This window comes from Zingiber officinale, chromosome 2B, assembly GCF_018446385.1.
Source record: "Zingiber officinale cultivar Zhangliang chromosome 2B, Zo_v1.1, whole genome shotgun sequence".
Taxonomy (NCBI): Eukaryota; Viridiplantae; Streptophyta; class Magnoliopsida; order Zingiberales; family Zingiberaceae; genus Zingiber; species Zingiber officinale.
Genome location: NC_055989.1, coordinates 112,970,364 through 113,097,842, shown reverse-complemented (window position 1 = coordinate 113,097,842; position 127,479 = coordinate 112,970,364). Strand labels below are relative to the sequence as shown.

At 38.6% G+C, this 127,479-nt stretch overlaps 5 protein-coding genes across 8 annotated transcripts; 2 read left to right on the top strand and 3 right to left on the bottom strand.

Moving 5' to 3' along the window:
* The first annotated feature begins 11,572 nt into the window (after positions 1-11,572).
* Positions 11,573-35,008, top strand: LOC122048585 (aspartic acid-rich protein-like). The gene is made up of 2 exons (XM_042610136.1): positions 11,573-11,767; positions 34,832-35,008. The coding sequence occupies exons 1-2, from the start codon at positions 11,573-11,575 to the stop codon at positions 35,006-35,008; spliced, it is 372 nt and encodes a 123-aa protein (XP_042466070.1).
* A 4,780-nt stretch (positions 35,009-39,788) lies between these two features.
* Positions 39,789-46,821, bottom strand: LOC122046839 (selenium-binding protein 1-like). Its single transcript, XM_042607743.1, has 7 exons — positions 46,575-46,821; positions 44,302-44,497; positions 43,208-43,435; positions 40,946-41,177; positions 40,762-40,869; positions 40,401-40,673; positions 39,789-40,218 (listed from the first exon to the last, which is right to left on the bottom strand). The coding sequence occupies exons 1-7, from the start codon at positions 46,717-46,719 to the stop codon at positions 39,934-39,936; spliced, it is 1,467 nt and encodes a 488-aa protein (XP_042463677.1). The 5' UTR covers positions 46,720-46,821; the 3' UTR covers positions 39,789-39,933.
* Positions 46,822-61,255: 14,434 nt separating this feature from the next.
* Positions 61,256-65,085, bottom strand: LOC122049441 (DNA replication complex GINS protein PSF3-like). 4 transcript variants are annotated; one of them, XM_042610823.1, is made up of 8 exons: positions 64,867-65,085; positions 64,504-64,788; positions 64,288-64,372; positions 64,132-64,203; positions 63,948-64,048; positions 62,847-62,939; positions 61,759-61,898; positions 61,256-61,669 (listed from the first exon to the last, which is right to left on the bottom strand). In XM_042610823.1, exons 3-8 carry the CDS (start codon positions 64,330-64,332, stop codon positions 61,539-61,541), a joined length of 582 nt encoding a protein of 193 aa, XP_042466757.1. In that variant the 5' UTR covers positions 64,333-64,372; positions 64,504-64,788; positions 64,867-65,085; the 3' UTR covers positions 61,256-61,538. The 4 variants fall into 4 exon arrangements, with proteins under 4 accessions (XP_042466757.1, XP_042466760.1, XP_042466759.1 ...); XM_042610826.1 differs by having other exon boundaries at positions 61,759-61,850; XM_042610825.1 differs by having other exon boundaries at positions 64,567-64,788.
* Positions 65,086-66,339: 1,254 nt separating this feature from the next.
* LOC122046838 (probable UDP-N-acetylglucosamine--peptide N-acetylglucosaminyltransferase SEC) lies at positions 66,340-107,559 on the top strand. Its single transcript, XM_042607742.1, has 28 exons — positions 66,340-66,780; positions 66,966-67,111; positions 67,269-67,367; positions 67,512-67,562; positions 71,519-71,635; positions 71,709-71,765; positions 84,704-84,823; positions 88,667-88,729; positions 88,813-88,891; positions 90,093-90,202; positions 90,299-90,352; positions 90,438-90,505; positions 90,581-90,683; positions 90,833-91,035; positions 91,113-91,209; positions 93,185-93,256; positions 93,334-93,410; positions 93,498-93,614; positions 94,029-94,113; positions 94,196-94,363; positions 96,513-96,623; positions 96,724-96,810; positions 96,896-97,023; positions 97,177-97,259; positions 106,052-106,157; positions 106,244-106,390; positions 106,473-106,593; positions 107,134-107,559. Exons 1-28 carry the CDS (start codon positions 66,573-66,575, stop codon positions 107,245-107,247), a joined length of 2,991 nt encoding a protein of 996 aa, XP_042463676.1. The 5' UTR covers positions 66,340-66,572; the 3' UTR covers positions 107,248-107,559.
* Positions 107,560-108,881: 1,322 nt separating this feature from the next.
* Positions 108,882-109,447, bottom strand: LOC122049440 (putative lipid-transfer protein DIR1). Its single transcript, XM_042610821.1, has one exon. It carries the CDS (start codon positions 109,371-109,373, stop codon positions 109,059-109,061), a length of 315 nt encoding a protein of 104 aa, XP_042466755.1. The 5' UTR covers positions 109,374-109,447; the 3' UTR covers positions 108,882-109,058.
* Positions 109,448-127,479: the final 18,032 nt, after the last annotated feature.

The window sequence follows — 127,479 nt, the reverse complement described above, 5'->3', positions numbered from 1 at the left end:
TTTGTAATTAAAAAAAATCTATAAATACATGATGAATTTTTTATTTTTTTTCATTCTATCTTCTCCTTTTTATATTTCGTTCATTATTTCATTCTATTTGTATTCGAAATGAATAAAAATTTCAATACTTTTTTTACAAATCGTTTGAATTCTTCAAATACGGAAAAAAATATATCTTCTCAAAATATCCACATTCCTCCAAACCCATGATGCATAATATCCTCAATTTTTCTTTCACACGTAATACCATCCAAATTTTTAAAATATTTCATATGTTTCACAAGGTCTTCTAAATTTTTAAAATTCTCAAAATTCTTCACTCCCTCTTAAGAGTAATGCCGCCTCAACTCCATTTGGTATGTATTCACACTCAGATTGATCTATCATGAGCAACCAATTTGGGATGCCTCCTATGCCTTTCGTATTTTCATCTCCTGAACCACCAGCCATGTTTTCAAATGAAGCAAGAAGGACTACTATCGACCCGTCTATCAGCGACAAAAAAATCTCTAACGCCATCGTCTGCTCCAACATCTCAATGGCCACCACACTCATCACAACAAGAGCGTGAAGTTGAACCAAAGAAAGATGATTCGAAACGAAGATTTTGGTCTCTTGAAAAAGACATGGTCCTTGCAAAGTCATGGACAACTATCAACACCGACGTAGTCATTGGTAATGACCAGAAGAATCAAGTTTTTTGGAAAACATATATCTGATTACTACAACAAGAATTGGCTCATTGGAAATATAAAGAGAAGATATCAGGTGCTAAAATCACATTACTATAAGTTTGCGTCGATGGTAAATAAATTTTCTACTACCTATAATAATTTATATACTCATCGTCAAAGCGGATGGAGTGACAAAAATATGTTGGATAACGCATTAAATATGTGGAAAGACAACAATAAAAATAAGAATTTCAAGTATATGTAAGTGTGGAGAGTTCTCAAAGAGTATGAGAAATATGCTCCACAATTAGTTGCTCATTCCTCTAACAAGAAGGCAAGGACATCTGAATCAGGGGGACACTTCAACATCAAATCCAAATCCAGATACGAGTATTGATGTGGATGACTCTAAAGCCTACATTCGTCTAATAGGGCAAAAGGCAACGAAGAGGAAGGACAAATCTAAAGTCAGAGAGCACGACATAATGAGATAAATTCTCGACAAATAATAGCAAAATATTAAAGAATATCAAATGGAAAAAATGGCTTTGCGAAAAATTGAGATCTTTCATAAGGATTATGAAATTCTTACAAAGGATACTAGTGAGATGACACCAGGACAACTTCGGATGCATGAAAAAATGGTTGAAAAAATTAAACAGAGACATGACCCAACGAGTAGATATGTTTAAGTTTATTTTTTATATATCTTACTAGTTTATTAAAAATCTCCCCCCTTTACTAACTAACTTTGGTAAAGCCTAAAATGAATTTATGTTACTGTCCTTTTTTTTATTCACACTAAAAATAATTCCAAGGTTTATTAGTAATTCCACAAGTGAAACAATCAGTGATCTAGAGTTCGAGACTCAGCTCTGACGTATTATTATGAATTTTTCTCATCATTAATTTTCTCTGATTGTTTTATATAAAAAAATAAAGTTCTCTTTAGTTCCACATCTTAGAATTGATAACACTATAATCAAAGAAGCTTCTATAAATATTTTAAGCCGACAATGTTAAAAAATATACTTTTCTTAGTTTATTTTACTAAGATAAGTATAATATTAAATTAAAATATTTTTTTTCATAGGGAAGCTCATTATAGTAGTTTATTGCTGGGGCCCAAATAATTTATATATTATTATATTACACACGCAACGCGTGTGCATGATCACACTAGTTATTATAATTTATGTCTTTTTATTTATTGTATGGTAATATTTATATAATTTTTTAATTATTTAGCAATTTGTAGATTTAAATTTTATAAAAATTTAATTATATATAGGGTAAAATATGTAGGAGAGATAAGAAATATATATTGATCCTATTCGAGCGCTGAGTCGACGGACGCTGAGGACGTGGCACGCTCCGTTGTCTCCGACGGTTGATGTAGATCTCCGGCGAACCTGCAAAGAAGCCGAGCCGGGAGGGGTTTCTCGGCGACGGCCCTCCGACGCTCAAGTCAGGCAACGAGAGAGGCAGCGTAACTGTGGCTACAGTAAAGATTTGCGCATACCTTTGTCCACGTCTGGAGTCCTTATATAAGACCCCGGGGAGGCGTGGGCACGCTTCTCTATGCGTGCACGCTTCCCCAAACATACCTTAACGAGTCCCTGTCAGAAAAGTACCTCTGGCGCCATTCCGCAATCGTCCGAGCATATCTCGGATGTGACAGTGGAAGTTTCCACCGTATGATCCTGTGTACGGCTCGGCCGCTAACTCTGTTGTTTGTCGGTGGCAGACGTCTCGATGATGATGTTATCCCCTGTCTCCTTTGTCCTCTGGCGCTTCTTGTCTGTTCCGGGCCGAGTGGTTCGGCCGCTCGGCGGGCATATCACTCTGCCTCGGTCGTATGCTCGGATGAGACTGCTCCTGATTGTCTTTGTTGCCTTATGCCCCGGCCGAACGGACATCCCGCTTGGCCCAGAAACCTTTCTACCTTGAGCATCGGAAACCCGATCCCTAGTCGGGTTGTCTTTCATTTGGCTCGGGGGATTCCCGCCGATCGATCATCTCATTACGGTCGGTCGATGCCGGTCGGCCCTCTCAGTCCGGTCGGTCGGGTCTCAGGGTTGCATCTCTTGACCTTTGACCTCCACGTGTCGTTGACTTTCCGCCAACGAGGGTCCCCCGTCCTTATCACCGGATCACATGTCTCCCCCTCAAGTCTAGTCGAAGGAGGCGCTAAGTCCGACTGACTGGACATCCGGTCGGCTAGAGCAACACCGCTCTGCCACTCCTGGAAGTATATCTTCGCTTGGCCGACCGGCGAAGCGATGACTATGCCTTGTAATTTTAGTTTCCATTCGCTGTTTGTTGCGCTACTATTTTGGGGGCGGTCGGAGTCGTCGGGTCTCCTCGGAATTCATGTTAATCCTTATTAAGCTGCCCACGCGCGAGTAATGGCGCTCATTAAATGCCGCCCAATCGTTGATCGCCATTTGGCAAGTCTGCCGTCATCGTACGGCGAGGGCATCAGCTTCGATTGGACAGGCGTCGGTTCAAATCTGATGGCCCGATGTTAACATTTGTTTCGATGACCTGGATCGGACGGCTGTGGTGGACCGAACCCGGGGTTTATGAAGCGCCGACACAGATTTCCCTTCCATCGTTCCTACCTTCGTGCCTTTGGTGCTTCCTCTCGTGCCCAGCTTCCCGATGCTTGCTTGTCTCGGTGCTCCGATGAACTTTCGACCTCCTCCTCCACGCTTTGTTCCCAGTAAGCCTTCTCCCCTCTCTACTTTCTTCCATTTTCTCCCTTTGGTGGTCTTTGCATCCGGTCAATATAGTTTCGATCTCCTCCGCCAACCCTTTCATTCTTCCTTCCTCGGTCCTTTATTCCTTGGTACTATTCCGGCGATGGCTAGCACCTCGCAGCCTTCTGATCCCTCTCCTGGCCTATGGTATATGACCATGATAAGTCGGTTTGACGAGACTGACACGGGACGCTTCCTTAACGAATTCGAACTTCCTCCTGACCATAGACTAGCTTTGGCTACCTCTTCCAATCGACCCCACAATCCGCCGACCGGCACTGTTTGCTTCTTTCGTGACCAATTTTTGGTCGGTCTGCGCTTCCCTCTACATCCTTTTATCCGTGAGGTTTGTAATTATTTCCGCATCCCGCTCGGCCAACTTGTCCCCAACTCTTTTAGGTTGTTGTGCGGCGTAGTAATCCTTTTCAAGCTGCACGGCATTCCCTTAGTCCCCCGAATTTTCCGTTACTTCTACTATCCCAAACAGTCCGAGTGGAGTACTTTCCTCTTCCAATCGCGGATCGGCCTCATCTTCTTCGATAAGATGTCGACCTCGAACAATCACTGGAAGGAAAGTTATTTTTACCTTCGCTTTCCCGAACTGCCATCCTTTCGCACCCAATGGCAGACTACTGTGCCGAGCCCGCCGGACCTCAGTAGATACAAGAGCCAGCCGGATTATCTTCATGCGGCCAATCTATTAGCCGGCCAGAGGTTCAACATCAACAAGCTACTTCACGAGGGGGTGTTGTACATATTCGGCTTGAGCCCGATCAGAACGAAGCTTCCGAGCAGTATGGGTAAGCACTTTCCTTGTCCCTTTTCCTTTTGGTCTAACTGATTTATTCTTCTGTTATGCAGCTGACATCATGTGGCGCGCCAAGGTTGCTGATCGGCTGAAGTTGAAAGCTGCCGAAATGGAAGCGGTGGTGGCCAAGGAGATGGCCAATCGAGGCATCGAGCCGGTTGGCTCGCATGAGGGCGAAAGCGGAGGCACTCCAACTGAGGCCCGAGAGTCTGTCGCTCAGGTCCCTGCAACTGGAGCGGCCGGGGATGCTATCTCTTCGGTCGGTCAGCAGCCTACGTCAGAGGACGCGGAGCGGTCGGCAGGCGATTCCCCATTGATAATACACAAGCGACGCCGGACGGCCATTACGCATGCGGAGCCGGTGGTTGGGCCAGTCGACGCCCCCTTGGAGGCAATCAACCCGCTACCCGCCGCACATGAGGCCATCTCGTCTGATCGGACTCCCTCCCAGCTCGACCAGCCAGCAGCTTCAATTGGAGCGTAACCCGTTAGTTCTTTGCCCCGGGTTCGCCTTCGGCTCAGACGCTCGGACATTATTTCTGCGTCGCTCGGCGAGTCGTCCAGCCGAGCCATCTCTTCCCAATCCGATCCAAGCAGTCGTCGAGTGATCAAGTTCGTCCTCCATCTTCCTACCGAGGAGTTCCTTTTGGCGGCGGATCGGCCCACTGCTCTCGAGCATCAAGTTACCATCCGAGGGCCGCTTGCCAAGACGTGGGAAGATGCGAGGGCTCGAGTTGCCCTGATGACTCCCGGTCAGCTAACAGACAACCATATGCAGCAAGCCACCGGGGTATGTTTCTTAACACGCTATTATGACGACTTCACCGGGTTCCTGACATTATCCCATCCGAACGCAGCAATGGGTGGAGAACATTGCGGTCAGCAATCGTCTAGCCGCACTAGAGGAGGAGTTGAAGAAACTCCAAATTTCTGGAGGGGCGCCGGCTGAGGGACCCTCGTATGCTACACTTAGGTCCGAGCTAACCAAGACAGAAAAACTGCTAGCGACCGCGCGGCACAAGTCTTCCGGCCTGGAAACCAGGGTAGCTGGACTCGAAATCCAAGTCAAGTCCCATGACCACCAGATCACTGTGGCCACCAACAGAAAAAATAGGGACGTTGCTGATCTGGACGCGATGAAGGTGCAGGTCCGAGCACTGGAGCAGCGCGTTACAGAATTGACCGACCTGCTATCTGCTGAGCAAGAGAGTCGATCTGCCACCGAAGCTAAACTTCAGGTAGATAAGAAAGATCTCCAAGGAGCTCTCGACGCCTCCCGAGCGGCGCTAAAGGAATACCAGGACGGAGAACCTGACCGCTTCAAGGTGATGAAACAAAACTACCTTCGATCGGACGCATTTGGTGACAAGTTTAGCGATCGGCTAGTTCTGTCCTTCGAAGAGGCCATCCGGGCGACAACTGTCTACCTGAAGGCCAAGGGCTATCTCCCTGAGGATACCTCTATTCCTCCTCGAGACATGGCCGGCCTGCTGGAAGCTGTTCCGGAGTCCATCTTCTAGGCCCTGGAGTGAGGAGCGCCTTTGTTCTTTGTCTGTTTCAAGGTCTCCTTCGTCTGCCTACCATTCGGCGTGTTACTATTATCTGCTTTGTTTTTTGCACTTCTAGACAATTAATCAATATCAAAAACTTATTTTTGTTGCTACTGTTTGAGCCCACACTTTCCGGGCAACATTCGTTAGTGTGCTCCCTGTCAGGGAACTGTTGAATGTAACTTGGAATGCCAGCTTTTGCTCTGTTAGCCTTTCTTTTGGTGCTCCTTGTGACTGCGTCATCCAGTTAACCTTTTTCCCGTATGGAATTTCTTACCTCGGTTGATCGGTCGAACGACTTCTTACTATGCCTGGTCTCTCTTAACTTCTCAACTTCGTCGCCCGGTCTAACGACTTTCCATTTTACATGGAATTTCCGCTAGCAACTCATTGAAGTGTTCTTGCGAGGCGCTGTCTCGACTGGGGGGTTTATAGTCGCCGGTTCGACTCTAGGGTTTAACGTCGGTGCTCGATGGTCTTCCGACCGGGGGGTTTATAGTCACCGGTTCGACTCTAGGGTTTAACGTCGGAGCTCGACGGTCTTCCGACCGGGGAGTTTATTGTCGCTGGTTCGACTCTAGGGTTTAATGTCGGAGCTCGACGGTCTTTCGACCGGGGAGTTTATAGTCGCATGTTCGACTCTAAGATTTAACGTCGCTGCTCGACGGTCTTTCGGCCGGGGGGTTTATAGTCGCCGGTTCGACTCTAGGGTTTAACATCGGAGCTCGACGGTCTTCCGACCGGGGGGTTTATAGTCGCCGGTTCGACTCTAAGATTTAACGTTACTGCTCGACGGTCTTCCGACCGGGGCGTTTATAGTCGCCGGTTCGACTCTAAGATTTAATGTCGCTGCTCGACGGTCTTCCGACCGGGGGGTTTATAGTCGCCGGTTTAACTCTAAGATTTAACGTCGTTGCTCGACGGTCTTCTGACCGGGGGGTTTATAGTCGCCGGTTCGACTCTAAGATTTAACATCGCTGCTCGACGGTCTTCCGACCGGGGGGTTTATAGTCGCCGGTTCGACTCTAGGGTTTAACGTCGGAGCTCGACGGTCTTTCGACCGGGGAGTTTATAGTCGCCGGTTCGACTCTAAGATTTAACGTCGCTGCTCGACGGTCTTCCGACCTGGGGGTTTATAGTCGCCAGTTCGACTCTAAGATTTAACGTCGCTGCTCGACGGTCTTCCGACCGGGGGGTTTATAGTCGCCGGTTCGACTCTAAAATTTAACGTCGTTGCTCGACGGTCTTCCGACCGGAGGGTTTATAGTCGCCGGTTCGACTCTAAGATTTAACGTCGCTGCTCGACAGTCTTCCGACCGGGGAGTTTATCGTCGCCGGTTAGACTCTAGGGTTTAACGTCGGAGCTCGACGGTCTTTCGACCGGGGAGTTTATAGTCGCATGTTCGACTCTAAGATTTAACGTCGCTGCTCGACGGTCTTCCGGCCGGGGGGTTTATAGTCGCCGGTTCGACTCTAAGATTTAACGTCGCTGCTCGACGGTCTTCCGGCCGGGGGGTTTATAGTCGCCGGTTCGACTCTAAGATTTAACGTCGCTGCTCGACGGACTTCAACATCAAGTCCGTGGCTCGGATAATATACGCCCGGCCGAACGGCACGGGGTCTTCGACATCGATCCCCCGGCTCGGATAATATATGCTCGGTCGAACGGCACGGGGTCTTCGACATCGAGCCCGCGACTCGGATAATATACGCCCGGCCAAACGGTATGGGGTCTTCGACATAGAGCTCATGGCTCGGATAATATACGCCCGTCCGAACGGCACGGGGTCTTCCCTCGCGCTCATGCAGCTACCCGCTTGCCGTACAATGCTCATGCCTTTGCCTTGTTCTTATAATTTTCATTCTTGCAGCCAAAGTATACAGCCGAACAAAATATTCATGAAATATATTACATCGGCGCACCTTTCATCCGGCCCGATAGGGCTGGAGGTGGTTAGCACTCCATGGCCTATCCAGCCGCAGTCCATCTTCATCCTCAAAGTAGTAGGCTCCCGATCGGAGCTTCTCGACGACTTTGAAGGGTCCTGCCCAGGGAGCCTCCAGCTTGCCGACGTCTCCGACCGGCTTCACTTTCTTCCAGACCAAGTCACCCACCTGGAATGCTCAGGGGATCACACGGCGGTTGTAGTTCTACTTCATTCTTTGCCGGTAGGCCATCAGCCGGACGGACGCTTTAGCTTGCTCCTCGTCGATCAAGTCCAACTCTAGTTGCCTCCGTTCGGAATTATTCTTGTCATAGTTCTGGATTCGGGCAGACTCTATGCCGACTTCGACTGGGACGACCGCCTCGCCTCCATATACCAGGTGGAACGGTGTTACTCCCGTCCTCTCCTTGGGGGTCGTGCGGATGGCCCATAGGACTCCCGGCAGCTCGTCCACCCAGCTTCCTCCCATGTGGTAGAGTCGAGCCCAAAGAATTCGGAGGATCTCCCGATTGGCTACTTCGGCTTGACCGTTACTTTGGGGATACGCCACAGACGTGAAGTGCTGCTCAATGCCATATCCCTCGCACCATTCCTCGAGCTGTTTTCCGACTAACTGTCGCCCGTTGTCCGACACGAGCCGACGCAGAATGCCGAACCGGCAGATGATGTGTTGCCATATGAATTTCTTGACCATCTGCTCGGTTATCTTGGCCAATGGCTCAGCCTCCACCCACTTGGAGAAGTAGTCGACTGCCACCAATAGGAACTTCCGTTGTCCAGTCGCCATAGGGAAAGGTCTTACGATGTCCATGCCCCACTGGTCGAACGGGCAGGAGACTATGGACGCTTTCATTTCCTCCGTCAGCTTATGAGAGAAATTGTGGTACTTCTGACAAGAGAGGTATGTTGCGACTGTCCGAGCGGCGTCCTCGTGTAGAGTTGGCCAGAAGTATCCGGCCAGCAGGATCTTCCTAGCCAAAGACCGGCCGCCCGGATGACCTCCGCAAGATCCTTGGTGTACCTCTTGGAGAATGTACTCGGCGTCTTCCGAACTGACACACTTCAATAGAGGCCGGGAGAACGCCTTTTTGTAAAGTTGAACCCCAATGAGCGTGAACCGGCCGGCTCTCCTCCTCAGTAGCTGGGCCTCATCCCGATCGGACGGCGTGGCCCCTGAGCGCAGAAACTCCATGATGGCTATTCTCTAATCGCTCGGGAAGGTGAGGCCCTCCATCCGATCCACGTGCACCACTAAGGATACTTGCTCGATTGGTTGCTGGATGACGACCGGCGATATCGAACTTGCGAGCTTGGCCAATTCATCTGCCGCCTGGTTTTCCGTTCGGGGTACCTTCTGGACCACCACCTCGGTGAAGCTAGTCTTGAGTTTTTCAAAGGTCTCCGCGTATAGCCTGAGTCTTGCATTGTTTATCTCGAAGGCCCCCATGAGTTGTTGAGCGGCTAGTTGGGAATCTGAGTGGATCACCACCCGGCTGGCTCCAACATGCCGTGCGGCCTCTAGTCCGGCTATGAGGGCTTCATACTCTGCCTCATTATTTGTTGCTCGATAGTCCAGCCGGACGGACAAATGCATCCACTCTCCTTGAGGCAAAAGTAGCAGGATCCCAATTCCGCTTCCGAGCTGAGTGGACGATTCGTCCACATATATTTTCCATGTAGCTTCGGGTTCGGGCTTTTGTACCTCAATCACGAAATCTACCAAGGACTGAGCTTTGATCGCCGAGCGGGGTTGGTATTGGATGTCAAATTCGCTCAGCTCCGTCGTCCACTTGATAAGTCGTCCGGATGCTTAAGGGTTCAGGAGTACCCTTCCCAGCGAGCTATTCGTCATCACAATAATGGTGTGCGCCAAAAATTAAGGGCGCAACCTTCGAGCGGCAAGGACCAAGGCGAAGACCAACTTTTCGAGACCGGTGTAACGAGACTCAGCATCCTTTAAGATATGACTTAAAAAGTACACCAGCTGTTCTTCACCGCTCGGCCTTACAAATGCTGAGCCCACAGAGTGGCTCACCTACGGCCGACTTCGCCAACACGGGTAAGGAATTCAGGTAAGTCTTCAGTTCCTCGAATGCCCGATCGCACTCCTCGTCCCATTGGAACTTTTTAGCTTTACGCAGAATCTTGAAGAACGGCAGGCTCCGGTCGGCGGTCTTAGAGATGAACCTTGACAGCACCGTTATCCGACTTGTGAGACGCTGTACCTCTCGAAGATTTCTGGGAGGCGGCATGTCTTGCAATGCCTTTATCTTACTGGAGTTCGCCTCTATGCCCCGCTCGGTCACGATGTAACTCAGGAAGCGCCCGTCCTTTGCTCCGAACAGGCACTTCTGAGGATTAAGCTTGACTCCGTATCTTCTTAATGTTTGGAAGGTCTCCTCCATATCTGCATAGAGATCGGCCGCCCGGAAGGACTTGATAAGTATGTCATCCACATACACTTCCAAATTGCGTCCGATCTGCTCCCTGAAGACCTTGTTCATCAGACGCTGGTAAGTGGCTCCTGCATTCTTCAGCCCGAACGACATCACATTGTAGCAGTAGGTGTCGTCCGCCGTGACGAAGCTGACCTTCTCCTGGTTTTCTCGGGCGAGCGGCACTTGATGGTAGCCTTGGTATGCATCCAGCATGCATATCAGCTCGCACCCGGCCGTAGAGTCCACCAGTTGATCGGGCAGGGGGTAGAAGTCCTTCGGGTATGTCTTGTTCAAGTCCCGGAAGTCGATGCAGACCCTCCACTTGTTGCCCGGCTTGGAGACCAGAACCACATTTGCGAGCCAACTTAGGAATTGCACTTCCCTTATGTGGTCGGCCTCCAGAAGCTTTTCTACCTCCGCCCTGATGATTACATTCTGCTCAGCGCTGAAGTCCCTCTTCCTTTGCTTCACTGGCCGAGCGTCCGGCCGGACGTGAAGCTCGTGCTTCGCTATGCTTGGCGAGACCCCTGGCAGCTCATGGGTCGACCAAGCGAAGACGTCGCAGTTTCGCTGTAAGCATTTGATCAACCTTTCCTTCTGCTTCTCCTCCAGGTCGGATGCTACGAAGGTGGTGGCTTCCGGTCAGGCAGAGTCAATCTGCACCTCTTGTTTTTCTTCGTAAACCAAAGAAGGTGGTTTTTCAGTAATAACATTTACCTCGACTCGCGGCACTTTCCGAGCAGACTTGGCTTCGGCTCAGACCATCTCCACATAGCATCTTCGAGCCGCCAGTTGGTCTCCTTGCACCTCCCCTACTTGATCTTCCACCTGGAACTTGATCTTCTGGAAAAAGGTAGAGACGACCGCCCGGAACTCGTTGAGCGCCGGTCGTCCCAAGATAACGTTGTATGCAGAAGGAGCATCAACCACGATGAAGGTGGTGGTCCTTGTCCTTCTGAGCGGCTCCTCGCCCAACGAGATAGCTAGCCGGACCTGGCCGACCGACAAGACTTCGTTCCTGGTGAACCCGTAGAGGGGGGTTGTCATCGGCAGTAGTTCAGCTCAATCGATTTGTAGTTGGTCGAAGGCCTTCCTGAATATTATGTTGACCGAACTGTCTGTGTCAATAAAAATACGGTGAATAGTATAGTTGACTATTACCGCTCAAATGGTCAGGGCGTCATTGTGCGGGACTTCGACTCCCTCGAGGTCCCTAGGCCCGAAGCTGATCTCAGGCTCGCTTGCCCTCTCCTGGCTGCAGCCGACCGCGTGGATCCTCAGCTGTCTTGCATGTGCCTTTCTGGCTCTATTGGAGTCTCCGCCGGTCGGGCCTCCGACGATGATGTTGATCTCGCCTCGAGATGCATTGTCCCTGTTCTCCTCCTCCCGAGCAGATGGTTGAGGTCGTTCATGCGACGCCCGATGGTGGGCCCCGGCCTGCTAGCGATGATGCCGCTCGGGGGATCTCCTTTCTATCCTTTGAATGGGGCTTCGTTGTCGATGACGCCGGTCTGGTGAAGGTGATCGGCAGTGGTAGCTCCTTGGCGCAGGATGAGCGATGGGGGGAGGCTCTGACAGTCGCAGGTGTTGTGAGTAGTTGACTGATGGAGTGAACAAAACATTGGGGTCCATACCTTCCCCTTGGGCTTGGGCCGATCAGCCGTGACCTGTTGGACTGCGTGCGGCCGAGTGTGCTGATGAGGACGGGCGGCTTCAGCTTGCGGTCCTCTGGGGGGCTGATGACTGACAGGCTACTTCCGCTCGGCGGAAGCTGGTTGGTTACTTAGGGCTTCCTTTCTTCTCACCGTCTGGGCTTCTTCCACATTGATGTACTCGTTGGCCTTATGCAACATGTGGTCGTAATCCCGAGGCGGCTTCCGGATCAGCGAGCGGAAGAAATCACCGTCCACGAGCCCTTGCGTGAACGCGTTCATCATTGTTTCCGAGGTGACCGTCGGAATGTCCATGGCCACCTAGTTGAAGCGCTGGATGTACGCTCGGAGCGACTCCCTCGTGCCTTGCTTGATGGCGAACAGATTGACGCTGATTTTTTGGTGGCGCCTGCTGCTCATAAAATGATGGAGGAACGTCGTTCGGAATTCCTTGAAACTCGTGATAGACCCGTCCGGCAACCTCCGGAACCACCGATGCGCCGATCCCGAGAGGGTGGTGAGGAACACCCGGTACTTCACACCATCTGTGTACTGATGTAGAGTAGCAGTGCTGTCGAACTTACCCAGATGGTCATCTAGGTCGGTTGTCCCGTTGTATTCCCCGATCGCAGGGGGCACATAATGTTTCGGCAGTGGATCCCACAAGATGGCATCTGAGAACTGCCGGTTGATCCGCTCAGGTGACGCATCCGTTCGGGGCGCTTTTCCTTTTCTGACGTCCCGGACGGGTGCTTCATCTGATGAAGAACCTTTGTCCTGATTAGCTTGCGCGACCTCCGAGGGCGTCTGGAACAGAGCCCGATGAAAAGGTATCGGTGCGGGCGGCGCCCCCATCTAAGTGTCGGTCGGTCCCTTATTTTGCCCCCATATTGAGAGCTGCTCTGGTCGCTCTTCGGGCGGCGCTCGACCTCTTGACGTTGATGTCGCCTGCTGCGCTGCCCGCTCGGCTTGAGCTTTCTGCTGCTGCTCCACTATTTTTGCTGCTCGCGCTTGGATGAGTGCTTCGAGCTCCTCAGGAGAGAGCGTGGCCAGAAGTTGACGTCCAGCTTCTTCCATCTTCTAGACTCGGATTCAAGTGCGTTCCCACAGACGACGCCAATTTAATCCTGTCCGAGCGCTGAGTCGACGGACGCTGGGGATGTGGCACGCTCCGCTGTCTCCGACGGTTGGTGTAGATCTCCGGCGAACCTGCAAAGAAGCCGAGCCAGGAGGGGTTTCCCGGCGACGGCCCTCCGACGCTCAAGTCAGACAACGAGAGAGGCAGCGTAACTGTGGCTACAGTAAAGATTTGTGCATACCTTTGTCGACGTCTGGGGTCCTTATATAAGACCCCGGGGAGGCGTGGGCACGCTTCTCTATGCGTGCACGCTTCCCCAAACATACCTTAACGAGCCCCTGTCAGAAAAGTACCTCTGGCGCCATTTCACAATCGTCCGAGCATATCCCGGATGTGACGGTGGAAGCTTCCACCGTATGATCCTGTGTACGGCTCGGCAGCTAACTCTGCTGTTTGTCGGCGGCAGACATCTCGAGGATGATGTTATCCCCTGTCTCCTTTGTCCTCTGGCGCTTCTTGTCTGTTCCGGGCCGAGTGGTTCGGCCGCTCGGCGGGCATATCACTCTGCCTCGGTTGTATGCTCGGATGAGATTGCTCCTGACTGTCTTTATTGCCTTATGCCCCGGCCGAACGGACATCCCGCTTGGCCCTGAAACCTTTATACCTTGAGCATCGGAAACTCGATCCCTAGTCGGGTTGTCTTTCATTTGGCTCGGGGGATTCCCGCCGGTCGACCATCTCATTACGGTCGGTCGATGCCGGTCGGCTCTCTCAGTCCGGTCGGTCGTGTCTCAGGGTTGCATCTCTTGACCTTTGACCTCCATATGTCGTTGACTTTCCGCCAATGAGGGTCCCCCGTCCTTATCACCGGATCATATATAATGAAAAAATGTGGGACCCCCATGAAGAAGTTGTTGAAAGTTTTTTTTTATAGTGGAGAGAAATGGAGGGATTTTTACTTTTGACATGGTGTTGATGTGGCATTGGAGGAGCTCTTTGAGAATATCTATGACTGTAGATGCTCTTAAGGTTGATAGGCTATTTTACAAATTAGTTTCGTAATTAATTTAATATAAATTTTAAAATAAATTTGATTAATTAAGTGTTAATTAAAATAATCAATTTTTAATTTAATTCGATTAATTTAATTTTAATAAAATTTTGATTCAATTCAGTTAGTCAATATTAATTTTTAATTAATTTATGGATCAAATTAATCGAATGTTCATCCCTAATTTTAGAGTTCAGATCCTTTGTCCTAAGATTTTCATGTCTCCGTGTCCCTTCGTCGATCGGACGGGATAGATCATATCTTAAGGATGTAGTGCACATTACAAGGATATCATGATCACCCAATCGGTAAGGAGACATGAGGACACGGGAATCTTAGGGCAAACGATCTGGTGTACTAATTTTGATGTACTGGCTAAAAGAAATAGAAATATTTTTTTATATAATTCAAATGTTTGAATTTTATGTAATTAATTTTAAAAATAAATAATTTTTTCTTTTGATTTATTTACTAGATAAATTTAAAATATAACTTATATTTTCTTATAGAGCAATGATATATATATATATATATATATATATATATATATATATATATATAGAAATAAAATTTCAAGGAATGGTCAGATATAGATATATATTTATGATCCATAATTTTATTTTTTATGGCCTATCATTTTTTTATATATCTATTCCGTGTTTTCTTTCTGTTATTAATAATTTATTTTATAAAATTTATTAAGGCTAACAATGACGCCACTAACTTGCTAGACACCCATATTAAAAAAAATAAAAGAAAATTTAATTTAAGATATTTATAGGAATAGATAGTTGGAATTAATTTGATTCGATGGTATAAATTATTAGCTGAAAGGGTGATAACAAAATTATAAAGAGTTATGGAGTTATCTAGAATTTATTAGGATAAAATCTTTTTGAAGAGTGGATTAAAAATCTTTGGGGTTGAAATTGGGTGAATTGTGATATTGAGCGGAAGTTGATCTAAGTCAAATTTGATTTTAGGTTATTTAAGATTATTTAATAAAATAATTAAGTTAAACTAAGGTGAACTTAAAATTAATCAAGTTAGTTGTTAAAATGATTGCTCATGTTTTGTGAGATTGGTTTGAGTTTAACTTGAGTTGATTTGTTTATATGTTATGGATCTTTTAATTTGTGCTCGTTTGATTACTTGGTTAGTTTAGTTTATGAGTTTGATATTATAAAATTATTTATTTATTTTAAACATTCTTTATTATTTTAAAATTTATTTATAAGTTTGACAAGAGTAGGATTGGTGAGTATGATTTATAAACTTTGTTTATGCATATTATATATAAATAATAACAAGTGAAATGGAATATATCAAACTTATTTATAAATTTTGATTCATTTATAATTTTGTTAAGAACTCACGACAATCATGCAAACTACAAAAACAACTTAAAATTTATCTTTTAATATTTCATTCTAATTTCATAGTAATCTATTTTCATTTTACTCACTTAGTTTAAAATAATAATAGTATATCCAATTTTAGTCAATTAATTTCACCATTTAAATTTGATTTATATGTGATAGAAAATGATTGTTTACACAAGAGTATAATTCTTTAAAAAAAAAAGCATAGGTAATAGGTATTTTATTTTTAAGTTTATAAATTATTAAAAAAAATGAGTTCTTATTAAAATAAATTTATTACTTTTATTATTTATTTAATTTAATAATATTGGATTAACTTTTACAAGATCAAAATTTATCTTTTTACTATAGTAAAATATCACTTTCCTTATTTTCCTATTAAATACTCTTTATTTATTTATTTATATATATATAGAGAGACCTAATAGAGTTACGATTTTAAATTCTTCTATAAAATCAATTTCAAGCAATATGACACTATTGAAAAAGACGAGATTAATTTTTTTCTTCCAAAATAAATTTACAAGTCAAAGTTAAATTGACCGATAGAAGTTAAATTTAATTGATAATATTAAAAATTTTTATATTTAGCCAATAATATTTAATTATTAATTGTCAAAGTTAAATCTGGCTAATAATTTTAAATTTTTATATCTTAAATTTAGGTTTAGTTGATAAATTTATTTTTTTGCAGGTTAAAGTTAATTTTAATTTTTTATTGGGCAAAATTGAATTTACTTATATTTTATATTTTTTTTAAAGGTAAAATTAGGTTTAATCGGTATTTTTTTATTGATGATTTACCAGTTGAAATTTGGGTTGACTAGTAAATTAAAAATATTTATTAATAATACTCATTAGAAGTAAACTTGGTCATAAGTCAATCAACTAAAGATAATTTAAGCTCGATTAATAATATTTTAGTCTACGCCAATATAGTGGTGATGATGAGTTGGTGGAATACAAGGCGGATGACATTATAAAAAATATATATTAAGTAGCAACATTAGTCATCAAATATGTCATCTATTTGTTTAATAATGATAAACAACACTTAGGGGATGTTGGTTTCTAGAAGGGAAGGAGAATGAAAATGATAAAAATGGAGAAGTTTTTATTCTCCTCATTTTGTTAAGTAATAGTTATTTGGGGGATTGAATTTGTAGGATTCACCATCAATTCCCCAAACTAAATATTAATTTTTCATCCTTTCTCATTCTCCACTATCATATCATCCAACCAAGCACCCCTTAATCTTCATATTAAATGTTTGATATTTATGTGCATCTAATTAATCACTTAGATATTTTTTAAAAGAAATTGATGACTAGATAGGCATGGTAATTTCCTTGAAATATGATAGATGATCTAATATCTAATTTGAATGAATGAATGAATTTTTAAACCTGATTAAATAATTGGATAATCAGGTATGAATATTCGGAGTAATCATGTGTGGAGACGAGTCTAATAGAATCCTACTCATACCTAACCTGAATACCCGGTTAAATAATGTTGGTGCAATCGTCCTCAAATCAAGGTTGATTGGTTTGACTAAGCTCAGGTTGATCCGAAATTGAGTTTCAATGTTTGACAATGTGTGAAAGAAAAGTCAAGTAGGTTAAGGGAGGACAAAATACTTGACTAGGAAAGTTCTAACTGAAGTTAGACAAAGGAAAACCCTAACTAGAGGTAAGGCAACAAAAAGTCATAACTCAGGTTAGACAAGGGAAAACCTTAACTAGAGGTTAGACAATAAAAAGTCCTAACGAGGGGTTAAGTAACGGGAAGTCCTAACTAGAGGTTAGGCAGGTGAGAAATTTACAGAGTGACTAGTCCTAATTAAAGATTAGGTAAGGAAAAGTCCAACAAGAAGGTTGGTAAAAAAAATCCAAGTGAGTTAAAGGGTGATCACACTTGGTGATCGGAAGTCCAATATCTAAGTGGATCAAGGAGGACTGGACAGTTGGTGAAGAAGTTCTGACATGTCAAGATTGACCGGATACTAGGTAATGGAAAGTCCCAATAGGTCACGGATAATTGAATGTCGAGCAATAAAATTTCTGTTAGGTTGAAGTCGATCGAATATTATGTAAGATGTAATTTTAGCCTTTGAAATGTTGAAATTAGGATTAATAATTGATTGTTAGGATTTAGAATCAATTTACAGACCCTAAACCTGAACTTTCAGGTTTTACTATTTGAATTGATTGACTTAATCGATTGAGCAGCTCCAATTAATTAGTGTGGATCACCAATCTATTGGGATCCTATTTCATGACAACAGAACCAACCATAATCAATTATAGCAATCAATCAACAATCAATTAAGGTAATTGATTAGGCACTATTTTCGTCGCAAATAGAAGGTTTTTGAATCGATTCAGGCTTCACCAATTGATTGGGCTAATCTATTCGAGACATTTTCATGAGAGAACAGAAAGCCTCGAAATCGATTGGAACAATCAATTAAAGGCTAACCAATCGATTGCTCGGGCAAAAAAGAGTTGTTCTATAGGTTTGAATGGTCGGATCCTACATGACAATCGATTGAGGGTAAACCCAATTGATTGTGAGGCGTTTTTCAACCCAAGAGAAACCCTAGAAAAGGGGGTTTCGTAATGTTTTTGAGTAGCCATTTCTTGGGAGTTTTAGAGCAAAGTGTTGTTGCATTTCCATCCACCAAGAGGCAATCCAAAGTAAGAAAAGAACAAGTAGAGCAAGGTTCCTCATTGTAAATCCTAAAATCGCTCTTGATAGTATTTTGTGTTTGCATTATTGTACAAGGCTTCTCTGCCTCTAGAAAGTTTCCAAGAATGAGGCATTATCATAAAGCTATGAATGTGAGGAGTGGACACTTGGATTAGTTATTTCAAGGAGGTAGATACCAAGTAAAATTGAAAGTGCTACTAATTGAGAGTTTTGCTTCAAGTTTTCCACTATCATATAAGTTCAAATAAGCAAAGTGAGCTATTCACCTTCCTCTAGCTCATACATGTCTTAACAAGTGGTATCAGAGCCTAGTAGCAAAGTTGGCCATGACAACCTCAACCGTTGCCACAACCTAGTGGCGAGGATGGCCACGAGCTCGAGTGGCACCGCAGGTTGGCTATGAGGCTAGCCGCAACCTCGAGCACCTTCCCAGGCTAGTGGCAAGGTAGCTGCATTCTCGAGCATCGCCGCAGCCTGACCACGATGCTGGCCACGACCTTCCTCCCTAGCCTTGAGCTCAACCCTAATCGTGAGCTTGTCCGACCGTGAGCTCATCCCCAACTACGAGTTTGATTGATCATGAGCTCAACCCAACTACAAGTTTGACTAGTTGTGAGCTTAACTGGTTGTGAGCTCGCCTGTTTGCGAGCTCATCCTTGGCCACGAGCTCAACCGACCTCAAGCTAAGCACTATTCGGGTGGTCCCGTACAACCCTATTTTTTGTGAAATTCATTTAGTTCACTAAAAATAATTATTTATGCACCCTGATATTTGATTTTTAACTTCATAATGTTGTTTGTGCAGATCTCTATTTGGTGTGGACTTAAAGTAGTTGGAGGCACTCGTCTTTGTTCACAAGTTTTAGGTACATCTACAACAATAGTTATTTATTGATAATGGATGTTATTGTTGTTGATAAGGTTTTGTTGGTGCAATATCCCCTGGGTCAAGGTTGACCAGGTTGACTAGACTTAAGTTGGTTCATGCCTGAGTCTAGATGTTTGAGTTTCAATGTTTGACAATATATGGAGATTGCAAATGCAATCGTCCATCTAGGGAGATTGTTGATACAATTCCCCTCTGGTCAAGGTTGACCAATTAGATATGAAGAAGAGTCAAGTAGGTCAAAGGGTTGACTAGATACTTGACTGGGAAAGTCCTAACTGGAGGTTAGGCAGTTGGAAGTCCTGGTGAGTGAAGCCAAGTGAAAGACCTAGTGAGTGAACCTAGGCAGTTGGAAAGTCCTAGTGAGTGAAGCTAGACAGGTGAAAGTCCCGGTGAGTGAAGCCGGACAGTGGGAAAATCCTAGTGAGTGAAGTCAGGTGAAAACCCTAGTGAGTGAAGCTAGGTGAAAGTCCTGGTGAGTGAAGTCAGGCAGATGGGAAGTCCTAGTGAGTGAAGCTAGGTAGATGGAAAGACCTGGTGAGTGAAGCCAGACACGTGGAAGTCCAGGTGGATCAAGGTTGACCGGACATCTGGTGTTGGAAAGTCCAGGTGGGTCAAGGTTGACCGGACATCTAGTGTTGGAAAGTCCAAGTAGGTCAAAGGGTTGACCGGATACTTGGCACGAGGAAATCCAGATGGGTCAAGGGTGACCGAACATTTGGTTAAAGTCCAAGTGGGTCATGGAGGACCAGACACTTGGCACGAGACGGTAAGTCCAAGTAGGTCAAGGAATCGACCGGACACTTGGAACAAAGAAAAAGTTCAAGTGGATCAAAGGGATTGATCGAACACTTGGTGAAGGAGTCTTAGCAGGTCAAGGTTGACCGGATGCTAGGTATAATGTTCCAACAGATCATGATTGATCAGATGTTGAAATTGGGGACCCTAGACTTGGTTTAAGCAAGTCAAAGGGAGACCAATCGATCAACTGATCGATTGAACAGGGGTTCAATCGATCAACCGATCGATTGGGGTTGTGCTGCAACAAGCAGTGGCCCAATCGATCGACCAATCGATTGGGAGCTTATATCGCGCACACAGAAGCATTCCCAATTGATCAGCCGATCGATTGGGCACCTCCAATCGATCGGTCGATCGATTGGGGAACTGGAAATCACGCACAGAAGATGAATTGATCGGGCAATCGATTCAGGCTATTTCCAGAGAGCATAGAGTCGCTCTGAATCGATCGGCCAATCGATTCAAAGCCTCCCCAATTGATTGAGAGTCATTCAATCGATTGGGATCCGACCGTTGCGCAGGTTATAACCGTTGGCGAGCGTTTTCCTCTGTAGTTCTTCGACTCCACTCTCAACGATTCTTCTCCACCGAGCTCAGTGACACACACCAGTTCTTGAAGGGTCTTGGAGTGAAGTGTAGTTGCATTCCCAAGCATAAAGAGGCATTCCCAAACAAGAAGAGAGCATAAGTGTTGTAAACCTTGTAAGGTTTGTGTTTGTATTTCTTCTTGTTTTGAGTTGTATGCGTGTGTGTGAGTCTTGTACAAGGTTTCTCCACCTCTAATAGTTACCGAGAAGGAGTATTTTATTAGTGGAGTGAGCGTCGTGTGTGGATCCTTGAATTAGTCACCTCTTTTTGAGGTGGATACCAAGTAAATCCTCGTGTTAGCATTGTAGAGTGCTTCATAGTCTTATTCTGCTGCCTATCAACAACAATGAAGCAAGCAATCAAGCGCGACGAGCTATTCACCCCCCAGCACATTTCGACCCTAACAAATAGTATTAGAGTGAGGTCACTCTTCACCGGAATCATCGTCGGAAGGGGCAACAAAGATAGAGGGTGAAGAAGTTGGAGCAAAATCCATAAAGTCAAAGACTTCAACAAAAGTTCAACTTCAAATGGAATTCCGAGATGGACTCGGATTCGACACGAAGGTGCCTCCACCATTCACAATGACGAGCTTCGATTCTTGGAAATCAAGAATCAAAAATTTCTTGATGATGGAGATAGAGCAATGGTTTGCTCTAATGAAAGACTTTGAAGCTCCAACAAATTCAAAGGACAAAACTCTTAAGAGGAGCAAGTGGAGCCAAGAGAAAATTCAAAGGAGTGAGGCAAATGATAAAGTGACCAAGCTATTGGTCAATTTATTGCCAAGCAATATTTTGTCACAAGTTGGAGAATTCAAGGATGCCAAAGAGCTTTGGAGCAAATTGGCAAAGATTCATGAAGTCTCATCTACTGTACCAAATCATGAAGAATCCAAAGAGGGCGGCTCATTGGATCAAGACTAAGAGGTCCAAGAAGCTTCATCTTCAACAAAATGCAACGAAAAGGGCAAAGAAGGAGCATACTCTTTGATCCATGTACAAGATGAAGATGAAGAAGTCTCCACCTCTAGGAGTGAGGGGGAGCGACCGTCATTGACACCGGATCAAGAAGAAGGAGAAGCTTCTACTTCCAGGTCAAGCGAAGAAGAAGAAGAAAGTGCCAGCCCTACACATGAAGGTATAATTATTTCAATTAAAAATAAAAATCATATTATATATTTTAAGTATAGGGAACATGGGCATAACAGGAGTAAGTGTCATAAATTGGCCAAGAAGAAGGTCCAAGTGGCACTTAAGGGCAAGGAGAAGCCCAAGGAGACCACCCCCACAACAAAGAAGAGCAAGAAGCATATTGTGTGCTTCTTGTTTCATCAAAAAGGACATTATCGGAGTCAATGTCCTAAGTAGAGGAAAGATGTCAAAGTCAAGGGAGGAAGCTCAAGTCAAGGGGGAGCTTCCAAGGTAAAACCCAAGGTATCATTTATTGAGCCTATCCCTTTGAGTAATGGTAAAAAACATGCTAGTTATAGCCTATATAATTTTAACGCTATTTACCATGAAAATAGGAAGCATGATAAACTTAAGGAAAACTATGTAGCCTATCATGCTAAAACCACCCCTAAGGCTAGCAAGTTAAATAAACTTGGAAATAACACTAAGGACCTTATGTATAAGCTAAAAAATAAAAATGCTCAAGGATAAAAAGAAAAATCCAAAACTAGGGATTTATGAAAAGAAAATCAAGTCTTGAGGTCAAGACTTGATAAAATGAAAAAGACCCTAAAAAGGATGAAAAATATTCTAAATTGGCAAAATGAGCATAATCTAGGTTTAGGAGCACAAAGGTCATCCAATGGCCATAGAGGTTTGGGATACAATTACCCAAGGCTAAGAAGGATGTAATATCTTATCATAAGGTTCCATATAGCTATGGAACCAACCCTAGGTCTAGGTGTCAAGTCAAGAATATAAGGGAAGTTATCCCTAGGAGTATCTTTTCAACTACAAAAGTGACTAAGACTTCTAAGAAGTCTAACAAAGTCACTAAGAAGGTCACAAGGGAAGCTATCCCTAGAGTTGACCTAGAGAAGGTGACCAAGGCTTCTAAGAAAACCTAACAAGGTCATTAGGAAGGTATCTAAGGAAGTCATCCCTAATGAATACTTAGAGCATTCAAGGAGCACCAATAGGTGTTGGGTTCCTAGGAGCATCTTCTCTACCCCTTAGATGGGTTAGAGAATGTCAACTCAAATTGGAAGGGTAGTTAACCCAACCTTAATGAAGTTGACACTCGGAGAGCATTTTCAAGGTTATTGTTAACCTTTGAAAATGAAATGGATTATCATTTACTATTTGAAAGAGTAAAATGTGCCAAGCTTTGAGGAATTGAATTTAATTTTAATTGGCACAAATAAGAAAAGCACAAGAAATGCCAAGTTGAGATTTTGACATTTTCTTAAATGATTAAGGGCAAATTTAACCCTTAATTTAATTTGTTTACTCTTTGTAAGAGTAAAATGTGTCATTATTTGAGAAACTTGATGTAATTTATACTGGCACAAATTGATCAAGTGCAAAAGAAATGCCAAGTTGGGTTTTGACATTTTCTTAAGAAAATGTGGGCAATCTAGAATTACTTTTAGGTTTAGGTAAGGATTTAAGGACACTTAGATAGATAATCTAGGTATATTTTATTTATGCTAATTGGCATGCTTTGTTTGCCTATCACATGCCATGACATCATATTTTGTATTCATGCTTATTATGAAAAATAACAAAAATACCATGGTATGTCATACATACATCATATAACTATAGTATATTTTCTTTTGAAAATTATTTTCATTTTGATGTATGCCATAGAAATCATCATGCATTATTTTAATTTCCTTGCAATTAAGGACAATGACATTTACTATCAAGTAACATCCTAGGTGGATGTCCATAACTTTCAAAATGCCTAGATAGATATGCATGATCCCTAGTTTAGGGTAAAACCAAACTTTACATCTCATAAAGAACTATAAGATGACTTGTATGTATTTTTAGTACACATTAGATACAAGTGAGATGTTAGGATGATGAACAAAATTCAAGATGTTGATTTAGTGCATTCTTTTTGAGTTTTAGGTTCATCAAAACACATACTTATGTATTTTTCAATCATTGGGAAAGTTAATGTACAAGTCATGTGCATTGAGCCCAAAAGAATATGGTTGGATATTGGTTTTCAAAATGATTTTAAATATACTTTGGAAAACCTTGGTGAAGACTATCTTTTGATAGTAATCATCATTGAAAAGTTAGACACAAACTAGAAGAAAACACTAAAGTTTTTACAAGTTTTCAAGTTTGTGTCGATCTTTGAAAATAGGAAGTATTTTTATAGAAAACTATTTTTCCATGATAGTATATACCCTAAATAATGTCTATAACAATTTTCATGATTTTTAAAACTTTATAAAATTTTTGAGGAGTTTCTGAATTTCGCTGAAATTTTATTTCAAGAAATCAGAGCTCCAATCGATCAGCTGATCGATTGGGAAGTATTTCTCGTGAGCAGTAGCTCACAGAATTAATCAGCTGATCGATCCACTCTCTCCTGGATTGATTGGGCAATCAATTCAGAGGTAGGTTCTGCGAACAGTGTTGGAACTTTGACGTTGGCTAGAGGGGGGTGAATAGCGTCTCACCCAAATCGTCGCTTCCTACAATGGTTAGTGTGCAGCAGAAATACAAACAAACAAGTAAAAAGCTAATCTAAATACAAGACAAGAAATGCAAACCAAGCTACACGATCATTTAACGTTGTTCGTGTTAGAGTGTATACTAAAAGTTTAGTTTTTTGTAAACATTTATTTTAAAATAAGAATCACATTGGTCAAATGTCTACATTTATACTAAGTATAGTTGTCTATTTAATTTATATTGTAGATAACATGGTGTGAGGAGACACATAGAAGTTCATGTTATCAGTTCCTTATAAATTATAAACAGTTGCTCACGACCAAGATGGAATGAGGCAAACCATTGGAGTGGTTGTAGTGTAATTATGTATTAATTTATCTTGACTAATAAATTACACTAGTACACTATGAGTATATTGAGCAGGATTATTTGAGGTAGTTTCTTTTTATATTGACTATATAAAAGAGCAATACCTCTGTTATTATGAAAGTGTGTACTCTTAATCATGATATAATAACAAGCACATATACTTAATATTTATTTCTTTAATTTATCAAAGGGTGTGATTTATCTCATTAAATCAATAGGCCTGATAAGTTGGGAAATGATATTATGTATATGGTGTGTTGTTAATTATAAAATGAAACTGTGTCCTAGTAATCTAGGTTGATGATGTCCCCTTGAGGAGCTCATAAGGATTATCTTGTAAACCCTGCAGGTGGACTTAATCCGACATGACGATAAGGTTGAGTGGTACTACTCTTGGAGCTAGATATTAATTAAGTGAGTTGTCAGTAACTCATTTACTTAGTGGACATTCAATATCTTAAACACATGGAGACTAACACACTCATGATAAGAAGGAGCCCATATAGTAATATGAGATTGGTGCAGTAGTGCAATAATAACTCCTTAGTGGAATGAGATATTATTGATGAACTTGAGTTGGGTGTTCGGGGTGAACACGGGAAACTCAAGCTCATCGGGAGACCAAAACCAATTCCTCCTCTCGGTCCCTATTGTAGCATCTTATTTATAAAGTCTTATATCCACTAAAACCCACTTTCTTACCCACCTCTTGGTGGCCGGCCCTAGCTTGGAGCCCAAGCAAGGGTGGCCGACCATATTGAAATCAAAAGGGAGTTTTAAATTTTGAAATCTTTCCTTTTGTGGAAGCCATGGTTTTAAAAGAGAGTTTCAAAATTTTAAAATCTTTCTACAAAGGATTAAGAGAAAGATTTGATATCTTTCCTTATTTGCAGTTAAGAGAAAGATTTTAATTTTTGATAAAATTTTTCTTTTTGTAACCATCCACATGTTTTAAAAGAGAGATTTTAATTTATAAAATTTTCCTTTTATAACCAACCTTGAAGGGATTTAAAGAAAAAAATTTTTAATTAAAACTTCTTACTGGAAACAAATAAGGAAGTTTTAATTTCATGTTTAAAACTTTCCTTGTTTGGATTTAAAGGGGTGACCGGCCATGACAAGAAGAAAAGGAAGTTTTAATTTTTTTTGTTTTAAAACTTTACTTTTTAGTCATTGGCAAGGAATATAAGGAAGTTTTAATTATGTTTAAAACTTTCCTTATTTTCCAAGACCAAGGAATATAAAAGAGAAGGAAGGGGTGCCTCACCCAAGAACACATCTATTATTTTTCCTCTCTTATTCCTTGTGGCCAACCCTTCTTCTCTTTCTCTTTGGTGGCCGGTGGCATCATCTCTTGGAGCTTGGCGGTTGGCCGGGTTTTGCTTGAAGGAGGAGTAGAGAAAGGATGCATTGTTTCCTAACATCCCTTGGATATTGGTTGGTGGCCGAAACTCATCATCCTATGGAGGTTGTTGGTGGCCGAAACTTGGAAGATAGAAGAGAAGGCTCGGGTGGATTTCCTCTTGGAAGATTGTCGCTCACACGACGCCCAAGAGAAGTAGAGGAATATAATAGAAGATCAAGAGATCTATATGCTGCGAAAGGTATAACTAGTTATAAGTTTCCGCATTATAACTAGTGCATCCTTTTTGTATAGATCTTGTAAAACCAAACACAAGAGGTTATCATTTTTTTTAAGTTATCGTTTTTATTATCGATTTTATTTTTTGATTTCATGTTTCGATAATGTGTTTCTATTGAGATCTCTATAGTTAAACCTAGTTTACTGTAAGAAGGTAAATATCCAATTTCTTCGTGAGGCTTTGTTTAGGAAGTGGTGGATGATCTTATACCCAAGAAGGTCTAGTGCCTCGCCATGTTTAACCTGGAAGCCGATCTTAGAAATAGATATTTGATAACTTCTGTAATATGGTTTAACTTAGGAAGATCACATCGGTTGAACTTGAAGTAAGAATGTTAAGTTTCGTTCCCAATTCAAGTTTAACTTCTAAAGGAAAAATTTGGATTAATAATGTTAAGCATCGTTTGCAATCCAAATTTAACATTAGTAGAACACATAGGTAGCTAGGATAGTTCTATGCTTGTACAAATATTTGTACAAGGGAACTAGGATGGTATTCTGAGTAGCAACTAACAGTTCTATGCTTGTACAAATATTTGTACAAGTTATGAACAATGGTGAGTAACTCTTCAGGGGGAGAGTTCTTTTTGATGTGTGCTAATAGGGAGAGAATGTAGGGTTTAAGTTAGGCATTCATTACCTAAAGAGGGAGTTTGCCCTCTAGGAAAGGGGGAGAATGAAGGAAACCCTCATTCATACTTTGGCATGAAAGGAAGTTGAGGCTATGAGATTAGCCTAACTTAAAGGTATTGACAAACATCAAAAGGGGAAGATTGTTGGTGCAATATCCCCTGGATCAAGGTTGACAAGGTTGACTAGGCTTGAGTTGGCTCATGCCTGAGTCTAGATGTTTGGGTTTCAATGTTTGACAATACATGGAGATTGTAGATGCAATCATCCATTTGGGGAGATTGTTGGTACTGTTAGAGTGTATACTAAAAGTCTAGCTTTTTGTAAACATTTATTTTAAAATAAAGAATCACATTGGTCATATGTCTACATTTACATGCTAAGTGTATTTGTTCAATTAATTTATATTATAGATAACATGGTGTGTGGTGTCACACATAGAAGATCATGTTATCAGTTCCTTATAAATTACAAAAAGTAGCTCACGACTAAGATGGAAAGGAACAAACCATTGGAATAGTCGTAGTGTAATTTGGTATTAATTTATCTTAACTATAAAATTACACTAGTACACTCTGAGTGTATTGACCAGAACCATTTAAGGAAAGTTCTTTTTATACTGACTGCATAAAAGAACAAGACCTTTGTTATTATGGAAGTGTGTGCTCTTAATCATGATATAATAAAAAACACATATACTCAATATTTATTTCTTTAATTTATCAAAGGGTGTGATTTAATTCAATAAATCAATAGGCCCGATAAGTTAGGAAATGATATTATTTATATGGTGTGTTGTTGATTATAGAATAAAACTGTGTCCTAGTAATCTAGGTTGATAATATCTCCAAGAGGAGCTCATAAGGATTGTCATGTAAACCTTGCAGGTGGACTTAGTCCAACATGACTATAAGGTTGAGTGGTACTACTCTTGGAGCTAGATATTAATTAAGTGAGTTATCAGTAACTCATTTAATTAGTGAGCATTCTATATCTTAAACACAGGGAGACTAACACACTCATGATAAGAAGGAGCCCATATATTAATATGGGATTGGTGCGGTAGTTCAATAATAACTCTTTAGTGGAATGAGATATTATTGATGAACTCGAGTTGGGTGTTCGGGGCGAACACAGGAAGCTCAAGTTCATCGGGAGACCAAAACCAATTTCTCATCTCGATCCCTGTCGTAGTCTCTTATTTATAAAGTCATATACCCACCTTTTTACCCATCCTTAGGTGGTCGGCCAAGCTAAGCTTGGAGCCCAAGCAAGGGCTGACCAAGATAAGCCTTGGATGGACCAAGTGGTGGCCGGCCCTAGCTTGGAGCCCAAGCTTAGGTGGTCGGCCACATAAAAATAAAAGGAGTTTATTTTAAAATCTTTCCTTATGTGGAAGCCATGGTTTTAAAAGAGAGTTTAAAATTTAAATCTTTCCTTTTATAGTTTTCTACAAACGATTAAGAGAAAAGTTTAATATCTTTCCTTATTTGTAGTTAAAAGAAAGATTTAAATTTTTGATAAAACTTTCCTTTTTTGAAACCGTCCTGATGGTTTTAAAAGAGAATTTAAAATTTAAATCTTTCCTATTATAGCTTTCTACAAATGATTAAGAGAAAGGTTTGATATCTTTCCTTATTTGTAGATAAAAGGAAGATTTTAATTTTTGATAAAACTTTCCTTTTTTGTAACCATCCTCATGATTTTAAAAGAGAGTTTTAAAATTAAATCTTTCCTTTTATAGCTTTCTACAAAAGATTAAGAGAAAGATTTGATATCTTTGCTTATTTGTAGATTGAAAGGAAGATTTTAATTTTAGAGAAAACTTTTCTTATTGTAATCATCCACATGTTTTAATAGAGAGATTTTAATTTATAAAAGTTTCATTTTATAACCAACCATGAAGGGAATTTTTAAAAGAGAAAATTTTATTTTTAAAAAAAATCCGGAAACAAATTAGGAAGTTTTAATTAAAACTTTCCTTTTTTGGAGGACAACGAGGTGGCATGCCATTAAGGGTTGAAAAGGAAATTTTTAATTAAATTTTCCTTCTTAAACATTGGCAAGGAATATAAGGAAATTTTATTTATTAAACTTTTCTTATTTGCCAAGACCAAGTAATATAAAAGATAGGGTAGAGGTGTCTCACCTCATAACAATACATCTATTATTTCCTCTCTTCTCTTCCTTGTGGTGGTCGGTCCTCATCCTCTCGTCCTTTTCTTTTTCTTTCGTCGGCGGCATCAACTCTCTAGAAGACTCTTGGTGGCCGGATTTTATTTGGAGAAGAAGTAGAGAAAGGAGGATTTGTTTCTTTGCATCTCTTGGAGCTTGGTTGGTGGCCGAAGCTCTTCATCTCAAGGAGTTTGTTGATTGACCGAAACTTACCTGAATAAGAAGGAAGCTTGGGTGGATTCTCATCTCGATATATCGTCGCCCACACGACGTTTGAGATAAGAAGAGGAATATGGCAGAAGATCGTGAGGTCTATAAGCTATAAAAGGTATAACTAGTTATTAGTTTCCGCATCATAACTAGTTCATCCTTTTATTTAGATCTTGAAATACCAAATACAAGAGGCTAATGAAGCTAAGTAATCGAATTTATGTTTTTGATTTTGTATTTATTTTATTTTTTCAAATTTGTGATTCGATTGTTCTTTTTGGTTAAACCTAGGGTTACTATAAGAAAATTAAATATTAAATTTCGTTGAAAGACTTTATTTAGGAAGTGGTGGATGCTCCCATACCCAAGAAGACCTAGTGCCTCGCCATGTTTAACCTGAAAGCCAATCTTTGAAATTAATATTTAATCGAACTTGTAACATGGGTGGATTTGGATCAATAATATTAAACATCGTTTGCGATCCAAGTCTAAACAACTAAGAACAGATAAGTTGAATTTGAAATCAATAATGTTAAGTTCCGTTTGCGATTCCAAATTTAATTTCTAAAGAACACAATAGGTTGTTAGGAATGGTTCAGGACTTGTATAAAATTTTTGTACAGGGGAACCGGTACGATATTCCCAATAGCAACCAACAAATACAATTCCCCTCTGTTCAAGGTTGACCAATTAGATGTGAAGAAGAGTCAAGTAGGTCAAAGGGTTGACTAGATACTTGACTAGGAAAGTCTTAACTGGAGGTTAGGCAGTTGGAAATCCTGGTGAGTGAAGCCAGGTGAAAGACCTAGTGAGTGAAGCTAGGCAGTTGGAAAGTCATGGTGAGTGAAATCAGACAGTTGGAAAGTCATGGTGAGTGAAGCCAGACAGGTGAAAGCTTCGGTGAGTGAAGCCGGACAGTGGGAAAATCTTGGTGAGTGAAGCCCGGTGAAAATCCTAGTGAGTGAAGTTAGGTGAAAGTCTTGGTGAGTGAAGCCAGGCAGATAAGAAGTCCTAGTGAGTGAAGCTAGGCAGATGGAAAAGACCTGGTGAGTGAAGCCAGACACGTGGAAATCCAGGTGGGTCAAGGTTGATTGGACATCTGGTGTTGGAAAGTCCAAGTAGGTCAAAGGGTTGACCGGATACTTGCCACGAGGAAATCCAGATGGTTCAAGGGTGACTGGATATCTGGTTGAAGTCCAAGTGGATCATGGAGAACTGGACACTTGGCACGAGACGGTAAGTCCAAGTAGGTCAAGGGATCGACTGGACACTTGGTACATGGAAAAAGCCCAAGTGGATCAAAAGGATTGACCGGACACTTGGTGAAGGAGTCCTAGCAGGTCAAGGTTGACCGGATGCTAGGTATGATGTTCCAACAAGTCACGGTTGATCAGATGTTGGAATTGGGGACTCTAGATTTGGTTTAAGAAAGTCAAAAGAAGACCAATTGATCAACTGATCGATTGAACAGGGGTTCAATCGATCAGTCGATCGATTGAACAGGGGTTCAATCGATCAGTCGATCGATTGGGGCTGTGCTGCAATAAGCAGTGGCCTAATCGATCGATTGATCGATTGAGAGCTTATATCACGCGCACAGAAGCGATCCCAATCAATCAGCAGATCGATTGGGCACCTCCAATCGATCGACCGATCGATTGGGGAACTGGAAATCGCGCACAGAAGCTGAATCGATTGGGTGATCAATTCAGGCTATTTCCAGAGAGCACAGAGGCACTTTGAATCGATCAGCCGATCGATTCAAAGCCTCCCCAATCGATTGAGAACCATTTAATCGATTGGGATCCGACCATTGCGTAGGTTATAACCGTTGGCGAGCGTTTTCCTCCGTAGTTCTTCGACTCCACTCTCAGCGATTCTTCTCCACCGAGCTCAGTGTCACACGCCAGTTCTTGAAGGGTCTTGGAGTGAAGTGCAGTTGCATTCCCAAGCATCAAGAGGCATTACCAAACAAGCAGAGAGTATAAGTGTTGTAAACCTTGTAAGGTTTGTGTTTGTATTTCTTCTTGTTTTGAGTTGTATGCGTGTGTGAGTCTTGTACGAGGTTTCTCCACCTCCGGTAGTGACCAAGAAGGAGTATTTTATTAGTGGAGTGAGCGTCGTATGTGGATCCTTAGATTAGTCACCTCTTTTTCAGGTGGATACCAAGTAAATCCTCGTGTTAGCATTGTAGAATGCTTCGTAGTCTTATTTCGCTGCCTATCAATAACAACGAAGCAAGCAATCAAGTGCGACGAGCTATTCACCCCCCCCTAGCACATTTCGACCCTAACAGGTTTATGTTAGCTTTTATTTTTAGTAGATCAGAGTTAATATTTTAATAATTTTAATTTGGAAATAGGAAAAATATAGAAAGAAAGGAGTTAGATGTATAAAAAAAAACTTATCTGTACATTGAGATTTAACTGATGAATTTATTATTACGTTGGAACAAATTTGGATTTATTGTAGTAATATTGAGTTTATGGATGAGAACAAGTTAAGGTGTCTATATAAAAAGTGTTATAATGGAAAAAAAATTTAGTGTGATAAAGTTTTATAACATCTTTGTAAATTTGGTTTTACTCCGAATTATTATAATTTGACATGTCATAGTGAACCGTTCATATCTAATAAGGAGTATGGATGAAACATATAAGTCTCAGTTAGTGGGGATCAGAGTTATTATAATCAATTAAATCCACATCAGAGAATGGTAATTGATGCAGGGGGTCAGAATTTTATTCCCAAACCGAGCGCTACAAGGTTTTGGTTTTCCTCCAGCATCTAAACAAATGTTTAATAGTTATGCATCACCTTTGGAGGAGGTAAAAGTATTAGGTGTTGATGAAAATGTAAATAAGGAATCATATCTTCAATTTTAGGAAGTGTTGCAAATGAACTTGTGTGGGCTGGTTGTAATAGACACTAAATTATCTTTAATAACAACACTGTTGAATGTCAATGTAGAGTATAATGTGTTTGAAGATTGTTTTAATGATTTTTTTCAAGTTATTGGAGAGCTATTGCCGTGTGATCACATAATGCCCAATGATTTATACAGTAGGAAAAAACTTATGAAAGAATTAGATCTTCTAATGAAAAAAATTGATATGTATAGAGATGGTTGTATGATATATTGGGGAGATGATAAAAATATAGATTTTCATAAATTATATAATCAATGTAGGTACAAGAGTATCAGGAGGTCGGGCTATAATCAGCGGCATAAATCATACAGACAAATATTTTATTTATCTTTAACTCCTAGGTTACAAAGGCTTTATGCATCAAAGGTCACTACTGAACACATGACTTGACATGTAAATCATGAAATAAAAGAGAAGCTAATATGTCATCCATCAAATGTAGAGGCGTGAAAATATTTTGATAGAACATATCTTGAGTTTCCGAAAGAGACTCGAAACATTAGGTTAGGTTTTTTGTGTTAATAGATTTGCTCCATTTAGCAAATAAGAATGATCTTATTCTTATTGGTTAGTTATCTTAACTCCGTATAATTTTTCACCTGATGTGTGCATGAAAATACCATATATATTTTTAACATTGATCGTACTTGTCCCGTAAAATTCAAAGAAGTTAATAGATATTTACATGCAACCACTGATTGCAGAGCTGAAACAACTATAGGATGAAGGTTTTCCTATATATGATGTTCATACTAATCAGATGTTTATAATGAAGGTTGTACTTCTTTGGGTCATAAATGACTTTTTAGCATACAATGTGTTATCGGGATGGAATACCACTGGGATCTTAGGATGTCTAATATGTATAGAGAGATCAAAGTCAATCAGATTGAAATATGAGAAACAACCGAGTTATTTTAATTGTCATAGATAATTTTTATCACATAAATTTAGAAGAAATAAAGAAGAAGTCACTAAGAATAGAATTGAAAGAACACCTCCGCAATTAAAATTGATAGGTGAATAAGTTTGGTATAGAGTACTTAACTTGACATTTATTATTGAAGAGTCACATGGTACAATATATGAATATGAAAGTATGTAAATGAATTAAACGGATTATGTTTTAGAATTTACCATATTGGAAGAGTCATTTGATTTATCATAATCTTAATGTAAATGTATATTGAGAAAAATATTTTTGATAATTTGATAAATATAGTTATGGATATCACTAGAAAAAAGAAAGACAATCTGAATGCAAGAAAAGATATGTGACTCCTTTATAAAAGACTTACTCTTGATTTCGATAAAAGTAGTAGGGGACCAAGTCAAAGGCAGTTTATAATTGAATAAGGATTAAAGATGGATTGTTTGTGAATGATTGAAATCATTAAGATTTCATGATAATTATGTCTCTAATCTTGGGAGATATGTTGATATGAATGAATACAAATTAATTGGTTTGAAAAGTCATGACTATCATATATTCATAAAAAAAGTTAATCCCTATTGCTTTCAGGAACTCCTATCAAATTTTGTATGAGGTGGCATTACGAAAGTAAGCATTGTCCTTCATGATATTTGATCGATAATGTTGAGACATTCACACATAGAGAAGAGAGACATTTCAATCATTTTGTTTAATTTAGAAAGGATATTTCCACTATCAATTTCCGATTCTATGAAATATCTTTTAATTCATTTGCCATATGAGACCAAAGTTGGAGGTCCTGTGGTAAATTTTCATCTTCTATACTTCGTTATCAATGTATATAAAATGACTAATTTAATTATATATTATTTTCTAATGCATTTTATTTTATTACAATTAGATTTCTATATCATTTGGAAAAAAAAGTAAAAAATAAGGCATGTGTTGAAGCATCTATTGTTAATGCATAAACTATTAAGAACGTAATAACTTTTGTATCATATTATTTTGAACCTCATGTTTAGTGCAAAAGGCGGAAAGTGGGAAGAAATGATGAAGGTCCTATTGAATCCAATTTGAAGTCATTTTTAATTTGTAATTATTTTGGTCGACCAAGTGGACCATATACGCGTAGATACTTAACTGGTCAAGAAATAACGAACAACCCACACATATATTTTACTAAACTGTCTAGAAGTAATGCTATATTTTGAGTTAGTATAAATTTGTTATTTTATGTATTTCTTATATCATAAATTATTTGTGTTATAATTTTTTTTATATGATAGAATTTTTTAAAACTTATATTCTAATCTTTTGACACATGAGTTTGATCACTTCTATGATGAAGAATTTGTACCATGGTTCAAAAAATATGTAAGTAGACTATAGATTTTTTTATGCATATCTTGACTTTTAAACATATTTATTTGACTTTAGATTCATGATAATCAAGTTCACATTGAGCAAGAACTGCTAATCCAGTCATGGGATCCAAAATCAATGGTACAAACTTAACTAGCATATTTTATAAATGGATATAATTTTCATACTCAAGAATATGGAATGAGAAAAACTACAAGGAATAGTGAGGTTTTTGTGTTTAATCATCCAATGTAGAGGTGTAAGAAATAATTTTTATGATTTGCTAAATGAAATTATAGAGGTAAATTACTCTAGGCCAAAATTGCAAGTTGCTTTATTTATGTGTCACCTATTAAAAAGATGGAGGTGCATCCATAATTTAATTTAGTTGAAATAAATTATAAAAAATTGTATAAGAAATATGAACCATTTGTGTTGGCACAACAAGCGATTTAAGTTTTTTTATGCTTCATATTTTAATTTGAAATGTGACAAAATTGATTGGTGGGTTATTTATAAAACGAAAGCATCGAAAAAAATTAAGGAACGTTGGGAAAATATAGCATATCAACAAGAGGAAGTTGTGAACACCTTCTAGACTGAGGAATATAATACTCCAATGTTACGAGATCCCAGCAATATAGTAATAGACAAGGATGCAATTGAAATTCATGAGGATGACGATAAAGAATCTAATTTTGAGACTGATGATGATGACGACGACGATGATGACGACGACAACGATGAGGATGATAATGAGGACTTTGATTTTTGATGATGGGTAAGTTTTCTTATCTTAATATAACAAAAATATGATATTTTATCTTTATATATGGTAATATTTTTTATGTGAGTAAATTTAGTTTTAATTTGTAAATTTGCAAATCTTGTAACTCAATTAGTTGTCTATTTATTGTCTCAATCTTAAATTTATATATTTTATTTGTTAATGCACTATCTTTTTTTATAGTTCATTATAGATTAGAGGTGACATATTGGTGTCTTGTTTTGTGCATTTAAATATGATAAGTGTTGGTCCCTTGGAGGTTGGCTAGAGGGTGTGAATAGCACTGCAAATAAAATGAAGATTTTTCGAACTTTACAACTTTATTAAAATAGATACTTGCATAAAAAGAAATAAGAAGTAACTAAAGACAGAAACACAAAAGGAATTACTTGGTTTGTAATAAGCGGATTGCTAATCCAAGGAAATTAAAGCTCACTAAAGTCTCCTTCGGACGGAGAAGCCTCTTACAACAGTCAAAGCTCACAATTACAAAGCCAAACTTAAATGGAATCAATTACAAGTATTTTTGTCTACCTTCTGGGATCAGGGCTGTATTTATAGTCCTAATCGGGACGCCTGAAAGGGTTCCAAGTGCTTGAAAGGGTTCCAGGTGCCTGGAGGGGATAAAATTTTATCCCCGTCGCAATGGATCGTGACATCTAGCATTTTGATAACTTTTATGATCCAGGCGCCCAAACCCAGTCTGAGCGCTTGGACTGGGTTGGTTGAGCCCGCGACCAAGGTGCTTGCAGGGTGCCCTCAGTTTGGGCGGTCAGGGCACTCAGACCCGGTCGGAGCACCAAGACCCAGTCCTGGCGCCCGGAGCACAATCAACTTACAGTTGACTTTTTCTTTGAGTCTTCTGTTCTAGTTCTGCTCATTTGAATGATTTCGATCATCTGGAATAGGGTTCACTCGAACCCATTTTCCGGCATTCTCAAGCAAACTTCCGCTTTGGCTTCTCGTCTCTCGGAAACACCACACACCTTCTTCTTGTCCGCCAGCGTACACTTCTGTAGCATCTCGTCCCTCGAACACACCAAGCCCGTCGACTCTCTCCCATGTCGTCCTTCTCGCTAGTTGTATCTTTTGCTTGACTTCCTGTGCTCCTAAGTTCCTGCGCACTTAGACACAAGGCTTTAAAGCATAACATGACCTAACTTGACTTGGTTGATTACATCAAAACTATCACATGGTACTTACAATAATTTTTTTCATGTTCTTCATTATGCATCCGACGAACATGCAATTTTTATTTACTTTATCCTAACAATTATGGTTGATTAGTTTCAATGTGGCAACCATAGATGAAATACTAATGGAAGATCATGCTCATCACTATCGCAGTTTGCTTCAGCACCTTCGCAATCTCATTCCCTTGTTAGCAATATACCTTGCCCCCTAGTTACAAGACCTTCCCATTCTCAACAAATGTTTTTACTAGTCCCTTTGCTGTGACACTCAATTATTGAGAGGGAAGACAACCGAGAGTTGATAGCCCCTTGCAAAGATTTGTAAGTATTAAAGATTAAAATTTAACATGTATTATTATTATTATTTATTATCAATGTTTTATTTTTTTCAACTCTTATTTATTTAACATTATTTGTTTATAACTTTTTGATAGATTTACAAATTATATACATGTTATTAATGAGCTTAATAGAATAGTGAATAACACTGGGGAGGAGATTCGATGACTTATACAAGCACTCCAAATCAAACAAGAGAGCTATGGTAGAACGAGTTCAAGGTAAACTATCCCAATCAGTTTATATATAAAATTACGTGAATATAATTAATTTTTTTCCCATTATAATGGACATTTACTTGGGACAATATTGAAGAGTTAGAAATAAGGAGGATTTTTAAGATAAAATATGGCGATCACATTTGACACATACTAAATCATGCGAAGACCAAAGGAAAAAAGTCAAACTGTATCACCAAGGAGAATTAGGGCAAGATTGTGAATTTTTGGAAAACTAAGGAGAGCAGACTAAGAAGTCAATAGAATAAAACAAATCAAACTTATAATTCTTGAGAATCATCTGCGACGTATGCGGGAGGCTCGATCAATATCTGTGAACATAGACAAAGATTGGTAATTTTTTTCGAACACTAATTTTTGAATATAATTCAGACTATTTTATTACTTCTAACCGTATTTTTTTAGGCCAAGGAAATAAGAACTAGACCATTATTCCTAGATACTTTCATGCGCATATTAAAAAAAAAGTCAAGATATGGAGCTTGGAGGGAGTTAGAGTAATTAAGGTTTGCAATTTCAAAACTTTCAATTATTTAATGAATATTATCAATGTTGATTTGAATATATTATATTAAATATACAATAACAATGTAGTATGATAGTTTATTAGGTTAATCTCTCATAAATTTATTTTCATTACTTATTAGATTATTTGATTTCTAATGAATCATTTGATAGAGATTCTCTTATTTTTTCCATAAAATTTAACTTATTCAATATTAATATGAATGTTCATAATTTAGATCTATATAGTCTTATGATCCTGTATATCTAATCAAAATTATATGTGTTTCTATTATATTGTTATTGTAAATTTATTTAATTTTTTCTCATGACAATACATGATAGATATGATGAGCTAGCGAGGAGAAGTTTGAATGCTAGTGATGATAATGACATATTTGAGTCATCTATTGGTAATAATATGAGTCTATAGCTTGAAGTGAGTGGTGGACCAAAAAGGGAAAGAATATTTGAATTGAGTTCTTTGAGTAAAAATTATAGAGTCGATGGTGCATCTTCTTCCACCGCACTGGAAGTAAGGGCAAAAATAAATCAATTGAATGAAGATGTTAGCTATTTAAAGGAGTTACTAGTGCAAAGGGACAATGAACTTCAAGAGGTATGTTCGGTACAGAGGCAAAGGGATCAAGAAATTAACAAGTGTGCCAACAACAAAACTAAATCATGCAACATCTTTAGTTAGCCTCCATTCCAAGTCATATTCCTTCCGGTGATAGTGATGACGATGACGATGATGATAGTGGTGGTGATGGTTGTGCTTGAAATTGTTGTATATGAATGTTATTTGACAGATTTTGTATTTTTGAACATTTGTTATTTGATTAAGTTTATATATTTTTCTTTCAAATTTGTATTTTTGATTCGTGTTAATTTGTTTCAAATAGGGTCGCCAAGGAAGATGGTGAAAAATAGAAATCCATGTCGAAAGAGGTGAGCATTTACATTAGTTCTGTGTTAGTTTATTGGTCTTTGTATTTTCACCTTAACTATCTTATTTTTTGTTTGTTTGTTTTCTGATGCAAGAAAAGAATAGGAACAAGATTAAGTAGAAGAAGAGGAAGTGTGTGAAATCTTAGAAGAGACCATTTGTTACATTGTCTAGTTTGACTTGAACAATATTATGAGATCTTTTGTTGTTGATTTCTTAGATTAACTTTGTTTTTAGAATTTGTTGTGTACAATGTATTAGATTTTGTATGGGATTTTTGATTTATCATATATGATGTATCATTTTTGTATGAGATCTTTGGTTTATCATATATGATGTATTAGATTTATAGGTTTTATATGTATGAATAATGTATTAAATTTATAGATTTTTTATGTTGAAAAAATTACAAGTTTGCGATAATTTTTTCAACAAAATCTTTTGTTGCAAAATTTACCATTTTGCAATGACAATGATTTTTTGTCACAAATCACCAACGAACAAAATATAGACTAACATAACCGAAAAAGAGTGCACCCCCACCCACCCACCCACCCAATAAGTGGTCATATTTGACCAAAATATTTTGATGTGTTTTAGGTTTATTTGTGTCTTTGGTGTGTGTGTTAAGTTGTACTAGGATTTGACTGATGCATACAAAGTTAGAGGATGTGGGCACAATGGCTTGAAGATCTATTGGAGATTGAATAGGATAGTAAGAGACATTCAAGAGACTAGGATGAAGAGCACCAAGGTGGCAAAATAATTTGAGAAGGTCGAACTACATTGGTAAATGAGTAAAGAATGACATGGCGAATGAGTTAAGGCTTAGCGCATCCGAGAAACTTATAACTTCACATGAGATACTCTTGCCAGCAAATGTAAAACTCTTAAGTGAATTATGAGAGTCGAGTGATTTATACTTTGAGATTTAGATAAATTCTTACTTACACATAAAACTCTGACCAAGAAATAAGGTTGGGATTGTAGTCAATGATCCAATCGATTTTAAATCGATCTTTGTCGATTAGTATGTTTAATCATGTAAGAAGTCGATCAAATTGAATTGCTCATGAATAAAATGTTTTTTATTAAGTCAACTGGTAATTGATTGACTTAGATTAAGTCAACTAGACAGTTGATTGATTTACTATTTAAAATTGAAAAGGGCTATTGACAAGAGTTAACTAACAATCAACTAAAGATAATAATTGTAAATAATAATTTGTGATCAATGTTTCAATCGATTGATAAAGTAATTGAGTTGACTGACATTAAATAGACTAGTTGGATGAAATTTATCAATGCATGGATTGAAGGCTATAAATAGAAAGGAATGAGTAGCTGGAAACACAATAACAAAGTCATACTTCATGTTATTCCATATGTCTATAAAGCCTTGTTTTTTTTTTTTATAATTTTTAATATTTGAACTTAAGGTTATATCTCTATAGTTTTGTACGAGGATTTTTCACCTCTTATAAGAAGAAAATTAATGGATTTCTTGAGGAGTGACTCACTTTAAAAGTCCAGACGCCATGGAGTAAGAACAAGAACAGAGTTTCCTACTGCATAAATCTTATGGGTACCATACTTATCCAAATACAACAAGTACTACCAGATTACAACATTATTCTGCTAATCTTTGCCATTGAGACATCATAATTCAGCCATGCATCTTATACTTCCTCAGATCCAAATATCAGAGGTGCAATCGCCACCGGGATACCTCATCTCATGTGCCAGCGCAGGTCCCTCAGGTTCCAACCCAAAATCAACAAATAAGTTTGGGTTCACGGCCAGACCACCTTGCTCGGTATCCACATCGATCTGTAAGATGTGCGAACCCTTGTGCACCAGATCTGGGCCGTAAAATTGGTGATCCCAGGCACTGAATAGAGAGTTGGTCGCGTACAGTCGCTTCCCATCCAAGCTAAGCTGAATCATCTGTGGCCCTCCTCGGAGGCGATTACCCTAGTATAAGCAGTCAATTATTAGAGGAGATTGTCTGGTTACGGATGAAATTATTTGAAGATTTTTGGTAGTTAGTTTTAATATTTATAGCACTTGAATGAATCTTTTTGAGACTTTATAAACATGAGATAACGACATTGTTATTGAATTAAAATGTGATGTTTAAGTTGAAACACACTGACCTGAACCTCAGGAACCTCAAATTGTGATTCTTTTCCATCCTCTCCGACATAAACTACATCACTACCCTTCTGGAGAAGTCCTCCAACCCATACTTGTCCAACCAACACAGGTTTTGATGGATCTTCAATGTTGTACTGTCTAACATCACCGTGTAACCAATTCACGAAATATAGATACCGGTCGTCGAGGGAGATAAGGAAGTCAGTTATCAGCCCTGGCATTTCAGGAAGAATCCAGTTCCGCACCTTAAGTGGAGTTACAGATATTGCAACCTAAGAGGGATCCCGTATTTAGTTTAGATCTTCTAACCAGCTGAGAACAGGCATGAAAGGAGGCTGAAGAATAAATGATGAAACAAACCTCATGATTCCAGGATCCATCTTCAGTCTTGAAAAATCTTATCATGTTGCTGGACAAAGCAGCACCAACAAAGCCAGTGGTTTTAGATGGGTCATGAAGAAACCTTGTCTGAAAAAAGAAAAGGTAGTTTCAGAAAGTGAATAGATTATGGTATATGCTCCTGAGAGACAAGATAGATAATGACTTCCAAGGGCAAGAGCCCTGTAGTCCCAAGGTCCAATGTCTGCTTTAGTTCACCATCTGGCCAGCTGTAAACATACAGGTGTCTTCCGTATAAACCATCTGAAACATGTTGTAGGTTGAACCCCTTCGAAAATGCTGCAGGAGCTCCCCATGATGAGCTAATCATGGTCTTATGCCGCGGTTGGTACCAGAAATCATAGCCAAACAAAGGGCTATTACCTGGTTTTTCCCACCTGCATAGACAGAAAATAGAGTTAGAGGAAAGGGAAGGATAGACGTCAAAAACAATCTAACAAAATTTAAATGGCTGTAACTCATTACCATGAACATTGGTTTGTTCAGGGATTATTATTTGTGAATAACAGAAATTTAACTGCATGTCGAAGAGTCTGAAATGCAGGAATTGTAAAAATGCATCATATGCATATAAAATGAACACAGTTAGATTCCGCACTAAACCCATTTTATTTTCAGATTTTCTGATATTAGAGCATGTTAATTTATAAATTGTATGTTAACATTAAACTACAAGGATGATAGGTGGTTAAATCTTGAAGCTGAAGCGCCTTGTACCACTTCAGATTAAAGGTATTGGTTGAACTTGCACCATTATCAGATATTAGATTGGAAGTCCTTTCTTCGCATGTGTGGCATGCCAGCTATTTTTCTCTGTTATTCTTGTCAAGTTTAATTCACTAGGGATTTTTGTTCATTTTGATAGGAGTGTGAGGATTCTCATGAAAGGCTGATATGACTTCATATGACCATTTTACCTTCTAACATTTTAAAGTGAATTTGAGTGCCTAATGTAAACACAATACCAAATTAAAACTTATATCTCCACATGTATTCTATTCTGATGTTCTCTAATTTTAGAATCAATTCATAGTTCAAGGCTTCAAGCCCCCATCCCACTAAAAGTTGACAATTTCAAAAGCTTGCAACATCAAGACTCGCCAATTGCATGCATTCCACCTCTTTTGTCATCAAATATTCTACTAAGCGAGCAGCAAAGGTGATCGATCACATCCAAGATCATGGAAGGCCGCTAGAAGCATGGTATCTATGATCTCCCTGCTCATGCCAACATCAATGATATCCTCAGTGCACTCACCACTGAGGACAGATGGGTAGTTAAAGCAAATGACACCACCTACCACTATGGTGCCACCCAAAATCCTGTGTCACTAATCTAATCTAGGCTGTCATAGCTCAGGAGCAAATAGGCACCAACAACTAAGGATTAGAGAAGTCGATGGAACCAAAAAACTAAAAACCTCTATGCAAACACTAAGCAATGGCCACTCATCTACTGTCCAACTCCCTCATTGTGAACAAGTCCTTACCAATGACTTTTTCCAAAAGACAATTCCGCACAGAAGATCTCCAAAGCTGCTCTCAAATGATCTCTTTGCCTCTATCTCACATTCTAGATGAAGCATCCCTGCATGAATATCTTTGTCTTCCTCACAACTGGGAGCACCAATGTCTATGTGAACTTTCACCTTTCTTCTAGAATGCCTGTAACCACAATGGTATCATCTCTGCACATAAAATCATCTCATTTCCACTTGTCCCACCTCTTGAGCCCTGTTTTTGACAACCTGAGGGTCTGATTCATGCTTCCTCTTGCTAACCATGCAAATAAAATTTGCTATTTATTTTCCTTCTAGGACCCTCAAGTGCTTTCCCTTTATTTTTGTTTTTTGCATGTTGATGTATCACTGCTTTCGGAAGAAACCCACTTTGGAGATTAGTTTCTAAAGTTCTCTCTCTTTATTTTAGTTTCATTTCATTCTCACTCTTTACCTGCCATTTGATACATGCAGTATTGAGATGGCAGTTTGGTACAACATAGGACATCTAGGTTTAGGATTTTACAAGTCTATATGCACCCATATAATGATTATTTCAGTGAGGAAATAAAATATTTTCCTACCCTGAATTCCAAAGGGACTAACGAGTTGATGATGGCAATGAGTATGTTTTGGAGAATAATGAATAATTTATCCATTTGATAAGATTTTAGTCAAAATCATCATTGTTCATACTAATATTATTGACATCTATGATACTGATACACTCAATTAATTAGCTGGAAGAACCAGATATCTTGTGCATATTTTTATTACTCTACTTTTAATAAGAACATCAGCATGTTTTAATGGTTGATGACAACTCAATTAGCTCTTGACATCATTGCAAGTTTTTGCAAATAAGCCTTACTGTAGAAGTTATATGCCAAGAGAAGAGGAGCACTGACCTCCCCTTTACATTGAAATCTGAATCAAGAAGCAGGAAGCCATTGCCTTTAGCATTTCCATCTTTATCTCCAAGACAAGAAATCATTATATCACCAGATGCAAGGCAATGGGAAGTATGAGGATACGCTAGCCCAGTTTTTTGTGCAATATCTGCAGGCTCAACAACCTTATGCAATGAGGGAGCTTTTGGATCTTTTACAGTGTCAATAACATATACGCGGCTTGATCTGAAAATATACCTAATTAGTTGGATGATAAAGAAGGACAAAAGAGATTACAATGTAATTGCTGTTTCAAATTTACTTTACAGGATATAATGACAACATTAACAACAAAGTCAGTGCTTTATATTATTTACCAAAATATGCAACGTAATTGCATTCAAAATCAACAATCTTTGGTTGACCATGATTCTGCATAGCAATTGCAGTGGGTTTGTACAATTCAGGTAAGGAAACAGGACAAAAAAATGTAATCCAGTATCAGTCCAAATTTTCAATTATGAGCCTTCAGGAACGACCATGGAATAGATGGATCAAACAAAGATATTAATAGATGGAAGTAACATGAGTCTGTCCCCAAAATCAACCTCATGTCAAAAGTTAGTAAAGAACCTTAAGAAAAAAGCTCAAATATTATTCAAAATGTTTGACATTCATTAACATTTCAGGATACTGACTATTTTGTGATTGAATTAGGAGTTGGAAAAGCATAAGATACATTGACAATTTTAAGCCTGAATTATTATTCTTTTGACATTTTAAATATTTCAAGTACCAAAATTAACTTCATAAATAGTTTATCGAGCCATGCGCCTCACTATTAGAACTATTTAGGATTCTTTTGTAAACTGAACATAAGTATTATCACTCCCAAAAGGAAGCGTGAATGAAGTAAACTCAACCTACTAAATTCCTAAATCCCAAGTATGATATGAAAGCAACCCAGAAACCGATGTATGATAAAGAAGCTATGATATTATTGAAGTTGTATCGAACTAATCAAAACCAAATATCATATTAACATAACAGCTTGGATATATGATGTCTTCAAACAAGAAAAACTCAGTATAAGATTGTAAAAGATCTATTACAGCAATGAAGGCAGGATCAAGAAACGCCGAACAGCTGTTGAGTCCCCATGACAAGAGCTGCAAGAGTTCCAACCAGAATGATGCAGCTCATCACCAACATGGGGCATAGGAAGTCTATGGATTACTTTAGAATAGGTTGGTGAGCTGGGGTCCACATCAACCGTGGCCAAGTAGTCTGGCTTTTCTATCCCAGTTCCTGAAGTTAAAGGAAACGATTTTTGATGATACATCAAAGATAATTTAGTAATCAATCAACTATTTTTTTATTGTTACACTTTTGTTTCAAAAGATTTGCAGCTCGAAAACAGGGATGAGCACGATAATTTAAATAAAAATAACCTACCAAACACCGATGAATGATAGGAAACTCTCTCTTTTCTCTGTGTTTAACTACTTTAAAGTAGATACTAGAACCTTAATTTTAATATTCATCCACAACAATTTCATCAATTCTTCACTCATTTTAGTAATACACAATTTTCTCTCAATCTTTGCAAACTTTAAATCCTCCTAGTACCTTCAGTTTGAGGGGAACATTCGCAAAATTATGCTCTTTTAAAGCACAAGTTAAGCAAATTTCAACATTAAGTCTCATGATTGTTATCGCTCCATCTTATTGTTCTCTTATATGGTAACCTATTCTTTCTATTTTAGGAACTTTTTCTATATTGTCTAACAAATTTTGTATGGATAAATATATATCTCCAGCTTAAGGAGGACTAGAATATAGTTCTCACACAGAGTACAAAGTCATTATGTAAGAACGTTGGAAATTATAATATGAATGTTATGTTCTCTTTCTAATTGGATATAACCCTATTACATTCATTGTTTTCAAATACAAGAATCACAATATAAACTTCACTCCTGTCATGAAGATATAAAACAACTCGTCAAGAAATATCTGTATTAGCTCATTTTTGCATTTTCAACTTTCCCCACAATTAGTTCATTCACTATTTTCATAAAAAAGTGACGCTCCATCAGAAGGAAATTACCTAGTAATGTCAGCAGCATTCCTATAATTATCAGCAAATTTAGCATTTGTACAAAAACAAATCTTAAATAAATCTAGCTAAGGGTGGGTGTCCTCATATAACTTGAATCTGAAAACACTAATGTTATATAAGACCCTTTCATCAAATTCATGTAGGATGACTTTAGGAATCCTTTATTCAAATTTACATATGATAAATTTTGGAAATTATTGCTGTCATTATTGACAATTTCAAAGATGCAACACGAGTAGACATCTCTACTCGGCATGTGACAGAATGAACCAGAGGAGAGGGATAGCTGCATATAGTTTGACACAAATCTAGAACCCGTGGGGCAAATTTTAGCTACTTTGGCTAACAAAAGTTGATATCAAAATATTTAGCTGGCAAAAGCTTGCAGGGATATTTATTAATTGATTTAGATAATAAAAGGGGAACACTATAACTGCATGAGAGCATAGTATACCGAGAAATGGGCCCCACCGATTGCCCTTAAGTTAATAAACTAAGCATGCCACAGTTGCCTGACATGCCAGTATGTCCATCATTTACTATCGTAATAATGAAAAAAAAAGTTTTTTCTAGGTGTAGAGGATTCTTGATCGTTCAATAATTTATAAATAGGGGAAGGCAAACTTGATAAAAGGATCAGGTTTCTAGCAGTGATCAACAGTTTTATTAAAATATTTTTTCTTACAAGATCTCTAAAAGGACCAGGTTTCTAGCAATGATCAACAGTTTTATTAAAATATTTTTCTTACAAGAACTCTATATAGGTTAGGACTCCTCATGAAGATCAAAAAGTGGATTCGACAATTATCAAAAAAGAGGGATTCAACAGGAAGCCAAAATTTCTACTCAGAAAACTGGCAAAGTTGATGACTGAAACTCGGAACAATCAGACCGATCAAATTCCAACCGCAGTTGATGGGAAATTTAGCAGAGAAGACTTTTCCACCAAAAGAAACCTTATCTTCTATGAGAAGATGGTTTATTGACATAAAACTAGCCGATTAAAAGGAACAGCAATTATCCAGATCCTTGCAAAGGCTTCAGAGCACCTTGCGTAGAAGGATATCACAATGAATTCCCTAGAAATGGAGTATATCAACTTTGCTTTCTTCCATATCGTAACGCCAGCACTAAATCATAACGAACAAACATATTAAAATGATCCTGACATGCATATACTGCACTAGATTGGAATCGAACCCACTTGGCACCGAATCAGGCATAAATTCCAGACAGAATAAAACTAAAAGAGCAATTTCTCACCATTGTAGATGCAAGTGACATAGATCAAAGCTTCCCGCGGTCCCGCCATTGCGTCGAGCGGCGACGCATAGCCCGGTCCCGTGAGGACGCCGCAGCACGATGCCTTGGCGACGGCCACCTGCTCCACCTCCACTGCGCCAGCCATTCGCCCAGTGTTCTCAGATCGCCACACCCTAACGAACGCTCCGAGGAAATCCAAGATCGCGACCTTCGAGACTCCGCCGCTGAAGTCACAGGGAAATAAATATCACTCCTCGTTACAATCATACGCCGCGACTACGAATGGGGATACGAATACGGGCGAATTAGGGGAGCGCATGAAATCGTCCAGGTACGATGAATCACCGCATAAGTGTACCACTTTAATTACTTTCCTTTTTATGGTTTTATAGGATAGATGGAACCACGCGAATAGCGAATGGTAGGTAAGGTAGGCGTTCAAGCCTGGTATGCGAATGAGTTTTTGATAGCACTTATATTATTAATTTTGAGATGATTTTTTTTTAAAAAATATTAATCTTTTTAAACTATAAATCTCGTTTCAGTTTTTTTCCCTTCAAAATTTTCATTTCACAGATCTATTTAAAAATCTCTATGCCCTTGGATATTCTATTTATATCCTTTCATTTATTTCCTAAAATAAATATAGTTATTTATTTTATTAGCGAAGATGCTGGATGAAAGAGTTAGAAAAATAAAAAATAATGCTTTTTTTTTTGTTTCGTTGGTAATTATCTTTGTTCCAAGAAAAGAAAAAAAAAATTAAATTCAGTGTATTACGTTGTTTGGCCAAACTTTTGATCTAGTTTTTTGTTAAACTAAAATAAACATATTTACATGTAAAATTAAATAAGCATTAATATTTTAAAAAATAAATTATTTTAATTTATTAATTTTATAAAATAGTATGTTTAAAGATAAAAAAAATAATATTTAAATTTTGTTGTCATTCTCACCTTTTATAAAAGTGGAGTGTACGTTGTCAAGTTTATGTGATTGAGTCCGATTAAATTATTTTAATGTGATAGACAAAATTTTAAATTAAATTTTCATTTGTGATGTTGCTGTATTTGTTGAATTTGCAAGAATAAAAATTTGACAACTATAAGAGTTGTGAGGATTCAAGAAATAATAGATTGAAAAAGTCCAATTAGACACAGATTTATCAAACATTTAACATATAAAAAATAAAAAGTATTGATAGATGAAAAAATCTAATTCAAAAAGTCCTAGTAGATGGAGGAGTCCAATGAAATCAAAATTTATTAGATGTTTGATAGATAGATCAAATATTGGGCAAGTGGGGTAGAAGTCCAAAAGATATGCTTGAAAAGTTAAAATCGACCAAAAACATAATTATTATGGGAATTTTAAACAAATGAATGAAGACTAAAAAAATGAGGCCTTTAAGCAAATGGGTAAAGACTTAAAGCAAAACCTTTGAACAAATAAATCAAGGTTTGAAGGTCAAGCTTTTAGAAAAGAAGACAGGATATTAGCCAAATGATTTATGAGAGACTATAAATGCACATGTTTATAGATCTACGTAAGCATATAATCAAATAAAGAAATGTTCTATATAATATTCAACGAATGAGCACAACTTTGATTTAACTCAAGATCCTCGAGCAAACTCAGTGTCCACTAAAAGTTCTAATTATCATTAAAATGTGGTTCCACTTTGAGCTATTTGTCACGTTTACTCCTCACCCCCATGGTGCCCCACTCGTCCACCTAAAAACAAACTCGGACCGCAATCCGACCGGCCTAGGCCCCACTCCACTCTAACGATAAGGATGAAAATTTCCAATTTGACGAGGCTGGACATTTGGATTGGATTGGACCATTTACTTTTCACGTCTTCCCATGGTTTATTTTCAAAAGCAAACGATCAAGAATTTCTTGTGTCTATCCGATCCGCTGTCGAGAGAGAGAGAGATAAAAACAAAGACTTTCTTGTGCAGCCAAATAATGGCAAAGCAAACGAACAGGCATCGCGGATATGTCATGATCCATGGAATAATTAAATTTAATGGCGTCAAGAACATCCGACAAAAATATATATTAAAACGATGTTCCATTTTACTATTGTATAATTACACAATTACTTTTGAATATTATAAAATATTATTTAACATTATTGATTGTCCAAGCGCTGAGTCGACGGATGCTGGAGACGTGGCATGCTCCGCTGTCTTCGACTGGTGGTGTAGTTCTTCGGCGAACCTGCAAAGAAGCCGAGCCGGGAGGGGTTTTCCGGTGACGGCCCTCCGACGCTCAAGTCAGGCAACGAGAGAGGCAGCGTAATGTGACTATAGTAAAGAGTTGCGCATACCTTCGTCGACGTCTGGGGGTCCTTATATAAGACCCCGGGAGGTGCGGGCACACTTCTCTATGCGTGCACGCTTCCCCAAACATACCTTAACAAGCCTCTGTCAGAAAAGTACCTATGGCGCCATTCCGCAATCGTCCGAGCATATCCCGGATGTGACGGTGGAAGCTTCCGCCGTATGATCCTGTGTACGGCTCGGCCGCCAACTCTGCTGCTTGTCGGCGGCAGGCGTCTTGAGGATGATGTTATCCTCTGTCTCCTTTGTCCTCTTGCGTTCTCTGTCTATTCCAGGGCCGAGCAGGTCGGCCGCTCGACAGACATATAAGTTGCCTTGTGCACCGGCCGAACGGACAGCCCGCTCGGCCCTTGAAACCTTTTTACCTTGAGTATCGGAAACTCGACCCCCAGTCGGGTTGTCTTTATTCGGTTCGGGGGACTCACGACCGGTCGGCCTACATCACCCGGTCAGTCGGTCCGCTTCGTCCGGTCGACCGGTCTCAGGGTTGAATCTCTTGACCTCTGACCTCCACGTGTCGTTGACCTTCTGCCAACGAGGATCCCCCGTCCTTATCACCGGATCACATGCCTCCCCTTCAAGTCTAGTCGAAGGAGGCGCTAAGTCCGACTGACTGGACTGCCGGTCGGCCTGAATGACCTCACCCCGCCACTCTGGAATGTTCCTCCCCCCCGGCCGCTCGGCTCCTTCCGAGCGCGGGGTTCACTGCCGCATCGACTGTCAACGCTGACGCCCTTCGGATCTCCTCAGAATTCGTGCAAATCCTCTCCATTAAGACCGAGCATGCGTGATGCGTGCTGTAATGACGCTCATTAAATGCGCCCCTATGGCATGATGTCACGTGGCACCTCCGCTAGCGTCATCGTACGGTTCGGCGATGTGCCCGATTGGAGATCGGCGGTTCGAAATGAACGACTCGATGTGGGCCTCGGTTCCTGTGACCTGCATCGGACGATCGAGGCCGATCGGGTCTGACCTTATAAAGCCGTCACCTTCCTACTCCATCACACTTTTGCCTTCGCGTGTCCCGCCGCCTTTCTCCGGTGCTTCAGCGTTCCGACGACTCCTACTCTCCGTTTTCCGACGATTCCCAACTTCTTTGTAAGGTTCCTCCACCTTTCCTCTCTGTTTTCCTCGTCTTTTTTGTCGTGTTCCCGTCTTCTGGTCGCTGTCTCTTCCATCATCTCCTTGTCGTGTGTCATTTTCTATTCTCTTGGCTTTTGCTTTCTTGCCCGATCGGATAATGGCCAGTTCATCCCGACCCGTAGATCTCACTTTAGGTCCTTGGTATACTACCATGGAATCTCGTTTCGATCGGCGTGATACCCAGGCTTTGCTTGATGGTTTTGACATTCCGTCTGACTTTGAACTTATTCTACCCTCACCAACCGCTCGGCCTCACAAATCGCCGATCGGAGCCATCTATTTTTTCCGCGACCAATTCACAGCCGGTCTGCGGTTTCCTCTTCATCCCTTCTTCGCCGACATTTGCAACTTCTTTGGTCTTCCGCTCGCCCAATTAGTTCCCAATACTTTTCGACTTTTGTGTGGAGTGGTGGTACTGTTCAAGATACAACGCATCCCTCTCCGACCGAATTTTTTTTACTATTTTTATTATCCCAAGCAGTCCGAGCTGGGCACCTATCTATTCCAGGCTCAGCCCGGTCTAGTCTTTTTTGATAAACTCCCCTCCTCCAATAAACACTGGAAGGAGTACTACTTTTATTTTCGTCTCCCCGAGCAGGCTCCCTTCCGAACCAAATGGCAGGTCGGACCGCCAACTTCTCCTGAGCTAAAAAGATTTAAGACCCGATCGGACTATCTCGAGGCCGCGAACATGCTTGCCGGTCTGAAGCTCGATATCAACAAGCTTCTGCCTGAAGGCGTGCTGTATATATTCGGCCTGAGTCCGAGCCGCACTCCGCTTCCGAGCAGCTTCGGTAAAAATTTCACTTGCACATGTACTTTGAGTGCTAACTGATTTTCTTCTTTTTCCTTTGCAGTAAATATCGTCATGGAGTCCGTGATGCTCAAGATTTTGAAGAGGAAAGCCGAGGCGCTCGAGGCTGCAGCCGCCAAAGAGATGGAGCAACTGGGCATCACTCCGGTCGGCTCTCACGAGGGTGAGAGTGAGACAAACGCGGAGGAGTCGGCTGCTCAGGCCTCCCCCGTAGAGGTGACGGGGGGCGCTACGTCAAACAGGGAACCGGTCGTTCAAGAAGAGGGCTCCGATCGGGAAGGCGAGCGCCTGCTCAGACAGAAACGGCGCCGGGCGGAGACACCGTTGCACTCGGCTACTTCTGCTGTTCGTGTATCCGAGCGGGCGGGGTCCGACTCTCGGGGGAAAACTCCAATGGTGGAGGCATTATCCTCCGATCGGACATCGTCTCAACTAAACTCGCCTGCCCACCCTATTGAGGTTGTGCCGGTCAGCACTCTTCCACCTGCCTCCCGCCGGGTCTAGCGCTTGGCTATTTTGTCCAAGTTCTCCGCCCCGACCTCTACTCCCTCTGCCTCGGCTCACACGACTCCCGGCCGGAGACGCACCATCAGGGCTACCCTACACCTACCCACCGAGGAGCTTTTGCCCGAGTCTGATCGGCCGACCGCGCTCGATCATATGATCACTATGAAGGGGACCCTCGCCGAGATGTGGGTCGATGCTCGGGCTCGTGTTGCGTTGATTCCGCTCGCCAACCTCGCCAACAACCAAATGCAGCAGGCCACTGGGGTGAGTGTTTTCTTCCGAAGTCCTTTACGTCATCTTTCCGGTTGGCTATTAATAATCTTGTTTATGTCAGAGATGGGTAGAGGAGATCGCGGTCGCCAATCGACTGGCCATGGTGGACGAAGAGCTGAAGAAGCTGAAGAGTTCAGGTGGTCCGTCCTCCCAAGGCCCCTCCTATGCCGAGCTGCAGAAAGAGCTCAAGAGGACAAAGGATTTGTTGGAGGCGGAGAGAAAGAAGACGACCGACCAAGCCCATACTCTGGCTGAACTTGAAAGACAGGTCAAGATACTTGACCGGAAAATAAGCCTAGCCACCGATCGGAAGAAGACAGCCATCGCCGATTTGGAGAAGAAGAATGTCGAGGCGAGGGGTCTGGAGCAACGAGTCAAAGAGTTGATGGAGCAGCTGGATGGCGAGAAGACGAGCTGCTCGGGGGAGGCTATCAAACATAAGGACGAATTGAAGACCTTGCAGGAATCTCTTGAAGCTTCCCAAGCCGCCTTCAAGGAATATCAAGAGGCCGAGCTAGGTCGGGTCGCAGCCCTGAAGCAGCAGCACATCCGCTCGAACGAATTTTCTGATAAGGTCTACGAGCGGATATATACTGCCTTTGAGTTGGCCATTTCTGCCACGACGGACTATCTGAAGTACAAGGGTCAGTTTCCCGACTCCGCAACCATCCCGGCCGAAGACTACGTGGCGCTTCTTTCCTCCATCCTGAAGACCGTTTATGATTTTCTTGAGTAGTGTTTTTTGTAATCCTTCCGACCGGCTCTTAATGGCCTGAATTTTGATGAAGATATGCCGTCCTTTTGTTAGCTTACTCTTTTTTCTTTTTCCGTTAAATCGCCTATACATGTGTCTTCCGATCAGATCGCGAACTACCGCCGTTCGCGTCCCTTACCTTTCCTTCTCGTTAATCGTCTCTCGTCCTGCTCTCCAAAGGAATCCCTCGCGAAGTATTTTTGATAATCGGGTCGCTCGTCCGAACACACCCACTTCTTTAAAGGGAATTCTCGTTAGATGTTCGCGAAGTACTTTTGGTAACTTGGCCGATCGGCCGCTCGACTCACAGGTCGACCTTTTTATTATCTTCTTTAGGTCGGGGGGGGGGGGGTTATAGTCGCCGGTTCGACTCTAGGGTTTAACGTCGGAGCCCGACGGTCTTCCGACCGGGGGGTTTATAGTCGCCGGTTCGACTCTAGGGTTTAACATCGGAGCTCGACGATATTCAAGCCGGGGGGGTTTATAGTCGCCGGTCCGACTCTAAGATTTAACGTCGCTGCTCAACGGTCTTCCGACCGGGGGGTTTATAGTTGCCGGTTCAACTCTAAGGTTTAACGTCGAAGCTCGACGGTATTCAAGCCGGGGGTGTTTATAGTCGCCAGTCCGACTCTAAGATTTAACGTCCCTGCTCGACGATCTTCAAGCCGGGGGGTTTATAGTTGCAGGTCCGACTCTAAGATTTAACGTCACTGCTCGATGGATTTCAAGTCGGGGGGTTTATAGTCACCGGTCCGACTCTAAGATTTAACGTCGCTGCTCGACGATCTTCCGACCGGGGGGTTTATAGTCGTCGGCTTGACTCTAGGGTTTAACGTCGGAGCTCGACGGTATTCAAGCCGGGGGGTTTATAGTTGCCGGTCCGACTCTAAGATTTAACGTCGCTGCTCGACGGTCTTCCGACCGGGGTTTTATAGTCGCCGGTTCGACTCTAGAGTTTAACGTCGGAGCTCGACGGTATTCAAGCCGGGGGTATTATAGTAGCCGGTCTGACTCTAAGATTTAACGTCGCTGCTCGACGATCTCCCGACCGGGGGGTTTATAGTCGCCGGTTCGACTCTAGGGTTTAACGTCGGAGCTCGACGGTATTCAAGCCGGGGGGTTTATAGTCGCCGGTCCGACTCTAAGATTTAACGTCACTGCTCGATGATTTTCCGACCGGGGGGTTTATAGTCGCCGGTTCGACTCTAGGGTTTAACGTCGGAGCTAGACGGTATTCAAGCCGGGGGGTTTATAGTCGCCGGTCCGACTCTAAGATTTAACGTAACTGCTCGACGGTCTTCCGACCGGGGGGTTTATAGTCGCCGGTTCGACTTTAGGGTTTAACGTCGGAGCTCGACGGTATTTAAGCCGGGGGGTTTATAGTCGCCGGTCCGACTCTAAGATTTAATGTCGCTGCTCGACGGTCTTCCGACCGGAGGGTTTATAGTTGCCGGTTCGACTCTAGGGTTTAACGTCGGAGCTCGACGGTATTCAAGCCGGGGGGTTTATAGTCGCCGGTCCGACTCTAAGATTTAACGTCGCTGCTCGACGGTCTTTCGACCGGGGGGTTTATAGTCGCTGGTTCGACTCTAGAGTTTAACGTCGGAGCTCGACGGTATTCAAGCCGGGGGGGTTTATAGTCGCCGATCCTACTCTAAGATTTAACGTCGCTGCTCGACGGTCTTCCGACCGAGGGGTTTATAGTCGCCGGTTCGACTCTAGGGTTTAACGTCGGAGCTCGACGATATTCAAGCCGGGGGGTTTATAGTTGCCGCTCCGACTCTAAGATTTAACGTAGCTGCTCGACGGCCTTCCGACCGGGGGGTTTATAGTCGCCGGTTCGACTCTAGTGTTTAACGTCGGAGCTCGACGATATTCAAGCCGGGGGGGGGTTTATAGTCGCCGGTCCGACTCTAAAATTTAACGTCGCTGCTCGACGGTCTTCCGACCGGGGGGTTTATAGTCGCCGGTTCGACTCTAGGGTTTAACGTCGGAGCTCGACGATATTCAAGTCGGAGGTTTATAGTCGCCGGTCCGACTCTAAGATTTAACGTCACTGCTCGACGGTCTTCTGACCGGAGGGTTTATAGTCGCGGGTTCGACTCTAGGGTTTAACGTCGGAGCTCGACGGTATTCAAGCCGGGGGGTTTATAGTCGCCAGTCCGACTCTAAGATTTAACGTTGCTGCTCGACGGTCTTCCGACCGGGGGGTTTATAGTCGCCGGTTAGACTCTAGGGTTTAACGTCGAAGCTCGACGGTCTTCAACAATGAGCTTATAGCTTGGCTAATATACGCCCGGCCGAACGACACGGGGTCTTCGCCATCGAGCCTGTGGCTCGGATAATATACTCCCGGCCGAACGACACGAGGTCTTCACCATCGAGCATTTGGATCAGATAATATACGCCCGGCCGAACGGCACGTGGTCTTTATCATGCCTTTATACAGCTATCCAATGGCCGCACAATGCTCATGTCTTTGCTTTGTTCTTATAACTTTCGTTCCTGCAGCCAAAAGATACATCCGAACAGAATATTCATGAAAATATGTTACATCGGCCCACCTTTCATCCGACCCGATAGGGCTGGAGGTGGTTGGCGCTCTATGGCCTATCCAGCCGCCGTCCATCCTCATCCTCCAAGTAGTAGGCTCCAGATCGGAGCTTCTCGACGACCTTGAAGGGTCCCGCCTAGGGAGCCTCCAGTTTGCCTACGTCTCCGACCGGCTTCACTTTCTTCCAGACCAAGTCACCCACCTGGAATGCTCGAGGAATCACGCGGCGGTTGTAGTTCTGCTTCATTCTTTGCCTGTAGGCCATCAGCCGAACGGACGCTTTGGCTTGCTCCTCGTCGATCAAGTCCAATTCTAGCTGCCTCCGCTCGGAATTATCTTCGTCGTAGTTCTTGATCCGGACGGACTCCACGCCGACTTCGACTGGGACGACCGCCTCGCCCCCATACACTAGGTGGAACGGTGTTACTCTCATTCCCTCCTTAGGGGTCGTGCGGATTGCCCATAAGACCCCTGGCAGCTCGTCCACCCAGCTTCCTCCCATGTGGTCGAGCCGGGCCCGAAGAATTCGGAGTATCTCCCGGTTGGCTACTTCGGCTTGACCATTGCTTTGGGGATACGCCACAGACGTGAAGTGTTGCTCAATGCCATATCCATCGCACCATTCCTCGAGCTGCTTTCCGACGAACTGCCGCCCGTTGTCCGATACGAGCCGACGCGGAATGCCGAACCGACAGATGATGTTTTGCCAGATGAATTTCTTGACCATGTGCTCGGTTATCTTGGCCAATGGCTCAGCCTCCACCCACTTGGAGAAGTAATCTACTGCCACCAATAGAAATTTCCGTTGTCCGGTCGCCATAGGGAAGAGTCCTACGATGTCCATGCCCCACTGGTCGAACGGGCAAGACACTGTGGACGCTTTCATTTCTTCCGCCGGCTTATGTGAGAAACTGTGGTACTTCTGATAGGAAAGACACGTTGCGACGGTCCGAGCGGCGTCCCCGTGTAGCGTTGGCCAAAAGTATCCGGCCAGCAGGATCTTCCTAGCTAAAGACCGGCCGCCCGGATGACCTCCGCAAGATCCATGGTGTACCTCCTGGAGAATGTACTCGGCGTCTTCCGAGCTGACGCACTTCAGCAGAGGTCGGGAGAACGCCTTTTTATAAAGCTGATCTCCGATGAGCATGAACCGGCCAGCTCTCCTCCTCAATAGCTGAGTTTCGTCCCGATCGGACGGCGTGACGCCCGAGCGCAGAAACTCTGTGATGGTTGTTCTCCAATCGCTTGGGAATGTGAGGTCATCCATCCGGTCCACGTGCACTACCAAAGATACTTGCTCGATTGGTTGCTGGATGACGACCGACGATATTGAGCTTGCGAGTTTGGCTAACTCATCTGCCGCCTGGTTCTCCGCTCGGGGTATCTTCAGGACCACTACCTTGGTGAAGCCGGTCTTGAGTTTTTCAAAGGTCTCCACGTACAATCTGAGCCTTGCATTGTTTATCTCAAAAGCGCCCATGAGTTGCTGAGCGGTAAGCTGGGAATCCGAGTGTATCACCACCCGACTGGCTCCAACATGCCGTGCGGCCTGCAATCCGGCTATAAGGGCTTCGTACTCCGCCTCATTATTTGTTGCCCGATAGTCCAGCCGGACAGATAAATGCATCCGCTCTCCCTGAGGCGAAAGTAGCATGATCCCAATTCCGCTTCCGAGCCGAGTGGACGATCTGTCCACATATATTTTTCATGTAGCTTCGGGCTCGAACTTTTGTACCTCGGTCAAGAAATCTGCCAAGGACTGTGCTTTGATCGCCGAGCGGGATTGGTATTGGATGTCAAATTTGCTTAGCTCCGTCGTCCACTTGATGAGTCGTCCGGATGCTTCAGGGTTCAGGAGTACCCTTGCTAGCGGGCTATTCGTCATCACAATAATGGTGTGCGCCAAAAAGTAAGGGCGCAACCTCCGAGCGGCAAGGACCAAGGCGAAAGCCAACTTCTCGAGACCGGTGTAGCGAGACTCAGCATCCTTTAAGATATGGCTTAAAAAGTACATTGACTGTTCCTCGCCGCTCGACCTTACTAATGTTGAGCCCACAGCATGCTCAGTTGAAGATAAATAAATGCGGAGCGGCTCACCTACGGCTAGTTTCGCCAACACGGGTAAGGAATTCAGGTAAGTCTTCAATTCCTCGAATGCCCAATTGCACTCCTCGTCCCATTGAAACTTGGTGGCTTTACGGAGAATCTTGAAAAATGGCAAGCTCCGGTCGACGGTCTTAGAGATAAACCTTGACAGCGCCGTTATCCGACCGGTGAGACGTTGTACCTCTCGGAGATTTCTGGGGGGCGACATGTCCTACAATGCCTTTATCTTGCTGGAGTTCGCCTCTATGCCCCGCTCGGTCACAATGTAACCCAAGAAGCGTCCGCCTTTTGCTCCAAACAAACACTTCTGAGGGTTAAGTTTGACGCCATATCTTCTCAATGTTTGGAAGGTCTCCTCCATGTCCGCATAGAGATCAGCCGCCCGGAAATACTTGATAAGTATGTCGTCCACGTACACTTCCAAGTTGCGTCCGATCTGCTCCCTAAAGACCTTGTTCATCAATCGCTGGTAGGTGGCTCTGGCGTTCTTCAGCCCGAACGGCATTACATTGTAGCAGTAGGTGCCGTCCGCCGTGACGTAGCTGACCTTCTCCTGGTCTTCTCGGGCGAGCGGCACTTGATGGTAGCCTTGGTATGCATCCAACATGCATATCAACTCGCAGCCGGCCGTGGAGTCCACCAGTTGATCGATCCGCGGCAGGGGGTAGAAGTCCTTCGGGCATGCCTTGTTCAAGTCTCAGAAGTCGATGCAGACTCTCCACTTGTTGCCCGGCTTGGAGACCAGAACCATATTTGCGAGCCAACTTGGGAATTGCACTTCCCTTATGTGGTCGACCTCCAGAAGCTTCTCTATCTCCGCCCGGATTATTACATTTTGCTCCACGCTGAAGTCCCTCTTCCTTTGCTTCACCGGCCGAGCGTCCGGCCGGACATGAAGTTCATGCTGCGCCACGCTTGGCGAGACCCCTGGCAGCTCATGGGTCAACCAAGCGAAGACGTCGCAGTTTTGCCGTAGGCATTTGGTCAGCTTCTCCTTCTGCCTCTCCTCCAGATCGGATGCTATGAAGGTGGTGGCCTCCGGTCGGGAAGGGTCAATTTGCACCTCCTCTTTCTCTTCATAAACCAAAGAAGCAGGTTTCTCGGTTATAGTATTTACCTCGACTCGCGGCACTTTCCAAGCGGACTTGGATTCGGCTCGGACCATCTCCACATAGCATCTCCGAGCCGCCAGTTGGTCTCCCCGCACCTCCCCTACTTGATCTTCCACCGGGAACTTGATCTTCTGGCAGAAGGTAGAGACGACCGCCCGGAACTCGTTGAACGTCGGTCGCCCCAAGATAACGTTGTATGCAGAAGGAGCATTAACCACGATGAAGGTGGTGGTCCTTGTCCTTCTGAGCGGCTCCTCACCCAACGAGATAGCTAGCCGGACTTGGCCGACCGGCAAGACTTCGTTCCCAGTGAACCCGTAGAGGGGGGTCGTCATTGGTAGTAGTTCAGCTCGATCGATTTGCAGTTGGTCGAAGGCTTTCTTGAATATTATGCTGACCGAGCTGCCTATGTCAATGAAAATGCGGTGAATAGTATAGTTGGCTATTACCGCTCTAATGATTAGGGCGTCATCGTGAGGGACTTAAACTCCTTCAAGGTCCCTGGGCCCGAAGCTGATCTCGGGTTCACTCGCCCTTTCCTGACTGCAGCCTACAGCGTGGATCCTCAGCTGCCTTGCGTGTACCTTTCTGGCTCTATTGGAATCTTCGCCGGTCGGGCCTCCGGCGATGATGTTGATCTCTCCCCGAGATGCGTTGCCCCTATTTTCCTCCTCCCGAGCGGAAGGTCGATGTCGTTCGTGTAATGCCCGATGGTGAGCTCCGGGCTGTTGACGATGCTACCGCTCGAGGGATCTCCTTTCTATCCTTTGAACGGGGCTCCGTTGTCAATGTTGCCGATCTGGTGAAGGCGATCGGCGGCGGTAACTCCTCGGCGCGGGATGAGTGATGGGGGGGAGGCTCCGACAGTCGCGGGTGTTGTGAGTAGTTGACTGATGGAGTGAACAGAACATCGGGGCCCATACCTTCGCCCTGGGCTTGGGCCGATCAACCGCGACTTGCTGGACGGCGTGCGACCGAGTGTGTTGATGAGGACGGGCGGCTTCGGCTCTCGATCCTCTGGGTGGCTGGTGACTAATGGGCTGCTTCCGCTTGGCGGAAGCTGGTTGGTCACTCAGGGCTTCTTTCCTTCTCGCCGCCTGGGCTTCCTCCACATTGATGTATTCGTTGGCCTTGTACAGCATGTGGTCGTAATCCCGAGGCGGTTTCCGGATGAGCGAGCAGAAGAAGTCACCGTCCACGAGCCCTTGCGTAAACGTGTTCATCATTGTTTCCGAGGTGACCGTTGGGATGTCCATGGCCACCTAGTTGAAGCGCTGAATGTACGCTCGGAGCGGCTCCCTCGCGCCATGCTTGATGGCAAACAGGTTAATGCTTGTCTTCTAGTGGCACCTGCTGCTTGCAAAATGATGGAGGAACGCCGTTTGAAATTCCTTGAAACTTATGATGGATCCGTCTGGCAGTCTTCGAAACCACCGATGCGCCGATCCCGACAGCGTGGTGAGGAAAACCTGGCACTTCACACCATCTGTGTAATGATGCAGAGTGGCAGTGCTGTCGAACTTACCCAGGTGGTCGTCTGGGTCGGTTGTCCCATTGTACTCCCCGATCGCGGGGGCACATAATGCTTTGGCAGCGGATCGCGAAGAATGGTGTCTAAAAACTGTCGGTTTATCCGCTCGGGTGACGCGTCCGTTCGGGGCACCTTTCCTTTTCTGACGTCCCGGACGGGTGCTTCGTCCGATGAAGATCCTTTGTCTTGATTAGCTTGCGCTACCTCCGAGGGCGTCTGGAACAGAGCCCGATGAAAAGGTATTGGGGCGGGCTGCACCCCCATCTGAGTGTCGCCCGACCCCTTGTTTTGCTCCCATACTGAGATCTGCTCCTGCCTGTCTTCGGGTGGCGCTCGGCCCCCCGAGGCTGATGTCGCCTGCTACGCTGCCCGCTCGACCTGAGCTTTCTGCTGCTGCTCCACGATTTTCGCTGCTCGCGTTTGGACGAGTGCTTCGAGCTCTTCGGGAGAGAGCGTTACCAGAAGTTGACGTCCAGCTTCTTCCATCCACTTAGCTCGGATTCAGGTGCGTTCCCACAGACGGCGCCAATTTGATCATGTCCGAGCGCTGAGTCAACGGAAGCTGGGGACGTGACACGCTCCGCTGTCTTCGACTGGTGGTGTAGCTCTCCGACGAACCTGCAAAGAAGCCGAGCCTGGAGGGGTTTCCCGGCGACGGCCCTTCGACGTTCAAGTCAGGCAACAAAAGATGCAGCGTAATATGACTACAGTAAAGAGTTGCGCATACCTTCGTCGACGTCTGGGGTCCTTATATAGGACCCTGGAGAGGCGCGAGCACGCTTCTCTATGCGTGCACGCTTCCCCAAACATACCTTAACAAGCCTCTGTCAGAAAAGTACCTTTGACGCCATTCCGCAATCGTTCGAGCATATCCCGGATGTGACGGTGGAAGCTTCCGCCGTATGATCCTATGTACGGCTCGACCGTCAACTCTGCTGCTTGTCGGCGACAGGCGTCTCGAGGATGATGTTATTCCCTGTCTCCTTTATCCTCTTGCGTTCCCTGTCTGCTCTAGGGCCGTATATATATTTATATATATATATATATAATTTAAATATCTAACTCTTTAAATCAATATTAAAATAATGAATCCAACCTCAAATTTTATATCAACAATCAAAATAAATTATAACATGTAAACAACTGATAGCTCCACAACGAACATTCTAGAGTTGTTTATACAATACATACTTAATGTATTCAATATTGATATAAATTTACAGCTATAAAATTTTAATTGCTACAATAAGCATAACTACAATTTCCATAATTACTACAACACCATTAAGAAATTAAACAGTAAATTTAGACAGCAGATAACAATATTAAATAACACCGAAAGACAATTAGATAATTATACACAGCTAAATAACAGGGTAGAGCACCCTTTTAATAAAAAAATTAGAGGTGCAGGGTAGAGCACCCTTTTAATAAAAAAAAATTAGATCGAGATGCACTTGGAGGATTTGTAAAAAAACAGAGGTACCTTCTGTATATTTTGTCAAAGAGTCCAATTAAACCACAATATGCTTCCTGTCAGTCTAAGCTCGCTGGAAGGGCATACCGATATATAAGAAATCAATTGTCAACAAATTCCATCCACTTGTATTTTAATTTTTTACAATCTTAAATTCTTCAGTACTGTTGAAGCAACTCCGGATTTCAGACGAATTTAAATGGTTAAACTCTACTTGAAACTGAAAAGCATCATAATCAAATTGTACTTACTGCTCCAAACTTTTAACATCCTCGATCTACAATTTCCTCCAAATCTTCAACATTTGAGGTGGCTACAAATCATTTAATGAGATCCATATCATCATGGCGAGGATGGAAATGTTGGAATAGTCGTCTTCCTTTTCCTCCCTAGGACGGGTGCCTTCTCCAATCTGGAGCCACCCGCCCGCCATTTCTTGAAGGCCATCATGGAAGAGCGGGAAGCCTCAAACACTTGGAGAGGAAAAACAAGAGTCAATGCTAATGAGGAGCAAAAATGAAATGGAAAATCTATATCAGCAAGTTAAGATAGTAGCTCTCACATTGCATCTCTTCTTTCGAGAGACGTGGCAGGAATTTTGGAGCAGTTAAAACTGAAGCACTGTGTGACTTGCTCAGCATCTCCAGGTACCTACTAGTGAATGTTTCATATAGAAATGAGCCAATCGTCTTATCACTAACCCTGCAATAAACATAGACCGTTTGACTGGATCTGGAGCATCTGTCACTATGAATTCCACTTACTAAACTTACTAACAGAGATTGTTATAATATCCTTGACAATATAAAGTTTAGAGATACTAAAAGCGTGCAAAAAGATTATTCTAATACTTTAGGACAGGTATTGCAAGATAAAGGATGGTGAACTACTTTACTTTGCCGCCATATTAAACATGGCTACAAATTTTCAATGGTCTCTATCAAATCATCCTGGACTTGAAGGTTTTTCTCAGTTCCATCCAAATGTCAGTCTGACCTACAAAACAACAGCAGTATTTGTTTTGTTTTTTTTTTTTGGCTTATCAACAAGATTGACACTCAAACAAAAAGGTCTATACAACTTTTGTTTCCTCTGTTCTGTTTTAATTGGCTCACGTTGTAATGTTTAAAACAAACTACTGAAACTTAAAAAATATATACATACCAAAATGTTTCTGCTAAACTGAAAAGTCAACCGAGATGATAATTTTTTTAATATATTTGACAATTCAATGATTAATAGTTCAGAGTATAAGTTTGTCCTCAGTTTTTCCATACTCCAGAATTAGCCTACACAGGTTAAAAGTATAAACTTTTCATGGAAGTCAACAAAAATCTTCCAAGTTAGTTCCAAATTCCCAAGCTCTGTCCTACCTAAAGTAGACAAATTGATGGCAAATAATCAGTGTCTTCTGCACAATGATTTCTGGACCTATACACCAACATTGTTATTTGGCAAGATCATCTCTTTATGAGGAAGCCAAAATCAAGAAACAAAATTATGAAACGTATCACACATGCTAAAAAAAAAATCCCCATATTGAAGCTTTTTTGTGTAAACCGTGAATATTCATTTCTTCATGTATTCTATAATGTAACTGCAAAAAATGCTCAGGAAAAAGGACGAGTAGGAAATTCTAACAGAACTCACAGTGGAACAATCTTGCAACCCAACTCATAAAAGTAAGGGCAATGAACCTTTAAGTTAACACATGCAGCATCAGCTTTGATTTCATTCCTAGTCCTGTTTCAGCACATGGAAAAGATAATTGCAACAATGGAATGAATACAGATTAAACCGTCATTATATTAGATAGTAGCACAATTTCATAAATCCACATGAGCAAAGAAAAACTATTCAGCATTTGATCAAGCAAAAAACTTCGTAAAGAGTCTTGTATCCATTAACATTATTCATAAAAGCCCAAAATTAAGAAATGATTAGTACATACATCTATATATTAAAGTTGTCTTATAGAACATAAATTCATAATAATTATCTTGCTGAAAAACATCCATAATTCAGCGGCAAGAGTTTTAGAAGTCAGACTTGTCCGGGGATAAATTTACACTATCCATTGTCAAGAGATTTCAATTTTAGATTTGTAACACATATTGAACAATATAACAAATTTACACAATCAAATTTGATAAAATACATAATTAAATAAATTAAGAAGGAACTCAAAGCGAGAGTGAAACTCTACTCCCAAAGTGAAGATTGAACCTTTGTGTGGCTTTTACCTACAAATACAACTAGTGCTGCTCCCCTACTGCTTGCATGGCAGTGAGGATAGATGTCTGAGTCTCTTCAATAAACAAGCAGCAAAAGTGCAACATATAAATTTGCAACTCATAATGAGAAAGAAAATAAAATAGGAAAGTAGAGGCTTTCCACTACTATTGATTAAGATTTTTAAATTTTATTTATAGATCCATGACACCAATAAAGAGAATTCTCTTGGGTGAATGCTGCAAGAGAATGGTTGAATCATAACTTGAGAATGGAATCATAACTTATTTCCTTTGATCCAAGATTGGTTTTCTTTAATTTTAAAGTTATTTCAGTAACAAAATAAAGTCAGACTTTTGAAAATTTGGCTTAAAAAAAGGTAAATCAATTTGGGAATTTTAAAAGTTCTCATGATTAAAATCTCCAACAAAACTATTAGAAAATCCTGAACTTCATATCAGCTAATTCAGTAAGTATCTACTTTAGGCAAACATTATTCAAAAGATTAAAAAAACTTACTTTTGGCTGAAGCAGGCTGGAAGATAGATTGATACTGCTTGCCTCAATTGCAATTCATGAGCAAGCCAAAAAGGAAGTTCTACTTTAGCACCCTTCTCTACCTAGATAATAAACAGAGAGACACATTTCAGGCATAGAATAAAAAAAATGACCTGCCTTGATCACGGTGAAATAAATGTCATACACTGTTATTTTCTGAACCTGGATCTAGCAAGCCAACACCATTAGCTCCAACTTGAAAAATAACTTGAATATGCTGTAAAACCGACATTTCAATACCAAATATTAGCATAGATGACCTTGTGTGTCATGATGAAATCAAGCAATGATAACCCCTAACCTGATCCTCCATGATGATATCGTCCATGTCATAATAATCAGGCATCTTCTATGCTGAGTCTAAGAAACAAATTTATTGCCTTCCACTGTTACAAACATGGATGAATTGTCAAGCTTATTCCCTAATTAACAAAAAATAAACTACTCCTTCTATGATCTTAATTCCTAACAAATATGTGTGTGTGGATCATAGATAATCTGAAGGGGCTGCGTCTACCTGTTCACCAAAAGCTGCACCTACGACTACACCTGATCCAAAGAAGAGAGAAGAAGAACCTACGAATTTTTAATTGACAGAACAGCTGCAATTCGACCATACAACACTGATTATGCCGTTAGGGAAGGAGAAGAGAACCTCCTTGCTGCCTTCAATGACCCTCGCTCACATAAAGCTGCCGGAGAAGAACAGCAACTAAACAATGGGACGCAAGATAAAAAGCAGAATAGGGCTAGGGTAGTTGCTTGCTCTCGAGGAATGGAACAGGGGGAGGAGGAGGAGGTGCTGTCGGAGATGAGGAAATAAGTTAAGATTCCACTAAGGAGGAAGAAGGAAGGAAAGACAAGGTGGTGCTGCGGTTACAGTAGTTCCGGAAGAGGGATGCAGGCGATGGCGGCGACAGGCTGGTGCCGGCGATACCACGGGAGGAAGGCTGCGCAGTCAGCACGCTGAGGACGAACGGATGGCCCGCGGGTTGCACTTGGTTCGGTGGGATACAACCGAGAGGCGAGCTGTGAGCGGCGGCGACGGATGCGACCTGCGGGAGGGAAAGGGGGAAGAGAGATCGCGCGGGAGAAAACAAAATGCGAAAGCTAGGGATTCAGGTTCTCCATTGAAATCCTTCCTAATTGATCGAACCGGAGCAATTCGCATTGGGTCGAATGGTTCAGCCAAAATTCAACTAGATTGACTCCGGTTTGAGCCACATTAAATCTTTCATTTTTTAATAATCTTTTATTTATATTAAACTTTCTTTTAATTTCTACACTTTAACACTTTGTATAAAATTTTCCATATAATTTATTATTATATAAGTTCACTTTTAGCGTATTTTATAAATTTCAATGTATTTGACACTTTTTTTGCCTCAAAATTTCTCTAATGTGCATTTTAAGTTAATTGTTTTTATTAATTTTTGTTAAGGTAATTCTAGATTATTTTTTTTTGAAAAATATTTACTATTTTGAAAAAAAAACTTGTATATTATTTCTAAAAGATCTTTATTCTAAAACGTAAATAGTAAATTTAACCCATTAAATTAACTCTTAAATCAATAGGATATATATTTTTAAAATAATTAATAGTGACTTTTGAGTTAAATATATTTTAGATTGTAATTAAATATATACACACACAAGTGTGACATATGAATATTGCATATCTATATTGTCCCTTTGCTATAGTGTAATTATTATTTATAATTTTTTTTAAAATTATTATAAAAATAAGCCTAATATTGTATTATTTTATGTTTAATAGAAAATTTAAATCATGATCTCAAAAAGAATATAAAAAATTTTATTTTTCCACTACCAAGGCCACATAAAAAAAATCTCATTCATTTCTCCAATATTTGCTCGTAGAGTATAAATAATATGCAACCGAACAAAATATAGAATAAAATATTCTATAATTGTAAAGATTAATAATAAAATATTAATGCAATCAGGTTCTAATTTAATTTTACATTTTATTTTTAAGTAAAGAATTTAAATTAAATCTTCTATATGTGTTTAATATATTCGAACTAGCATGTTTTATGAACCTTGTATTTTTTTTTCTAATTTATATCAGTTTTAAAAAATAAAAACAACTCGAGCAATGTTAGTATTTACTTATTTTATTTTATAAGGTTTATAGGTTAGATGTGATTTAAGCGAAAATATAAAATGTTTAAAATTCAGGGCCCTTTTAAAATATTTATCATGCGCCTCGCAATGATTGCCCTACTAGACAATTCTCCACCGTTCATCGTGTCATCCAAGTGAAACGCGTGGACGGAGGCTATGATCTCTCATAATGCGCCAGTCCCATTAGTAGCACTGCCACGGAGAACTTGTCCTTTTTAGCAGCGACCGTGGAAGCGCGGAATGGTAAAAGCGAAGGAAGGGAAAGCCCTAGCGCGTCGCAGAGAGGAAGAATCTGACGTTAGGGTTTTTCCGTCACTCTTAGATTCGATCCGCCTTTCCTTCCCTGATCGCGCTGGGCTCCGTCTGGATCTCCAATCTCCCTCGCTCGACGTTCCTTTTCCGCGATCGTTGGGCGGATTCTAGGCTCTTGCTGCGCTGATGCTCTCGCTGCAGGGTGACGCGCGGCAGCCCCAGCCGCTGCATAAGCTGCAGTCGCTGCCGCAGTTGCAACAACTGTTTGGGGTGAGCGTGCCTGGCGGATCAGGGTTCCACGCACTAGGGGCCAGCGATGCAGAGACGCCGTTCGCTCTGCAGTTGCTTGATAGTTCGGCCGACATCAAGACCTTGATCACAAAGCCGATCGAAGGTTTGTATTCTCTCCTTTTGTTCTGATCCTGTTTGTAAACTTTTTTTTTGTCAATTAAAACTGACGGGAGTATTTAAATTTATGCCTTTTTAAAGCTCCTTTTCTCTTTTTTTTTTCTATGGTAATGAATTAAAATGCTTGACTAGATCACGACCATTTATTTATGATTCAATCTGATGGTTTAGGCGACGAGGACATCCACTTGAATCTTTCTCACGAGAACTACAAAGCTGGAAACTACAATAAGGCATTGGAGTACAGCAACGACGTTTATATAAAAAATCCAAAACGAACTGACAATCTTCTCCTTCTCGGTGCAATATACTATCAGGTCTTACAGTTCATTCTTCTCAAATACGCATAACTTTTTCCTTATCACACCGTGTTTACTACTTTATACTTGACTTTTTGATCCTTCTCGTAGTTTGTGTCAGAATCTTGTTCTTTGGTTTTATTGTCTGATTATGAGACTTGTTGTCTCACTTTAGTTGCAAGATTTTGATGCATGTATTGCAAAGAATCAAGAGGCTCTTGCAATCGATCCTCATTTTCCAGAATGTTATGGTAACATGGCAAATGCTTGGAAGGTAAAAAATTCTTATTACTGAAACTGACAGTTGGCAAGATTTATTTCTCTATTTTTCTGTAGTATCTGATTCTTGTTGTTCTAGCCTAGATCTATGTGCATGAAATATCTCAACTTAGAAATGATATAGATAATGTTGACACAGGAAAAGGGTGACATTAATCTCGCTATACAACTTTATCAAACTGCCCTCAAGGTTTGTTTCCTCCGCTGAGACTTCTACTATATTCTTACTTGTTGGCTATTTTTCCGGCTTCTGTCTCTTAGCTTGACAGCCTCACAGTATTTTCACTAAATATGTGAGTGTCACTTGTAGCTTCACAGGTCCCAATTCACCTTTTAAAGTCTAGTTGTGTTTCCTTACCTTGTAATTTAGTTAGTGTTGTAAAAAGCGGTAGGCGGTGGCCGGGTGGTGGTTCGTGATCGCCTTGGCGATTGAATTTTTTTTAGGGTTCCTACAATAAAAAAGCTTCCTACATGGTCATTTTTTATGATGTTTATGCATAAATAAGTTCCTACAATATAATACAATTTATATAAGATACAAATAAATATATAAATGTTACTAACAAGATAATTAATAAACATTCATCATCGTATTAATAATAAAAAAGTAATATCATTACTTATACCAAAAGTTTAAGTTTAAAATTCAAAGCTTCAATTTAACATGGCAAAAGTCAACTAGTACTAGTACTAGACTAAACATAACTAATCTTCTAAATCATCTACACATGCACCATCAACTACATCTATGATCCTCTCATCATAGGACTCAAAATCAACATCTTATTCATTCTCCTCCTCCGATGTATCTAAATCCTCATCAAGTTCTCTAATGGTGATGTTTCTTGCTCTCCTCCTTGGTTGTAGCATTTCATCTGCGCCTGAGGCCTCTGCCACCATTCTCCAAGTCCTGAACCCAGCTCGATCTCATCTTCATCACCATCATCAACAAGCCAACCTTGAGCTTCACTAGCTTGAGAGGATATAAGCAAGTCTCTATCCATTTCTCTTTTACTCTTTTTCTTCATAAGATTGACGTTAAATTTGACGTATACAAGGTTATTCAATCTTAATGTCTCAAGCCTATTTCTCTTCTTAGTATGTGTCTAAACAATTAGAAAATTATGAAAAAATAATAAAAAGAAAGAATAGATAACATAAATTTTGAATTACAATTTACCCCTTCAAATTGACTCCAATTTATTTCACACCCCAATGAAGAGAAATAACATTGCCATTTTTTGTAAGTTTGGAGTGTCACCACCATAAATAGACCACTGTCCAACTTAAAAAAGTAAAGAAGTAAAAAAATAATAAATCCAAAAATAAGTAAAGAGACATGTATGTTAGTGAATAGAAATAAAGGAAAGAGATGTACCTGGGCCAAAGTCATGGTACACATCCACTTTCTCATATGCCGTGACCACCATTTTTCTTCCAAAGTTTTCGAATTTACTCTTATACTTCAACAATTCATCATTAGAAATGGTAGATTGTATGTCCTCGTTGGTGGGAAAAATTCTCTCAACGCAATTTAAGAACCCATTCATAACATTGGCGTCATTTTGTATGCTTAGATCTTTGAAGTAAAAAATCGGATTCAATAAGTAAGCGGTATAATGCAAAGAACTCAAATATACCCTTAGACTTCTCATCAATAATCTTCAAAATAGGAATGACATTTTCTTCCTTTTTTAAAGTCTTTATAATAATCTTTTCCTTGGCTTGTTTAAGTGCACCCAATAAAAAAACCATTGAGGGCTTTTTGTCACCGTCAACAAGGTGTAAAACTTTTACTAAAGGGGTGAAGACATTCAAAACCAAAGAAACACCATTCCAAAAAGAGATACTTTTTTTCATCGCCTCCGCCGCTTTCCCCTTCACACTACTTAATTTTGTGTTGCTCTATTCCTCAGATGTAAAATCTTTCTTGCAAACTTTCCAATGTCAAAAATGAAGTAGCAAATCTAGTCACTTCGGGCCTCACAGTATCCCTCATCCCTCTTTTTGGTATATCTCCTCATAATAACCAAAGGTCTATGATATGCATAAATGAATATTGTTAGAGCCTTTGCTTTTCAAGTATTCCACTAAACTTGAGTAGCTTTCCAATTGCTTCAGTATGAGGTTGATTGTATGAGTCACACAAGAGGTTCAAAAAATTTGAGGTTGTGTAACCTTAAATAATTCTGCAGCCGCCATATTTTTATCACATTGTCCGTCTACTTGAACCACATGTTGAGGGCCAATTTCATTGATATATTTTCCCACAAACTCAAAGAGTTAAGTTCTAGTGTGTGCCTTCATGGATTCTTCAATAGAACCAAAGAATGAAGTATTTAGTTTGCAATTAACACATAAATTCATAATGCTTCTCCTCTTGTGATCCGTCCATGTATCGGTCATAATTGAACATCCATTTTTCATCTACTCTTCTTTATGCTTTTTGAGAGATAATTTGATTCTCTCAACTTCCAGTTTCAAAAGTGGCTTGCTTAGAAGATATTGACTTGGAGGTTTGTAGCTCGGATCGAATTGACCAACCACCAACCACCTCTACAAATTGTCTAAAGCCTTATTGTCAATTGCATAAAAAAGAATCCCCACCGCATAAATCCATATTGCAAGGTACTTATGCAGATCATTTGTAAACTTTAACTTTAATGCATCATTTATGTTTTGTTATCTTGCCCTTGTTGGATTGATTGTAGATGCCCACTTTCAATAGGCCCGAGGCGCTTTGACTTTTTTTAGAAGAACCTCCCTCCACTTACAATTTTCATCCTCTACGTCAACACCTATATTTGCGTTCACCCTCTTCTTTTAATTCTTCCACCATTGTTCGCTTCTTATTCTTGTTATTGTCAAGATAAACTCTTACTCCTTTATTTTGTCTTCATCAGATGTTTTAGGCTTGTCCTACAGAATCCGCAATATGATGCTTCATCAGATAAACTCCTCCCTTAATAAGCCTTTTACATAATTTGCATGTGATACAATCTCCTTTTTCTATGCAATACAATATCCCATAATTCCAAACAATATCACTAGACTTCCGTTTCAATTCCACCTTTGGTTGTTTCTCATTTTCTGCTATTAATCTTCAAGAATCAAATAAAAGATTAAAAATTAAGTTAGAACAACAATTTAATCTAAATATTATTTTTTTAAAAAAATATAAATATTAATTATTAAATTACAATATAGTTATGTGACCTGATCAAGTGCATTTCATTTTTAGATTTTTGTGATTTTTTTGATTATTTGTTTTGGCCTATGGGTACACTATTTAAGGTTTTGCCTTTAGAGTTTAGGGGTTAAGTTATAATATTAAGCAAAAAAAAAAAATCTCAAACTGAATTTTTTTAGATGTGGATAGGGTGTGCGGTGTAAGTTAGGCTTTAATTATGTCTATTTAAATTATCTCATTCATTGCTGGAAGTTATTAAAATTATTAATCTAAAGTATTCGATTAAATCTTAAGTTTAAAAACAAAAAAAAACCTAAATCACGTTTCTGCTTCCGTCGGAGGCTCGCACGACGGAGGCTAGCACGATGGACGCTCACCGACCATTCGCACGTGCACGGATGCTTCCCAAGACCCGGGCGACGTGTGGTGTAGGGAGTAAGAGTTTTGACCATTCTGTAAGGTTGAGAAAAGTACAAGATGTAACTCCCATTTATGGTCTTTCTTGACTCTCAACTAACCATTAAATTGCAAATGTCAGTCTCACATCTTTTGTTCTGATACCAGTTTTTGTGATTCCTATCATGATCATAGAAACTGTTAACATCAGAAAAATTTGAAGTCATAGTAGTTTCATATATGAATGAGCAAGAGGATTCTGTATCCTATTATAATGTAGGCTATTTATATATCTCTGTTTTGTTATTTTCTTTTTGAGAAGGCAGATCTTGGCTCTTCAGCTACTATATAAATTAACAATTTTACCTTTTGATACTTGAAGATTGACATCAGATTGTCAGCGTATATGCAGTTTCTAAAATTGAGTCAACACCTGCATCATAGGTGCAGCTAGCTTTCGTAATTAGGGAGCAGTTGATTTTTATCCAATAGAAAAATTATTTCTATTTTACATCCATCTGTTTGACGCGATCTATGTGCACTATGATTTCCATTTGCAGTTGCGACCAAATTTCGCTGATGCATGGTCAAACTTAGCTAGTGCATACACCAGAATAGGAAGACTGAACGATGCAGCTCAGTGTTGCCGCCATGCTCTTGCTTTAAATCCTCGATTGGTAACAGATATCTTATAGCTCTGTTCAGATGTTATGTATAATGGAATGAACGTAAGAAATCTTGGCAAATTAGGTTGATGCCCATAGCAATCTGGGAAATTTGATGAAGGCACAAGGCTTGTATCAAGAGGTTAGTTACTTGCATTTACATACCCAATTGATTTGCTATTTCAAGGTACTAGATTATTATATGTTTATTTCGTTAATTCAATAGGTTTTTTTCAATTGCAATTCAACTTCTCTTCATTCTACATTCTATCATATGCTTGCTATTACCTATTCTTCACCTCTTTGTCTGAATATAAATGTCCAATGCCATGGCACCTATTTTCTTAGTTGATTTGGAAAATACTGAGATGTTTGTGATCTTAGCTTATAGTAAAATAACCTTTGAAGGATCTGTTGCAGCTTTACTGGAATGCCTATCCACATAGGAAGGCATTTGGGGTAGAAAAAAATGCTTTAAGAGATATGGTTATAGTATTTGATTGGCTGGAATATTAATTGACAATAACAACCATTGGGTCAGTCTGGTATATCTGCAATAGCAATCATGTTGACCAAGTTCTTAACATCCATTGTTTAACTCAATATTTGCATTTTTGTCTCCAGGATCAAGCAAGATAATTTAGTCCCTTAATGTGTATGTACACTTTTTGATATGGTCTGAACTTACTGGATTTGATACATGCACTGGGCTTTCATAGAATTTAACCTAATTGATTGAAGTAAATTAAGCCATGTTATACTCGTTGGCCTACCACAATCTAAACTGGACAAGTAATCAGAAGATTAAGAGATTGTGATGCTGTCATAACAAGTTAATTGATGATTTAGCTCAAATTCTTCGACTCCTGCTCTTTTCATGGAATAATGATGAGCAAATAATTATAAATTTCAGTGATCCAGAAAATGTAAGTCCTGCAGCTCTTGCCCATTTCATGGAATGACGACTTTTAAATCATTGCTAATTTTAGTGATCCAGAAAGTGTAAAGATTCAAAGAACATTCCTGTCTACAGGAATGCTTGTCCTTGACAATTGGGAGACATTTAGTTATTAATCAGAAGTAGGCTTTGGTTTTCTCAAACCTGAAAAAAAATCAACAAGGGTCAACCTGCATTGTCATGCATTATAAATAACTTTTGTGTAAGAAATGCAATGGGTAGGATTTTGCTAGTGTTAATGGACAACAAGATCCTGGAAACTTAGAACATAAAGGAATTTTGCTAAGGATAATGAGAAGGTATGTGATGAATTGTGTCCTTTGATAGGATTCGGTGAACCATTGGCAATAAAGATTAGTGGCAGGGAGGAAAGGTTAAGAGTGGAAGACATTTGCAATTACCTATGATATTGGAAGATGTATTTAGAATTCCACCCCTGACAAACCAATTATGGTCGGTCCCAAGCCTAGATAAAGGAGGAGGGTTGTGTTAGGCTGTCAGCCAATATTAAACTATGATAAATATTTGTTAAACTATAACAAATATTTAATGAATGAGTCTATTAAACTATTGTGTTAATGCTAGGTCCTTCCCTGGAAGGAACACTTTGCAGGATTTGACTGTAATGTTTCGTTAAGGACCGTTATATCTCCGGAACTCGGGTGTTTGTAGAGTCTGACTGTACTGTCTCGTTAAGGATTGTTACATTTTCAGAACTCGAGTGTAGTGACAAATATGCAAGAGTTCGTGTTGGATGGTCCTACTATAATATATTGGCAAGGACCGCTACGTCTTCATAAGAACTTGAGTGTAGTGTTAAATATGCAAGAGTTTTCACACCATAGGTGAAGAATAAATATTATAAGAAAACTAATAATTTAAGATTTGGAATATGAAATATAAGAACCCTATAAAACAATGGAGGTAATAGATACGATGATTAGGAGAAAAATTAGTATTTTGTGTGTATAAGAGACAACATGAATAGGCGAGAAGGCAAAGATGATAGAGAACTCGTGTTGTAAGTTATGGTCCACTAGAAAGTGTAAAACAAGAAATGGAGTGAGTATTTTTATAGATAGTTTGTTAAAGGATGTAGGTGTAGCAGTAGTTAGAAAGGAGGATAGAATTATTACTCTCAAAATAGCAGTGATAAAAGTAATTATGAATGTAATTAACATATATGCACCTCAAGTAGGATTAGATGAAGATACCAAATTAAGGTTTTGGAACGACCTAGATGAAGTATTACAAAACATTTTGTCAAATGAAATGATTTTAATAAAAGATGATATAATGAACATGTCGGAGTGAAAAATGAAGAATATAAGGGTGCATAGCGGTTAAGGGTTTGGAACAAGAAATGAAGAAGGAAAATTATATTGGATTTTGCGATAGTATATGTCCTTATATTAACTAATATATTTTTTAAGAAAAAAGAACACTTAATTACGTTCAAAAGTGAGAATAATAAATCACAAATTGACTTTCTTATAATTAGAAAGAGAGATAAGAGATTTATAAAGATTGTAATATCAACCCTAGAGAAAATTTAACTACCCAACATAGGTTAGTAGTGTTGGATATACGCCTCAATCATAGTATTAATAAAAAAAATATACACGACTCCTAAAACTAAGTGGTGGAAGTTAAACGATGGAAAACAAAATATATTTAAGCGGAAGGTAGGAGTATAAGTATTAGGTAAAATGTATAGTGATTCTAATACTAATACGATATGGGATAAGATGATATCGAAGTTGAAAATAGTAGCCAAGAGTGTACTCGGTGAGTCAAAGGGGCATGCATCACCAAGCAAGGAATCTTGGTGGTGGAAAGAGAAAATACAGGAGAAAGTGAAGGAAACATGAACAACCTATGAGGAATTATATATTTGTAAGACTGAGCAAACTTTAAAAAAATATACAATAGTAAAGAAAGAAGCTAAGAAAATAATGAATGAAACAAATAATGAAACTTTTAAATGGTTAGATCGAAAATTGGATACAAAAGAAGGGGAAAGAGACATTTATAAAATAGTGAAAGTGAGAGAAAGAGATCTTATCTAAATAAGATGTAGTAAAGATAAATGTAACATGGTACTAGAAAATTATGGCGAAATAAAAAAAGTGGTGGAAGAGGTATTTTCATCAATTTTTTAATGAAAATTTAGGTGACCAACTTAACTTAGACAATTTAAGTAGGTTTTAAGTTTTTATTGTAGAATTTAAACTTCAGAAATAGAATAAACTTTAAATTGGATGCAAAATGGAAAAGCTGTTGGATCAGATGCTATGCCGATAGAGGTATGGAACTAGCCAGAGAAACATGTATTTAATGACTTGTAAAATTATTTAACATGATATTAAAAATGAAAAAAAATACCTGACCAATGGAGGGTAATTACTCTAATTCCTTATATAAACTCATTGAGTCATAAATTATGCAAACTATAGGGGTATTAAACTTATGAGTCACACCATAAATTTTAGTGAAGAATAATAGAAAAAAGATTAAGGAAGGAGATCACGGTGATCAAAAATCAATTTGGGTTCATAAGCAACTAATTGAAAAGTATCGGGAGTAAAAGTAAGATCTACACATAGTATTCATTGACTCAGAAAAAGTTTATGATAGAGTTCCAAGAGAAATTATATAGAGAATTCTCGAAAAAGAGAAGTGTTAGTGTAGTATATTTTGAACTAATTGAGAATATGTATGAGGATGTAACAACCAGACTAAAGACTTCAAGTGGATTAATTGTAGGATCGGAGTAAGTGCTAGAGGAGGGTGAATAGCGTGTTTCACTTTTTTACCTTTTCAAAAACACTCGAGAATATGCAAAGGAAATAAAGAGAGAAAAATAAGCTAACACGATTTCTTTTTCTTGGTTCACAGTTCGACAAAAGCTCGTACTCGCTAAGTGCTTTGGTTGGACAATTCACGTTACAAAACTTTGAATAAATGAACAATAAATAAAAATACCGATAAATTAGAGTAGTAGCTTGAGGGTTGTCGGAGTAGCGTTTTGGCATCGTTGAGTTTTCAGAATAACATGCGAGTGTGGAAGTCGTAAAGTTAGGTGTACTGAGCTACTAGTTGAAGCCTTCTCCTATAAGGCATTTCGGGCGATTTGATCCCTTCCGGGCATCTGGAGTCGATTCGATCTGACTCCGTTGGTGATTATCCACCTCCGATTGCATGGATCCCTTTCGGGCGCTTAGACCACTGATGTGGCCGCACCTTGGCGAAGCTTTATCTTAGTCGGCTCTATCCCTTCCAAGCGCTTGGAGTCTGTACCAGCCAACTAGAGTGACCCAACTTTGTTGCATGCGTGGTTGGGTTCAGGGTATTCCGTGCATTTGGATCCTTTCTAGTCGCTCGGACGTCGTCTGGAATTCCCTCAGTCCAGTTTCTTATCTGCATCACAAAGGTAGCATAGAAAATAATAATATTTAGCGCAAAAGAATTAGTCCAATTTGGACTGCGGCCTTGACTTTTGGGTTTTGAGTGAAATCCTGGTCAGACTGACGCTTACTGTTTTTTTCGCTAAGAACACATCCTCACCCACTTATCTCAGGTGAGTTTACCTATTTTTAAACATCTGATCCTCCTGACCTGTTTTGACTTTTGCTCAGCATATTAATCTTCGAGACTTCCTGTTAGACGTACGATTCTCGATCCGCCTAAACTTCTACCTAGTGTCCGTGACCTAGAGCTTCCCACCTAGTGTCCTCGACCCCTAGGACTTTTACCCAATGTGCTCGATTTGCTAAGACTTCCTTGTCAATTCACTCGACTAGGACTTCCACTCGATTAGGATTCTTTGCCTAGTTTCAACTAAGACTTTCCTAAACACTTAGTTAAGCTCATTTAGATCATAATAACGCTTAACTTTGAACCTTTGTCAATTTCAAAACACAGGTTTGATTAGCTGGTGCTTCTGGTACTAAAAATCTCTCCATTTTTTATTTATGACTGTTTGATTTAAAGTTAAGTAAAACACACTAATTTGAAACACACTTAACACACAAAAAATTTAAAGATCTTTTTCAAGTGTTAATAGTATTTTCTAAATTTATTTTCGAAGTATAGAATTTTCAAATATGCTTCCCTTAATAAAAACTCTCCCTCGACGATTTTGAATGCATGCATATTTTGAAAATCCATCTATCTTGAAAATTACATATTCTTTCTAAAATATTAACTTTTAACCTATTATTTCTCCCTTTTTAACCTATATAAAAAAACTTTATTAAGGGAAAAAATACATTTTGAAAATCAAGATAGATATTTTTTGAAAGATAATTTTCAATATGCACTTATTTGAAAAACACAGGCATTTTTGGAAAACTTCCTTTTAAAAATTATTTTACTATAGTCATTTCCTTTTTGAAAAATACGGCAAAATAAACACACTTTGAAAGAATATTTTTTGAAAGACATTTAAAGATAGACATATTTTGAAGATCTTTTTAAAACATTTTAATCTAGACATCTTTTTAAACATATCATAGGCAAATTGTGAAACACTTTTTTCACAACAACAAAAAAAAATGCATTTGAAAAGTTGTCTAGGTAAAAATAGGACTTTTTTGCAAAATCTTTTCCAAAATGTCAACTTTTTTAAGACTAGTTAATTTTAAAAAAATTCAAGCACCAAAAATTTTCTTTTTCAACATTGTTTAAAAGTCACAATAAAATTTTCAAATTTTCTCAATCTAAAAAGCAAGTTTAAATTTTAACAATCATATGTAAGAAAGATTTAAGCAAAGTTAATTGTCCACTTTTGCTCTAAGCATGTGTTATTTTAATAATAAGTTGTCTATTATCTTAAAAAAATGTCTAATTTTTGTTGTTAGCTGATTATCAATTATGATTTAATTTGGTTAATTGAATTTTGAATTATATTTAGTTAGCATTTATATTAATCAAGGTAAAGTTTGAATTGATTTGCATTAATTAAGTAGGTTATTAATTAGTTTAGATTTAATTATTAAATTGGTTTTAATTAGATTAAGTTAGATTAATTAAATGAATTTTATTAATTAAGTTTTAATTGAATTAATTCCATTAATTAATTTTTAAATAAATTAATTGGATTTAGGTTATTTGGATTAGTATTATTAATTATGTTTAAAATTTAAGTTAAATTAAGTTTTAATTAAGTTTAGGCTAAATTAAGACTTTAATTTAAAATCAAGTTAGTTTAGTTAAGTTTGATTTAGGATTGAATATTTGGATTAATACAATTAATTATTTTTAAATGGATTCAATCAGATTAATTAAATGAATTTTAGTTAATTAAAATTAAATTTATTAAATTTTGAATTAATTATGATAGATTTTAATTAGTTAGGTTAAGATTAATTAAGTTTGATTAAATAAATGAGTTCGATTAAGTTTTAATTGAATTATATTAATTAAATTTTAATTATAATAGTTAATTTGGTTGAATTAATTAAATTGATTAATTAGGTTGCCTTAATTAAATTTCTTAATTAGGTTTAATTAAATTAATTTGATTAATTAAGTTTATCTTAAGAATTATTTTCACTACTAGAATTTTTAATTAAGTTTGAATTTGGATTTAAGTTGTAATTATTGAGTAAGCTTAATTAGGTTAGATAAGTTTAGGTTCGGTTAAATTTATTATTAATTTTAATTTAGGTTTAATTAAATTTTTGTTTAAGCTTGATTAAGGTTTAATTGATTAAGATTGATTAAGGTTTAATTGATTAAGATTTATTTAAGTTGGATTTTGGATTGATTAAACTCATTTTAAATTAGTTCTAGATATCTCACTCTTTCATAGATGTTAAATAGGGAACCTTATAGGTTTTATGTGATGGTTATTAATTTTATCTTTATTAATTGACATTTGTGTTAAATTTAGGTTTAGCAATTGGTCAATTAAGTACACATTTCAAAAATTATCTTATAGGATGAGATGAGGCTAGTTATCAGAGCAACGATCACTTTTAGATAAAGTGTTTTTAAGAAATTATACACTTAGCTTTCTTCTTGTGAAACCTTGGTCTAACTAGTCTAGGATGTGCCAAGATAGCTTAGGTTAGTTCTATTTAGCTAAGTAGACCAAGTAGGGTACAGCGACTTCCTAGACCAAGCTTCCTTAATGTACTTTCATATCGCCCCACCCTGATACTAGTTTGAGCAAGTGTTAAATAAGCCTAAGTCCTTATCTAACCGTTCTAATTTAAGTAGAAAAATAAGCATGCAAGAAAAGCTGTAAATCAAACAAATGTGCAAATTTATATAATTCGATATGGTCTATCTAGGTAATGTATTTGACCTTTGGGGATCTAATATTGGTTTGGTCAGTTTGATTTAGGAACTCATGTTTGAACTTAGTTTCTAGCATTTCGATTTATAATTGACAAGTAAGATTTAAATCGTGGTTTAGCCTTATCAAGTATTTTCAATAAAGATAGGGTTATATCAAGATCAACTCTAAATGACTATCTTTTTATATTAATTATCGATGAACTCACTAGGCACATCCAAAATACAGCACCGTGGTGCATGTTTGTAGATCATATTGTTTTAGTAGATGAGACACGTGAAAAAGTAAATGTTAAATTAGAATCTTGACAGACCAGAAGTGAAATGTTTTAGGCTTTGTAGAGTAAAGATAGAATATATGGAATTTAAGTTTAGCAATATTAGACGTAATGAACAAATGTTAAGATAGGAGATGACGAGTTGTCGAGTTGTCTATAATTGAGAGCTTTAAGTATTTATGATCATAAAAGGATTGAGAGATGCCTTGCACAGAATATAAGCAGGATGGTTGAAATAGAGGAGAGTGTCGGGTGTTTTATGTGATCGTAAAGTACTTCTAAAAGTTGGAACTTCTACAAAATGGCGGTTAGACCTGCTGTGTTATATAACGTTGAATGTTGAGTTATAACTCGAGCACATGAGTAGCAGATGAGAGTTTAGAAATAAGGATGTTTAGGTGGATGTGTGAACATATGAGGATAGGCAGAATACGAAAAAATGAAAGCATTAGAGAGAAAGTCGGAATTACATCTATTGAAGGAAAACTTTGAGACACGTTTAAGATTGTATAAATATGTAATTGACCAATAAATGCTCCAGATCGTCTGAAATTATGACAAATACGCATAAGATTAAAAAAATTTGGTTAGCAAAAATAAAATAAGATAAAATTTATTTAAGTATAGATGATATTATAGTAGAGGATAGAGCCGAATGGTGTAGAAGGATTCATGTTGTCGATCTTACCTAGTAGGATAAGATTTGGTTGTTATTGTTATATTGGAAAATGCATCCAAATTAAGTAGCTGCATAGTATAATTTTTTTTAAGCAAACATTGATGAAGTGGAGTTTTTAGTTATGCCTGAATTTGTCATATTTAGCTAGGTATAGCCGCTGCTACACATGCTTGTGCAGAGACAAAAGATGGTGTGGTGTTGACTTGTGTAGTCACTTGCGAATTAGGTGGTTGTTTAAATTTATCCCAGCAATCATCCAATTGATGGTTGGTGCAACCATAGTGAACACCATAGATATGAACTATATCCACACCCTCCACCTCCATGGCCTTGGCAACTGCATGAGCTACTGCTTGATGTTGAGATGGCGAGGTTATAGTTAGCGGTGTTAAAAATAAATCTGACTCGCCAACCTGATCCAAGTCGACTGAAAAATATTGGGTTCGGATTGGGGATTTTTGGGTTCGGGTTGGATTCGGATTGAGGGGTTTTCAGATTGTGTTAGGATTGGGCCGAGTTGATCCGGACTGATTTGGATTTAGGGTTTAGTGGATTTTTTTTGGATTAAATTAAATTTTATTTTGAATATTAAGATGCTTTTACATATATATCAATATCAAAGTTAGTATGATAATGATGAAGTATGTGATAAAAGTGAAGAATTATAAAGAAAATAGTTAAAAAAAGACTTATTTAATCGGGATATTGGTTGGTCGGGTTATCCGGGTTTGGGTTTAGGATTTTTGAGTTGTGTTCGGGTTCAGGGCGAGTTCAGATGGGATTTTTTTTATAAAATCTTTGCCTCAATCCGACCGAACCCACCTGAATTAACACCCCTAGTTATAGTTGAGGGTCCAAGGGTAACATGAAGTACTCAAGTTAAGACATTTGATTCAGATGCTGCTGCAACATTTGCAAGTATTTGTGAGTAGATTCTGCGAAGAATTTAGGTCGGACAAGTATTTAGCTACTTAAAATTCTTCATGTTGACGCTTCAGAATGTTGAGGTCATTTCAATTCATCTCATTTGCCTTGGGGACCAGCGAAATATTCTTGCATTGGAAATCATATACTTTATGTAATATGTGGAGTTTTTCTGGTTATGAGTTTACAATTATTGAACAACGTACTATATTTCTTTAGAAGTAGAAAGGTACTGTCGGTTTCATATTGTTTAGGTGCTTTTGAACTTTGCCATGTTAAGTTGTATCTTTGTGAGATGATTGTTCTTTTCCATAATAGGCAACAATAACTCCAAATGTTCATACCTAGAGGAGATAAATGGAACTTTTAAGTTTGTAGTTGTTCCAATATACTATTGGATTTAAGGTCATATGGTTGTGAAGAAAACAAGAATAAATTGATTTTTTGGGTTTAGTTAAACAAAATCCCAGATAAAGAATTTTTCCTGATGCAATTGACATGAGAAGAAGCCAAGAAGGAACTAGGGTGAATATTGCTGCTGTAGTGAAGAGAAGAAAATGAAAGCTCGGCAGTGTTGGAACAAGAGGAGGGACAAAGGAGGCTTGCTGTTGTGTGTTTGTGTGTGGGAAGGGGCCTTGTGTGAGGGGTCTATTAATTTTTATCATTATCTGAAGGGTTCTACCTAAGAGAGAAGCTCTTCATTCACAACAATATCAATCATAGTATCAACACCACAGGGTAATACAAGCAAGATCTATATAAAAAATAATGAAAGAAATAATTAAATATTGAATTTAATTAATTTGAGTACATGGTAACATAATGTAAATGGACTCATGCAACGGAAATAAAATGAGAATGCATGCCGTTATTGAATGAAGGTGCAAAAACAAAAATGTGACACTCAAGCCCATCTCCTGCACTTGTGGATATCTTTAAGCATAGCCTAACTTGAAACATAACCATAACCAACCTCGAGAACTGAGACACCAAAGGAGGTGAGGCATGAAAACAGAAGTTCAAAAGGTAGTAAAAATGATTGTACATGATATAATATCTCATACAGGAAAGAAAGTACTCATAATGTCAACTAATTCTTATTTTCTTTGCACTATGTTATATTAGTTGCTCTTTTGTTCCTCTCGAGTATGCTCATCTTATCTCTTAAATGCTCATTTAAGGTCATTTATCATTTTATTGAACATCTCTCATATAAAAAATGGAAGCTCTTTAATCACCAAGTAATAGTATGGTTGTAGCACACATAACATGCAAGGGTGAAATCCCTTGCATTTAGTAGTGCGAGGACATCTATCTATCTTGATGTATAAAATGGATCACAGTCCCTCTTAATGTGCTAATGGATTAATTTCACTTGAGAGCTTGGGGCTAAAGCCTAAGTGACGAGTACATCAACATAATCTTTTTGCTAATTTTGATATAAGTTGGTACACATTATTCCATTGAGGGTTAATGTAAGTAATAAACGTATTCATTAAGATGCCATTTTATTTAGGCTGCTTTTAATAAAAGATACAAGAAACAATGTACCTCAAAGATAAGTAACCAAAGGCATAATATAAGGGAGACCGGATCCTCTGGTCCACTTTTTGTGGACCAGGGGATGATTCACAATGCAATTGTGGCCGGATCAAGGTTGCGATTCAGCTGCAATTGGTCGCGATCTCTCTCTAGGTTCACATTCTCATCTAGGTTATAGTTTGGGTCGGGGTGGGCGGCCTGGCTGCCTGCATAACATGCAAGGGCGAAGTTCCTTGCATTGAGTTGTGCAAGGACATCTCTTGATATATAAAATGGATTGTAGTCTCACTTAATGTGCTAATGGATTAATGTCGCTCAGAACACAGGGCTAAAACCTAAGTGATTAGAACATCAACATAATCTTTTTGCTAGTTTTGATATAAGTAGTTACACATTATTTCATTGAGGTCTTATGTAACTTATGCAAATCTATCAAAGTATCATTCTGGGTTTCATCTTGTTTAGTTTGCTGTGAAAAAGTGTACCTCAAAGATAAGTAACAAAAGACATAGTATGAGGAGTAATTTTTAAAAACAATTATAGTGTGCCTTGTGTGTATGAATATAACCTCAAGCATGAAACACTCATAAGAAACAAAAAAAAAAAATCATTTGATTCCCCATTTCATCATTAAGCATACTTTTGATATACCCATTTCGAAAACATCTCATGTTTAGCATATCTTGACAAAATTATGGTATCAGGTTAATCATGCACAGCATATGTGAACTACTCAAGCACAAGAACACCCACTTGAAATGAGAACTTGGATTGCACTAGCTTGCTCCGAAAGAATCTAAACTCCTCTAATTGGTGGATTTACAAGGATACACCAATGGGATACATATTGCACAATAAACCAAAAATCAACAATTAAAGGGTGGAAACCTCCTATGCCAACTCTAACCCCTTATGTGACATCAATCATTCGGACTGCATGGGTCAAACCCTCCTACAAAAGGGATATTTCCTCTCATACAGCATAGTTTAAAACACAATTTAGTTTAAATGAAATCATGCTCAAATGGCTGAACCATACAAAATACAAACATGACATTAATAACTTCCAATTTGCAATATTCCACCACGCCCATTGTATCATATGAAACAATAACACAAAATCTCTCAAATTAAGGCATAAACAACACCGTAAAAGTTCATACATGAATATTAAGCATGGAGTCATTCTTTACCTTGACGATCTTTTTGATCTATCTACCCAATACTTGGTCAATCTCAGAGGCTTGAGGATAGCTGCTGCTCCAAACAAACAGCAAACTCCGATTATGAATTTGAAAACTGAATCAAGAGATAGGTAAGGGGGTCTCATCAACAATGAAGCAGCAATGAAATCATTACAATTCCAAGCGAGACAAGAGATGCCGGAATAGAAGTCTTCCTCATCAATCATATTCAGATTCATAAGATTGATAATGGGCAGCTTCAAGATACGGTCAAAAAGTTCTTGGTTTGAATAAAACGTCAAATTGGTTACTCACCAAATGTGGAAACTCACTAGCTAAGGAAAATATGTGAGTACTCAATGTTGACACAATATGGTTCTGCTATGCTTTTGACAATCAGAAAAAGGGCAAAAGATCACACAATGATCAGGTTCATGGGGTGGTGATGCTAGGGCAATACAAATAGAGACGGAGAGAGCTTGAAGAAAAGGAAGGCACATCCTAATCCTTGCACTAGGGATGCTTGAACAAGGGCATGATTAGGGCTTCCAGTGCTCACATGTTTTAGTGGCATTGGTTTGTAGGATTTACATGCGGGACTTAGAGGGATGGCTCGAGATCTAAATAGGGGTTGATAGAGGTTCGGCTGGGGTTGAATAGATCATGGAAAAGTGGATCTCAACTAGGATAGAGGGAAGACGGGGGCTTCTGTAGGAGGTTATATGAAGAAGGCAACATGGCTAGGGCTTGGGAATTTTGGCTCTTGTGAGAAAAAAAAGTTCTTAGCCTTGAGGGTTAAGCAAGGATATGATGTGGGGTTCATGTGAGGGTGGGGATTTTGTGAGGGGTTATGGAGATTGTGTGAGGGTTTCATGAGGGGTTATGCAAAGGAATTCAAGGGTCAGATAGGAGGAGAGAGATAAGGGGGTTAAGTCAAAACTAGGCCAGACTAAACAAATTATATTGTCAACTAATTATATTGACTACACTCAAATAAACTTGATTCCAAAGCAACCCAAAACCACATCTCAGTCAAGGCAAATTAACATATGCTGTCTGACTAGAAAATTTCAAATTACCCCTTGATTTTTATATAATTATGCCTAAAGTCTACAATGGAAAAATAAAAAATTGGTGACTATGACATTTATAATTAAGCATGTCTTTTATGTTTTCTGGATGGTTGCATAATTTTTTCTCGGGCATATGCAGGCTTATAATTGTTATTTGGAGGCTTTGCGAGTACAACCTACATTTGCAATTGCTTGGTCCAACCTTGCTGGCCTTTTGATGGAGGTAGGAGATCCTGACAGGGCACTTCTGTATTACAAGGTAAGTGGCCTATATTTTTGCATTAGCATTATGTATTCTTGTTTATTGTTGGATGGTTTCTTAATGGTTCATTACAGTGTGTTGTTAGTGTTGTTTTATCATTGAAGCTGTGAAATTTAGGCTTTCCCACTATGAAAGCCTTTTTCATTGTGTTTTTTGGGCACACTTATGTCTTGAACTAATTGGTGCTTACATGGTTTCCTGATAAATTCGAATTATTGGTCTGAAGAATGACCTAAAATCCAACTTTCTGTAGAATAATTATTCATTTCTGTTTCTGCTTAATTATTCTTCTTATCAAACCACACTAAATTGCTATTTAATTCAATTTAGTTATTCCTTTCGTCAACCTAAGTAATAGTTATTTTGACATCAGATTAGTTCTCTCTAAAAATATTAGAAATTTTCTCTTTGTTGTAGGAATATTTTGTTCTTATGGGGTCTCTTTTCTTCTCTATTATTACATAATCTCTGCAAATCAAACTTAGAAATATAAAATATGAATGAAACATCTTCCATTAAAAATCATTCCATAAACCAAACTATCAAATACATATTCTTGCTCCATACTCATTCCATTTCTCTTGCTTACTTTATATTCCATTTTTCTTCAATTTCGCTCTATGTGTTAATGTTATTTCAACATCAACTAAGTTTTGATTATAATTATAATTCTTGCAACAACTTTTTGTCTAATTGTTTTATAATTCATGCTACCAATTTTTGGTATATTTGTTCTTTTTGTTTTTTTTCCTATTGCTGTCCTTCAAGGTAGACAATCTTTTTTCTACATGAAAACTATCATTTTGTTAAAGGAAAAAATGTAATATTGGAACCTTTAGGCAGTATGCTTAGTTTTTTGGGAAAATGCATATTTTGACAAACCAAAGATTTGTTTTCAGACAAATAGCTTTCAACTTTAGTATGTTGTAAGTAAAACACTCAGTATTCCTTAAAAAAAATGATAATTTTTATCCCGGCATGCATGATCTTTTCTGTCAGGATTTATTTAGACTTGTGATCATTAACAATCACATTGTGTTGTTTTTTTTTTATCATGTTCCTTCATCATTTTTTTTTGGAAATATGGGGATTTTAATTCGTTTTCCTGTTGCCTTATAACGTTTTTCTTATTTTCTTGCTTGATCATGTGGTTCTCTACCATGTCAATGATCAATTGAGGCCCCATATGGGCTATAAAAAGAACAAATAATATTTAATTTTATCTCAACCATAGTTTAGCTTTTCTTCAAAGAAATCTGCCATTATTCTAATTAATTTTATATTTAATTGGTCCACCATGAACTAATAAATTAGAAACAATTTATTTTCACTAGAACTAGACCAAACAAAAAGTCTGGTACACCAAGTTGTTATGAGTTAGATCAAGTTATAAGAGTTGGTTATGTATATGTATATGTGTGTATAATATATAAGTATATATAATGAAATCAAGCAAATTCAATTACCAAGTTTTAAAAGCGTGTATAAGCAATATCCAGTTGACTCACTGTATATTGCATATGTGGTATGTGGGCGAAGATGTGGTCAACACTAAGAAAATAAAATTATTACTTGTATTGATAAACATGACAGACTTATACATGATAAATATATTAATCAACCCCATCCAATTTATGCTTCCACATAGAAAAATATTTCATGCAAAACACATGAAATATAACGTTGACATGCCTATACTTAATATCTAAGTGTATGTCACTTGCCAAACTTGTGTTTAAGTTAATATTTACAAGTTATTAAGTACTGAATAGAGTAACTTAAGGTTTAACTCAATTTGGTTAGGTAAAACGGTTTGAATCAACTAAATAGAATTATTTTAACCATATATGTATGCATATGTAGGCCCATATGCCATATGTGGTTTAAAATTTCGACCTGTGCCGAGGTTTCGGTCTTGGACTGGAACGATACGGTTTCAGTATCGTATCGTGTCATGCCGATATAGTTTCAGTATTTTTTAAATATAAAATATATTAATTAAAAAATAAATTATTTAACATAAATATTTAAAAAATAAACAAAATAAACAATATAAAAAATAATCTTTTAAAAAAAGGAAAAGATATGGAAATAGATAAATAAATAAATAAAAATTTTATTATAATTTTTAAATTAAAATAAATGAAATATAAAATTAATTAGATAATTTTATTAGGGTTTAATAAAGTCTCTTTAGATTATCTCTATCATAGTTAGGAGTTAGATTAAAATAATTAACCTAAGTTTAATTAAAAAAATCTGAAATCTGACACCACTCCCGAGCTCGCGCGACTTCGGTGCTGCCGCGGGCCGCGGGGATAACATGACTCCTCTAGCGTGACTGCGGTGGTTGTGCGACCCCTCTGCAGCAGCCGCAGGGTCGCACGATGCCTCCACAAAGGCAACGGAAGGGTTATGCGACCTCTCCGCTGCTATTGTGGGGTTGAGCGACCCCTCTGCTATGGCCACAGGTCGCACAACACATCACAGCTGTCGTGGGTCTGGTGCCGAGGTCGTGTCAGTGCCTCGCCGGGCGAAACGAGATGTTTCGACGTCTCGTTTCGCCCGTCTCGGCATGACACTTTAAACCATGGTCACATAATCACTCAAGCAGTCTCTTTTATGAACTATGTTAACTATAGATGTTTCCTTTATTTTTTTTTCTTCTCTTTTATTCCTCCTAAGAACATGAGTGCTCTCTTGTCAAATAACATTATTTATCATTTCACATGGCTCTAATAATTGTTGCTCCTAACAACATGGTATCAAAGAGTCTTGAGTGATTATACCATTTTGTTAGGAACATCAAAGATCAGAATCATACACAATCAACTTGGGAAGAAGTGAATGCTATCTTCTTATAACAGCATAAAAGACGAGAGAATAAAGAGAAAATTGATCACGATCAAATTTGCTTTATTTATTTATTTTTTTGATGTAACACATCACTTACAATTCTTATAACTTCGTTTGATTCCTAAATATTTGGTCTACAAGACTATTTATTTGGATCAAACACATGTAATAAAAATAAATTTAAATACAAAATAACTGTTGCTAATACCTTGGTCAACAGTGAACCGATTTCATGTTAACACTAGACAGTAATGAACAAAAATACTTGCAATAAAATTAGCTAATCTTCATCTTCACTGTTGGCATGGAGCCTCAATTGGCCACTGTGGTAGAGAAGTACGTAACATTGTGGTTATGGTATCATGAACAGGCAAATTTATTTGGAAGAATGCTTCCTTCTATTTCCTCAATTATCTCTCAGGAGCTTGTGTAGGATTCTTTTGGTGTACTAGTTATTTTTTGTTTTTTTTTTGAAAATTACACACATCAGGGAATCATCCTTTTATACAGATGGATTTTTCTGGCTTAGCTGGTAATGCCTTCATTAGAAAAATTTGGAGCTTGAGGGCTTCCATGACCATATACGTCTAAAAAACATATGGGATTCATTCGTTTATATCTTCTTTAACCAACAAAGTAAAGGATTACTTCATGTTTGATATGTATAACACTCAAAATTTCAAGGATAATAATTGGTGAAGTTTTTATAGAGATTGAACTGGATTCTGAAAGGTATTAACGTGCATTCCTTGCTTGCTTTCCTTGTATAAATGTTCACGTGCATCAGGAATGTAAATTATAAAGTTTGGAATAATAATCATTCATGCAGCTCTAGATTTTGCATGTTACTCCTAAATCAAGGGGAAAGGCTGGCCGATAATCTTTCTGATATGTTCTACTGTTATGTGAATTAAATCAAGGAACATTTGGTTTCTAATTCACGGTGTCTTGTATCTAGATCTTTAAGGTTCTATTCTTTGTCAGGAAGCAGTTAAGCTTAAACCAAAATTTGCAGATGCCTACTTGAATCTAGGGAATGTTTACAAGGTAAGTCCTTGTTAGTTGTTCATACAATTTTACATTCTGGTGTTGGAGATAGACTTTATTGGTCTTTCTGTTTACTTTTCCAGTCCTTGAGAATGCCACAAGATGCTATTTTGTGCTATCAACATGCTATACAGGAACGCCCAACTTATGCGATGGCATATGGTTAGTATCTTCTTCATAGTGCAAAGTATGCTAGTTATATGAAATAAGCTAATTTATTTTCCTAGCTCCTCTTAATTTGTTGATGGCATGTTTATTTGCAGTGGAAAAATTATAGACTCTGTTTCTTGGAGACCAGAAAGGATACATAGATTTATTTCTTGTGTATTTTTGCCAGGGGCATCATAAACGAATCTCAGTTGCTTGTTATGAAGGAAAAAGCAAATGCCTTCTCCTATGCCGGATAGAAAATCCTGCCAATCAATCATTCTTATTTTCTTTTACTGACTTTTGATCAAGGGATAAATGTTTTATGTGAAACAAGTGAAGACACTAGCAAGGAGGAAACAGCTATTCTTGTGATTATGCTGTGAACATAAACTATTACAACCTCATGTTCAGTTCATTTCTAATTTCCTAGATAAAGCTGGTCTTAGCGGTTCTTGTTGAGGTCATGGTGGTTATCAAGGTAATATTATCTGATGAGCATTTATCTCAACAAGATTAGTAGTTGCACTTTGAACATTACTAAAAATACTGCATGAGAACTTTCTTGATTGTTGTTCTTGAAGGGTGCTGGACAGGAACACCTTATGGACCTATTTACCCATTATCTACTAATTCCCCCCCCCCCCCCCCCCCCCCCCCCCCCCCCCACACCCCACCCCCATTTTGTATGTTCAGGGAGCAAAATTTTTACCACTGTCTCTTTTTCTCCATTCTGTAGTATCATTGTCTATTTCCGATGATTATTCAGTCAGGTGTTCCTGAACCATTAGCAGTTTACTGCATGTGCCGGCATGTTGCCCTTGGAGAAGTCATTTCCTTAGTTACTACTGTTGCATAGGAAAAGAATAATTCCGAGAGTGCTAATTCTTTTTTCTTATTGGCAACTTGACAATGTGTACGCCAAGCGCAAGCTAAAAGTATAAGTTAGCATAACATCATCATTTATCAGTGTGAGCTCCTTAGACCATACAAAAATTTGCTGTGACAATTATCTTGTGCAACTGACACCTTTCTATAAATGCCTCGCCCAGGTGTATTATAGAGGTAAATTGAAATGTGCCATTTGTTGTCATAGCTCCTAATTTTTGCATTGTGAACTGTTGATCTCTTTTGATTTTGTGGATAACATTGCTGCAAACTATATCTGAAGAGAGTTTATTATGCCAACTATGCATTGGGGATATACTCGATGCAGGAAATCTTGCTGGCATCTACTACGAACAAGGTCAACTTGACTTGGCAATCCTGCATTACAAGCAAGCTATCAATTGTGATTCTACTTTTGTTGAAGCTTATAATAATCTGGTAAGTTGCTAATGTTCCAATATGTGAAAATGTGGTGGCACTTCTACCTGGTGTTCCAGGTTAATATTAGTGATTGACTTTGTTGCACCTTAAAAGGGAAATGCTCTCAAAGATACTGGGCATGTGGAAGAGGCTATCAACTGCTATAGGGTGACTGTTTGATATGATTTTTACTCTTTTAAGATAGTTAATGCCTTGTTGAGCAACTTGTTTATAATATTTTTTTCTTGTCAAGTCATGCCTTGCTTTCCAACCCAGCCATCCACAAGCTCTGACAAATCTTGGCAACATATACATGGAATGGTAAGCTCTAGAAATGTTAGATGGCATTCTGCTGATAGTTCTGGTTGTCCCTCAATGAAACTTTTCTTCATGCAGCAACTGTATGGGCATTGCTGCATCATTCTATAAGGCAACTTTGTCAGTTACTACAGGACTCTCTGCACCCTTCAGCAACTTGGCTATGATATATAAGCAACAGGTAGAGTACTATGGCGGGCTTTTGCATCTCTAAATTGAGTTATTGCATATTCCCTTATTTCATGGGAGACTGTCATATAATTTGTCTACCTTTTTGTTTATTTTCTTTGCCTCTAAATGGAAATTGATAGTTCTCTTGTATTAAACCAGGGAAATTATGCAGAAACAATAGCCTGTTATAATGAAGTTCTTCGAATTGATCCTTCTGCTGCTGATGGCCTTGTCAATAGAGGGAACACATTTAAGGAGATTGGTAGAGTTTCTGAAGCAATTCAAGATTATATACGAGCTGTGAATATCAGACCCACTATGCCTGAAGCTCATGCAAATTTGGCTTCGGCTTACAAAGATAGGTGATTTTTTCTTTGAATTTGGTTTGCTGTTGGATTATTTCGCTATCTTACATCTTTGCTTCATTCTCCTTGTGTAGTGGACTTGCAGAAGCAGCTATAAAGAGTTATAGACAGGCTTTGATGTTACGCCCAGATTTTCCTGAAGCGACTTGTAATCTTCTGCATACTTTACAGGTAAAAATATGCAGTTCTTCAAGCCTTGGGAATTATACTCATTTAACTCTTTGTTTGTTTTAACAGTCTGTATTTTTCCTGTGAATTTTTATCTAGTCTTTTAATTACTAATTTATCATTTGTTTCTGACTAGTCTGTTCCTTTGCCTGAAAAATTTTGTTTAGCATGTGTTACATTGTACTGTGCTTTCCAAAGAGCAACTCTTCAAATTTCAAAATGCGTTGGAATCCCATTTTAAGGATTCTTGTGATTCTGGAGGATCCAGCTATAGGAGAATCAGGAACCGAGAGCTCTCCCCCTTTTTCTGTCGAACTTTTGGTCTTAAAAATGCTGGTTTACAATAAGTAGTCCCATGCTTCCACGTAGCTTTTTTTTGTGTTTACTTTTGTGTTTGAGACTAGTACATAACTGGCGTATTTTGTGGCTTTCTTATTTGTTCAATTAGACTGATCAGTATCAGAGTTTATTTTTATCACTCCCCACTCTCTCTCTCTCTCTCTCTCTCTCTCTCATTGTTTGTTTCAGTTTCCTCCTTTTCTTTATACTGCCACATCAAGCCCTCTTCCTGCTCCATCATCCCTTCTCTCTCTCTCTGCCAGCTCCCTCTCTTCTCTCTTTCTTCCAATCACCCATTTACCGTTTCTTCTCTTCTGTTGCAAACATTTTCACCTCTACCCTTTCTGCCACCTTCACTTGACCCATCTCTCTCACCACCCTTCTCTCACCATTGTTTGCTTTTCCTTCCTTTAATCCCTTTACTCCCTCATAAAAGTAGGGCATTTGTATTCCTAACTCTAGGTTATTCTCTCTCTTTCTCTTAAGAAGTCTCTCTTCATGTTCATCTAACCCTATGCCTCATTTTATTCTTCTCTTGTCTTCTCATTGTCATGGAATCCTAGACCTATGGGTCCAAATCTAATATTGGCTTATGAAATAGTATCACCATTTAACCTCTCCACCTCTTGACGAGAAGGATAAGATAATCTACTCTGCATGTTAAAATTTAGAAAGACACATTTACTTTGGTGTTAAGTTGCAGGTTATGTTTATATAGTATCACCATAAGAAAGTGGTGATTTTGAAGATTACTCATGCTATCTTAGATTTGTGGGAAAATTGTTTTGGAATGACCAGATATGTTCTCTGCATTTGGTATCATAAACAAATATCCATGTGAGAACCAAAAACCTAATGTTGGGAGCAGTGTTGACAGAAATTCTTGGAAATAACTTTTATAAGAAGTTAAACATTTGACTGTCTTATATCTGCTATTGACAAGAGATCCACTTCAAAACATTCTTTTGTTCCAAGTTATTTTATATTCTGTAACGAACAGTTCTCATGTAAAAAATATTAATGCCTTCATCATATCTATTACAAGATATAATTAATTTGTTTCTTGAGACAAGCTAGGCATGATTGATGTATATGTTAGCAATCACATAATGCCATCACTTTATCTCTGGTTATTTTTGTCTTTTCGACTTTTATATCTGTGATTCACTTGTACCTTTACTCCCTACTATGCAATCTTTTATATATGTCCCCGGGGTCATGATGCCGCGGTAGGACATCAAGGTTGCCACCCAGGTATCTGCAGTTCGAATCCCAGCTACGGTGTATTTGCAAGAATTTTTCCTCCAAATGGGGGGCGTAACTAAAGGATGTTGGGCTTCTGGGCTGACCGTCGCGTGTGCTTCTCGATTTATCCTGGTGTCGGTGGGAAACTTCCGTGGGGCCTGGCCTGACCTGGCCGGGCCGGTCACCCCAGGGATAGTCAATGAGGCTAACTGGGATTATCAATTTTATATATGAGCCAAACTACTTATATATGATATCGTACATTTGAAGTTTCTAATATAGCAAACTGTGCAAACCGAGTTCATTCTGAGAGTAAATAACTATGGTTTTGTGTAACTCACTCTTATCAATTTATGCTGCTTCTGACTATTCTTTCCATGTATTCATTTTACAGTGTGTTTGTGACTGGGACGACAGGGAGAAGAGGTTTTCAGAAGTTGAAAGCATCCTTAGAAGGCAGATAAAGGTTTTGAATTTTTTTTTATTGATTCTCTTATACATATACGTCTGTACTAGATGGTCCCGATGAGTGTAAAATTTCAGATGTCTGTTCTTCCAAGTGTGCAACCATTTCATGCTATTGCATACCCAATTGATAAAATGCTTGCATTGGAGATAAGGTGACTATTTACTGAATGCGACAGTAATATTATTGCCAATTTTCTTCCTTTCAATCTCTTCTGCTTATTGTTTTCATTTCTGTCCAGTCGAAGATATGCAGCACACTGCTCAATAATTGCTTCACGTTATGGGCTTCCTGCTTTTGCCCATCCACTTCGTGTCCCTGTGAAGGCTGACAGTAAAAGTGGCAGACTAAGGGTGGGGTACGTTCCATCTGTTGTTTTGTGTATGCTGCATACTATAATTATTTATGATATTTAAGAACCTGGAACCTAAAAGTGATCCAGTTGGCTTTAGGCCGAGATGTGGATCTGACTGATGTGTTAACTACAAGGACAATTCTTTTATTTTAAGAGTATTCAAATGTATGATATATAAAAGGATTTTAAAAATTGATAGATACAGATGATTAAAACCGATAGAGAACTGATTGGACCAACCTAGTTCAACCTAGCATGTTAACTGTCTCAGCATGGATCAATTTATTCAATCCATGATTTGTTGCAGTTCTGCTCCATTAAACAGGCCTAGGGTGTGATTCTCAAATTTTCCAATTGAACTGACTGGTCTGGTCTTTGTAATTATTTTATGGACTCATTGTTTGGACAATCTTTCAGGTATATGAGTAGTGACTTTGGCAATCACCCACTGTCACATCTTATGGGCTCTGTCTTTGGAATGCACAATCAAGAGAACATCGAGGTTTGATTGGCCACATCATTAGAATTATATTGTTGCCTGCTTTATTGTTTTGGTTCTCTTTTTTAGAAATTTTCATCTACAGGTTTTCTGTTATGCGTTGAGTCAAAACGATGGCAGTGAGTGGAGACAGCGCATCCAGTCTGAAGCAGAACATTTCATTGACGTGTCTTCAATGTCATCTGATTTGATTGCTAGAAAGATTAATGAGGATGGGATAAATATCCTAGTAAACCTCAATGGTTACACTAAGGTATTTTTATTTGGTTGAAGTTTTCAAGTTATGCTTCTATGGCAATTGCACAAATGGTTGCACGAGCTTTTATGTTTTATTACCAAAATCCTAGAAAAACACAGGTGAAATGTCAATTTAACTAGAACCTTAGTTTCAATACTGGAAAGATGTAATTTTTGCTTTAATGTTAGCGACAATACATATACATTTGGAGTGCTAAAAGCAGTCATCTTGAGGCTTAAAAGGATGTTTGGCCAAAACAGTAAAAGGGCGGGCAGGGAAAGGTTTTTTTGGTTTACAGAAGATGATTATTTAAGATACATGCTTTAAGATACATGCTTATGATATATTGAACTTTAATTCTCCGTTGTTTGAAGCGAATTAACATTTGGCAGCTGAAAACTATGATAATCCTTTCTCACTTGTCAGTACATATACGTGCTTTGGTAGCTGATAACTATGATAATCCTTTCTCACTTGTCAGTACATATACGTGCTTAATTTCTGTGTAGGTAGATGAATAAGATATAAGATACGAAGGGGAGGGTAAGGAGTGAAAAAAGTACCAAGTGAAATGGCCTTTTTTGTGTTTGTTTCTCATGCTTTCTCACCGATCCTATTTATTCATTCTAGTGAAGGGAGCAAATTTTTTTTAATGATTGATGGAATACACTCGAGTCGAATTTTAAGTAACTAGGAATAGGAAGGTACTAAGAACCCATATGGGCTAGGCACAATACATGGGTTCATGATGAGAAGTGAGTCATACAAATAGCAACAACAACAACCAAGTCTTTATCCCACTAAGTGGGCCAGCTATATGAATCCTTCTATACTATTGGGCTTGATTCCATATTATATCTTTATTTATATTTAAATGAAATTGATTCTTTTTTATTATTGTTGACAAAGTCTTTTTGTTTTTTCTTGTCTTCCATTAATGTGCGTATTTGCTAATTGGGGTATCTATCGGTTGCTTAAATACCAGCCCATGCCAACTTAAACGTATCTCTTGCATGTCTATATCATCTTAAATGCATCTCTTACGGTCTTCTCTCAATACAAATGTTCTTATTTATTACCCTGTCCATTTTCGTATGTCCATATATTTACCTTATCATCCTCATCTATGTGACTCTTATTTTTGCTCGTGTGCTTGATTAGCTCAACATTCAGTTCATATAACATAACAAGTCTAACCATCATTTTGTAAAATTTTCATCTAAGCTTTAGAGGCTCAACACTTGTCATCTCCTATCTTACTACATCTACTACTAATAAACTTAAATTCAATGTCTTTACTTTACTAAGCCTAAAACTTTTTATTTTCAGTATTTACCATCAGGATTTGAGCTTAGTATTTACTCCATTTGTCTCATTGACAAAAATAATGTCATGTGCAAACAACATATACCAAGGTAACATGTGTCCAATGTTCATCCATGACTAGTGTAAAATGATATGGACTTATAGTTGAATGTTGATGTGCATACCACAATGTAAGAATTCGTGTCTATAACATAATCTACATACAAATCAAACCATGCCTATGAAAAGTATTAGATAATGTCGTGTTTAGTGACCTTGGATGTTTGAGCTTCTTTTTCCTATAGTTTTGCATAGGATCATAGAGGAAACAACAAAATGCAATTGGTCACTGAAAACATTACATATAAGGACAATGAACGATACATATACATGCCAAGGTTTTAGTGCCTCAACATGCCTTGAATAATACTGCAGTTGAGAATGATGTTTGAAACTGTTATTGAATTCAGTTTTCTTGATTGCAATACTGTTCCACACTGAAACTTTACATCAAATTCTTTAGCTTAACTAGAGCCATACAAATACTATGGCAAAGTTAAAACAAATTAAAATGAATACTAGTGTTTTGGTACAATATTGAGTATTACATGTGTTTCAGTCTTGTCTATCGACTAGCTTGACTAACAGAAAACAAAACACTCTGTACTTGCAGTCTAGTTCTTTAATTCTAAACATCATCTTAATATCCCACAGCTAGTTGTTGGCATCCAAAAAATCCTTCAAAGTAAATCAATCTTTATTAATAATGTTGGCATACTCCAATGACCAAGCTATTATAATATTAAATCTGATTATGGTTTCATATTTGTACAAATTTTAACCTAGTTCCATTATTTAGGGTGCCAGGAATGAAATTTTTGCAATGCAACCGGCACCAATCCAGGTTTCTTATATGGGGTTTCCGGGAACAACTGGTGCAAGTTATATTGATTACTTGGTAACTGATGAGGTAACCTGAAGTCACTTTCCATCTTTATTTATTTAGCTACTAAAATTTAATTACACGTTATGTAGAAAATTTACTTCTGATATCCTATTTTCTTTTGCAGTTTGTTTCTCCTACACGTTTATCACATATTTATTCAGAAAAGCTAGTTCATCTTCCTCATTGTTATTTTGTGAATGACTATAAACAGGTTACTTAGATTTGAAATCTATTTTTGTCATTATGTTATTGGCGGTGAAACATTTTGATAATGCTGTTAAAGTTGCACGTGACAGAAAAATCGTGATGTTCTGGTTCCTATCAGTCGGCATAAACGCGCAGACTATGGTTTACCAGAAGATAAATTTGTTTTTGCATGTTTCAACCAGCTGTACAAGATGGACCCAGATATATTCAATACCTGGTAATTCACAAAATGCAATAATTTATTGTTAAATGCCATCATTCTCCAGTTGTTGGATGTATTTAGTTATGTCACCATAGACACTTCTTGCTAGCAGTCTTGTCCTCTGTCTCTTAGTATGCTTAGAAGTTTTTTTTTCACTACGGATTGCAGGTGCAATATTCTGAACCGTGTTCCCAGTAGTGCATTGTGGCTGCTACGATTTCCAGCAGCTGGTGAGACAAGATTGCGTGCATGTGAGTATGTTATACTAGTTGAATTTGATTTTTGATCTGGTTGGATTAGGTTCTTTGTTAGAATAAAACCTGTATAAAATTACATTTATTGAATTTGGTTTTGATCTGGTTCATCGGGTTCATTGTTTTTAAATAACCATCTTAATTTTTGAGCTCTTCAACTCTGAGATGCAAGGCTGAAAATTTTCACTGTAGGTGGATGCAATATGTATCCATTAATGAAGTATGAAATGTCATAAACACGGGATGCTATGTGTGGCCATACTATGTTGTGACTATTTAGGCAGATCAAGTAAATTGTTACATAGAGGGCTACAATAACTAAAGTGGACTATATAACATTTTATACCCAAATGGTATTTCTTATTAGTTGGAGTATCTCTATTAATGTATTATCAGTCGGATTCTTGATTAATACTGGAATGTGTGCCTTAAGGCAGCATGGTTTCTTGAAGCATTTGACATCCAAACCATATAATTATTTATACATTTTATTGTTACTATCACACTTAAACCTTTCATTAATATAAATTGTATGTTCAATTGAGTGATTGTTTGTAACTGAATCTAACCTATGTTTGACTTAAATCTAGGTTTTGCCTGTTCACTTAATGAAAAATGAGAAGTTGCTACTGTAGTAGTGAGTTTTCATACGATAACCTTTAGTGTACTCAATTTTATAATTATACTTTTGAAGAGTACACTCATTATTCTAATTATATTTTAAAACAGTTTGATTAACAGTGAATTCTATTGTCCTGTAAAAAGTTTGAAGGTTTGCTATAGAAGCTATGTGATTTGATGTTTATACATTTTGGTTTAACTATGAATTCTAAACTGGACCACTTCCTATGGGCTTTCTTCCCAGATTATGCACCCACTTGCTCCTTGAGTCCTTGTCCCTAATTCACTTAAATGTTGCAATGATTTTAGGCTCCTCAACTTTCTTCTGTCAAACCGTAAGCTTGATTCCTAAAAAGGAGAAAGGAAAGAAGCACCAAAGAAAGAACGTAGAAAAAAATTTCATATGAAAAAGATTGTGAAATATTTTTCATCTAGTTGTTTCCTTTGATGGGAGAGAGGAGGGGTTAAATAATAAATACATTTGAAAGGATTTAAGCTGCATTCTATGTGAAAGTGAGTTATTCCACCAAAATCAGATGAAAGCAATATAGAGGGAAAATGGAGAAAGTTTTTTGATTGAATTTTCTTTCCTTTTTCTTTTTTCATCAAAGCAAACAGAGAAAACGTGCAATTGGGAAAAAAAATTCTGACAACTTATTTCTTTCCTAGTTTTCTTCTCTAGGAAACACACCTTTAATATTTAATTCATCAAGATGATTGAGTAACGTTGGTTTTTCTAGTTATTATTGAGGACGGATTTGTGATTATGTAAATGCACTTGATCCTAGATATATAATTAATCCAATATATATATATATATATATATATATATATATATATATAGGTAGAAGGACTACCTAGGATTTTTTTTATTTGCCTCATTAATTCACGTAGTATCAAGTCCCGATTCTTTTCAAAGCCAACTTCTTTGTGCACGGTCTTACCACCTCTAGCCAAGTTGTTGTCACCCACATTTAATTGACTCTTTTAACAATCAACAACTCACTAACCCACGTAGGTGGTCTCCTTCAAGTTGGGGTTGCTTGCTCTATAGCGTAGATTGGTGGGGATGATATGAAAAATTATAATTTGAATACAAGGTGAGTGAGGTTAGAATAGGTGCAAGAAATTTATGTTCCACTCTTTCCTTTTTGCCCTGCATAAATTGGATATGAAATAAGTATATTTATAATTTTTTTTATATAGTTTAGTTTGACATTTGATATCTCCAAGCTTTCATCGCTTGACAGATTTGAGGCGGTGTCAATCAAGGTTTAAAATTTCGACCCGTGTTGAGGTTTCGGTCTTAGACCGGACGATACAGGTTCGGTATAGTATCGTGTCGTGCCGGTACAGTTTCAATATTTTTTTTATTTATATATAGTAATTATAAGATAAATATTTTTGTATAAGTCTTCAATTATTGAATAATTTAATATTGTTAGAAAAAATAATTAAACATATTTTTATTTAAATAAAATTGATATATCAATAACTCGAAATAAATGGATCTATCTATAATAATAAGTATATAAATTAATACAAGATATTACTTTATATAATAATAATAATTATATAAATTAACTATTTATTCATTTATTTAATTATTAATTAAATAATATAAATTATAAATAGTAACAAAATATCAAGTAAAAAAATAAAAACTAATAAAAAAATATCAGAATATAAATATAATTTATTAGAATTTTTAATTTTTTTTAGATTTTTTAAAGAATTCAGAATATTAATTAATAAAATTTATTTAATTTATTTTAATTTTAAATATATTATATTAGGATAATTTAATTATGATTTATAAAAGTATGTTCGTAATATCACACATCCTTAGGAATTGTTTAAATTAATTAAATAAAATAGTTATTTATCAGGAAAAAAGAAATGCATCTGCGATCGATTGCTCGTGATCGTTTCGGGAGGCGTCCAACGATGCCAGAAGTGTCGTTGGATTCGTCTGACAGCGCCAACAGGTCGTTCGACGACGCCTTCGGAGATGCCAAAGTCGTTGCGGGACACTTCTGGTGCCGTCAGAGGTGTCGCCGGAGGCGTCCCGCGTCTCCTCCAATGCAGCCGAGACGGGGACACCTCCTGTGCTAGTTTCGGCCCCCAATAATAAAAACCGTCAGTGCCGGGTGGTAGGGAACGACATTTCATTCCTTGGTGTCAACAATGCCGACATTTGTGCCAAAGGAAAAGGGGCTTTGGTGGTGGAAGAATAGGAAGAAGCGTAGGAGTGTCAAAGGTGTGACGAAGGAGAAGTTGGTGACCGCTTATCCGTATCGAAGATTTTTCATGCTCGCCAATGAGCGGAATGAAATGTTTCTCCAACTTGAGATTCTAAATGATGATTTTTTGGATTTTTGTTACCTTCCCTAATAACTTGAGTGGGGATATTGAAGTAAGCCATTCGTGATTTACCTCTCCATGTTGATCCTGGGACAGGTTGGCGGGGGCGTTGAAGGCGAGCAATCGCCTTTTGCCACCTTGAGTGGGGATATTGAATGAGTGTGGTTTACTTCATATCTGCATCATTCCAAGTTTTATCTAGGGGAGGGCATGGAGTTACATCCTCTCCCCTGCCACCCCCTCCTTGTTATGCCTAGTCGGGTTAGTCTACATCAGGACATCGTCCCCCAAAGCAGAGCGTTCTTTCTTCATCTGCTCACAAAATGCTGTCGGTCTTCTGATTTTCACGTCTTGTGATGGTGTGATCTACCTTACAAATCACATTGCCGATCCTTTCTGGGCAGGCTTCATTCTTTCCCTTCATCAGGTCTTGTATCCTCTGGAAAACCTCCATCGGAGATTACTCATGAAGCAGGCTGGTACTGATCCATTCCCAAATTGATGAGAAGCAGCGTTGATTTTGTCTTCTTGCATTAAATTGGTCCACATGATCCACATAGGTGTTATTTAACACAATGTCTATACTGCTATCATAGTTCTTCCCTGTCGATCAACCACAACCCAATGGAACATATCTCTTGTCAGCATATTGGTAGATATGGACTCATGTTTGCTTATGATTTGGTTCTAGGCCATTGTGGCCAAAATCATCTCATTCTTGGAAGGATTATGAGCTCTTTACAAAGACATATTATAGGATCGAGATAATCATTGATCACATATATGCAGCGGATTAAACTGTTCTAATTTTCAAGGTTGAAATTAACTTTGAAATCAATCAGGAGTTTTTAAATGATAAACTAAAGTTAGAAGTAGGAATGAAAATAACATAGTGATTTAATGTGGGTCGATAGCTTTTAGGTTCCTGTTCCACGATTTAGTGATTCGTTAGGTGAATCACTCGTCAAAATTCCCAGTATATTTTCTCCTTTTTGAAAATACTTCAGAGGCGGGGAAACTTTTACATTGGTTTTTGCTGACTTGACTTCTGAATGATCACTTGTCATCATTTGGGCGATCAACTCTAAATAAATTAGAATTGCTAGGTTTCTATCTAAGAATTGTACGGCCTCCCTTTTTGTGGTCGACTAATTCTTGCAATCTGATCGACCAATATTCTAATTTTTGAAATATTAAATGACAAATATAACATAACATTGATTAGTAATGAGAAAGAGTGGAATTGTTGTTCAACTATGATTATGGCTTAGGAAGCTAGGTCCAATGGAGCATTTTTTTTCATAGGTCAAATGACTTGTCAACTGCATGTTTCACTTTGACTTAGAAACTCGTATTAGTTTCTTGGTTAAGTCAATCGCCCAGGTTGCAAAAGACTACTCTTGTCCCTAGATTTAGAGGCGTTCCCTCATAACCTTCCTTGCTAGAAGGTCCTTTATTGTCTGTGCCTAGTATTCAGTTATCCTTGACTTGTTGGGACTTCTTACCTTTCTGGTATTCGGTCCTCTTGACTTATCAGGACTTCTTGCGTTTGTTAAATGCCAGTTTACTAGGCCCATTTGCACTTCTCCTGGTTTGTACTTGATCTATTTTTCATTGTTTGCCAATGTCTAATCCACTTTTCATTTGGATTTTACTCTTGCTAACTCCTGTTGGTCTTTCCCATTGCTTTTGCAATGTATCTTTCAAGTTTTCCTTCACCTCACATTGTACACTAATTAGATTACACAATAGTTAAACTTTAAACCCTTTGTCATTAATTAAAACACTTGTTTGATTATTTGATACTGCGTACACCAAAACATTCTTGTTCCCTAGCACGAATGATTCCCATGCCACACGGTGGCTTTTTTTCCACTTTCAACTTTACTTCCACCTATGGAGACAATAAGATCTGGCCAACAGCTTCCTCCAAGATATAGAAGCCCAAATGCTTTTACAACCATTGCTTGCAATCCAAAACCTTTTAGTACTTCACCACTCATCTATCCTAAGACTTCTCATGATGGTGTCTTCTTGGCTATAAAGTTAGACTTTAACCAGGATGTCAAACCATAACACTGGTAGGCATTCTAGATTAGTTTAGTTCCTTATGTGAAGTAATCGGTTATTGTTCAGGTTTTATATCACATTTATGAGTCTGAACTTTGCATTTTGATCAATGGATGAATTAATCAAGCTAATAGTTCAATTCTCTTTGTTATAATTCAAACCATATACTCTCACATATACATTTTCTTGCTTAGTCGGACAATTCTATGGGGACATGGTTTGAAATCTCGTTCTGTGTCAATGACATGATCGAAATGTATTGTTTTGTTAAGTTATCAAAACTCAAAACTACTCGACAAGGGGAATTTATGTTGTGTTGTGTCAATCATGTCGATCAGTATCATGTCATACTGTATTCGACACCCTTTGAAATGCTACAAAATGCATCAAGATGATGTGAAATAATGTTTCTTATTTTTTTTAGTTTTTGTTCATAATGTCAAAATTATAACATTTCACATGGGATTTAGGAATACAAATGTGTTCTCTTCTTATTCTACTATTTCATTGCCTCCCTCCTCCCCCATCCAATTCTCTACCGGCTATATGTCAAACCAGTGATACCGTGCTGAAATAGTATTGTCCTATTTAAAATTTGAAACTCTGACTTGATTTTGAACCTTGCTATGGGCCATTTAGGGATTTAATTTGATGTTACCTAAATGGACAATCCTAGGACATCTCACTTAGGGATTTTGTTTCAATTACCCACTAGGTGGATCCATTTATTAAACATTTGCCTGAAAGTCCATACTAGCTAGCAATCTAATGCGCAACTCTTGTCCTTTTTCATCCGGGTTTGGGACCGACATTGGTGTTGACCCACCTTGTGAGATAAGCCTGTGCAGTTGTTGTTGTATCGGCTAGGTGGACGAGACTCGAGAGGGTCAAGTGGTGGAAGCCCAATAGTCTATTGGATGCAAACTAGGAATTAGATTAAAATTTTGAATTTTGAATTTTGGTTGTTTGGTAATCATCCTATTTTGCTAGTCACCCAGTGAAGGTAATAGTATTTTTTGATTTTCTTATTCTTTCATAGTTTCGATTAGGATGGAACTATCATATGTAGATCTAACCACGGTTTGGAACCGAAGATTTGACGATTCGGAATCGACAATTTGATGGTTTGGAACTGTTAGTGGTTACGGTTCACGGTTCATAACCACCAGTTCACGATTCAAGATTAGTATTATTTTTTTAAAAAAAAAGTTCGGTGCACGAAGCTCTTGCCAATGCGGGGTCCTGGGAAGTGTTTAATTACGTAGCCCTAGGACGTGAACCCATGACCTCCAGGTTATATATTAACAACTTTACCGTTGTGTCAAGGTTCTCCTTCATTATTTTTTTTAAATAAAAATTATAAATTTATATCAAAATATAGAAAATGGTTTACACTTATTTAAGTTGTCTACGTATCCTTGATGATTTTAAAGGAGTATTTAAACCTTAGAAGTATGGTCATTAGTACTTCTTTGTATCTCAAGTGTCGAAATTTCCTCGGGCTTATCATCGAAAATTTGAATATCGTGATCCTTATTTGGATTTCCTTGCCCCTTCGAAATCGAGATGATGAATCTCCTCCTCCCACTATAATTAGAGAATTGAAATCGAAAGCGATTAAGATTTCAGATTAAAAGATAATAGTGGAGAAGATGGTATGAAAATGATGAAATGGGTTCCTTATTTATATAATTTGGAGAATAACAAATACTAAATCGTAGTTATTGATAAAAAACGATCAAATAATTTGAACCATTTAAAAAATAAAAAAATTCTCCCCCTCTCCCTCAACGGTTAGAACCATCAGTCTAATGGTTGGAATTACTTTTACTCATTCCCTCTAAGTTTTAAATCGCACTAGTATAAATGTACGGTTACAGAGAGAAATTATTTACTCTCTTACTCTTCTTTTTATATATCAAAAGATAACTATTGATTAGTTATTAAATAATTAACTATCATATATGGATATCAATATGCTCTAGTATAATTGGTTAGGATACTTGGTTGTCACCCAAAAGACCGGGTTCAAATCCCGGCAACACAATATTTTTTTTAATAAATTTTCATTAAAAAAAACATATATAAAAAAAAAATCAGTTGAACTGTCGGTTCCGGTTGTTGGGCCATTGAACTGTAACCGGCTTGGCTAGGGCCTGGGGCCAGGCTGGTTACGGTTCAGGCCTGGTAATCGGGTCAACGGCCCAGTCGGGCCGATTACGGTTCACGCCCGGTAATCGGGTCAACGGGTAATCGGTCTGTACAGACCCAATCCGTGGTAGGGTCTAATCATATGTAGTAAAGAACTTTCAATTAATAATGGGATATTTCTCCTCCCTGTTTGAGGATCTTTTTCTCTGTGTGAGATAGTTTCCCCTTCCTTGCCAATTTATCCTAATTTTCTGTGATTCAAGTGACCAATTTTGGTGCTATATCAATCATAATGTTCTTCTGTTACACTATTTATTTACATTTAACATTGAATTTATTATTATTTTGATCCTTATGTTGTAGATGGGATCTCAAACTGCCAAACACAAGAAGTATATTAGTTTATTGATATCGAATTTATGTTGACGGCAATCCTTAGATTGTTTAGTAAAAAGTGCTCAAGGGTCAAATTGTCCAAAAAATAAGAAAACGATTTGTGAATTTTTTTGCATTGATCTCAGTTTGTCATCTATGTTCCATTTTTCAAGTAAACCAAGACACAACTTGTGATATAAAATTTATTCTTCACAATCTTTGATTTACAATTTATTGATTTATGATATACTGAGTGTACAGAGATGCATTATGTATTGAATGAATAATCAAGCTGCTAACTATATTGCAAAGAACCATTTTTTTCCCATCGAATACACTAAGCACATTAATGTTGATGATTTCTTTACTAGACACTCTGTATATATATAAAAAAGCACATAATACACATCTTTTGATTAATATATTGACAATATTTTCAAAAATCTTTTTGTTAGTAATCAATTTTTTTATTTTTTATCCATCTGAACATGTTTGATATTTATGCTCCAGCCTCTAGGTAGTTTGAATTCCATATTAGTCCCACATGTTTTTATCAAGATTTTTAATTTGTAAATTTTTATTTAGTGTGGTTTATATGTGCCATAATAATTTAAAGTTTCCACTATTTTGGGTTCAACTTTATATAATTCTATTTGACTCCTAATGTTTTGATTGATTTTGATCAAATTTTAATTATTTCTTACTATATCAGTTCATTTTGGAGTTGTATTACAATTACTCCTTTTGATTGCTCCAGCTAAACCCTCCTTGTGAACTGGCTGTATTAGGGATAGAATTAAAAAAAATGTTTTTGAATATTCCTAATGTTGTAATAGGGATAGAATTACAGAAAAGAAACGAGTGGAAAAGATCTGACAGATGCACTTAGCTGGTGATGTACAAATAAATGAAGCTTAGGGCTGTCAGTTTCGTGTTGTGAAGTCCATAAGATGCCATGACCTAATGCCTTGGGATGAAGAGACCGAACCTTTCATGTATTATTTGTGATGTAGGGACAGAAGTAATCAAATTTTCATGCTGGTTCAATTAGTCTGTCTGGGGGTCATTAGTCCTGTTAGTTTCTGGTGATTGATGTGTGCGCATACTGTTACATGGACACAAAATACATGTTACACTTGCATCCATGCATGAACCTATGCAACCAATCTAATTTTTATTCTTGGTTTCTTACGAATATGGATGTGCAGATGCTGCTGCTCAGGGTGTTAAGCCAGATCAGATCATATTCACAGATGTTGCTGCAAAGAATGAGCACATCAGACGCAGTGCTTTGGCTGACCTATTTCTTGATACGTGTGTGATTATTCTCATTCTCCTGCTAAATCTGTTCTCTATATGTTCCTCAGACATTATTCATTGGATAAAACATTAAATTTCAGGCCTCTGTGTAATGGACATACGACTGGCACAGATGTGCTGTGGGCTGGTTTGCCAATGGTAACACTTTCGTTGGATAAAATGGCTACCAGGGTGGCCGGATCTCTTTGTCTTGCCACTGGAGTAGGGGAGGAGATGATTGTTTACAGGTAATTCCATGCAGTCCTATGTTTTGCTTGTTCTAGTAGTTGACACAGAATCACAATTTACTTTGATTTTGTTGTATATTAGCTTAAAAGAGTATGAAGAAAGAGCAGTAGGTTTGGCAGAAAATCCTGTAAGGCTTCAGGCGCTTTCTAGTAGGCTAAAGGCGGCTCGGATGACTTGTCCACTATTTGACACCAAGAGATGGGTAAGTTAAATCCAATCAAGCTCGTTTTATAGCTTCCCATCTTTTCTTTCCTCCCATGTACGCTGCATGCTCGTATGGATGATTATATGCGCAAAGATATAAAAAGACCTTGATAAATCAAAATAGCTCCAAATCACAAGATGATATCATGTTTGGGCTTCCATACTCCCTGGAATACAAATTTGGTGTTAGTTTGAATTTAGAACTTTTTTGGTCCACGAAAGTGTTTCAGTCAAAACATTTTGATGACCAAAATAGCTCGAAATCACAAACCAGGACCATATTTAATGTCCTCACTCGCTCATGAATCCAAGTGTAATGTCAGTTTGTGGTTTATTGCTGTATTTGTCTATCAAATACGAGGGAAGAGGTGTGCCTTTTGGGATCTAAATTGGTGTGCGTCATTAGTGTGTGATTTGGGATCAACTTGAAAGTGAGGTTCATAATTTGGTCAATTTCCCACAAAGTTATGTACCTTTTAGACTTGCAACATTGGCTCAAGTGTTATAACAATGTAGGGTTACTATGGAAAAATTGCAGGTTAGGAATCTGGAGAGGGCATACTTCAAGATGTGGAACTTGTACTGTGTTGGCAATCATCCTCAGCCCTTCAAAGTGACAGAAAATGATGATGAGTTCCCATTCGACAGATAGACCAAGAAGGGAGTTGCTTAATTCCATTGGATTTGCTTTCCAAATCCTGCACTGTAACATTTTCCTACACACGATATCCATTTAGGTAGAGATGGTTTTATGAAGAGGCTAGTTTGCTGTTGCTGAGGCCCGTGTATGTAGCAAAAGTATACTCGATGTGTTGTTGGACACTGGTGTGTCATACTCGTTTCTTTTAGCTATTTCGATGATGTATTTGTACAAATATATCGTAATTAAGATGCATAAGCTGGGGCTGCCAGTGGAGGTGCGTGTCAAGACCCAAACCCCTAATTCAAATTATGTTTTGCAAAAGTGTTCAATGCATCAGTTAAATCAGCCTTTTTTTGTAAACGACGATGCAAAAGGTGCATTTATTGTAATTAGTACATGATTTTATACGAACATATTTACAACTGAACAAGAGTGAGTTTTTTAAAAACTTGAGTGCATTTTTGACCTACCAGAATTTAAAATTTATTATGTTTTTTTTAAAAAAAAATAAAATTCATAAGAACATACGTTCCTTCATACTCCAACGCCTATAATGTTTAGATTTGCTCAATCCAGTTTCTCTCTCTCTCTATATATATATGTATATGTAATGTTTTTATTATCTTAATTATTGTTTAGTCATTTGTATGTTCACTAACTCAATTATTCTACTGAAATCCTTAGAATAAGTTGATTTCTGTTGGACCTCTATTGTTGAATGAGTTCAGGTAATTTAGTGGTTTGTTGAGTATAAGGGAGCTTATTTCGTGGACCCACTTGAATACAGTAGAGAGAATTCCTCCTCATTTGGTTTGTGCACTTTTAAATTACTAGAATTTAGAAATTAAAATTAAGTCATGACTCAATAAGACTATTAATGTCGCTTTTATTTTCATGCTCTGTAACTTATGATATATTATTGTGCTATACTTAATATTAATATACAACAATAATAATCAAATTTTATCCCATTAAAATCATTAAAAAGGGTTGGCTATATAGATTTTTTTTTACATTAGCTTTTATACCCTATTAAATTATTTTTTATATTTAAATAAATGTAATATTATTATATTTTTTTCATTCATAAAATTTAGGAGGAGGGATTTTCTGATCTAGGATCCCTGGATCAGAACCTCTGCACATTTATTGGTGGGATAAATTGAACTCTACTTATTAAATAGATGGAGTCTAACTCATCCACCAATAAATTTAGGGCTCTCTTACTCCAACCGATCTTGAACATATTATCTTATCTCAAAATTTAGTGAAACTATAATTATGCTTTGAATTCCTCATTTATTTTCTTATAGTTTCCTTTTCAAATTATATATACAATATGATCAGCTGATGGGCTATATATGTCATCAGGAAGGAGATGTTTTTTTTGTTCTCTATTATAAAAAAGTTTTTATAAAAAAATTCAGTATTAGATGTATTACATATTCATTCTTTTTAATTTTTTTTTTTTTACTTAGTCCAATTCTTTCGTATCAAAGTCCAGCGCATCTTTCTTTTCTTGGATCCATCGTCCGTCACGCGAGAAGATTACTTGTTTCGTTATTAGTTTAACTAATTGTTAATTTCTTAGCAAAACCAAGATTACTTCTCGACTATACAACAAAATTAAAGAAAACAGAAGATAACCAAACTGACACATTATTATATTACCGCTAACAAACCAAATGACTTACAACGACTTCGCCACACAGTCACCTAATTAGCCAACACAGGAAGTAGAAAACACGATCGCATGCAAACCCAATCAGTAGCACCAAATTAGTTAAAACTACTAGACTCAGCAGGCTTAATTTCCGTAGCTAATTACATGTTTGGGGCGGGGCAATGCTGCACTTGGCAGGAAGCTGCATGGCCAGATCGGGGTTGATGCCGAGGTAGGGTAGCAGGTTGGAGTTCCTGAAGCTGCAGAGGCACGTCAGGTTGGCCTGCTTCAACGCCGAGCAGCATGCCTCGCTCGGGTTGGCCTCCGCCTTCACCGTGCTGATGCTCGGCTTACACGCGGTCAGCCCCTCCTGGGTCATCTTGCACAGTCCTTGCCCCGCCGCCACATCCACATTGATGCACACAGTCAACGCCACCATCACCATCACCATCACCATCACCGCAGCGGCCATAGCGGAAATTGGCTTTTACTACTAATTCTAACAATTGCTAGCTCACTTGGTGCCGGCTACAAGGGACTGATGCATTTATATAGTGAAGAAACAGGGGAGCCCGTGACAGTGCCTTTGTCTGGAGTGGCAGTCACGGGAGGCCTCAAACACAAATTAGTGGAGTTTGTGCATGGACTGGTGGATGAGGATGCATGCCAATGAGCAAGTACTCTTTGTTTGTAGTAAGAGATGCTCTGTTAAAGTTTACGTAGGAAACTGTTTGGGTGGGGGACAAAAGAGTAGCCAAGCAGCAGACAGAGGGAGCATGTGGTTGAGGTGCAAGGTGTTAGCGCATTTGCCGAGTAGATAAGCTTTCTTAATTGTGAGTTTGAGGGTTGTAAGTCTTGGGATCTTTGTATTGATACAATCTGAGCACGGGTAGAATAACGATATATCATCGTTTTGGTTGAGTCGAGGTTAGAGTTAGACTTTATCTCTTTAAGACGAATTTGCTCCACATGCGGTGCTCACGGAACACGATAATAGTCTCCCAAGATACGACTTTATCTTGCGATAGCAGCACTGCAAATCGCAAGACCTCTGAACCAAAGAAAGTTTCTCGAACTCTCCAATGAAGTATGGAATGCAATGCTTGCTTTGTTGGGATCTTTGTATTGGTTGTTAGGATCTTTGAATTGGTGCGATCTGAGTGCGGGCAGAATGATGGTATACCACCGTTTTGGTTGAGTTAAGGCTAGAGTTAGACTCTATCTCTTTAAGAAGAATTTGCCCCGCACACAGAGCTCACGGAACACGACAATCGTCTCCCAAGATATAACGACTTTATCTTGCGATAACAGCACTGAAAATTGCAAGACCTCCAAACCGAAAAAGGCTTCTTGAACTCTCCAATGCAAGTATGGAATGCAATGCTTGCTTTGCTTGGAAGGAATTGAGTGAGTGAAATGAGGATGTGAGGGACTCTATTTATACTAAATGAAGAGGTATAAGAACCTCTTGGTTCAATTAGATCTCATCCATCCATTTTAAATTGGATGATGTAGATCACATCCTTTCCTAAGAGGCACACTACCTCTTCATAAGATGTCACCCTTTAACTATCCAAAAGGCACTTACACCTTTTAATTTCTCATTTATAATTTCTATCAATCTCCCACATAAATAAAAATTAATGAATGCATGTTATCACCTAAGGAGAGTTCAATCGATAAGTTAATGCATCGGGAATCGATAAGTTAATGCATCGGGAGAGGTAGCTTGTGGTTTTGAACCTTCCGTAGTGGAATGCTATTGAGCATACTAGGCTATGCAGTGAACGTGATGTCTTGAACTGCTGAGCTGTTTGTGTATACTAAGACAATAATATCCACATAGAGATTTATCTCACCTACTTTTGGTTCTCATGGTTGGTTTTGATTTAGCCATGGGCACCATCTTGGATTCATCAGTGTTTCATTGAAGTGACAAGTCTTTACACTCACATAGGTGACACGTCTATCAAGAGTTTCCTACCATACTCCACCTTATAAATGTATAGAAGTCATTAAAAGCACACTTAACCTCACTACATGTGGTAGGATATCACAAGTTCATCCTATGATTGAGATAGAGATAATATATCTCATGTGCTATAACACAACTTCTGTAACTTCATTGTCCCATTGAACCAAGATTTTGGTATCTCCAGTCAACAAGGTTGGGTTACAACTACAGTTGTTTTATTTGTATATTTTTAGTCTCATTCCTCTCAATGAGCAATATACTTGATCTCGACTTAGCCCCTTCGTAAGAGGGTCTGCCAAGTTATCTTTTGACTTGACATAGTTGATTGCAATCACTCCGTTCGAGATCAACTGCCTAATGGTATTGTGTCTGCGACGTATATATCGAGACTTACCATTATACATACTACTCTGTGTCATTTCAATCGCCGATTGACTATCACAGTGTATAAGTACGATGGGTACAGGTTTCGTCTAACTCGGAATATCTTTCAAGAAATTTCTCAGTCATTCAGGTTCTTCTGCTGCTTTGTCTAGTGCTATAAACTCGGATTCCATAGTTGACCGAGCAATGCATGTCTGCTTTGTGGATTTTCAAGATATCGCTCCTCTACCGATTGTGAATACATACCCACTAGTGGATTTGGAATATTTTGTATCTGATATCTAATTAGCATCACAATATCGCTCTAAGATAGCGGGATACGTTTTGTAATGTAATTCGTAGTTCATAGTATATTTCAAATATCTAAGAACTCGCATCAGTGCTTTCCAATGGGTGTCGTTTGGATTACTCGTAAAATGACTCAGCTTGTTTACCACACAAGCAATATCTGGACGTGTGCAGTTTACGAGATACATCAAACTTCCTATTAACCGAGAATATTCCAATTGCGATATGGGCTCACCATGGTTTTTTGCTAAGTGTTGACTTAGATCCATAGGTGTTTTTACTGTAGAGAGACTGTACACATTGAACCTTTTCAACACTGACTCTACATAATGGGACTGTGTCAAAATTATCCCTCCGGATGTCCTGAGAATTTTAATTCCTAATATAACATTTGCTAGACCTATATCTTTCATATCGAAATTCTTGGTCAATATTTTCTTTGTACTTATAATTACTGCCTATTTTAAGCATGTCGTCTACATATAGACAAACGATTACATGACCTTTAGGTGTGTGTTTGACATAAATGTTGGTGCAATATTCCCTAGGTCAAGGTTGACCTGGTTAACCAAGCCTGAGTCTTGGTTTGGGTTTCGATGTTTGACAATATATTGGGTTTAGATGATATGGACAATGCTGGTGCAGTTGTTCATTTGGGGAGATTGTTGATACAATTCCCGTTTGGTCAAAGTTGACCAGTTAAGATTGTGAAGGAAAGTCAAGTAGGTCAAGGTTGACTGGATACTTGACTGAAAGTCCTGGTGAGTGAAGCCAGGCAGAAGGAAGTCCTGGTGAGTGAAGCCAGGCAGAAGAAAGTCCTAATGAGTGAAGCTAGGCAGAAGGAAAATCCTAGTGAGTGAAGCTAGGTGAAAGTCCTGGTGAGTGAAGCTAGGCAGGAGGAAAATCCTGGTGAGTGAAGCCAGGTGAAAGACCTAGTGAGTGAAGCTAGGCAATTGGGAAAGTCCTGGTGAATGAAGCCAAGCAGGAGAAATCCAGATGGGTCAACGTTGACCAGACATCTGGTGAGAGTCCAAGTAGGTCAAAGGGATTGACCGGATACTTGGCACGAGGAAGAAAAGTCCAAGTAGGTCAGAGGGATTGACCGGATACTTGGCAAGAAAAGAAAAGTCCAAGTGGGTCTGACCAGACACTTGGTGAGAGAGTCCTAGCTGGTCAAGGGTGACCGGATGCTAGGTCTTATGTACCAACAAGTCATGGTTGACTAGATGTTGGTTTATGGGGCTTTGGACTTGGTTTTGGGCAAAAACCAAGATTTGGATTGATCAGCCGATTGATCCAGCAGATTTGGATTGATCCAACAGATCTGGATCGATCAGTGGATCGATCTAGCAGATTTGGATCGATCAGTGGATCGATCCAGAAGATCTGGATCGATCGGCCGATCGATCCAGTGAGTCCCCGCGAACAAAACCCCTCTGGATCGATCGGTGGATCGATCCAGAGGTCCCAATCGATCAGTAGATCGATTGGGAGCTGCTGTTTATGCGCGATAAGCCCTGGATCGATCCACCGATCGATCCAGGCTATTCCAGAGAGTACAGAGACGCTCTGGATCGATCCGTGGATCGATCCAAAGCCTCCCCGATCGATTGGGAGCAATCCAATCGATCGGGATCCGACCGTTGGCGTCGATTTAAGCCGCAGGCGTTCATTTCCTTCGGTAGAACTGCACCGATTCACTCCAGATACTCTCCAGCACCTCCATAGCTCTCTCCAAGCTCCAGATTGCCAGTTCTTGAAGATTCTTGGAGGCTTTTCCAAGTCAAGAGGCGGATCAAAAACAAGAAGAAGAAGTTAGGGTTAGGGTTTTTATTGCACATCTTGTAAGCTTTTGCTTATCTTGTATTTCCCTTTCTTCTTCTTGTATTGAGAGTGTTGTAGGGCTTCTCCGCCTTTGGTAGTTACCATAAAGGAGTGTTATTCATAGTGGAGGGTGCGTGAGTATGTGTGGATCCTTGGACTAGTCACCTCTTGTGAGGTGGATACCAAGTAAACCAACATTGTTAGCGTTGTGTGGTTTGTTTCTTGTATTTCCGCTGCGCATCTTTGAAGAAACAAGCAACGACGAGCATCTAGCACGCGACGAGATATTCACCCCCCTCTAGCTACTTTTTGGTCCCAACAAGTGGTATCAGAGCGAGGCCGCTCTTCACCGGAATCATCGCCGGAAGAGGCAAACAAAACAAGCAAAGCTAGAGGGTGAAGAAATTGGAGCAAATTCATCAAAGTCAAAGAATTCAAGAAGCTCAACTTCAAGATGCAATTCCAAGATGGACTTGGATTTGACACAAGGGTGGCTCCACCGTACACATCCACAAGCTTCGATTCTTGGAAATCAAGAATCAAAAATTTTCTTATGATGGAGATAGAGCAATGGTTTGCTCTAATGGAAGGCTTCAAAGCTCCAACAAACTCCAAGGGCAAGCTTCTCAAGAAAAGCAAATGGAGCTTGGAGCAAATTCAAAGGAGCGAGGCAAATGATAAAGTGACCAAGCTTTTAGTCAACTTATTGCCTAGCCACATTTTGGCTCAAATCGGAGAATTCAACGATGCCAAGGAGCTTTGGAGCAAATTGGCAACAATCCATGAAGAACCCTCCACTGTACCGAATCAAGAGGAATCCAAAGAGGGCGACTCATTGGAGCAAGATCAAGAGGAGGACTCCGAAGTTGAGAGATGCTTAACTTCCGAAGAAGAGGAAGTCCAAGAAGCTTCATCCTCAAAGGAGTGCAATCAAAAGAGCAAGGAAGGATCATATTCCTTGTTTCATGTACAAGAGGATGAAGAAGAAGGTGAAGCCTCCACCTCTAGGATTGAGGGGGAGCAATCTTCATTGACACCGGATCAAGAGCAAGAAGAATCCTCCACATCCGGGTCAAGAGAAGATGAGGATGAAGAAGCTTTTACCTCCGCAAGTCAAGCAAAATCGAATGGAGGAATATCTTCGGATCAAGAGGAAGCTTCTACCTCCGAATCAAAAGGAGAAGATGCCACCCCTACAAGCAAAGGTATAAACATTTCAATTAATGATAAAAATCATATCATATGCTTTGAATGTAGGGAACATGGGCATTACAAAAGTAAATGCCCTAAATTGGCCAAGAAGAAGGGTCAAGTGGCACAAAAGGGCAAGGTGAAGCCCAAGGAGACCATCCCCAATACAAAGAAGAGCAAGGAGCATATTATATACTTCTCTTGCAATCAAAAGGGGCATTACCGAAGTCAATGCCCCAAGGGGAAGAAGATGGTCAAGGCTCAAGGAGGAAGCTCAATTCAAGGGGGAGCCTCTAAGGTAAAAAGAAAGGTAACTTTCATTGAGCCTATTCGCTTGCATAATGGTAAAAAGGATGTTAATTCAAGTTTATATCATTTTAATGCTATTTACCATGAAAATATGAGGCATGATAAAATTAAAGAAAATCATGTAGCTTATCATGCTAAGACTACCACACCTAGGATTAGGAATATAGATAAAAATCTAGGCAATCACACTAAGGACCATAGTTATAAGCCTAGAAACAAAAATGCTCATGGGTGTAATGAAAAATCAAAATCTAAGGATTTAATGAAAGAAAATCAAGTCTTGAGGTCAAGACTTGACAAACTAGAAAGGACCCTAAAAAGGATGAAAAATATCCTTAAAGGGCAAAATGAGCAAAATCTAGGTTTAGGACAACAAGGGTCATTCAAGGGCCATAGAGGTTTGGGATACAAACCTAAAATCAAAAAGGATGTACCTACTTACCATAGGGTTCCATATAGCTATGGAACTAACCCTAAGTCTAGAAGTCAAGTCAAGGATACAAGGGAAGTCATCCCTAGAAGTATCTTTGCAACAACAAATGTGACTAGGACTTCTAAGAAGTCTAAGAAAGTCACTAACAAGGTCACAAGGGAGGCTATCCTTAGAGTTGACTTAGAAAAAGTGACCAAGGCTTCTAAGAAGCCAAACAAGGTCACTAGGAAGGTATCTAGGGAAGTTATCCCTAGTGAATACCTAGAGCATCCAAGGAGCACCAATAGGTTTTGGGTTCCTAGGAGCATCTTCTCTACCCCATAGAAGGGTTAGAGAGTGTCAACTCTAAGAAGAAGGGTAGTTAACCCAATTTTGAAGAAATTGACACTCAAGGAGCATTTTCAAGGTTATTATTAACCTTTGAAAATGAAATGAATTTATGTTTACTCTTGGGAAGAGTAAAATGTGTCACAATTTGATAAATTGGATGATATTTTAAGTGACACAAATTGGGAGAATCATAGGAACTGCCAAGTTGGGATTTTGGTATGTTCTTAGGAAATTTAAGGTCAATCTAAGCCTTAATTTAAAGTGCTACCCTTGTGGAAAAATGAAATTTGCCAATATTTGAGGAATACACTTAATTTCAATTGGCAAAAATTAATCAAGAGAATTAGAAATGCCAATATAGGTTTTGGCATTTTCTTGAAGCACTTTTGGACAATCTAGATTTAATTTTTAAGTTAGCTAAGATTAAGGATACTTAGATAGGTAATTCAGGCAATTTTATTTATGCTAAACCTTGTCATGTTATGTTTGCCCATCACATGCCATGACACCATATTTAGTTTTATATTTTTCATTCATGACTTATTATGAAAAATATAAAAATACCATGTCATGTCATACATACATCATGTAATTATAGGAATCTTTCTTTTGAAAGCTATTTCATTTTGATGTATGTCATAACATTATCATGCATTATGCTTAATTCCTTAAAAGCAAGGACAAATGGCATTTATCAACAAGTGTTTTCAACAAGTGTTGTCAACAAGTGGTATTAACAAGTAATATCCTAAGTGGATGTTCAATATCCACAAAATGCCTAGATAGATATGCATGATCCCTAGATTAGGGCAAAACCAAACTTTATATCTCACAAAGACCAATAAGATAACTTGTATGTGTTTTAGTGCACATTAGATACAAGTGAGATGTTAGGATGATGAACAAAACTAAAGATGTTGATTTAGTGCATTCTTTTGAGTTTTAAGTTCATCAAAACATATAGTTATGTATTTTCCCATCATTGGGAAAGCTAATGTACAAGTAATGTGCATTAAGACCAAGGAATATGGTGGGATATTGGTTTTGAAAATATTTTTAAAATAATTATGGAAAACCTTGGTGAATGCTATCTTTTGATAGTAATCACCATTGAATAGTTAGACACAAACTTGAAGAAAACACTATAGTTTTTGCAAGTTCTCAAGTTTGTATCAATCTTTGAAAATATGATTATTTTCGTAGAAAACTATGTTTCCATGATAAATCATACCCTAAATAATGTCTACACAAATTTTTACGATTTTTGGAATTTTGTAGAATTTTCTAGGGGTTTATGAAATTGGCTGAAATTGAATTTCAACAATTTTAGGCCTTCAATCGATCAGTGGATCGATTGGAGTGCCTCAATCGATCAGCCGATCGATTGAGAAGGTATTTCTCGCGAGCAGAAGCTCGCTGGATCGATCAGCCGATCGATCCAAGAAGACTGAATCGATCAGTGGATCGATTCAATAGGGTTCAATCGATTGGAACCCAACTCTAATCGATCGAAGATGCTGATTTTGGCTGGGAAGGTCTGATTTCAGCATCTTTGAACCTATTTTAGTCTAGGTAACCATTCCAAACCCCTGTAAATACATTTGTATACATAAAAAAAGGGTGTTTTCGTGTGGAAAACAAGGATGGATTGGTTAAGGAATGCCAAGTTGAAGTTTAGGTTGAGGTTTGTTTCAAATTATTGAATATTTGAACCTCAAAACTTCTAAAATTGGGTTTCCTAAAGTTTTAGGGATTCCAAGTCATTGTTGGTGCAATGACAGAAGTTACCACCATGTCTTTAGGGGGAGGGACTCTTTAAAGACATGAAAATTATTTTTCATGAACCTTGGAAGGTGTTTAACCTTCCGTTAAGAACATGCTCAAGGTTGAGCGTTTGAACTTTAATGGGGAGTGGATATCCTCATTGTTCAAGTGGTTTCAAGTGGATAATGCTCAAGGATGAGCATTTGCCTACATTGGGGGAGAATGTAGGGTTAAGGATAATGAAGGGTATGAGATCTTCATTATCGTGTTGATCACAACGAGTGAAGTTGTGAACAATGATGAGCAACTCTTCAAGGGGAGAGTTTTCAACAAGTGAATTTGTTGATGTGTGCCCAAAAATGGGGCATGGTTTGATGTGTGCCAATAGGGGGAGAATGAAAGGGAGTAAGTTAGGATTTCATTACCTAGAGGGAGTTTGCCCTCTTAGGGGGAGAATGAAGGGCTTAACTTATGGATTCATATATTGGCATGAAGGGAGTTGAGGCTATGGAAGTAGCCTAATTTCCTAACTTAACAAGAGGTATTGTCAAACATCAAAAAAAGGGAGATTGTTGGTGCAATATTCCCTAGGTCAAGGTTGACCTGGTTAACCAAGCCTGAGTCTTGGTTTGGGTTTCGATGTTTGACAATATATTGGGTTTAGATGATATGGACAATGCAGGTGCAGTTGTTCATTTGGGGAGATTGTTGATACAATTCCCGTTTGGTCAAAGTTGACCAGTTAAGATTGTGAAGGAAAGTCAAGTAGGTCAAGGTTGACTGGATACTTGACTGAAAGTCCTGGTGAGTGAAGCCAGGCAGAAGGAAGTCCTGGTGAGTGAAGTCAGGCAGAAGAAAGTCCTAGTGAGTGAAGCTAGGCAGAAGGAAAATCCTAGTGAGTGAAGCTAGGTGAAAGTCCTGGTGAGTGAAGCTAGGCAGGAGGAAAATCCTGGTGAGTGAAGCCAGGTGAAAGACCTAGTGAGTGAAGCTAGGCAATTGGGAAAGTCCTGGTGAGTGAAGCCAGGCAGGAGAAATCCAGATGGGTCAACGTTGACCAGACATCTGGTGAGAGTCCAAGTAGGTCAAAGGGATTGACCGGATACTTGGCACGAGGAAGAAAAGTGCAAGTAGGTCAGAGGGATTGACCGGATACTTGGCAAGAAGAGAAAAGTCCAAGTGGGTCAAAGGCATTGACCAGACACTTGGTGAGAGAGTCCTAGCTGGTCAAGGGTGACTGGATGCTAGGTCTTATGTACCAACAAGTCATGGTTGACTAGATGTTGGTTTAGGGGGCTTTGGACTTAGTTTTGGGCAAAAACCAAGATCTGGATTGATCAGCCGATTGATCCAGCAGATTTGGATCGATCAGTGGATCGATCCAGCAGATCTGGATCGATCAGTGGATCGATCCAGAAGATCTGGATCGATCGGCCGATCGATCCGGTGAGTCCCCGCGAATAGAACCCCTCTGGATCGATCGGTGGATCGATCCAGAGGTCCCAATTGATCAGTGGATCAATTGGGAGTTGCTGTTTATGCGCGATAAGCCCTGGATCGATCCAGGCTATTCCAGAGAGCACAGAGGCGCTCTGGATCGATCCGTGGATCGATCCAAAGCCTCCCCGATCTATTGGGAGCAATCCAAACGATCGGGATCCGACCGTTGGTATCGATTTAAGCCGCAGACGTTCATTTCTTTAGGTAGAACTTCACCGATTCACTCCATATACTCTCTAGCACCTCCATAGCTCTCTCCAAGCTCCAGATTGCTAGTTCTTGAAGATTCTTGGAGGCTTTTCCAAGTCAAAAGGCGGATCAAAAACAAGAAGAAGAAGTTAGGGTTAGGGTTTTTATTGCACATCTTGTAAGCTTTTGCTTATCTTGTATTTCCCTTTCTTCTTCTTGTATTGAGAGTGTTGTAGGGCTTCTCCGCCTTTGGTAGTTACCATAAAGGAGTGTTATTCATAGTGGAGGGTGCGTGAGTAGGTGTGGATCCTTGGACTAGTCACCTCTTGTGAGGTGGATACCAAGTAAACCAACCTTGTTAGCGTTGTGTGGTTTGTTTCTTGTATTTTCGCTGCGCATCTTTAAAGAAACAAGCAACGACGAGCATCTAGCACGCGACGAGCTATTCACCCCCCCTCTAGCTACTTTTCGGTCCCAACAATAAATGTATTTGTCACATTCATTTATTTTGTTTTGACAGCATTGTTTTGTCAAATTTTTCGTGTCGTTGTTTAGACACTTGTTTAAGTCCGTACAACGACTTAACAAGTTGACACACCTTTACCTCTTTTCCTAGAGCTACGAACCCCTCAGGTTGCTCCATATATATTTCTTCTTCCAACTCACCATTTAAGAACGCAGTCTTAACATCCATTTGGTGTATTTCAAGGATATACAGTGTTGTGATGACTATCAACACTCATATGGACATAATCCTTGTCACCGGTGAGTAGGTATTGAAGTAATAAATGCTTTCCTTTTACTTGTATTCTTTGGCTACAAGTCTGACTTTATACTTGTCAATCGATTCATCAGCTTTATACTTGTGTTTTAGTATCTACTTACAACCTAATGGTTTAGTATCAGAAGGAAGGTCCACTAATTCCCAAGTATGGTTATTCATGATAGACTCGATTTCATTATTGACAGCTTCTTTCCACAATGGGGCGTCGGGACTAGAGAGAGCTTCGCTTATTGTTCTTGGGTCCATTTGTGACATAAAAGTCATGAAGTTCGGCCTGAACGATTTCTCAACTCTAGCCCATTTGCTCCGATGTGGCTCTTCACTTTGATTGTCAATAGTCCTTTTATGACAACTAAGTTCAGAAACATCATTTTCGTTAGAACTTCCATTGTTATTACTTTGAATGTTCCCGTTCTTATTCGGGAATATGTTTTCAAAGAATATCGCATTTCGAGATTTTATGGTTGTTCCCACATGAATATCAGGAATGTTTGACTTGTGAACTATGAAACGATATGCACTACTATTATGGGCATATCCGACAAATATCGCATCGAACGTTTTAGGTCTTATTTTTACTTGCTTTGGCTCGAGTACTTCGACCTTTGCTAAGCACCCCTACACCTTCAAGTATTTGTATGATGGCTCACAGCTTTTCCATAGCTCATATGGTGTTTTATCATTTTTCTTTTGAGGGATTTTGTTGAGAATGTGGTTTGTTGATAATATAACTCCCCCCCAATAAGTTTTGAGGTAAGCCTGAATTTATCAACAAGACATTTATCATTTCCTTTAATGTCCGATTTTTATGTCCGGTAACACCATTTGATTGAGGTAAGTAAGGCGTCGTTGTCTGATAGATAATGCCAGATTTTGAACAAAACTCATCAAACGATGCACTATATTCTCCACCTCTATCGCTACGAATTATTTTAATTCGTTTATCAAGTTAATTCTCAACTTCTATTTTATAGGTTCTGAAAGCTTCTAAGGCTTCGTTTTTACTTCTTAAAAGAAAGACATAATAGAATCTCGTGCAATCATTGATAAAAGTAATAAAATACTTTTTAACTCCTCTAGTTTGCACGAATTTTAAGTCACATAGATCACTATGTATTAACTCTAGAGGAGTTGTTGACCTTTCCACTGAATGAAAAGATAGTCTTGTCATTTTTGCTTCCACGCACACTTCATATTTGTGTGTTTTGTCTATATTGACATTTGGTAATAAATTTAATTTGACGAGACGTTTAAGAGTATTATTATTGACATGCCCAAGTCGATCATGTCATAAATTAAAACACTCAACAACGTAGCTGGCAACCTTTATTTTATTATCATCAAAGTCACGGTGTACAGTCATTACAACCATTTTGAACAGACTTTGTTCTAAGTACCCCTTACCTGTAAATACACCATTCTTCGTAACTACAAAGTTGTTTGACTGAAACATTAGTCTGAAACTAGCTTTACAAGTGTCGATCTAGAAACTAGGTTCTTCCTGATGTCGGGAACATGGAGCACATCAATGAGCGTTAGCTTTTTCCCAGACGTCATATTCAGAACAACCTTCCCGAGTTCGACAATCGGAGATATTGTGGAATTACCCATATAGAGCTTTCTTCCACTTATCGGAGTATACTTGAAGAACATCGTCTTATCAGAACAGATATGACGTGTTGCTCTAGTATCGATCCACCACTGCTTCAGGTTATCCGTCACAGTGTTAGCTTCAAGCATGCCCACAGTGAGATCCAATTCCATGTCGTCAGAAGTTACAACCTGGTCCGCAACATCCTTCTGACTCTTGGTTGGTTTCTTCGGGCGTCTACAGTCTTTGGACATGTGTCCTGGCTTTCCGCAGTTGTAGCATGTGCCCTTGAATTTCTTGCCTTGAGCTTTCTTTTTAGATTGGTTCAGCTTTTTGGCTTTTGGCTTAGCCAGGTTCGACATCTCGTCGACTACCTGTTTTGTTCCTCTGGAGTCGGACATTTTTTGATTATCTTCCTCAATTCATAGCCTTAGGATTAGGTCTTTTAGTCACATCTCCTTTTGCTTGTGCTTCAGGTAATTTTTGAAATCCTTCCATAACAGAGGGAGTTTCTCGATTACCACAGGTACTTTGAACGACTCGTTCAGCTTCATGCCTTCGATATCTAGATCATGCATTATCAGTTGCATGTCTTGGACTTGAGATGCCACGCTCTTGAAATCCATCATCTTGAAATTTAGAAACCGTCCGATGATGAATTTCTTCAATCCAACATTTTCGCTTTTGTATTTCTTTTCAAGTGATTCCTATATAGATTTTGTCGTTTCTATTGAACAATACACGTTATACAATGTGTTGTCTAATGCGTTGAGAACGTAGTTGTGGCACAGGAAATCTCCGTGCGTCCACGTATCGTATGCAGCCTTATTATCAGACTTACCTTCCGTAGCAGCCGGTGGGTCTTCATGCAAAAATCGTACGAGGTTTAGCATTGTCAGGTAAAACAACATCTTTTGCTCCTATTGTTTGAAGTCGATTCTGTTGAACTTCTCCGGCTTTTTTTCGTGTGGAATGGTGGTCGAACCGTTGTTGATCCCAACCATTAGTTTGCACAATTAAAAAAAATCATCTTAAAAGTGTTGGGATCTTTGTATTGATACAATCTGAGCGCGGGCAGAATGACGGTATACCACCATTTTGGTTGAGTCGAGACTAGAATTGGACTCTATCTCTTTAAGACGAATTTACCCCATACACTGTGCTCACGGAACACGACAATCATCTCCCAAGATACGACGGCTTTATCTTACGATAGCAGCACTGCAAATCGTAAGACCTCTGAACCGAAGAAGGCTTCTTGAACTCTCCAATGAAAGTATGGAGTGCAATGCTTGCTTTGTTTGGAAGGAATTGAGTGAGTGAAATGAAGATGTGAGAGACTTTATTTATACTAAATGAAGGAATATAAGAACCCTTTTATTTAATTAGATTTTATTCATCCATTTTAAATTGGATGATGTAGATCACATCCTTTCCTATTCTTTAACTATCTAAAAGACACTTTCAAGGAGTTAATTTGGAGTGGCCAAACACAGCATCAGCATGTGACGAGGCAAGTGCATGCCTCCGGCCATTGTAGTCTATCGTATTCTCCGACCATACTATTAGACATCCTTTCGCCAGTTGGACACGCACGACCTTTGCCCTTATGTATACAACTTGTTAATTGTTAACATACAACTTGTTGTTAGTTGATTTGAACTAGAATTCGAAATCGACGGTTCTACAGTTCACAAATCTCGATTCTTAATCTTAACAAAGACAGTTAGTTCACGTTCAAAATGGTTAAGGTTATAATATATATAAATCTGAAAAAAAAAATCATGCATTTATTTCCATCGTCTATCTATCCACATAGGCATAGGAGAATTAAAATCACAATTGATTCCTTCGATATTAAAATCTTGTACTTTATTCTTTAAAAATTGTATTCTTTTTATTGTTCTTTTTTGTAACTTTTATTCAATTATTAAGTGGTGCTTGAGCTTTCAAAAGGTTAGGAGCTAAAGTAGATCACCAAAGAATATTATGTTAAATCTTACATTAATATTATTATATTTTAGTCTGATAAAATATATATCACATAAGTTATATCTTTTAATTACTTTTGTATGTTCGATGATAATTAATAATTAATACCCATTAATAAATTTATTATTGGATATATTATACTAGTCAAATAGTAAGTAATCTATTAATAGAGTTAGATTAATAAATTTAATGGGTTAAATATATAATAATTCTGCATTAGAAAATTTAAACAAACAAATTGAAAAATTGACCTCAATAAAAAAAGGTCAAATAGTTTCCTATTGAAAAAGTTAGGATGGTAAATTAATTGTGTAGGATCGAAAGTACTAGTTAGAGGGGGAGGTGAATAATGTTCATAACTTTTTCACTAATTCATTTAAAACTCAGATTAAAATGCAGCGTGATAAATAAAAAATGGAAGTAAAAATAACGCTAACAAGTTTATTTTTACTTGGTTTGGAGCATTTGGCAACTCCTACTCTAAAGTTTGTGATCGTCGTCACTTTCATTGGGGAATCCACTATCAATTCGAATATTACAAGAATATTAAGATACAACTTTGCAGTAAATAAAATATACCGACAAAGAAATAGATTCGGTGTTGAGCGTAGTTGTCGGAGCAACGTCACATCTTAGTAGAGTCGTCTTTGAAGTAACACACAAGAGAGAGATTGTCAAAATGAGTTGTCTTCAAGGAGCTGCTCGAACACAACTTTTATAAGCTGTCAAAGGTGCCTCCCATTGCATCCAAAGGCACCTCCAGATGTAAAACTTTATCCTGTAAGCCCCCGGTCTCGAAAACTCCACTACCTGCGATTTTTATCCCTTTGAAGGAGCCTTCAAGACTCTCCAAGGCTCTGCGATAGTCTTCAGGGCGCCTCCAACAATCTGGAAGGCACCTCTGAGCCTCTCCACATGGGGCTTCGACCAAGGCACCTCCAACAGCACCGGAGGCGCCTCGAACATTGTTCATCCGAGCTATTCTTTGTGCATTTCATTTCCTGTAAGGCATATTAGTCCAAATACCAAAGATACCTTGCAAAATAAAGTTAACACGACAAAATATGATTAATTTAACCGTCTTTGGACTGTCTGATTCTAATTTTCAAATTTTTCATGAAACCCTAGGTCGAATCGACGGTTACTATTCCCTCTTTGGTGAATACGTCCTCATCTACTCCTCTTAGGAGAGATTACATTTTTGCTAAACTAGTCCTTCAGACCGTTTGAACTTTTGCTCAGCATCCAAAACTTTTAGACTTTCACCTAGTGTTCTCAACCCTTGCATTTCCCGTCTGGTGTTCGTGACTCCCAGGACTTTCATCTAGTGTCCTCAACCCTAGGAGTTCAATCGACATCCTCGACCTGTTAAGATTTTACCCAATCCCACGGACTAGAACTTCATTGTCTAGCTGTAGCTAAGATTTTTCACCTGCCTAGTGCCCATTAGGAATTCTTTTTCTAGCCTCGACTAGGACTTTCCTGCACACTCAGTTAGACTTATTAGATCACAATTAACCATAACTTTGAACCTTTACCAATCATCAAAATCATGTTCGATTATCTGGTGCTCCATGCACCAACAAATTGAATGTTCGTAAATAAGCTTAGTGTTTGGTTTGATATGAGCTTGTTTGTATTCGTTTAATATACACAAGATCAATTAAATGAACAAGCTTGAACAACTCATTTAACTAAACGAACAAACTTGGACACATATGTGTTCAGCTTGTTACATTTGTAAACAATATTAGTGAATAATATTTGTGAACAACGTTTATAAATAACGTTCGTGAATCATGTTATAAATAAAACTCTTATCAACTTATTAAATAAATAAACAAAAACTTTTAAAATGAACAAATAAATTTATATTATAAAACTCAATAACTAATCAAACAAGCTTAAAATGTAAAAATTTCAAACAATTAAATAAACTTGAATTAAGAGCTTGATAACATCTAAATGAACCAAGCTCAAGCTAAGCTCAAACCAAACTCAATCTCATAAAAAATAAATTAAGCAAAGCTTGAACAATCATTTTAACAACTTGGTTCATTTTACGCTCGGCTTGATTTGGCTTAGTTACCTTATCAAACAAGCTTGAACACCATAAACCTTGACTCGACTCGACTTGTTTACTATCTTAGAAAAAAATTTAAGCAAATGAATTAATTTATATTGAACTACACTATACATTTAATATGACTAAAATATTATTAGATGATTTAAAAAAATATAAAATAAAATCTAAACAAATATTTAAAAATATTAATAAATTGGCAGATCAATTAACTCTACCTATGATGAACTAGTCATGGTTGGTCCCAAGCCCGGATAAAGGAGGAGGGTTGTGTTAAGCTGTTAGCCAACATTAAACTATGATAAATGTTCGATAAATGGATCCATTAAACTATTATATTAATGCTAGGTCGTTCTTGGAAGGAACACATTACAGGGTCTGACTGTAACGTCTCAGCAAGGACCGCTACTTCTCCATAACTTGGGTGTAGTGCTAAATATGTAAGAGTTTGTATTGCAGGTCTGACTGTAACGTATTGGTAAGAACTGCTATACCTTCATGAGAACTTGTGTATAGTGTTAAATAGGCAAAATTTCTCATACCATAGGTTGGATAAGAACAAATATTATAAAAAAATTAATAGTCTAAGATTTGGAATATAAAACATAGGAACTCTCACTAATAAAGCAATGAAGATAGTAGATGTGATGATAAGGAGAAAAATTAGAATTATGAATATATAAGAGATAAAATGTGTAGGCGAGAAGAAAAAGATGATAGAAAATTTGGATTTAAGTTATGGTATATAGAAAAGAGTAAAACAAGAAAGAATGGAGTAACATTGTTGTAGATAGTTCGTTAAAAGATAAAGTTATAGGAGTAGTTAGAAAAGAGGATAGAATTATAGCTCTAAAGATAATATTGACAAAAAAAAATCATGAACATAATTAGCATATATGCACCTCAAGTAGGATTAGATGAAGCTATCATATCAAGATTTTAGAATGATTTAAATGAAGTATTACAAAATATTTCATCAAATGAAATGATTTTAATAGGAAGCAATATAAATGGACATGCCGAGTAAAAAATGAGGAATATGAGAGGGTGCATAGGAGTTTATGAGTTTGGAAAAAAAAATGAATAAGGAAAAAACTATATTTGATTTTACAATAGTATATGACCTTATATTAGCTAATATGTTTTTTAAGAAAAGAGAAGAACACTTAGTCACATTCAAAAGTGGAAATAATAAATTGTAAATTAACTTTATTATTGTTAGGAATAAGGATATAAATATTTATAAAGATTGAAAAGTCATCCCTGAAGAAAGCTTAACCACCCAACATAGGTTAGTAGTATTGGATATATGCCTCAATTATAATATCAATAGAAGGAAAATATACACGACTCCTTGAATTAAGTAGTGGAAGTTAAATGATGGGAAACAAAACATATTTAAGAAGAAGGTAGCAGTACAAGCATTATATGGAATATACGGTAACTCTAATACGACATAGGATAAGATGATATCAAAGTTGAAAATAGTAGCCAAGAATGTACTCGATATGTCAAAGGAGTATGCACCACTAAGTAGGAATCTTGGAAATGGAATGAGAAAGTATAAGAGAAAGTGAATGAAAAATGAATAACCTATATATCTTTGTAAAATGAGAAAAACTTTAAAAAAATATATAATAGTAAAAAAAAGAGGCTTAAAATAGTTAATGAAACAAAGAATGAAATTTTTGAATGGTTATATTAAAAATTTTATAAAAAAGGGGAAAGAGACATTTATAGAATAGCTAAAGTAAGAGAAAGGAAGACAATAGATCTTATCCAAACATAATTATTAAAGATGAATGCAATAGAATACTAGTAAATGATGGAAAAATAAAAGAGCGATGAAATATATTTTCCATCAACTTTTTAATGAAGGTTTAAGTGACCAACTTAACTTAAGTAATTTAAGTAAGTTAAATGAGTATAGAAATATAAATTTTT

Coding starts and splice junctions, on each gene's coding strand:
- LOC122049441 (XM_042610824.1), bottom strand. CDS start 64,332: ATGCCTGATTATTATGACATGGACGATATCATCATGGAGGATCAG. Junction 64,204..64,287: donor ATATCATCATGGAGGATCAG/GTTAGGGGTTAT, acceptor TCGGTTTTACAG/CATATTCAAGTTATTTTTCA. Junction 64,049..64,131: donor CAGGTTCAGAAAATAACAGT/GTATGACATTTA, acceptor TTTATTATCTAG/GTAGAGAAGGGTGCTAAAGT.
- LOC122049440 (XM_042610821.1), bottom strand. CDS start 109,373: ATGGCCGCTGCGGTGATGGTGATGGTGATGGTGATGGTGGCGTTGACT.
- LOC122048585 (XM_042610136.1), top strand. CDS start 11,573: ATGGTTGAGGTCGTTCATGCGACGCCCGATGGTGGGCCCCGGCCTGCT. Junction 11,768..34,831: donor CTCTGACAGTCGCAGGTGTT/GTGAGTAGTTGA, acceptor AACACCTTCTAG/ACTGAGGAATATAATACTCC.
- LOC122046839 (XM_042607743.1), bottom strand. CDS start 46,719: ATGGCTGGCGCAGTGGAGGTGGAGCAGGTGGCCGTCGCCAAGGCATCG. Junction 41,178..43,207: donor GATTTCAATGTAAAGGGGAG/GTCAGTGCTCCT, acceptor CTGTCTATGCAG/GTGGGAAAAACCAGGTAATA. Junction 40,219..40,400: donor TTGAGGTTCCTGAGGTTCAG/GTCAGTGTGTTT, acceptor TGCTTATACTAG/GGTAATCGCCTCCGAGGAGG.
- LOC122046838 (XM_042607742.1), top strand. CDS start 66,573: ATGCTCTCGCTGCAGGGTGACGCGCGGCAGCCCCAGCCGCTGCATAAG. Junction 94,364..96,512: donor ACCTCAATGGTTACACTAAG/GTATTTTTATTT, acceptor TCCATTATTTAG/GGTGCCAGGAATGAAATTTT. Junction 96,811..96,895: donor TTGTGAATGACTATAAACAG/GTTACTTAGATT, acceptor TGCACGTGACAG/AAAAATCGTGATGTTCTGGT.